This window comes from Carassius auratus, unplaced genomic scaffold (genome assembly GCF_003368295.1).
Source record: "Carassius auratus strain Wakin unplaced genomic scaffold, ASM336829v1 scaf_tig00214186, whole genome shotgun sequence".
In the NCBI taxonomy this organism is placed as follows: Eukaryota; Metazoa; Chordata; class Actinopteri; order Cypriniformes; family Cyprinidae; genus Carassius; species Carassius auratus.
This window is the reverse complement of record NW_020527548.1, coordinates 793,897-938,075: the sequence shown is the minus strand read 5'-3', so window position 1 is coordinate 938,075 and position 144,179 is coordinate 793,897. Positions and strand designations below refer to the sequence as shown.

Here is a 144,179-nt window from a genome sequence, read left to right as displayed (position 1 = left end):
ATTTAATGCAGTATGTGGTCTGGCATTGTCATGTTGGAAAATGCAAGATCTTCCCTGAAAGAGATGACATCTGGATGGGAGCATGAGTTCTAGAACTTGGATATACCTTTCAGCATTGATGGTGCCTTTCCAAATGTGTAAGCTGCCCATGCCACACGCACTCATGCAACCCCATACCATCAGAGATGCAGGATTCTGAACTGAGCACTGATAACAACTTGGGTTGTCCTTGTCCTTATATATAAAAAAAAAAACATTTGCGCTGCGCCTTGCGCCGGGTGTATTATAGGGCCCATTAGAGTTTTAGCCTGCAACCCCGAATTGCAGATTGGATTGTGTTCACCGACAATGTTTTCTGGAAGTATTGCTGAGCTCCACTATTTTTCGCCACAGCATTGGGGGAATTGGTGATCCTCTGCCCATCTTGACTTCTGAGAGACACTGCAACTTTGAGAGACTCTTTTTATAACCAATCATGTTGCCAATTGACCTAATAAGTTGCAAACGGGTCCTCCAGCTGTTCCTTATATGTACATTTAACTTTTCCGGCCTCTTATTGCTACCTGTCCCAACTTTTTGAGAATGTGTAGCTCTCATTAAATCCAAAATGAGCCAATATTTGGCATGACATTTTAAAATGTCTCACTTTCAACATTTGATATGTTTATGAGATTTGTGAATTATTCCATTTTCCTTTTTTACTCACAATTTGTACAGCGTCCCAACTTTTTTGGAATCGGGTTTGTATGTAAATATGTATCATTCTAAATGTTGCCGATTCTGCAAGGGGTATGTGAATTTCGGAGCAATACTGTATATATGTGGTGTATTTATAAGCACTTAATGTATATGTATGTTTTGTGTGCTGTGTGTGGAAGGGTGTTATTATTTACTGATCCTAGCTGGGATGTGATGGTACACACATGCATTATAATCTATTAAGACCCTCTCCGTGACCTTTCATCTCTTGTAAGTATGATTTGTGCATCTGTGTGCATTTGTTAAAATGCCTATGTCTTTTTCATTGAACTATTAATAGTCACACCCAGCAGGAAGCAGTAAATTGTGTCACTCTTGTGATATAATGAATATTCTAAACTCTTTTGGCTGCTCTGTTGCAGAGTTTTTGAGGGCATTTACGCAAGGTTACAGCTGTCCACAGGCACGCCACAAGCAGCTTAATGGACCAGAATAAAGCTCCTATTCAATATGACTTGCAACGGCATTAACCAAATTAAATCGCCTTTATTCACTAAACTTTGATTTATAATCGAGAAACCCAATTTTCTCCTGGACTGGTCAGTGCAAGATGTCTGCTTCATGTTAGCGAGTGATAGACGGAGGCCTTCATTTCCTCTGAGAGGAATGAAGATTATAGACTGAAAATATATAGCTGAGATATAATTGCTGTGATATAAATTCTGCAGCTTGCTGCTGCTGTTTCAATCTGCCTAGTAAAATCACAACGTAAAGCGTATAATAGACTGAAGTGTGTGCTTAGTTGGTGTTTCTGGTCTTGGTTGCTTACTTGGTCAGTGCTAGTAACCAGCATAATTTGTATTTTGGATGCTGGTCGTTTAACTAGTTTAACCAGCAGAGGAAAGAAGAAATGTCACCTGGGCAACTAGCTTAAATATAAAAAATAAGTTTGAAGTTGAAGTAACTGTGGTTAAAGGTACAATTTGTAAGATATTTGCAGTAAAATATCCAAAAACCACTAGGCTAGTGTTATATATTTTGTCAAGCTGATTACTAACAATATCAACTACTTGTAAATCATGAGAAAATTCCCATTCTAAACAGTGACACGGACAGTGCAGTCGCTTGTAAATGATGTTAGTTACCCTTTGTTACCGCCTTTACTGACGTATAACTATATGACAAATGCGGAAGTAGTGTCTAGCATCCAGCAAACCATTAGCTTGCTTCAAGTTCTTTAGTTACTTCTTCTTGCACATTTTATGGTGGATTGTTTTACTCATTTATGGAACATAATTACTGTTTGCCGTCTACCGCTGGTTCTGTCGACAAGGACAGCTCCCGTAAACGTAAGCATACGGGACAACCAAATGACCCAAAAAGAGTTTGGGACAAGAGGAGAGAAAGAGCGAGGATCAATATTGGTGTTGCATTTTCTAGATGGAGAGAACTTCACGACAAATTTCAACTAGAAAGACATGCCGATCTCGCTAGTGTGTTACTCGACAGGTGAGTTGTTTTGATTTGTTTCTTTACAGAAAACTTATGCTATTATAACGATCAACAAGATTAGTTAAGGGACATACACTCCAAACACTGTGCATCGCATCTCTAGACCCGCACGAGGACGCGTCTGATCAGTAGTCTGATTGCGTCTTTGCATTGACTTTGTAGGTAATCTACTCGTGCAATTTGATTAATTCGTGTTTGCTATGTATGTCCAATTACTTTGTTTGAATGTACACGAATTTGTTGAACAAGTGGTAATCTTTTTCATATCATCTGATTGATGGCCATCAGCGGTTGGGTAGAAGACAACAAATCCCATCATTCCACGCTCCTTCTTAGCATCATCAAACCACGCCATTGTTATTGTTTTGGTAGTCCGCCCTCTAGTGGCAGGTCCTACGACCTGTAAATTTACGTAAATGTTTTATTAGTTGTTTTATTTTAAACATGTCTATACAGTATGTATTTAGTTAACTGTAATAACCCTGGTGACAACTCAACTCACAACTCATCATGCTTTTATTTTTCTTCAAAGTGCTGTACACTCAAAAACAAACAAACAAGTTTAAAAAATAGGGGATAGTGTGCTGTATTAATATGAGGGATTTTTTTTTTTTTTTGCAAGTGTTTTGCCATGTCATAATCAGATCTCAACAAGGAAGTTCTGGTTAAATGTCTTGTTCTAGCTCAAAAAGGGGCTCATTAATGTTCCACTTCCTGATTTACACCTACTCAGCATTGTAGCTGTACTAGAGAACTTCGATCTTTAATTATCAAAGTTTACTAAGACAGGCATCACCATTAGCTCTGTTCATACTTAGAATGAATACACTACTAGGGCTCAGTATCACTGGACCCTTCAACTGTCATATTCTGTATCTTTCCATTTCAGTCTGTCTCAGACTGGCAGAGATGTGTGTGTTTGTATGTGTTACATGAGGCAGTCTGGCAGCTGGCAATGCTGGTCTGGCTGGTCAGGGATTGTGGGTATTTGGGTATTCCCACATGCAGCTGAGCCAACAGTAGTGGAGGACTTCCCTGAAGTGAGACCGAAAACACAGAGGAGTAGCTGTAGAGAGGGGCTACATGAACCACAGAGCTCAGTCTCAAACATATAGAGGTATAAAAACTTTAAAAGTACCAAACCCAACCAAAAAAAAAAAAAAAAAAAAAGTTAATTGTGCTTTTTAATCATTGAAATCAGGTTTAATTTAAAATCTGTTTAATTGTACATTTTCATTTGCATTCACACTATTGCTTTTGGACACACTAGAATATTATTTTAATTCTACGTTTATCATTATTATTATTATTATTATTATTATTTACTTTTATTACGATACTACTAATAATAATGAAAAACTGATTATTAGAATATTTTAACTCAATCTTAATCTTGTATGTATTGTTACTGACTATTGCTGCCGCTACTACTAATAAATTAGGTAGTAAGAAATATAAATCTCTTGTAATTTTCTTTTTTACCTTTTTTAATTTTACTATATTTAATTTTACCTATTTAATCCCGATTATAAGTCGCTTTGGATAACAGAATCTGGAAATGTATTTTGTTTTTGTTGTTATTTATTGGTTCATTTGTTTTGGAATTTATATATTTTATAATAATACCTTTTTAGTGTTTTTCATAGTAAATAGTTCAAAGCTATACTACTACTACTAGCAGTAGTAATAATAAATTAAGTATTATAAATATTATTCAGTAGTAATTTATATCTTTCAGTATGCCTGCAGTCTCTGTTGCAAGACGCTTTGGATAACAGTGTCTGCTAAATGCATGAATATAAATGTAATGTAATTGCAATCTCCATAACTTTAGAATAAGTGGGTCCTATTTGAGAGACATATCTGGCGTGTTGAGTATCATTATCTATATGGGAATCAGTAGCAATCAAACAGTATCCAGAATGACACTCATCCTGGACAATCCAGCCATTCAAGGCCGAGGCAGATGTGTGTTTGTTGGCATGCATGTGTATGTATGTATATGCATGTATGTTTATTATCTCACTGACCCTGATTCCTGTCTCATAGTTGATTGATTCTTCCCTCTTAACGCAGGAAGTGCTTCGAAGCTGCCTCCCCCTTTCCCAGACTCCCGTGCTACCGCATTCCTGACCCTGCTCCCTTGTTTTCCTTTCTCTCTACTCACATCTGCCATATTCCACTTCCCACTTCGAGAGAGCGAGTGTGTGTGTGTGTGTGTGTGAGAGAGAGAGAGAGAGAGAGAGAGATAAAGGTTGATAGAGGGTCAAGATGTTCTGGGTCTTTACCAAGGTCAAAGACACGCTTGAGTTTAATTCTGTCTTCACTTTAACTGCTCCAGTTCTACAGCTCATTATGTTTGCAAATCAGTATCTTTGTCATGCATTTACAGAAAACAAGAATATATTTACATGATGAGATGTAAACACTTTAGAAATGAAGAAAAATAATTTGAGGAATTTTACAAGCATGCGATTGTTAGTTGAACAGTAAGATAATGAATATTGTTTCAATATTAAAACATGGCTGATTCAGAATGTGTCCAATGTGTACAAATGTCATTACTCCAGTCTTCAGTGTCATGCAATTTCTCAGAAATCATTCTAATAAGTTGTTTCTCTGCTCAGTAAACCTTTTTTATTTCTGTCAGTGTCGAAAACTGTTGTGCTGCTTAATATTTTCTTAAATATTTCTGCTTAAAGGGTTGGTTCACCCAAATATTACAATTATGTAATTAATAACTCACCCTCGTGTCGTTCCAAACCCGTAAGACCTCTGTTCATCTTCAGAACACAGTTTAAGATATTGTAGATTTAGTCCGAGAGCTTCCTGTCCCTCCATTGAAAGAGTGTGTACGGTATACTGTCCATGTCCAGAAAGGTAAGAAAAACATCAAAGTAGTCCATGTGACATCAGAGGGTCAGTTAGAATTTTTTGAAGCATAGAAAATACATTTTGATCCAAAAATAGCAAAACTACAACTTTACTCAGCATTGTATTCTCTTCTGTTGTGAGAGCATTCACTTCAGTTTAGTGATATCCAGTTTGCGAAGGAATATTTGGGTGAACTAAGCCTTTAATATAGATTCTTTGAATAGCAAAGTTTTTTTAAATAGAAAACCTTTGTAATATTATAAAAATAAAATAAAAAAAATCTGCAGTGCTTTAAAATACTGAAATCATCATGGGTCTGTAGACTTTGAATCCACTGTAAGTCACTTTGGATAGAACTATCTACTAAACCCAAATAAATTAAATAGTCACAGGATTAAAGTAAACTAGTGCTGTCAATCGATTAAAAAAAATTAACTAATTAATCGCACAATTTTTTAAAATCAATCGCGATTAATCGCAATTAAAAGACTGAAACTTTTTGGATATGTAAAAGTAAAATGTAAATAATTCATGTAAACTCAAGACAAAGAAACTATTTAAATTCAAAATATGATTGTTTATTGGAATTTTTGTTTAACTTGTAACACAGATTTTCTCATGTAAACAACATACCTGCAATAAACCATCAATATCCTCCAAATTAACTGTTGGCTTGAAAGCCATATTTATTACAGAAATAAAAACACAGGCATGTAAGTACCATTTGAATTTCAAAACAATCAATGCCAATAAAAAACAAAAATGATTTCCATGTTGAATTCTAAGTGGACTGCAAAAAAATTCCAAAGTATAGTCATTGCCAGTGCTTTAAGTGGGCCGGTACTCACTCGTACTCAGTACTGCCACTTCCAAATATAGCTCTTGAGCGTACCGCCACCTCTCCGTGCGCCCAGAACGTGCTTTTAGCGTACTGGTACGCTCATTTGGACATCTGTTTTAATAGAGGTTTTAATCTTTTACCTGCACTGCCGATTTTCAGAGCGCCCTTCACAATGCAAGCTTCCTAATTCATCCCACCCAGAGCAGAAACTACATTACCCATTCACCCTTAAGTTATACAAGTGAATAGCGCATGTGTCGCTTTTCCCACTGTTAAGTGTCAACAACTCAACGTGGCCGGAGAAGGTGTGTGAAACTCGTTGTGAGTTATACTAAAGCAAAATCTTGAGTATTTATTGTCTGATAAACATTAAAAACTGTCTGCGGAGGTTGAGTCGTCCTGCAGCCCCCGCTGGCTGTTCATTGGCTGCAGCATCTTTTTTCTAAGTTCCAAAAAAATACTGTAGACGGCAAGGCACAAATTTAGATATTCATTTATCTAATTAATCTATAGCCTATGCACAAAGACAATATGATCTTTTTGTCCCCTTTTTGTTTTAAAGCTTGATGAAGAGAGAGAGCGCAAGTTGCTGCAGCTGCTAGGAGGACAGTGATGCACGCGCACAGGAGTGATTGACAGTTCGCGGCACTGTGTACAAAAAATACTCCGCTACACAATTATTTCGTTATTTTCGTTTAAGCTTATTAACGTTAGCGTTACAGAAAGGTCTGATTTACGCACTGTTACAGTCATTGTTTTTTTTTTTTTTTTAAACAATGACATTTGAGTTCTTGATTTTAATGTTGCTGTTTCTTGTGGCAGACTGAAGAGTAATCCGGCAGAGTTTTATACTGAAACTTTCCGTCTAAAAGTCCTTCCTTGGTCTTATCCATATTTCTTTGGACGTTGAACACACATAGGCCACAACTGGAAATAAAAAAAACTGCAACCGCGTTAATTGCGTTATTTTTTTTTAACGCGTTAAATATTTCAAATTAATCGAATGCGTTAACGCGCTAATTTTGACAGCACTAAAGTAAACACAAAAATTGAAGTCTAAAAAATAAAATGAATAAATATGCTTTCTTCAGGAAGTATGTGCTTAAAACATTTTCTGCTTATGCTAATGCAAATACATTCAAAAGCAGTGTACCATGTGGCGATAATAGTGGACTATAAAACAGCTCATTTCTCAAAAGAAAAATTGACATGTTCGGGGAACAGAAGACCTGTATGTCAAAGTCTCCATCAGAAATGAAAATCTCTTTTGTTTCTTCCATTGATTTGCTATCTCACTCGCTGTCTCCGAAGAAGATTTATGAGCGAAGCTTTATTCATTACATCTGTGTCAGTTTTATGAATGAAAGAGTGAGATGCTAAAGAGCTATTTTGGGGGAAAGCCACCTTCCTGTTCGGAAAAGCATCACTTCCTGTTAGATTTGCAACTGGGCCCTGTGGACACGGTTATTATGGACTGTGAGTAGTTTTGATGGAAATATTAAGTGGAGGCATCCCTTTATTTGCTCAAGGTGTCAAGTCAATGTGATTGTAGAAATCTTGATTTTTATTTTTTTCAGTTTCATGTTAAAATATGTCAGACCTTTTCCAATTCAAAAGCAGGGGCCACTGAAGGACTGACTGATTGATTGAATAAGTGAACAAAAGAACAGTGGATAGTGCAGTCTGAGGAATGGATTGACATTTATTTCATATACTTTCAGTTCTTTTCATTAATGGAATTCATCTGAGCTGTATCAACAGTGTAGTACAAGGTTTCAAAGTGAGCACAGCAGCCCCAAAGAAACGTCTCTAGGTTACGTATGTAACCCTAGTTCCTCGAGGGAACGAGACGCTGCGTCAATGCGCTTTGGGGAATGCGCCCAGCGTGCGCGACTCTGAATATCATGTGAAATCAGACCAATGGAAGAGCGTGATGTCACCGGCGGAGTGACGTAAGCGACCAGGAAGCTATAAAAGCACATGCCACTCAGCTGGCGTCAGCTTCGAGTACCAGCAAGCGCCGGCAGGGGTGCCGCTGGTATGGCTCCGAGACGCAGCGTCTCGTTCCCTCGAGGAACTAGGGTTACATACGTAACCTAGAGATGTTCCTCTTCAGGAACTCGAGCTGCGTCAATGCGCTTTGGGGAACGAGTACCAACGCCGCCAGACCACCAAACCCCTGCCTAGTGTGTATCCGAAGAGCACAGCTTAGGTCAGGAGGACTGAAGCGCCTGGAGTGACTGGCATGTCTAGGCCATAGAATTTGACAAACGTGGAGGGCGTGGACCATCCCGCAGCATTGCAGATGTCCAGCATGGATACACCTGCTAAGAAAGCCTTGGAGGCCGCCATACCCCGAGTAGAGTGAGCCTTGGCTCCCGGCAGCGGGGGACGACCAGAGGACTCATAGGAAGCGTTGATAGCCTCTACTATCCAACGACTAATAGTCTGCTTAGAAGCAGGAAAACCCCTCTTGGGGGGACCGTAGCATACAAGCAATTGATCGGTCTTCCTCCACAGGGCAGCTCTGTGGACGTACGCGTCCAGCGCTCGAACTGGACACATACAATTTAGCTTCGCCTGGTCGGGCTCCCGAAAGGGAGGAGGACAGAAAGCCTGCAGCACTACCGGTTGTGGAGTAACAGAGGGAACCTTAGGAACATGCAGGGTATATGAACGCTTTAGTCATGCCTGGTGCAAACTCAAGATAAGTAGGGGCCACAGAGAGGGCCTGAAGGTCTCCTACTCTCCGCAGAGAGGTGATAGCCAACAGAAAGGAGGTTTTAAGTGTGAGATGTCTGTCTGAGATATCTTGAATAGGTTCAAATGGGGGTTTGCACATCGCCTCTAACTCCACAACCAAGTCCCACGGGGGAATACGGGACCGTACTGGAGGTTTCAGCCTCAGCGCACCGCGGAGGAAACGTGTAACTAGGGGGTGTCTTCCCAAAGACTGGCCATTGAGAAGGGCGTGGTAGGCCGCAATAGCCGCCATGTAGACCTTCAACGTGGAGTGGGTCAACCCTGCAGAGAGCCTAGCCTGTAGAAACTCCAGAACTGTACCAATCGGGCAGTTTGCTGGGTCTAACCGGCGGTCTCTGCATCATGAGGTGAAGAGTTTTCACCTCAGGGCGTACAGTTTCCTCGTTGAGGGAGCTCTGGATTGGAGAAGGGTCTCAACAACCTCGGTTGAGAGACCGGCTGCTAACAGTTGTGCCCCCTCAGGGGCCACACCCACAGCTTCCACAACTCCGGATGAGGGTGAATTATCGTACCCTGCGCCTGCGAGAGTAGGTCTGTTCTGATCGGTATCTCCCACGGAGAGCCGTCGAGGAGCGAGACTAGATCTGAGAACCATACTCGGCCCTGCCAGAACGGGGCTACTAACAACAGTCGGACCCCGACTGGCCTTCTTTGACTCTCTCGACTGAGATGCGGATTGACTCGATACGAGCATGGGACAATCGTGCCTGCATCGCGGTCGAATCCCATACTACGCCTAGATAGGTGGTTCTCTGAACCGGAGAAAGCACACTCTTCTTGGCGTTCAGTCTCAAACCCGGCTCCCCCATATGTGCGAGGATGACATCTCGATGTCGAACCGCAGCCTGCTCTGACTGAGCTAAGATCAACCAATCGTCGATATAGTTGAGAATGCGGATGCCCTGCATGCGCAGGGGGACCAAAGCCGCGTCTACACATTTTGTGAACGTGCGGGGTGAGAGTGCAAGGCCGAAGGGAAGTATTCGATATGGGTAAGCTTCGCCCCCGAAAGCGAACCTCAGAAACTTCCTGTGTGGTGGAAGGATCGATATGTGAAAATATGCGTCTTTGAGATCTATTGTGACAAACCAGTCCTCGGACCTGATCTGCGCTACAACATACTTGATTGTGAGCATTCTGAATTTTAGTCTCATAACTGAACGATTTAAGACCCTCAAGTCTATAATTGGACGCAGCCCCCCATCCTTCTTTGGAACTATGAAATACCGGCTGTAAAATCTGGACTCCCTGTCTTGAGGAGGAACCATCTCGATGGCCTCCTTCTCTAATAGGGTTTTCACTTCCTGTTCCATAACCAGACCCTGCCTGAGGCCGACTATTGTCTGAACGACCCCGTTGAATACTGGCGCCACGGAGCCAAACTGAATGCGGTAGCCTTTTTCTACTGTGTGCAGGACCCATCGAGATACATTTGGCAGTAGTTTCCACGCTACTAAATAATATACTAAGGGAATCAGTCTCTCGAGACTGATCTCTGGTGTAAGAGGCCCCCGCAGGGGCGGCGAGCGCCTCAGCCCCGCTACGCACACGGGCGGAAGATACTGAGAGGGAGTCTCGCTGGGACCTGCTGTGCCCTGGAACACTGGCAGGGGAACACTGGCAGGGTTGGCAGACCGGCCCCCAGAGGGCGCTGAGGTGAGACGGGCACCGTGTACTGCGGTGTGCACCGTTCTACCTAGAGGCTGCCCTCTGAAACCCTGGGCTCTTGGCGTCAGGCTCTTGGCGTCAGGCCGAGAATGGACATTTCCATGACCTGGCGATCTCTTCATGCAGGTCAGGAAAGAATGGCAGGCCCCGGCTGGGAGGTGGCTGACTCGCGCGCAGGAAGTGTTCATCGAGTTTGCTTCTCTGCGGTTCAGCTGTTTTCTCAGCGTGCCAATCGATATTTAACTTGGCCACCGCGCGAGTAACCACCTCCAAGAGCTCCTCATACTGCGGCGAGTGGGGTGGCGAATCCCTGTCGAGCGACTCCACGTCAACGTCCTCGGAGGAAGAGAGGCGGAGCGTCGACACCTCTCCCTGAGTGGAAGGAACCGCTGTGCGTGCTTCCGACTCTAGGGATTGGGTGCCGGATCTGGCAGAAGTGGAAGGAGATAGGGACTGGCCCGTCTCCATTCCCTCCACCAGATCCACTTTCGAACCCCACGAGTGCAGCCGCCGTTCTGCCTCAGCAGAAGCGGGACCAGCACCGCGGGGAACGCTGGCGAAGGCCCCCTCCTCGAAGAGGGCCCTCCGGGAACGAAGCAGCCGCACCGACATATGCTCACAGTGCGGGCAGTCGGCCCCCTCGAGAGCCGACTCAGCGTGCTTCGAACCCAGGCAAACCACGCAAAGGCTTTGTGTATCCCCACCCATTATATATCTCGGGCAGGGAGGAACACACAGCCTATAACGCGATTTTGAATCACCAGTGTCAGTGTGTTTGACTTTCGCCTTGCTCTTTGGCTTGTCTAGGAGCTCTTAAACTGGACAGACAACAGTAAATAAGACTCACAGACAAACAGTTTGACATTCACACACAGAGCGCTTGCTGAAAGACGCGAAGCTGACGTCAGCTGCATGGCACGTGCTTTTATAGCTTCCTGGTCGCTTACGTCACTCCGCCGGTGACGTCACGCACTTCCATTGGTCTGATTTCACATGATATTTAGAGTCGCGCACGCTGGGCGCGTTCCCCAAAGCGCATTGACGCAGCTCGAGTTCCTGAAGAGGAACAAGGAAAACACCCAGAAACCTCTTCTAAGCTCTAGAAACCTGTGTGACTCTGAATAAAATTGTATTTATGTGTTCGAATGGTTATTCTTTGCCATATGTGCGACATAATCATGAATATCTGTATGATGTGTCAACCTGTCACACTTAGCCTAAGGCAAGGAACGAGGAGACGTACACTCAAACAACAGTCTTTTAATCCAAAAATCCAGAATATTACACTGGAATTACATGGGTTGATGTTCAATCTCAGACAAAGAAAGACTCAAACTTAAATGCAAGGGATAACTGGAGAAACATAGGTATACAGAATGACTAAATAACTAAACTAGGACAGGAACATGACCATATAAGGACCAACAGGAACTAAGACCAGGGTAAAACATGACACAGAACAGTTCAGGGGCCGGATTCACAAAACATTCTTAAGAATGCTTTAGAGATGATGCCGCGCCAGGGGACAGATAGCTCACGAGCGTCTGTTCCACCCGGGGCATCGCTCTATAACTGTGCTCTCCCATCCCCACTACGTTCCCATAGTAGTCTGACGAGGGGATGTAGAGACGGGCCGAGAATGGACATTTCCACGACCTGGCGATCTCTTCATGCAGGTCAGGAAAGAATGGCAGGCCCCGGCTGGGAGGTGGCTGACTCGCGCGCAGGAAGTGTTCATCGAGTTTGCTTCTCTGCGGTTCAGCTGTTTTCTCAGCGTGCCAATCGATATTTAACTTGGCCACCGCGCGAGTAACCACCTCCAAGAGCTCCTCATACTGCGGCGAGTGGGGTGGCGAATCCCTGTCGAGCGACTCCACGTCAACGTCCTCGGAGGAAGAGAGGCGGAGCGTCGACACCTCTCCCTGAGTGGAAGGAACCGCTGTGCGTGCTTCCGACTCTAGGGATTGGGTGCCGGATCTGGCAGAAGTGGAAGGAGATAAGGACTGGCCCGTCTCCATTCCCTCCACCAGATCCACTTTCGAACCCCACGAGTGCAGCCGCCGTTCTGCCTCAGCAGAAGCGGGACCAGCACCGCGGGGAACGCTGGCGAAGGCCCCCTCCTCGAAGAGGGCCCTCCGGGAACGAAGCAGCCGCACCGACATATGCTCACAGTGCGGGCAGTCGGCCCCCTCGAGAGCCGACTCAGCGTGCTTCGAACCCAGGCAAACCACGCAAAGGCTTTGTGTATCCCCACCCATTATATATCTCGGGCAGGGAGGAACACACAGCCTATAACGCGATTTTGAATCACCAGTGTCAGTGTGTTTGACTTTCGCCTTGCTCTTTGGCTTGTCTAGGAGCTCTTAAACTGGACAGACAACAGTAAATAAGACTCACAGACAAACAGTTTGACATTCACACACAGAGCGCTTGCTGAAAGACGCGAAGCTGATGCCAGCTGCATGGCACGTGCTTTTATAGCTTCCTGGTCGCTTACGTCACTCCGCCGGTGACGTCACGCACTTCCATTGGTCTGATTTCACATGATATTTAGAGTCGCGCACGCTGGGCGCGTTCCCCAAAGCGCATTGACGCAGCTCGAGTTCCTGAAGAGGAACAAGGAAAACACCCAGAAACCTCTTCTAAGCTCTAGAAACCTGTGTGACTCTGAATAAAATTGTATTTATGTGTTCGAATGGTTATTCTTTGCCATATGTGCGACATAATCATGAATATCTGTATGATGTGTCAACCTGTCACACTTAGCCTAAGGCAAGGAACGAGGAGACGTACACTCAAACAACAGTCTTTTAATCCAAAAATCCAGAATATTACACTGGAACTACATGGGTTGATGTTCAATCTCAGACAAAGAAAGACTCAAACTTAAATGCAAGGGATAACTGGAGAAACATAGATATACAGAATGACTAAATAACTAAACTAGGACAGGAACATGACCATATAAGGACCAACAGGAACTAAGACCAGGGTAAAACATGACACAGAACAGTTCAGGGGCCGGATTCACAAAACATTCTTAAGAATAAAATTCTTCTTAACAGCCAATTTCTTCTTATTTTCTAACTTAAGAAAAAAGATATGAATATTTTAAATTCCCAAAAATTCATCTTAAGAATATTATATTTTTTTCTTAAGATTGTTCTTAAGGCAAAACCTAAGAAGAGTTCAAATTCTTGAAAAGAATCTTCTTAAAATAATTGTAAATAACTTCTTAAATTTAGGACAGCCACAAACAATAATAATTATTTAATGAATTTATTGGGTTATTTCAAATTAATTGTTATATTTAAGCATTGCAACAACAGTTACATGTAATACATAGGAGGACTAGGAATGTGCAGGAGTTTTCTGAAGGGGCAGCGATGACTGTTAATGTAAACATGATCGCTCACGAGTAGCCTGTGTGTGACGCTGATTTTTGCTGACTTCAAAACTCATTATCAACTCTGAAACGAGTCAGATAGGGAGCTTTAATTTAACACCGTTAATTTGAGCTTATAAATGCATAATCTTTGGCAGTATTCAGCGCATATGAATGTGCAGGATGCATTTGCTGTAGAAGTGCGGACTCACATACTGCACTGCAGCTTGAGACAGGCTACTTTAAAAGTAACTGTTCAAAAACAGGCCACGTTAAAAACATGAAGCTGAGTGCCAGTCAAAGTCACAACTAAAATATACAGTCTATGGTGCCTGCTTATTATGATTATTAGGGTAATCTTCCGGAAACGCAAGAAGACAATAGTGTGAGTTTAGCAGTGGATCATGTATTAATTCAGATAATGGCTGTTATTTTCTTCTTAAGAAAAACATTTAAGATGTTCTTAAGAATGTAGTTGAGAACTTATTAAGAATTTTTCAAGAATTGCACTTAAGAACATTCTTACGAACTTCTTGGAATTTATCTTAAGAAATTTCTTAATTTATGTCTTAAGAAGATTTTCTTGAATCCGGCCCCAGAATCCTAACACAACCATTGATCATGTGATGCATGCGAGAAACATGTAAATTTTAAAATGTATGCATTTAGCAGACACGTTTATCCAAAGCAACTTACAATGCATTCAGGCTATCAATTTTCTCCTAACATGTGTTCCCTGGGATTCAAACCCCCAACCTTGCGCTTGCTAAACACAATGCATTACCACTTGAGCTACAGGAACACAAGTGAAAAATAAACGTGATTACGAGTGTTCACATGCATAGTAAAGGTCAAACGGCCATGGATGTGATGTTGCACAAGTTAATTATGGTTGTGTGCATGCATATGTTTGCATTTTGCAAGACAGAGCTTGTTTGTGTAAGACTAATGACATGTGACACAGATGCATGCCATTCATTCAGTCAGGCAGCAGATGCACTTTTTACAGATGGCATTTTGGCTGCCACCCTCCAATTCACCGAATCACAATGCACCAGTACAGACAAACAAACCAATGCAGGAACAGTAGCTCAAACAATTGTGCTTGTGGTTCAAATCCAGTCCAGAGAGCCACACTGAATCTGCAATTTTGACTGTGTATTAAAAAAATCTTGTGTAACCCTGCTGAAAACATCAGCTTAGTCAGGATTGTTAAAAAAATATATGTATGGGGTGGACTTGTGTACACTAGGCTGAATATTTGGTGTGCAAATTTGATGTGATAAACATTTTAACTTGAATTAACAGCTGTTAATGCACCTGTTCAGCCCAACATTAACAATTTCATGCCATCAGTGTGACATTTTTCATATGACCAGAGCTGATAAAACTACCACTTGTGGCACACTCCTGAAAACTCCCCCCAAACTACTACCAATAGTGCAGGCGTGCAGGGAGAGGTAGAGGGAGTGGGGGAGTTTTCAGGAGTGATGATATTACTGTGCCAAGGTCAAAGTGCTGTGAAGTTTTCTTCCGCCATACATTATAGTCATCATTTTTATCCGCTTATAAAATCGCCACGTTTTATTTTGTGTCACCATACTTACTCGTGTAACTACTCATGTAACCGTCTTTAAATAGGGATAACATGGAAGTGTTTGGTGGCTTCTCAATTCATCCCTGTTTGGATCCTAAGGAATGAGTGGTGCTAAGCTAAACACTAGCATAGTGGTGCCGCGCACTACAGCGATTGAGTGCACGCACTGAGACTGAAGAGGTACGAATCAACTCGCCTAAGTTGAGGGAAGAACATAGTGGAATATGGCAAGATGACTTTTTCATTTGAGAAAGATATTTTATGGATATATGACTCTTATTTTAGCCGAAAGCAATGATTTAAAGTTCAAAGGTCCCATTCTTCGTGATCCCACTTTTTAAACTTTAGTTAGTGTGTAATGTTGTTGTTAGAGTATAAATAATATCTGTAAAATTGTAAAGATCAAAGTTCAATGCCAAGCGCAATATTTTATTTAACAGAATTCGCCTACAAAAAATGACCCGTTTGGACTACACCCCTCTAGTTCCTGCAGTAATGACGTCACTAAAACAGTTTTTTGACTAACCTCCACCCACAGGAATACACAAACAGGGGTGCGTGATCTTGTTGCACTCCGACAGAGATGAGGAAGAGTTGCATTCGTGTTCGTCGCCATGTCGTCAAAACACTGTTATTTTCATCTCTGAGTCCAATCATCTTTGTTTAGCATTCCCAGGGACGCTGTGCTTGGAGATTAATGGTTACAATTTATGTTTAACTCGGTTCCCGAAAATTGTAATCCACATGTAAAACTATGTGCAGCAAATTTTGCTGAGGACAGTTTACTCAATCTCAATCAGTTTAATGCCGGATTCACACAAAGATTATTCTTGAAAGATGGAGCAGTTCCCTCTTTGTCTGGAGAAGGCGTTGTTTATGGACCACAACCGGTAAGTGTATTTTATTATTTAAGTTGGTGCTTTAACAGTTTCGATTCTCATGCGCATCTCGTCAGTACATAAGTACATCTCCAGCACATGCTTCTGCCCACTTGCTTCTCAAAACTAGCCCAATCGCGTTTCTAGGAGGGCAGCTAGCTCAGCTGCTGTCGAATCACAACACAGGAACCGCTGGCCCAATCATAACTCGTTACGTATTTCTGAAGGAGGGACTTTACAGAAAAAGGAAGCCATCAGTTCGTTTTAATGACAGTGAAAACAGCGATATACAGATAGGTGTATTGTGTGAAAAATACTGTGTTTTTTTACATGCGAAACATGAACACATGTTAAATTGCACACTGTAAACACAAACGAAGCTTCAAAAAAGCATGAAAAAAAAACGGGACCTTTAAATTATCTCAATGGTGGATTCGTTTTTATTTTAATTTCTCAAGACGTTAATTGATGGGCTGGAGTTGTGTGGATTATTTGTGGATTACTCTGATGTTTTTATCAGCTGTTTGGACTCTCATTCTGACGGCACCCATTCACTGCAGAGGATCCAATAGTGAGCAAGTGTTGTAATGCTAACTTTCTCCAAACATTTCTCCAACATCTACATCTCGGATGGCCTGAGAGAGAGGACATTTTCACTGAAAGTCATAGTATATCATGCAATTCCACTTATTTGATTTTTTTTTTTTTTTTTTTTTACATAAAAACAAGTTTATTGTGCTCTTTTTGTAAAGTCTGTCAAGTAGCACAGTCTTTTAATGATGATGACCTTCTGGTTGAGCTAATTGAATAGCCTAATGGGAACAACAGCACACCGACATACAGTTCTGAGGATCATTAGCGTATTAATAGCATAGCTATTATTTTTACTATAGCTCATAGGTCTTCAACCCTGCTCCTGGGAACCCACTTTCCTGAGTTCAGCTCCAAGTCTAATCAAACACACCTTAAACAGCTAATCAAGGTCTTCAGGATCACTTGAATAGACAGAGGCCAGGTGTGCTGAAGCAGTTTGGAAATAAACTTGCAGGATAGTGGGTCCCCAGGAGCAGGGTTGAAGACCTACGCAATGGCTATTATGAGTAATGATTAATATGTTGGTTAGGGGTTTGTTTCTACTTTGGAGTAAAAGTAATAGTGACGTTTTCCTTCAAAAGCACCACTTACAAATCAGCAAATATTGACTTTCTGTGACCCTGACCTTAACAAGCTGTTGACCAAGTGCTATTATTCCAGTTTCTAGCATTTATGACACAGCAGTTTCCCTTCTAAAGTGTGTCATCTCTGATTTTGCTGTCGACCGGTAAATTTTTAAGGCTTTCTTTCTCATTACTTTCCTTTTTCCCATATTCATCCATCCATTGGAAGTGTGTGACTGGCAGGGATATATAAAGTAATGTTGAGGTTAAATCTGAGTCATGTTGACAAGATTGTGAGTGAGTCCTATGTGTTTAGGTGTGTGTATGTGTGTTTTATGAGCAATCTGCTGAGTGCAATCTAAGGATCTGATTACTCTGAGAAAAAATAAAAAAAACCTGCAGCCCCAGAATGATGGGTACAAAGGTACCTGCATTATCATTATCTACATCTGCTTCCTCTGACAGCCACACTCTTTCACCCTTACTTTCCTTCGCCAGGCCCCTGTATTGAATAACATAAACTCTATATCATCCACTAACGTAAATTCAACAGCTGAGCTATTTAAAGGCGCTTTGTCTTGTGATTTGTCTTTGACTGACACCAATTAGCATGGATGCAGAATCACGCAGACGTTTTCAGTTACCATTGCAGAAACCCTATTGACATACATGTACACTGTAAAAATGTTATATATATGTGTGAGTGTGTGTGTGTGTGTGTGTGTGTGTGTGTGTGTGTGTTTGTGATGGACATTATCCACTGTGGCAATATAAGTTGTTCTTTCATTCTTTGTAATTATTGGTGAAATTTCAGAGGGAGAATTTTCTCAAAGTAAATCTTACAACATTTGTGTGTGTGTGTGTGTGTGTGTGTGCATTTGTCATCCCTGTACTATTATGCATTCTTAAAGGGATGGCTCGCCAACAAATAGTTTTTCACTTTTTTCAAACATACTAATTTCTTCAGGTAGAAACTTTAAATGTGAATTTCAGTATCAGCTTCCCATTGTGTGTTGTGAGGGATGATGAGATTGCAATCATGAGGGCAGTGTACTGTCATCGCGACATGGACAGGTCCCACCTCAGCTGGAGACAGAGACAGACAGCAGGATGCATTATATGTAAGTGCCATATGGGAGACAATGGACAGCTGTCACAGGTCTGAGAGAAGATACCCGGAGGCAGAGAGGGTAAAGTTACATCAAATCACTGCCATGCACCACCTTTTTGGACCATTTTGAGGTCATTTTGAATCTAACTGGTAACAACCACCAAGTTTTGACCATATTTAATAACCTTTTAGGCTTTTAGACCGTTTGCAGTCAATTTTGTATAAATATTCCAATAGATTCGATGAAAAACAAATTCACTTCTTAAGAAATCTGAAGTTCAGTGTTATACACTAATATACACTTAATATTATTGTGGAAACATGAAACATATTTTGTTCGGGATTGTTTGATGAATAGAAAGTTCTAAAGAACAGCATTTATTTGAAACTGAAATCTTTTGGAACATAAATGTCTTCACTGTCACTCTTGACCCATTTAGTGCATTTTTGCTTCGCATTTTTTGAACAGTAATGTAACTTAGTCATATCCTCAACTTTTTTACAATTTGGAAGGATAACATGGCTGTATAAAGCCTCATAAGTCATAAGATTTTAAATGATCTGTGCATGACAAAAGTTGAGATTGCGTGTGTGACAATGTATTGTGTGTGTATGTGCATAAGTGTGCGTGTCTGAAACATTCTTTCCAGAGAGAGGGAGAGAAGAGGAGAGTACTTTGACATTCGTGCTCAGTGAGGCTCACCAAGACAGCTGGCATCCACACCAAGTGACACTGTCATTCCCAAAGGAAGTGGATTGGTGTGAATACAGTCCTTTTTTCCTCCTACACTTTGGAATCACAAAACCCATTTTGTCAAAATACCCAACAAATTTCCTTTCTTCTGGGCTAATCATGCCTTGTGCGGATCAGTGCACTTCATGTTGGGATTTTTTCTAATAATGGTTATATAATTCCCATTAGTCCAGGATATTTTCGATGTATATTTAGCTGCCAGAGGCCTGACGTCTGTGGACTTAGGGACAAACACGAGCCAGAACACCAGGGGATTTTGATCAACCAAAGGCTGGTCATTTATGAATCCAGAAAGGACCCTTATTTTGCAGGGAACATTTGGGTAATCCCAGACAGACCTACTTGTTGGGACTATGGGTGGTATTATTTAAAGCACCCATCTTGGCTGGACCAACCTCTAGGTGGATTACAGTGGGCAATGCTGTACCAACTTGGCTAAGAGAGACATCTCAAGCTTTGGGGTTGTTGCCCTCAGTAAAGAGTCTTAAGATGATGTTTTGCCATTTAAGAGCCTCAGAGATTGCAATGATCAGCCATCATGATGCAAAAACACTGACACACATCTGCTGAGGGTCTCCAGAGTGTGTGCTTCACCATACTTTGCTTTATAACACTTCACTTTATTATTATTATTATTATTATTATTCCACACAAGCTTTGGTGCGTTAACTTGCACAGTTTGTCACAGACCCACGAATGAGGCAGCTTATTGAGGAGAGATTTGCTATGACTTTTATCAGCGATGATGCACAATGTTTGCACAGTGGGACAGAAATCTCAACATTGCTCCGAGCAAGGATTTCATAGAAACATGTGGTTCACCACATTTGAAGAGGGTGGTAAACTGTGTTAGAATATACCTCATAGTGGGGTATAAGTTGTAGCTATGTGGTGCAAGAGCCACCCAAAATTGGCCCATAGACATACTATGGTGAAGGAACATTTTACACGGGCAAACAATCAGTCTCTCGGGACCACTGTGAAGCTATCAAGCTTCATAGCAATCATTTACAGCACCCTAGCAACCCAAACTAACAAAGGCATATCTTCAAATCCAAAGGTCATAGAGGCATGGGGGTTGGTTTATATCATTCGTACTGACAAGCAGCCTTTGGAGCATCATTATTGGCAGCTGCCAAGCCACTCCCTTACAGCCAAAGAGAGCACCCTACTCACTATAAGCTGTTATTCTTTATTGACATCTATAGGCAAGGCAAGTACGTTGGAGCTAAAATTTGCAGTATGTTGGCCCTCCAAGAGCAGGATTGGACAACCCAGCTCAATGGCATCACTGTAAAAAACCCTCTCTGAATGTAATGCATTCATTTATGAGTCCAAAATAAATATTTAGTTATATAATTATATATACATAATATAATATATATATATATAACAGTGACATTTCCAACAACAATTCAACAAATCAGGCCATTACCGCTTACTAATGAAGACCATTCACAGCAATTAGCAAACTGCTCTCCAAATGACTTGTCTGACAGTTCTAGGAGAATATATTCCAAGATGAATTTCATATTTAAAGAACATTATTCCTTTCCTGAAAGATCCGTGCACATCTCTGTCTCCTCAGCACCATCAAAAGCCCCTACTGGCAACTCCTTACCACTTGAGAGACCTCTCGAGCTGTCTTAAATAACTGGGAGAGTAAGAGTGATTCTTAGCTTTAAGACATTTGATAACTTGGTTTTATACTTAAGTTTTAAAGTAGGAGTAGATTTAATGAATTCTCAGCACTTAAAATGGCACTTTGAGAAGCTTGATAAATATGGGCCCTGGTGTTACCAGAAATAGAATCACATCAACTAACAGGAGAAAGTGCACAGGACTTTTATTATAAAGAAAAAAAACTGCCAAGATTCTCTTTGGGAATGCTGGAGATGACTGATCTTCACTGATTCATTCTCACCCTCCACACCATCAACTGATCCGTCTCTTTAGCCTGCTTGTTTTGTCCATGTGATCTGACTGTTTACAATATGTATTCTTCCGTAAGGATTTTCCTTCACACTTTCAGTGTTTTATCAGCTCTTGTCTCTGCACTGATTGTTTAAACAGTGGTTTACTTCACTCATCCGTTCCACTAGTCTGGAAAAATGGCTTTTCCAGTCAGTGGAACCTTTTGGGGGCCCATTCATACACATACACACAGTAGATTTCTGTGGGGCAGTGATATTACTTTAGGACCCTTATTTTATATATAGGCCTAGTCACACAAATATCTGTATTAACAAAGCATAAAAACGCTGAATATTACTGTATTGTCATACTCAGTATATTACAACAGGCTCACATTACAGGTAATTATTAAAGTCAGTGTAAAGGCAGTTTAGAGAATTCAGAGTTACTTTGATGTTATTCACAGATCGGTTGGACACACCTAAATACTAGAGCACATTTGCATCAGTGATTCACCCTCTCAATCGCAAGTAGTTAGCAATGCCTTGGTCGCCTAAATGCATAATACCTGTATATATATATATGCAATTATTTATTACAAATAATAATAATAAATAAATAAATAAATAAATAAAATCAAACAACAAATATTTATTGAAAATTTTTAACAGTCATTTATTTTATTTATTATTACATTCAAAACCATAGTACTTAAATGTGGAAGATAATTTCCGCATGTCTATAAAAGGCAGTTTCGACTTTTTCCCTGACAATTCTGAAATAATTTTATATCTTACATCTCTGAGTTTACAGGTCATAATTACGTTTTTTTTTTTTTTTTTTTTTTCATTTATTCATTTATTTTCTGAATTGAGGATGTTTTTGTTCATAACTTAGAATTCTGATTTATCTCTTTTAAATTTCTGAGTAGCTAATGTTGCATATATAATTTTTTCTTTTCTTTTCTGAATTCTTAATTTATATCTTACAATTTTGAGTTTTCACTTTTACATTTCTGAGTTTACATGTTGCATTTTTGAATTCAGTTTTTTCTTTCATAAAGTTCTAGGTTTACATCTCTCAATTTTAAGTTAAGCTCTAGCATTTTTGACTTTTTTCAATAGATAGAATTCAGAATTGGGAATTGCAACATGTAAACCCAGAAATGAAAGTAAAAACTCTGAATCATGAGATAAACTCAAAATGTCACTAAATAATTCATAATTGGGTTAAAAACTCACAATTCTCACACACAAAAAAAAAGTCTGAATTGTGAGATCTAATTTAAAATGAAAATATATAAACTTAATATTGTGAAAAATAAATTTGGAAGTGTGTTTTATTTTTTATTTTATTTTATTTTTTGCCATTTCTTAAGCCAAAACAGGCTTCTGTGCAATGTAAATCAAAACCTTCTCTTCAGTACATTCAAACACACACACACACACACACACACACACAATAATAATAATAATAAAAGGTAAAACTATATTTTAAGGTGGCCTTGTCATACATTACATGTACTTACAATTAATTATTAATATTACAAGCATGTAGCCCTAATCCAAACCCTTGTCCTAACCCTAACCATAAAGTAAATGTAGTTAACTAATATTACCCAGTACTTCAATGTATATTTACAGTATAACAATAACACCTTAAAATAAAGTGTAACCAAAATTTACAAGACACAACTCTTATACAAAAAATTAAGTAAAAAATGCAACATAACTGCATAGTTTTTGTAAGCATCACACTAAATGGATGCAGCATTTCATCGTGAACCAGTTAATTGAGTGCATGTAATATTGGTTGTTGTGCCTGGCTATGACGTCGGTCTTCAAAGGCTGAAAATAGCTGGCATTTCGCTGTGACCCACTGGGCCAAATATCGCAGAACCTCTCCAAACACTGTTGCCGTCCTTCCAGTGGATGAAGCGGAGAAAATGAACCCCAGCTCCCAATACCTCATTCTTCCCTCAGCCCCCAAAGTTCAATCCATTACAGCCATTCGATATGTGAGCCCCATATGGAATCTGCACTGGTTGCCATGGCATCCGCATAGCAACCAGTGCAGTTGCTGTTGCCTCCAGTTACCTTTTGTAAGAGCTTTGGGGTGTGAAGGAGGGGTGACCGTGACTCGGAAGGGTTCAAAGCACTAGATTATTGGATAGAGAATGAAAAATGGGTCACAGTAACAATAGGAGTATACAAGTAACTGACAGCTGTTCTAAAGCTTGTCTGCGTGTCATGCAAATAACATTGGGGGGGTGCAAGGGGTGCCGAATGAGCCTCCCCTGGTCTCATCTCCTCTATATTGTGCGGGCAGGAAGCTGACTATGATTTTGAGACTGAATGGGTGCAGTCAGATGAAGAGAATGAGGCCAGTGTGAATGGCATCCATTCTGGGAAGGCACACACAAGTTGACTCCACAATCTCTGGACCCCCATCATGCCTTTCTGCGAATTAATCAAAGTGAGACCCCAACCCGAGAGCCAACTGTAAATAACCAACCCCTTGGCCAAACCACTGGGGCCAATCAGAGACAGAGCAGCAGAGGCCTGCTGGCTCCATGTTTAATTCATAAGGAGACTTCTTATTTTAGTATGTACGTAAAGCGACAGCACTTTTTCGCCTGAGCAGGCAAAATTCCTCTGAATACACAAACATACACGGGTCACATATTACTACAAAAAAATTAATCAAATGCCAATTCCAGTTATATTTTATATAATCGTGTTGTTATTTTAATGGTAATTAAGCACTTTTTTTTATTAGCGATGGATTATAAGTATACTTCATTGTTATGAAAATACCTGAGAAGTTATGAAGAACACAGATAAACCAAATATTCCTGCAGAATAAGAGAACTGGGGAGACAGTGTTTAATTGTAATGAAACAATGTCACAATGAATGAATGAATGAATGAATGAATGAATGAATGGACTTTTTTTTCACAAGATTCACCAATTCTTATTAACGTATTTGTGATCATATTTGTTTTTCTGATATATACATCTGTATCCTTAGCAAATATTATTCCGTTACACACTTGCCGGTCCACGTGCACATTCGGTCACACTGAGATGTAGGCACATATACATGAATATTTCAGACTGTTTCAGATCGCTTTGCATGCCCCCATCCCTCCCCTCCCTCAGTCTGCTCCCACAGAGCATGAGAAGAGTGGGTCGTGTAGTACTGTATGAGTCTACATTTTCCATTTTCCATATTTGTGTGTGTGTAACAGACTGTTAAACAGTCTCACATAAAAGCAACCTCAAGAAAAGCGACGAAAACAAAAGATCACAAACACCATTTAGGTTAGCGCATTAGCTTAACTAAAAGTCTGATGATGTGGGATGATAAAAGAAGACTGCGATAAAAGAATCTGTGCATGTGTAGGAATGAGGTTCAGTAAGTGTGTGATGCAAGCTGATGAAAAATAACAGCGATGGAGCACCCTTAGCCAATCAGACGCCTCGTTCACTGTGATGTCACCACAGATCTGTCATAGTTGAGGATGGTACTTGAGTGCTCTTCATGTAACTGCATTCTACAATATTTTATTCATCTCCTCAAGAATCAGTGCAGGGCTTGAGCTGGAATATTCCATGACATTGCTTTGTTAACTTCCTGAAGACTCTGGAATCGTATCCACGTTTGCATTATGGCTGAAGAGAGTGTAATGGCAATTTGGGTAAACACAGATGATGCTGATATTATGTGATGATCAGTGGCTGATGTTCAGCTGTTCTCTCTCATTGGGATGTTGTTTTAGTGAGTATACTTTGTGTCCTGGGCTTCAGTTCCACCAACATTGGATACTGCTTATTATGGGAGCATACACTGTCTCTCGGCGTCTCTGTCTTTCCGCGTGCACACATCCACCCAATCCCTTTTTCAGACCGCTATGGGTCACTTCCTCTTCCTGTGCCAGAAATGTCAAAGGTCATTCTGAATCCACCCCTGTCACTTACAAAGCAAACACAACTGGGGTTTCTCTCTCACCATGTGTGTGTGTACATGTACAGCGACTCCAAAAAGTGGGGACACTTAGAATGCATCCAAAAAAATAAGTATGAATGCCCCTTTTTCCTAGTCATGAAAACTCTTCTATTTTTTTTTTCTTCCAGACAAAGTATTGCTAACATGGTGCTTAGTTTTGTGTGGTACCATATCAAATTTGCATGTTAATGAGGATGTCACAACGTGCCACGATTGATCACCCAGTCAGTGCTGTAGATTGTGAACAAAGTCCTAGCTAATATGCATACTGCAGTCTACAGTTGATGCTGTTGTTGAGATCTCACTGTGTGTATATTGTATGAAAAGCAAACAGTCAAAAAGCTTGGAACCCCATATAAAAAAAAAAAAAAAAATGGGACTGTCGACACAGATTGAGAATTTATTAATTTGTTTGCTGAATTTAGTTAAATCATGGCCAGAGAATGAATTAGTGCAATGTTGCTATGTTTTAACTAAAATAAGGGAACAAATTAGTGAAGCATGTATATGATTTAACTAAAAAATGAAAGAAATCGAATGTGATCACAGTGATGCAATGTGATCAGAATTGAACTAATTAGTTTAAACACCATTTGAAAAAAAAAATCAAACAAATAAGTGCAATTTGCAAATAAATAAAACTTGGCTTTGATTTAACTAAAACAAGGGAATAGTGCAACATTGCCGCAGTTTAACTAAAACAAGAGAACAAAGTAGTGCAACATGATTTAACTAAAAACGAGAGAATAATTAGTGCAACATGACCACACTTTAAATAATGAATTGAAATGCCATTTTAACTACTTTGAACCAATTAGTGCAACTTGGCCACAGTTTAACTAAAACGACATAACAAAGTAGTGTAACTTGGCCATATGATTTACTAAGACTAAGTCATGGTAAAAAAAGGTTTTATTTTTGTTAGTTTTATTTTTTATTTATTTTTTGTGGCTATCTAATTTGTCTTCCACTTTATGTGTGGGACTCTAAAATAAAGAACAGAAAGAAAAAAAATCACTGTCAAAAGATGTGCTAAAATCTCTGTCAATTGTAGTTTCTGAGGGAAAGTGCATTTGGGAGTTGTAGTCCAAAAATCAGCTGTAACACTGTTCCTCCTTCACCCTTTGTTTAAATGTCAGACCCCTGTACAAACATCCTAATCACCCCTTCTTGCAATCCACCACACGATTTAGACTAGAGGCTTCCTGACCTCCTTTTTACCCTGTCCAGCCTCTGTCCCAAACATCTCTGTGCACAGCTAGCAGGACAGCGTGTCTCTGCTAATGCTACCCAGGCTTAAGTGACCTCTGCAAGTCACCAAATCCAGCTGAAAACTGTCTAGACTGTTCATTACATTCTAATCACGGTCGCTGCATGCACTGGTCCACCCGGTGGAGCGCTGCCTGCAGGAGGAGATGATGGGTGTGCATGTAAATTTGTGCATGTAAACACACCTGTGGGCTTAACACTTGAAGTGTTTTGAATAAATGATGCTAATAGCCACATGGGAGGAGTTAGCACAGACTTAGCTGGCTGGGCTAACAAAATGGCTCCTCAAACTTGTCTGCAAATGCAAATTACTTAGATGTAGTGTTTTCATGGCAGCTAAATGTTTGTAGAAAATGTTCTAAATTCACTCAGTCTCTTATAGTTTTCTGTAAAATAAATTTGATCGTCTGATTTATTAAGGTAAATTATTGAGCATCTGGATGAAAAATAGTTTATTGTGTTGAAAATTGCAGCTATAATTCCACATTATGTAATCTAGACATAAAGTATTGAGTCAATTTTAAATTAAAGGTAGTGTATTTTGTGTGCTGTCACACACACACACACACACACACACACACACACACACACACACACACACAAACATCTAGACAACACACAGGTTTTTTCTATAAAACTGAGCATAAGAAGATATTGACATAAGCACATGTCAGCCTACACCAGCTCCTGCTGTGTGGGTGTGTGTGTGTGTGTGTGTGTGTGTGTGTGTGTGTGTGTGTGTAAAATATTTATGCAGGCAGGCAGGCAGATGGAGGAATGATGCTGAAGCTTTTTTAACCCCCCATCCAGCTTCCTCTCTTTCTTCCCCAGTGTATCTTAGTTTTTTTATCTCTCTCTCTCTCTCTCTCTCTCTCTCTCTCTCTCTCTCTCTCTCTCTCTTCTCTTCGCCTGCACCGCCCTAATCTCTCGTTTTCCTGCCGCTGTCACTGTCAGCTGTCACATCAGATCATATTACTGGGAAGTGTGTGTAGGTGAGGCGCCGTTTAGATATGAGCCATGCACAAGAGAAAATACATAGTGCCATATCTCTCTCTTACACACACAAACACACACACACACACACACACAAACACTGCATGTGTTTCTGTGAAGTTAATGAGGTCCTACTAAACCTCAGCTATCTACTTTTTCTCTGGGTCATTGGCATGGAGAAAATGCTTACTTTATTACAGTAACAATAATAATAATAATAATAATAATAACAATTATTATTAATATAAACAAAGAAACATGCATATAAATTAATAAGTAATATTTATGATTATTTGTAGGTCACTAATAATTAAATAAGTGAATGTGTTCACATGGACATCAGTAATCTAATTATTCACCTTATTCTGAATAAGACAATATTGCGACTAAAGTGTTTAATGTTACATGAGTTGCTTTTAGAATATTATTTTCATGTTCCTGTTTTACATGTTATAGTACATAGATCGATTAATGGCGTCATTATGTCACCACGCAACGCCATCCGACGTCCCCTCCAGAATTTCACATGTAAACATATAGTTAAAAGTTTACGACCTTTAATAGTTTGGGGTTGTAAATTTACTTTATTATTATCATTATTATTATTATTTTAAAGAAGTCTGGTCTATTTGTCTATTTGGTTAAAGATACAGTAATATTGTGAAATATTATTACAATTTAAAACAACAGTTTTCTGTTTTAAAGGGGTCATATGACATTGTTAAAAAGAACATTATTTTGTGTATTTGGTGTATTGCAATGTGTTTATGTGGTTCAAAGGTTCAAAAAAGGTTCAAAGGTTCAAGAACACATTTTCCACATAATGTACATTATTGTTGCTCCTGCCGTCTGAAACGTGTTGATTTTCACAAAGCTCATCTATCTGAAAAGCATAAACATAATGCCATGTCTGCATTTGTAATCGGAGAAATGACGAACAACAAGCGCTACTCTACACTGCTTAAAACTCACGTTTGAATCACCAGTGGCAAATCCTTTACATATGAAAACATACTTACGTGAGTCAGAAGTGCCAGACTGTCCTTGCAAAATTGTAATTGTATATTTTTCTATGTCACATTTTTACATTAACAACAATGTAATCAATATTCTATTTATTAAAGCCATGTAATAATCTCATCATCATTTATAAGCTGAATCTTCAGCATCATTACTCCAGCCTTCAGTGTCACATGCTCCTTCATAAATCATTCTTTTATACTGATTTGCTAAAGAAACATTTATTATTATTATTAAAGTTGAAAAAAGTTGAGCTGCTTAATATTAAACAGAAAATGTAACATAACAGAATTTATTTTACGTCACTTTTGATCTATTTAATAAACATTAACATTAACATTAACATCTGTCAAGAAAAAATCTTTGACGGATCTTTTCAAAATCCTAAAATTGCAAATATAACACATCTTGTGGCTCTCCACTTAATGCTAACCCACATTTTTACACTGGTTTGAGTGTGCAGTTTGTATATCCCCCACGCCTCGTGCAGAAATACCTTCAGGGAGAGTCAGGCAGTGGTTTATCATATCCATATCGCTCTCTAGTTGAACGGCCTGTTATCAGCCCTCCATGGCTTTGATTTAGAAGCAATACTTACTTTTGCTAATGTGGCCGTATGGTGGCCATCTCCCTGTATCCACCCCTTTTATTTACCCCGCACAGTTTGCCCGTCACTCATCACGGTTCTTTGACCCCATACTGATGAGATGTGACCACCCACCACTGAAAGGCCTCTCAGGAATCTAAACCCCCATCTTTGGTCAGCGCTGTTTGTTTCTGATCAGAAGGCCTTATTGCCAATTTGTCTGTGTTTGTTTGGAGTTTGAGACTTCTCAGCATGCTCACTCAGCTGTCTTACTTTGACATCAAATGCTGGTTCGAAATGAGCAACCACACTGAATCTAAACTGTTTTTCATTGCACTCTTACATTCAAAACAAAAGCACTTTTCTGTGTCACTTTGCATAACCGCGCCGGCTAAGTGCCTTCAATGTAAATGTTTTTTTTTTTTTTTTCAGCTGTGTGTTTGTGTGTGTATGGGATGTTTCCAGAGAGGAGATTCCTGTCTATATTTGATTGCTCCCAGGGGCAGTAATCATGGATGTCAGGGGGTTTCTGATAGGGTAAGTACAAGTCTATTGGTCCAATGTGATTTGCATCATAAAGCACATTAAGGAGCTTAATTGGTGCTTGATAACAAACACATGGCTGAGAAAAGCTCTTCATCACACAGGCCTATTTGTTTGTTTCTTTTCCTTTATTTGTGGTAAGACTATTCCCTCAATCCAAAGTGCTTCAGAGTCACTCAGGAATGCAAAGAGGCCATTTGCAGTAAAAACACAACTGGCTTTTAGTAGCTTTTGTAATTAGTGGTGTTTGCTTAGGCAAGCATCTCTATTATTACAGCCCATACGTAGAGTTGGGGATTTGAATATATATATATATATATATATATATATATATATATATATATATATATATATTGCCCAACATATATTTCACTCTAAGAAAAAAAAAGTTAAATGAAAAAAAAAATCAAAGTTGTTCATTTTGCCGGATCAGTATAGATTTTTTTACTGGAGATATGTGCGAGAAAAGCATACAAGGCAAGATGAGGGGCGGGGGGGTTAGTTAAAGGTACCTTTTTTTCATTTTGATAGATTTTGGTATATTTATCTACATTTGGGTAATTGATAAAGTTATATCTGAAGGAACATTTTACTGTGATGTTGCCCTGATGATGAGGTAAGTCAGCTCTTAGGTGATGCAGACGTGGTCAAAAGTTGACATACACCTTGCAGAATTAACTGCTTCATCAGAGCAGAAATTGCAATTTTTTAAGTATCCTACTCCTCAACCCTCTTACTGCTTAAATTATAAACATTTTGCAGAGACTGAAGGGTGTATATACTTTGGACTGCAACTGTGTCTATTGCTTTCACTCAACTGAACCATTTATAATGATTGGATATGTTTTTTAACAATTGCTATTCCTTCTTTCCTCATGGAATGACTTTTTAGAACGTGGAGAGATGTGGAGCTTCATGATATTTGAAGTTTTCTGCTGGAGGAGAGCTTCTGAGACAAACTCAAACAGCTCTTCATTTGGAGTTCTTTTTTTATTAATATTAATTAATTAATTAATTCAGATTTTAGAAGAAACCTTTCGGTCCTTTTTAATTTTAGTGCTAGAAAAGGTTTGAGAATTTATGGTCTGGTTTCACAGACAGGTGTTAGACTAAGCCAAGATTAGGCTATGGTTCAATTAGGACATTTAAGTCATTTTCATTAAAATACCTTAGAAAAAAAAAACATTACTGGTGTGCATCTTGAGACAAAACAAAGGCCCTGACATTTTAAGGTTCAGTCAGTGCCAGTTTCAGTTGAAACAGCTCAGAATTACATTCAGTTCAGTTCAAATGAGCTTTATTGTCATTACTTGCACAGTATTGCCATAGCATAATTATAAAAATTACATTTTAGTCTGGGGCTGGTATTAAACCGGGTTACCATTAACACAGTTTGGTAATGTTTTACAATAAGGTCTCATTTGGTGTACTTTTTTAATTTTTTATTTATATGTATATATATATTAAATATAAAAAATATTAATTTACATGTCACATTTGAAGAAATGTATTTTTATTTATTGTCTATAATGTATGTGAACTTACTTTACATTCTTGAAAGAAAGAAGAAAAACTATTACAATATATTATCATTGTAAATGTAGTTTATATCTCTAGTAGGCAATTCCATCCACATTTGCATTTAGCCTAAATATAGCTACTGTAATATTGGAAATGTATATATACTTTATTGAGCTATATCGTTGGCAATGTTTATTTAAAATATGTACATATACATATATACATAATATATATTGGGGTGGGGTGGGGTTAGCGCAGTGGATAAGACACATGTCTTTGGTGTAAGACACCAATGTGTCCCTGAGCAAGACACTTAACCCCTAGTTGATCCAGAAGCGTGTGACCTCTGACGTATATAGCAATTGTAAGTTGCTTTGGATAAAAGCGTCAGCTGAATCAATAAATGTAAATATACTTTTTTTTCTCTATGTTATATTTTTACATTAACAACAATGCAATCAATATTATGTTTATTAAAGCCATGTATTAATCTCATCAAGTTAGTGTTTTTAAAGGGGTGGGGGGGTGAAATGCTATTTCATGCATACTGAGTTTTTTACACTGTTAAAGAGTTGGATTCCCATGCTAAACATGGACAAAGTTTCAAAAATTAAGTTGTACATTTGAAGGAGTATTTTTGTTCCAAAAAAACCTCTTCCGGTTTGTCACAAGTTTCGGAAAGTTTTTTTCGAGTATGGCTCTGTGTGACGTTAGATGGAGCGGAATTTCCTTATATGGGTCCTAAGTGCGCGCTCTTCTGCTGGAAGAGCGCGCCCTCCCATATAGCAGAGCAGAGAGAGGCTGAGCACAGCCTGATCAGAGCGAGAGCGTCGCGAAAAGTCACAAAAGAAGTGTGTTTTTGGTTGCCAGGGCAAGACAACCCTGCACAGATTACCAAAAGAGAAACAGCATTAAGGGACCAGTGGATGGAGTTTATTTTTACAGAGCATCAACGGAGTTGTGCAAGTGTTTTTGTTTGTTCCCTGCATTTCGGATTGCACGTCGTTTATTTCTTAAGGATAATGCAGTCCCAACGGAAAAGGGTCACGATCGTGTGTTGGAACCACTTGCGGTGAGTAAAACTGCTTCAAATATCTCTGTGTTGTTAACTTAGCTATCAGCGCGTAAGCACATCAAGTAAACAACATGCGATGTTGTCATCAAACTGCACTTTCTACATGTAACGTTACAGCTAAAAAAAAAAAAAAAAAAAAGACGACATAAAGTGGAACTTAGTCATTTTCCAAAACCGCTAAGCAAATATATACAGTTTCAGTACATACCACATAGCATACCGCCTTTGCTGATGCTGCTCTTGTTAAATTTCAGCCTCTGGATCTGTGTCACAGCTTCCACATGCTCTCAACTCAAAAGCCTACTCGCGCTCGTGATTCTTTAGCTCCGTCCACACGTCACGCCTCTAGGTGCTCATGTTTTTCCGGGAAAAATCGGTACAGACTATCTTTCTCTTATAAATATAATAAAAATAAAGACTTTTTGGAGTTATGAAGGATGCAGTACTACTCTATATGTACTCAAGATTAACAGGATATTGAGTGAAAACGAGCATTTCACCCCCCCTTTAAGCATTTTATATTTATTAAAATAGTCACAGCAGTATAATATAAAATAATATATTTTAATTGTGAGCATATATTCAGCTAGTCTTTTTAATAGTTAACGTTTAACTATTTTTTTTATTTTTCAAGTCATCAGTCATCAAATTTCACCAAGCTGATTGTTCACTAAAAACTCCAACAAATCATGTTTTCATGCCATGTTTATTCTTTTAATAAATTGGCTATATCTAAGTATGTGTGTTGTTTACTTTTTTTTTTTTTAATGAGTCTTCCCATTAACGCCACAATTATGTTCATTCAGACTGATTCGCGAATGCGAAACTTGCATGAACACAAGAGGTGGGATTTGTCGTATGAACAAATCACAGTTGAACATAACAAGTCAGATCCAATCATATTGTGATGGAGGCATTGCCTTCTCTCACGTGATTTTCCCCCATCAACTCTTAATTAGCCCCCCAGGAAAGTCATGGCATGCTATGAGGTCTTCGTTAATAGTACATGGGCTCAGGAGAGGCAAGTCTCTGCTCTAACTTACTTACTTTAGAAAAACAAGTGACTCATACACTTTGTATGTAAATATGTTATGTATGTAAATATGTTATGTAGAACACAACATTCATATAGAACCATGCTAAAATAAATAAATAAAATATCTAAAGAATCCACATAGCAATGCCTTGGCAAGCCTCAGCAACACCCTAGCACAATGAAAAAGAGTTTTACAAGCGCTACCACCACTACATTTTCTCCATAAAATTAAAAAAACTCATAGAAGCAGGAACTACAGGTGGCCATGATGCCAGCAATGTGTCAGTCTGTCTGCTGTTAATCTAGTGTGTACAACTTAATTTGATAACCAAAACAATCCCTGTTTGTCCTTTCAGAAATTGTTGTTGCCGTCTCTGTTCTCACCCCACCGTGGGATCAGTGACAGACTGTGACAGAGGGGTAAGTCATGTCTCCTTTTCCTGTGCTTGACCCTGTGCTGAGTAGCACTTTGATGGGAACCAATTACCCCCAGACAGAACCTGTCAACACAAGAAAAGAGTGGACACAGATGAGGCAGATATTCACCTTTATAACCCACACCACAACACGAGCTCATCTCCTGCTGCCTCATGCTTTATTTTCAGGGGTCACAGTGTACACATTTGTCTTTCTGTCCATCTATCTGTCGGTCTGTCAAGTCTAGTCTAGTCTAGTCTAGTCTAGTCTACCTGTATAGTCAAGTCAAATCAAGTTAACTTTTATTTATAAAGCGCTTAAACAAAACTGACTGTGTCAAAGATAGTGAACAACATTCATTAGGAAAACAGTGTGTCAATAATGCAAAATGACAGTTAAAGGCAGTTCATCATTGAATTCAGTGATGTCATCTTGCAGCTCAGTTCAGTGAAAAAAGTATCTGTGCAATCATTTGCAATCAAGTCAACGATGTCACTGTAAATGAAGTGTCCCCAAGCAAGCCAGAGGCGACAGCAGCAAGGAACCAAAATTCCATCAGTGGCAGAATGGAGAAAAAAACCTTGGGAAAAAACAGGCTCAGTCGGGGTTGGGGGGGGGGTGCAGTTTTCCTCTGGTCAGATGAAACCAGCAGTTCAATTCCAGGCTGCAGCAAAGTCAGATTGTGCAGAAGAATCATCTGTTTCCTGTGGTATTGTCCCGGTGGTCGTCTGAGACAAGGTCTTTACAGGGGATCTGTATCTGGGGCTCTAGTTGTCTTGGTCTCTGCTGTCTTTCAGGGGTGTAGAGGTCCTTTCTAGGTGCTGATCCACCATCTGGTGTGAATACATACTGGATCCGGGTGACTGCAGTGACAATTTGATCTGGATACAGACTGGATCTGGTGGCTACGGTGACATCGGAATAAGAGAGAAACAGACTAATATTAGTGTAGATGCCATTCTTCTAACGATGTAGCAAGTACATCGGGTGGTATGAGAAGTGTCCCCAGTTCTGGTTTACTTAATTAATGCAGCCTAAAAATCCTTTAACGGATTTGGATATTAGAAGCATATTAGTGTGTTATGTGTAAAAAAGGGGATGAAGCGATGTGTCTTTAATCTAGATTTAAACTGCAAGAGTGTGTCTGCCTCCCGAAAAATGTTGTTCCAGAGTTTAGGCAATAAATAGGAAAGGGATCTGCCACCCGCAGTTGATTTTGATATTCTAGGCATTATCAAGTTGCCAGAATTTTGAGAATGCAGCAGATGTGGAAGACTATAAAGTAACAAGAGCTCGTTCAAACACTGAGGTGCTAAACCATTCAGGGCTATAAAGTAATAAGCAAGATAGAAAAAAAAAATCTTTGCCATTTTTAATAGGGAGCCAGTTACCGGGCTAATTTGGTCATACTTCCTGGTTCTAGTAAGAACTCTAGCTGCTGCATTTTGAACTATCTGGAGTTTGTTTGTTAAACGTGCAGAACAACCACCCAATAAAGCATTACAATAATCTAACCTTAAGGTCATAAATGCATGGATTAACATTTCTGCATTTGACATTGAGAGCATAGGTCGTAATTTAGATATAATTTTGAGATGGAAAAATGCAGTTTTACAAATGCTAAGGAAAGATTGATATCAAATATCACACCTAGATTCCCAACTGATGACAAAGAATTGACAGAGCAGCCATCAAGTCTTAGACAGCATTCTAGGTTTTTACATGAAGGCTCTTTAGGGCCTATAATTAACAACTCAGTTTTTTCTGAATTTAGCAGTAAGAAATTACTAATCATCCAGTTTTTATGTAGACTATGCATTCCCATAGTTTTTCAATTTGGTATGTTTTGCCAGGCAGCAAAGAAATATAGAGCTGAGTATCATCAGCATAACAGTGAAAGCTAACACCGTGTTTCCTGATGATATCTCCCAAGGGTAACATGTAAAGCGTGAAGAGTAACGGCCCTAGTACTGAGCCTTGAGGTACTCCATACTGCACTTGTGATCAATATGATACCTTGTCATTCACTGCCACAAATTGATGGCAACCAAGTTTTCTAATCAGTGCAAAAGAGTGTTGTGTTAAGGATCTATCTGTCTATCTATCTATCTGGCTGTCCATCTGTCTGTCTGTTTTTCTGTATGCCTGCCTGGCTGGCTGGCTATCTAATTCTTCTATCTCTACAGAATGAGAGTAGTCCATTGGTTTGCATGTGAAAATGGGATTATGGGAAGTAAATAACTCTTTGTGTTATGTTTACAAATGCTGTCTGTCTATCTATCTATCTATCTATCTATCTATCTATCTATCTATCTATCTATCTATCTATCTATCTATCTATCTATCTATCTATCTATCTATCTATCTGTACATCTATCTATCTGTACATCCGTCCGTCTATCTGGCTTTCCATCAGTCTTTCTATCTGTTTTTCTGTCTGCCTGACTGGCTGGCTGTCTATGTATCTACTCATCTGTCTGTCTGTCTGTCTGTTTTTCTGTCTACCTGCCTGGCTGTCTGTCTATTTCATTGTGTCTATATGCTCATCTATCTATTTGCCTATTTACATCTCTAATTGTCTGCTCATCTGTCTATCTTATTCTTTCTATCTCTGAATGAGAGCAGTCCATTGGTTTGGATGTGGAAATGGGATCGTGGGAAGTGAATGGCTCTTTGCGGTATGTTTACAAATGTTTTGTGCTCAAAGACTCCTCATATTGAGAGTTGAAGCCTTGACCTTCAATTTCACTAGCCGCTGTGTAATCTTCTTCATTATTCAAACTTTCCTTTGTAACCCCTAGAGACAACTCAAATATGAGGCTTTTATGACCTCATTTTAGATATTGTTGTATAATTATCATTGTCAGTCTGTTCTGGCCAAAGTGCCTAGCGGTTGCATTGTTTGTATCTTTTTTACTTTTTTTACTTTTATCTTTTTTGTATTCTCTTTGAGTGTGAACAGGTTTATAAAAATACACATCTAGTTGTTTTCACATTTTTACAGTGGCCTATTTTATTGCATATAATGTGTGTCTTCATGTGTGTGGTGTATGAAGAGTCTTCAAATGCATAGCATGCAGAAATTTAATGGCAGAAGAGAAGCTTAAAGCCTTCAAGAAACACTGTTAGGAGAAAACCCAAAGGAAGACTAGGCAGAAGCTCCATGCCTTCTGAAGTCTACTTTCAAGCATTAAATTTACAAAAGAGAGAGAGAGATAAAGAGGGAGAGAGAGAGCGGCCTACCACAGCAGAGCAGAGCCACCATTTGCACAGAATTAGGTCAACACTTTTTCCTCCACTCCTTCCCCTCCCTTTCTCCCTCTCTCTCTCCCACTATCTCTCCACTCGTCTCTTCTCCTCAGCCAGCCGATTATAAATTCTCTTTCACATCATAAAAGCAGCTGGCAGTGGAATGGGAGAGAGAACAGTAGAATACAACTCCTCAAGTCTGTCTCCCTCACGTGTGAGATGCTAGTGTCATTAATGCATGGAGGAGAGAGTTGCTCTCAAACCCTGCCACTCTTCATGAGAACAGCAGGCACAGAAGCAGGTGCATGCTAGGCAAAAGGAAAGAGGGTTTTACAAATGAGAAAAGACAACAGAAAAAAAGAAAAGAAAAAAAAAACAAACATAAATAATACCATTTTGACATTTTCTGAAGAAAATGTGAGCAGTGTTGGCCCATGCAAAACTTATGCAAGCATTCCTATGCGGTGGTTACATACTATCTGCTTGCTGTTTTGTAAACTTCTTGGCAAATCACTGAGTAACTCAGTCAAGGTCAAATCTTGCTGGGACAGCATTGGTTACATCGGCCAACCCTCATTTCAAATGTGTTAGTTCCTATACATAGAATACATCAATTTCACAATGGCTTTCTTGAGAAAACGTGGCTTGTTGAAATATCTGCCGTAAACCCAACACATAAAAATACCAAAATATACTGTATTCCAGCATGCATTGGTGCTTTGAGAGCAGTGAAACCTTTAAAGAAAGGAATCATGGGAGAAGAAGTTGAGTGAATAAAGAGAGGCATGTATGATTTATGAGAGCTGGCACAGCTGAGTGCAGTGTTGGGTGATATGTCATCTCAGACCGTCTTTTTTCTTCCCTTCACTCTCTTCCTCTCTCTTTCTCACGGTTTTCCTGCCATATAGGAGAGATGGACTGAAACTACAGGTTGAAATAGCGTTTAGAAAAGGTATGGCACTGGGGCAAACACAATGAGGCCGCTTTTACACACAGAATTGCATTGAGATGTACATACATTTTCTATCGACCATGGCATCAGTAATTCATCAAATGATGATCAAATGATGGAGAAGAGCATAATAACTGGCCATATTTCCAGAGACACTGCAGTCAAGCACACTTTCTGCATTTTAAACAGCTGATTTAGGTGCGTGGATCACAGTCCCAAATGTAGTACGCCAGATTGCGCTGGTCTGCTGTGTCCTCTATAATCTAGTGCATTTTTTTTTTTGTGAGCATGTTTGTGCCATTGCAACATTAGCATAATTCTGTTATTGAATTGGGAGCTAAAATAAGACACTATGAAGCACAATTTTCTCAAACTCCCCTTCTGTCTATTATGCTGATGCTTTTCTGGTGCGAAATGCATCAAAAGGTCATTATAATCAGTTATAGATGTGGTATTCAGTCTTTTATTCATCTGTCTTTATTTATCACACATCTCATCAGGCTTTTGTATCTCACATCACAGCGTGGGTTCTTCTTGACTATTAAGAAAGAGAAAGGCATAAAGAAAGACAGAGACAGGGTGGTGTCAGAGAGAAAGATGGAAACCATAGCTTCTGAATCTTTATCTGTGCAATAATGCTAGTTGAATTATTTTACATAACATGTGTGACTGCACATGATTTCAAACTAGATTTTTGTTTAAATCAGAATGCTGCTTTGCTGTGCAGAATGAAAATGTTGTGCACGGTTCTGTGTGGTTTTTAAGGTATTTGGTGTGCTATGTGCTTACTGAATGAAATATATATATATAAGATACCTTCACTCCCCTTCCATGCAAACTCTGAACATTCAGAAAATAGCATACCTTTCCTCAATAAACTTAAAATGTTGAGGTATCATTCATGCCTGTAGTACAAATAGTGGGGGAGAGTATGAGTAATACCAAGAGTGATGTTTGCCTTAGCCAGCAGCACTAGTAACTAATACTGGCTCTGCTCTTATTCTCTTTGGCACTTGAGGAAAATCTCACCTGGCCTTTTCATCTTAAACATCTTGTTCACTGGGGATTCCTGTGTGGATATGTTTGGTGAGGTGGAAATGTGGGACATGGGAAGCATTCCAGTTAAAAATGAACGCCTACTCAGCCCACGCTGTTTTCAGATGTTAGCGCTGATGCTAATGTAGGTCAGAGCTGTCCATTCTTGCTCCTTAGAGGCTAATGTCTAGATTTAGCAGCTCACTGTATATTAGCATAGGTCTACCACCAATGAGGTTTATTTATAGAAGACATTCTCTGTTGTATAATATTAAAATATTTTTTGTACACTCAGTGGTAAAATGATCATTAGATCTATGAAAAAAAGAAAGTTAAAAAAAGCTCTTTTGACAGCATCAGCAGCAGTTTGAGACATCAGATAATGTCTGTACGGCTTGCAATGGACCAGGAATATTCCTCAAAAACAAAATGTATGTGTTTTTGTTCAGGCACTTTTATTTTTCAGAAAATGATGAAGATGAATATTATTATTTAAATGATGCCTTCATTTATATTTGGTGTTTTTCACATGCCTTTTATGTTTCCTTATGTATTTTTATTTTTGAATTTTTTACATCTTGGGCCAATTCTTTCTATGAACATCCATCATACAATTTTTTTTTTTCGTTTAAATGCATTTTATTATTATATTTTGAAAATGTACTAAACATAAAACATTTAAATATTTGTTTTGGGTGCATGGTAATTTCTTAAATTTGTTTACCAAGGTAAATATCAGAGGGGAAAAAAATAAAGAAATAAAAAAAATAAAGAAAATGCTAAAATATTACTTGTATACCAATTTTTTTTTTTTTTTTTTTTTTTACATTTCTAATCAAGATGTGATTTTGTCAAATTACCTGCATGTAATTGTAACGCTTTAAACCTTCATATTCATGGGACGAAGGAGGCGGGAACCGGCGGACAATCAAATAAGACTTTAATAACAAAATAAAGAAAAAACAGCACAGCAGCCCCTGACGACCGACTGCCGCGCACAAACAATACCAAAACACAAACTAAAATCCAGGCCTGATCCTCTCTCGTCCTTCACTGTCGTCGCTCCTGTTTTATATCCTTCCATCTCCTCCGTGGGACTCGAGACCGGTGGGTTGAGCGGGTGTTCATTTCCAATCACTCCACTGGCCTCGCTCTGTTCCCACGGCTCTCGGCCCCGCCCCACTCGTCACAGTAATAATTTCTTAGACTGTTTAATTAATTAAATCCAAAGTAAATAATTAATTAAAAAATTAGCTGTATAGCAAGACTGTGGGATTGACCATTTTATTCCAAAAATGTTGATAAAGACAATACATCATCTGAGATTACCTTTTTCATTACTTTCATAAACAATTAAATAAAAAAAATGCCATCTCTCCTGCAATACATTTACATAAACATAAGAAACACCTCTGTAGTCGTTATTTCTTCAAGCCAAAGATCCATTTTTTGAAGGTGGAACCGATGCATTGAAGGTGAGATGTGCTTCAGTAAGGGGTGTGAAGCAGTCTTGCCCCCAGCAGCTCTGCAGTGTTTAGTTGCTCAGCATTAACTAGGTGGACCATCTCTGATTGGCCGACACATCAACAGGCAAAAAGCATTTACTGACTTGACAGTTCCTGATAGGATGAGCTCAGCCGTGTCTGGGCTTTCCCATTGTAACACAGACAGTGGGGTACGTCAGTGTGGCAGCCACTTTGGGCTGGTGGCATTTAGCAGCCAAAATCCCTCGTTCATCAGTGAGGGGAATATAATTTAATAGAGGAACAAGGAATTGATTCATTTTCCACCATGTAATTTCTGTGGTATTAAACATTTCTCTATAAAAGTGTTCCTCTTTATCTCCACAAACAGACACACAAAATGTGTGTGTGCTAGTACGTCTGCAACACCCAAACCTCGATCCCAGCTGTCGGCTTGTTACCCAATCCCTACCCCCACTCGCCATCCCTCACATACACACACACACACACACACACACACTTACCCCTCCTATTGTTCCTATTGAACACAGGGACCAGTGTTATTGACTCAGCACACACACTGACCACTGCCTGGACTCGCTTCAATACTACCATCAACAACACACCCCACTAACACTCTCCGCCATTCCCCTCTTCCTTCTCCACACACACACACTCCACCACCAACTGGCACATGGAGGGGGAGGGACGGATGCCCAAGGGTGAGAGTACAGAGTGAAAAGGAAAGAGGAGATATGAAGGACAAAATAGAGAGAGCATGCAGTATTATCAGACATCCAAATAATCGCGGATTGTCAGTCAGACGAGTAAACAGCCTATATTAATGTCTGCCAAATGAGATGATGACTGCGAGATAGGAAGGTGGTGGAGCAGTGATGAGATTTGGAAGAGACTCGGGGAGAGAAAGTGAGCAGGAGAGGAATAGTGTGTGAGCGGTGACTGGACTGAGTGATTAGTCTGTGCTGGGTGAAGGGGCTCTAATGCTCTGTGAGTGGGGGATCGTGACTATGAGAAGTCAGACAAAGCCCCCCGCATGTCTCCCATGGACACCACCCCACTGCAGAGACACTGCTGAGAGAGAGGGAATGTGGGAGGGGGCTGCTCTTCAGGAGATTTTACATTCAATTTATTTTGGATGGCTTTATTAAATGTTGTTTTTTTTAACTCGAAAGCCTACTGTGTTAGATTTGATATGCAAATAGGCCTCTAAATAACTGAAAATTTCAGTTATTCAGTTCACAACTTTGCTGTTGTAAACAATCCACTACATGTCTTCTGTCATCTGATGAATGAATTTTAGGAGAAACAGCTAAGATAACGTTTATACAATGAAACATGAGCGTTCCGTTATGTCTTGTGAGCTATGAAATCTTCATCTGGGTAGATTTCATTCACTCCTCCCTCAAAATCCCTGGCATTCCAAGAGAATTCCGGAAATTCCCTAGAGTCCCTCAAAGCGTTTCATTCTATGTTCTGAACACACATATGCCCATGGATTTTAATGACGTTACAGTTACAGTGTTGCTTAATACCAAAGAATCGCAAACAAACTCTGGCAAGAAATCTTTTTTTTTTTTTTTTTTTTTTTTTTTTTTTTGCAGAGAGATATTGATCAAGCAATCCAAAAAGATTCTCTCCCATGGACAGGCAAATACAAACACAGGATTTAAACTGTAAGAGAGAAATAGCACAATGAGGCTCTGTCAGTGCGTAAAATAATTAATAGAGCTATTTAGTCACTGAAGTCTTTTTGTTGAGCTGTTGAATGGTTTATAGTCATTGCCGTTTATTTATGACTAGGAGTGAAGGAATTCATTTATGTTCTTATCAGCCCATCCAAAGTAAACATGGCCTACTTTAAATTGTATAGAGTGCTAATGAGGCAAGACAAATGTCTATCAGTCCTGTTTTCCTTAAAGAGAGACGAATATAGTGGCTTACCGTGTCAACACATACTGTAGCGGCATTCTCTGATTCCCTGCTGTGCTGTTTGCCTGTTTCCATTTGGACTGTATTGCACATTTTATAGCTACAAATTAGTGTTCACTAGATTATCAGTGTTTTTGTTAAAGGAATATCTTACCAAATTCATGCAACTTGATATATACTTCTATACATTAATGTCTTTCATACATGTGTAAAATTTTACATTTAAAATTGTTAAAATTTAAATTAGAAATATATAATTTATTTGAAATATTATAAAGGTCTTTACTGTCATTTTACAAGGTCATTTACTGTTTGATCAATTTATTGTGTCCTTTTCTTTCAATAAAAATCTTACTGGCCCCAAACTTTTAAACAGTTGTACATATCTCTATTTTGATAACAGCAAACATTGAGATTTTCTCTGTATACATAATTCGATTTTATTTGCATTACTAATAGTCTTTTCTTCCCTGGGAAACGTGTCAACCCAGTTACCATCATTTTTACCCCTATTTAAAGTACTTCAAAGAGAAAAAATAATAATTTTCATAATGACATTATGATCCTTTCAAGGAGTGAGCTCTTAAAGCATAAGTAAATGTGATCCTAAAATGTCAGCCCTGTTACCATAATTCTGTATAGTAAGCAAATAATAACTTAAAAATGGATTTCAGTGGAAAGTCAGTATAAAATATTATTTCTAATAAGTCTTTTGCAGTTTCATAGCCTTAAGCACAAGTTTTGTCATTTAAAATTACACTGTAAAACTGTCAGCCCTGTTACTTATGTGAAGACATTATTACATCCATTTATTTATTTATGTATTACTTGAAATTGCACAGCATAATTTAATATCACTTTGTGACGTTATTTGAATGAATGTTTAAACATGTAAAAACACATTCCATGCACCAGTTTTATAGCATGACCCAACTATTGCAATTTCTATGCTTTCATTTTATATTACTCTGTTTTTCTGCATGTTAAAAGGGCTTCTCATCCTGCACTCTGAACATGTCTGCTCCCAGCCCCTTTTTATGATTTGATGAGCCTGAACACAATCCACAGATGTTATTATTAACCCCAGAAGGACAGTGAGATTCTGACAGGGCATTGTGACAATATCTGACATCAAGCAATCTTATCTGAGGAGCAAAGGGTAGTGGGAGGGACAAAACAGGGACGAGCCTATGGCAGTCTTCCTGCCCGGGACTGTCAGTGCATCTCGCTTACTTCAAAGACTGCAACTTCACAAAGCCTGACTTGTTTAAGGCTTGCTCCGAACCCGGAGAGCTCAACCGCTGTTGTATCTCCCCCCACTAACTGTCCCATAAAGAGTTTTAATGACTGTCTCACAAAGCATACTGTTGTACCAGCTCTGCACAATCATTGCCATTGAAAAGGGCATGAACATTTAATTAAATCTATAAGCTTTGGTAAACAGTCATTTGGATTGAGCTGTTGTCTAATTAGGGCCACTGTATCGACAATGAGGCAATGACCATGGCTTTTAGAGAGGTCAAACCCATGTGCTGGCAGAGAAGGAAAAGTGCAAATCGCCCAGAACTGCCACATAATGCCACATAAGCATTCATCCAATTCTCAAATTCGCCCGGGTCACCACTGATCAACCGAATCCTGCTCTGGCTGGTGGTGTTCAGTCTCGTACCCCTGTGAAGAGCCAGTTTTTAGAGGCAGTCAGCAAGCGGTCACTTTGAAGCAGCATTTGCATCTGCAGATACTGTAGGCCTACAACCATTATGAAAATAGCAAGCTGTTGTGACAGTCCCCAACTTCCTCAGATCCTCCATGTAGCCACTTCCTCTTCTACGCTGACTATTTTGGTGATGGCACCATGCCATACCAAGCCATAACAGCTGTTTTGTTATTGCAGCATACACGATAAGTGAGAGGAACTCATCCCAAAGGCTTCAGTGTCATTTCAGGGTTAATATGCAGCAATGGTTTGTGATGTCCTCCAACGCAGCGGGACGGGGCGGCTTTCCAGACATCTCCTGGCTCATCTCTCGAGTTCCTTTGCCATGAGGGTTGTTCTCCCTCAAATTTTGGTTGCATGGTGACCTATTTTGGCTGCCATTCACACTGAGTTAGAGAGAGAACCTTTGACATAGTTTTCATCTGCACAAAAGAGCAAATAATGGCCTGCTTCCACTGCTTCATTTGTTCTGCATTTCTTTGAGGAAAGCAAAAAGAAGCAAAGGGAGCGCTGGTGCCGCTCATCCTAAAAACTGAATGCTGCTCATGTGGAACTTTACTATACACTTTGTAGAAAAGGACTATTAGTGAAGTTTGAAAATTAAATTAACTATGTGTGCTCAGGAAAAAGCAGGAGTAAGCAACCAAAATTGTACTGGAGCACCTGACAGAACCTCTCTCAGATAATGGCCTGTGTTTTCACTGACTTGAGAGTTGAACAATGATATAGCGTACAAAATAACCTACTCACACAGCAAAATAATTATCTACAAGTTATTTACTAATTTATCTAGTTGGTTTTGAGAACAGCTGCAGTGCATCCAATGTGTAAACCCTAGACCTTCAAACCTGCTCCTGGAGACCCACTGTCCTCCAAAGTTGTTTTCCAACCTGCTTCAACACACCAGCATGTGATTTATCAAGTGATCCTGAAGAATGTAAGGCTGGAATACACTACACAACTTTTACCCTGATTTTCCCCCGATTTACAGTTTAAGTCGATGCTAGATGCCAAATTCAGAGCCAGTATGCAGATTTGAAATGACAGATTTCACAGTAAATCATGTAGTGTATGATGGTCACGGACTCCAAATTGTTAGCTTTAGACTTTGATCCCATCCTGTTGGAGGATATCAAACATGTTTAATATTTTTAGGCCAATTTTAGAACACACATTGTTTTACGCACTAAATCTAGCAAAAGCTCTTGAAGACATTCACTACCTGTTATTTGTAGCTGACTGGCATTTAGCATTTCTCAACTTTTCTACACTCTCTGCACTTTCTATAGTCTGTTGATCATATATTATAAATGAAAGATATCTAGTTTTTTTTGTTGCATCAGTTTCAGCCATCTGAGATGGTGCTTGTATGGGGCCAGCTTTTCCAGCCTCTTCATAGGAAATGCATTGAATCGGGCACTGGATTAGCCCTCAGCCTCCTGTTACTGGAAAGTGGCATGATAGATTGGAAGAAAATCTCTTTGGAAATTCCAGTTGCCTGCAGGCCTAACCTTTTGAAGCTCACTAAATTTGCCAAAGGCTTCACTGTTCTTTTTCCATCTGTAACTATATGATGGGCAACTACAGATACTAGAGATATTGTCAACAACTAGCAGGCTGACAATCTTAGGAATCTGCTGGATAGTGTTTTTTTTTTTTTTTTTCATGCTCCCATATGTAGTCATTTAGAGACTTTACTGAACATTGGCAGATGTCAATGACAGTGTCCATAAAGAGATGTAGGCCTATGCCAACCAAGACATCTCTGAGGAAATATTCAGGCATTAATGGGTTAATAGTTGATTGCTTCTTTTTTAAAGAAGGATATAAAAGCAAGAAACAATAAGCAGCACAACTGTTTTAAACCTTTATAAAACAAATTAAAAAAAAAATCTTGAGAAGCAAATCAGCATATTGCAATGATTTCTGAAGGATCGTGTGACATTAAAGACTGGTGTGGTGACTCTGAAAATTCAGCTTTGCAGAAATAAATTACATTTTAAAATACATTAAAATAAGAAAACTGTTTTAAACTGGAATCATATTTCATTTTCACTGTATCTTTGATGCTGCTTTTGTGTAATATAAGAGTCTTATTTCAAGAGTATAAGAATGACACGATAACTCATACTGAATGATGAGAAGACAAGAACAGAGATGAAAGTATCTCTCATTACTTCCTCATTACTGCTCTTGGCAGGAGAGATGATGCTCTTCACCTCAGAATCATGTGACACCGTCCTCCCGCTCTCTTACACACACACCACGCCATATACAAGGGAGGGTTACCGCTCTGTTCATTTGACATTAATTAGATTTAGCCTCTGTCAACCAAAATCGAGCTTATCTCTCTGTCCAGAAAGCCCATAGTGCGGTTGCCAAAGCACACAATTCTCTATCTGAGCGTTCAAACTCAAAAGCCACAGCTCCATCATTTAAATGCCTGCCTTTTCTGCATGTCGCTCCTCCATTTTGTTTCTTTGTGCTGCGGGTGGAAAAGGAGGCTGTGTGTCCCGCGTCTACACTGTCTGCGCTGTGTTAAAGCAGTGTGTCAGCACTGTTTTCCGCTCATAAACAGCTCTGTCTTGTCTGTACTTTATCTTCATCATTGTGCATGTACTAGGGGGTTATTATGAGCAGACAAAATAAGCGACAGCTGGGTGTGAATGTGTGTGCATGGGTTTAGTATGGGGGAGAATCAGTGCGGTTCAGTAGGGCAGAGCAGGCCCACTGGCAGTGCAGCTGCAGCAATACTGGGTCAGTGTGCCATCGTGTTATTCACCATCACTGTTCTCTCTCTCTAACTCTCCCTTCCTCCCTCCCACATGCTTTAATGTTGGACATCACCCTTAAAAATGCCAAACTGTGCTGGCCAGTGAAGCACCATGCAATGCAGTCAGCAGGAGTGCTTTCTTCTTTTCTGCCGATGAAAGTGTCTGCAACCTCCAGGGTTAGAGAGAACCGGCTGCTTTGGTTCTTGTATGTGACTGATATTGAAGGAAAAAAAAATTGGTAAAACACTTTTCGATCGGAAATTGCTAGTACGTTTCATTAATATTTACAAGGAACCTGGAAGTAACAATGAATTGCATGTGAAATTCTAAATAGAATGACTGAAATGTTGTTATCTTTTAAAATGAACTTAACCATTGTTATATGTATCACCTTGAAATAGTTTTACAGTGTCATTCATCTGGTCATTTTGTCTCATCCTGTGATAGCAAAATGAGAATGTAGCCTGTATGTCTGCTAGCATAAGTGTTAGTGCTCTACACATGCCCACACACGATCACATATTCACAAATTGGGTTACACAATTCTGTGTCCACAGCGCTGTTGAACAACGAAGAGTACAATTCCTTTCTGACACGAGAACGCACCACTGACCTTATTAATACGACAAACCTGTGAACAGGCTTGTTTGTGTGAGCCGTGGAACTGCACCAACCCAAAACACACAGCGTAATCGAAAACTGAACAACAGGTCGATGTGTTTAAATTGAATCAGTTGTGCGCTTCAACCCGTATAGTCTTGAAAACAAAAAGTTGTGCATCATTTTATAAGTGATCAACAGTGGGTAAGCATGACTCCCGTTTGACAGTGTAGAAGTGTCCAGAATGACTGACTCCGGGTGGCTGCTCGCGACATTACACTTTGTAGGTGTTCTGGACTGTTGATGTGGTGTTGTTGGGGTGTTATTGGTAGTTACTAAGGCATTACTAATGTGTTTCTAAGGTGTGTTTAGTGGTTGCATTACTAGATTGCTGTGAGTGGTTGTTATGTCATTAGTAGTGCCCTGTGTGGATGCTAGGACAATATTAGGACGTTTCTAGGATATTTTGGGTGGTTGATAAGGCATTACTTGGTGGTTCTGGTTCTGATTTTGCCAAGACATTACAAGGGGTCATTCTATGTTGTTCTGTATAGTTGCTAAAGCATTACTAGATTGTAATAGGTGGTTGATATAATACATATTTATATAAACAATATTCATTTAATTTAACTGTTAAATTTGCTTATAATTGGAAAACTCAAAAATAATAATTTGTTATGCCAACTGTCTTTGATCAGATGTGTCTACTGAATGCGGATGTGTTTCCTATAATGGCTCATTCACTTCCTCATGTGCTTGTGTGTGTGGGTGAATATGTATGTGGGGGGAGCTCTGCCCCACGCTTGAATATAAAAATATCCTTTAGATACATGTGAGTAGATTTAGCCCACGTCCTCACGTTTCTCTCCCAGTTCTAGTGCAAGATGAGAAGCGGAGATTAGAAAACCAAATGAAAATCGGGGACAGGAGCAAAGCCATTAAAAGAAGGAGAACTGTGATAGACCAAAGATGGACAGAGATTTTTTATATATATTATTATTATTATTAAATTCAAGGGTTTTGGAAGATGGTTGGACCGTGCACCTAAATCTATTCTGCTCACTGTCCATCAAAATGACAGTGGCTGGAACAATCTGGCTGGCTTGCATGTTATCTCTCGACTCACCTGTGTCTGCATTGTGCTCCTTGCATCAATCGCTAGCCTTAGGCTATTCGTGGCAGCTTCTATACAGAGAGAGAATCACAGTTCTCTGAATTACACTCTGAATACAGTGGTTTCATGTGGTAGGTGAAATCAGAGGTGTGTGAGGTTTCTGAGACAAGGAGAAGTCCATTTTATGCCTGACATAAGCATGCATTTTGTATCTCAATAGTACAGTACTCCAGTGTGTTGTATTTACATATTGCATTTCAAGATACAATCTCACTTACCTAACAATGTGTAAAACAATATTTAGGTGCTTGTGTTTTATCATTAGTAATTCATCATCTACATAATATTAACATTGACATAAAATTCCAAATTATAATTTACAGGATATAAAAAAAATTAAAAACAATAAAATAAATATTATATTTTAAAACACTGATGGGTGACAAAATTATTTACTAAATATAAAAACCATTGACAAGTAATTTAAATATTTTACATAATATTTTAATATCATTTCAGGATGCAAAGCGAAAATTATTTAACCCCTTGTGTATTTTGTTGAATCACCTTTTGCTTTAATTACAGCCTTTAGTCTCTACTAAGTCTCTACTAACTTTGCACATCTAGACTTTGCAATATGTTCCCACTCTTCTTTACAAAACTGCTCAAGTTCGGTTAAATTCATGGGCGTAGGTTTAGGGGTGGCTGCAAGGTAGTCCCTATCAATATTTTGAGATGACAAATTTGTCCCCACCAATATTTAGCAAGCTCCTTTGAACTGCTATTTGGATCTTTGCACTGCTATTTGGATCGATTCTAACGGCCAGGACGACGATAGTACAAGAAACGCCGTAATTTGATTGGCGGCGGGGTATCTGACAGGCTGGGGCCGGGACTACTTTTGTGCTTGCACTAGCAGCGAGAGGGTGGTTTGTGTGCGCGCGCATGTTGAAAAAAGGTTTTTTTTTTTGTACTTTGTAGATGCCACCCAAGAATAAGAAAGGGGACATAAGAAGCTTTTTCATAAAGCAGAGTCAGAGTGTAAGTAGGCAAAATAACTAGCTAGCCACAAAAAAAATAGCAGTAGTGACTGACCAGGCTTTCAAATGCATATTCTGTGGAAAATAGTATTAACTGGCGATAGTATTACCCAGATAGAATGTTACGTTAGCAAGTAACTGAATGTCAATTAGCCTGTACCTTAACTTAGAATCTTGCAGTCAACATAAACGTGAGTGTACTGGAGGGTAAATAGTGTTTATAATAGAAAAAGGTTGTCATATTTATTTATTTAGATTTGTTTCCGTGTGGCAGAATTTTTTTGTTAGTGTAAATACTAATGTACATAATGGGGGGGGGGGTATGGGGGTGTCCCCACCAAAGCTGAGACCAAACCTACGCCCATGGTTAAATTTGATGGTGAGTGTTTGAGGACAGCAGTCTTCAAGTCATTCCACAGATTTTCAATTGAGTTTACAGTAACTAGGCCTTCAAGGACATTCACCTTTTTCTCCTTCAACCATTGTGTGCTCATTTTTGCTCTGTGCTTTGAGTCATTGTCATGTTAGAAGGTAAACCTTCACATTGACAACTTTCTGGCTGAAGGCAGCAGATTTTTCTCAAGAATTTGTCCTTCTATCCTGACGAGTGCTCCAGTCCCTGCTGCAGAGAAACCTGCTTTACTGGAGGAATGCTGTTATTTGGATGGGGAACTTTTCTGGATTTCCACCAGACATATAGTTTGGTGTATTAATAATTTCAATTAAATTACATTTTAGTCTCATCTGCTTCAGAATCTTCAAGCTGCATTTTGGCAAAGCTCAGCCGTGACTGCATGTGGCAGTCCTCCTTGCTCCTTGCTTTTTTCTTGCAACCCTCCTATACAAGCCACATGTGTGGAGGATTTGTGATAATGTCGTCAAATGCACACAATGATCAGTCTTTGTCATAAATCCCAGAGTTGCTGTAGGCCTCTTGGTTGCATCTCTGACCAGTTTCCTACTTCCTCTTTCATCTAGTTTGGAGCGACATCCTGATCAGGGAAGGTCTGTGTCAACAAAAATACTTTCCGCTTCTTAATTATAGACTTCACTGTGCTTCTATGCATTAATAAAGCATTATATATATTTTTTATATTGTATCAATCTTCTGAATTGTGCCTGCCCACAACTTTATCCCAGGGATCTTCTGACAATGCATTGTCACCCATAGTTGGTTGTTTGCTTCAGTTGCACTACAAGAACTGAAATGCTCTAAAGCTCTTTTCATGCTTAGCTAATCAAAATGAGCATAGCTGATCACAGTTGAATGTCAAATAGCTTTGTGTGCCATTGCAAATGTGATTAGCTACACCTGAGATTAGAAGTCATTTTTAGGAGGGGATGATCCTTTTCAAACTCTGTGTTTCTGTTATTTTTTATAAAAAATAATTCTGATTTGTTGGTGTTCAATCACTTGAATGTTATACGTTGCACAGAGTAAATACAGCTGGACAAAACAACTGTGTCTGTCTTTATTTCAGGCTGCAAAGCAACAAAACGAGCTTATTTTAAAGGTAGGTGATTATTTTCTAGACCCGCTGTACATGCAGATACTGAAAATGCATTTGCTTTTACTCATAATTGTATAAGTGAATGTGGTTTCAGTGATTCGATCACAATATGCTGTGACCTGGCTTTTAATGCAGCTAAATCCGATTATGAACAAGTGGCCAAAATCCAGGTGTGAAGGGGGCCTGAGAGCGGCAGCATTCGAAAGACATGCATCTGTTCACAATACGCAGACAGCTTGAGCAGGGTCGTAATTCAATTCACAGTATCTCTCCTCCATGCAGTAAACAAACCATTTTTCTTATTTGGAGATTGCAGTAAGACAGACGTTTCAGTGTCTCCGTGCTAAAGGGCATGAGGGCCATTGTCTGGCTCATTAGTGGTCAGGAGAATGTGTGATAGGTGGTAGATAATAACATTTAAATAACAAATCCACCTTGTTGTGATTTAAACAGCTGGGTTATCAAGAAGGGCTCGGCTCTTGCAGAATGAGCACGAAGCAAACACTATTAGATAGTCAACAGTCGCCTCTAATGTAATATAGGACCTTCCACTCAATGAATAGCTGGGTACTTACCGAAGCAGAAATGCCCGTGTAAATTTGATCTCACTCTGTTTAATGGCTAATTGGCCTATTTGCTGGAATTTGCACTCTGGAATTTCTCAGATACTGCTGATGAAGCCTGTTGTAGGGAGGTTACACAAAAAGGGAAAGTAAAAGCAGAAACTGACATGGCTGTGTTGTGACACAAGCGAGTTTGAAAGCCACGCTCTGAGAGTAAATGTTGAAATAATGATCTCATCTGAGGGATTCCCAGTGACTGTCACAGTGCAGAAAGCACCTTAGGCTCTTACCACATGCTAGTTAGTTTGCAAACACAGGTGGGGTGTGTATCTGTCAAGGCATCACCAATGCTTCTTATTGTACGTGTGGGTAAAGCAGGTGTTTTCCAGGATCAGTGGCAATACAGAAGTAACATTTGCAAGCTGAGGGGAATGTTTGATGGATTAAAGTCCCTTGTTTAGGGACTTTACTGTTGGTGATGGTGAAAAGTCCTGGCTTAAAGGGAGAGTTCAACAAAAGACTTTAGATTCGAGAACACATATTCATTTTTAATACAGAGTTTTCCCTCAATAAACTCCTAATTTGCTGCTTATTACTATTTATATTTATACTATTTTTTATATATATAAACAGCCATATTCAAGTAATAAGCATGCTAATAAGCAACTAGTTATTCGTGAATAGTGTTATAATCCATAGTGTTATAATCTAGTGCTATAATCATAACAAAATGTAAAGAAAAATATGAATTGCGTGAGTGTTTGTGTGTGTGTGAGAGAGAGAAGAGAGAATAATAATTTACTTGCCCTAATTGCTTTCCTATCTTATCCTATATGACTTTGTTCTGGGGAGAACAAAACTATTTAGAAATATGTTTTTTGTTTCTGTATTTGAAACAAACTGGTAAAAAAGGGGGATGCACTGTTAGTCGCTTTGGATAAAAGTGTCAGATAAATGCATAAATGTAAGTGAAACATTAAATCCCATTGACTTTGTGTTGTATTGTGACTCTTTGTGTGCTAATTTGGTAAAAAAAAAAAAAATGTAACTGCATCAAAAACTGGAGTGTGATGAGCCACACGTATGTTTGTTTCCAGACCAGATAGTTTATTATTTTGACCTGCTAGTCAGTCCTTATACGAAACATCTATAAAAATGTCCCAGAGCTGAGTGACATTTTAGCCTTTTGACCCTCCAGCATACTAAAGCTCAAAGCTAAAGTCACGATTATTTTCTTGCCTTCATCTTTGCCTGAGTTGAACATCTGTCTCATAAAAACCGATGCCATATGCTGCCATTGTCTCCGGAGATTCTTATCTTGTCTTACTGATCAAGGACGGCGTCCAGATTAAAGCAGCAGACGTTTTAGATAATTGCAGAGTGCGTTTAATGAGCTGAAAGTCACCTCTGATGTGGAAACACCCGAAAACCAGAAAATTCTGATAATGAAAAAAAAATCTAGTTGGCACCATTCTTTTGTAAAAACAGAAATTTTTACTGTTGGCAAAACGGTTTAGTCAGATTTCTCGGTTAATAGGAAGAAGAAAAAGGGATGTTTGTGTAAAGTTGACTATGTCTGAAACTGTATTGAGTGAGTAATTTGTAATAAATCGATTTATTAAGCAATACAATGTTACATCTCTCTTCTGGTTCTCTCTCTCTCTCCCTTCCCTCCCCTCATCCCAGCTTGTGATGCTCATCAGTTGCCTTCTGAATGGAGAACAATAGGGCCTTTGAGGATATAAATCTCACTCTGTGTTCAGGCATGAAATCTGGGCAACCACACAAAAAGGCCCATTGAGTGTTTTGAAGAGAAAAAAAATAAAAATAAGAAAAAGATAAGATGCCCCACGTTAAGTATAGCAGAAACCAGTCAACTGCCCATAGGCCATATCTTAGAGAGAAAGAGATATGCTATTAAGCATAAGAAATAGACAGAGTTTGGAGTGGGTCATGCACCTCCCCTTGATCGGGGGCGAAGTTTGCTCAGGGGACACTGGAGCAAAAACATGTGCTGACTTCTCTTCCAGACAGCTGAGTTTAAAGTTTAAAAGTGCACTGTCTCAAAGCTCTCGCCTCTCTCACCCAAAGGAGACCCTGAGTGCTGCTGAGTCATGGAGTCTTGCCCTTGGTCTTATACAAAATAACATAATCTATACAATTATCATGACTCGAATCGATCACATGCTAGAGCTCACATGCTCCTGAGAGCGTGCCGTTGTTTAGTCCATGTTTCTTGCATGACACACACAGACATGCTTTCTGTTATCTGCCTATCTATAGTTGTTTCCCTCACTGTGGATGGAATGATTCTCTCCACAATCTCTCCAAGATCAAAATGAAGAAATTGCTAATTCTGGATGCACAGAAAAACAATGCCTATTACTTTAAAGTTAAAGGTATTCTAAAAGCCCATTCATTAGATTATAGTTTCACAGTTCTTCCTTGTCTCGTGACTCCCAAGTGTGAGAATGAGTTTAGATGTTTCAGTAGCACCTCAGAATGAAACTATAGATGTTAAAACTGTTCAAGTTTGATTCATTTCTATGACACATTTGATCTTTGATCTCAGACAACTTTTGTCATCTCTCAAGAATATCACATTTCAGTGATTCAACGATTTTTCCAATAAATGAATAAAATGCACAATTTACGTTTTTTATGCATTGCATATATCAAAAGTGAGAGTAAAGACATATTTAAAGTTAAAAAATATATATATATATAGATAGATAGATAGATAGATAGATAGATAGATAGATAGATAGATAGATATGTATATATATTAAAATAAATGCAGTTAAAACTTTATTGTATGAAAACTGTAGACAAGAGTAATGATGCTGAAAATTCAAATAGAAAACAGTTATTTTTAATTGCAATCATAATTCACATTACTGTGCTTTTGATCAAATAAATGTAGCCTTGGAGGAGCATAAAATACTTCCTTCCTTCAAAAACATCAAAAAATCTTTCTGATCCCACATTTTTGAATGTAGATTCATTGCTGTTTAATATTATGTATTGCTCTATTTGTGCATATAAATTAAAAGAAGTAATACCAGTATGGGATAACATCCCATGATTATTTAGTTATAACATGGCACGTGTAACAAAAGGCTGATGAATGCTGAGATATTTCCACTGAGATGGGCAGCACATCAGCTCAGAAGCCTGTTAAAGGCACCAAGGGGGATCTGGGAAACTCAGAGGAATGTGAACTCTGCTCACTTGACCTAAAGGTCACAGTGGTGACCATTGAGCCTAAAAAAAAACCCTGCTATGGTTGGGAACAATTCTATGAGACTTGAATGTGTCATTTATCCTTTCCTTGGCAAATTTCCCCCAGTGTCCCCTGAACTGGATTCTGTAAAGTCAGCATCTAGAGTCAGTTGAGTCCATGATGCTGTAGGGCAATCAACCCCCACATTTAGGCTACACCATCACCATCCTCCTCTCTCGCTCCCTGCTGTGGTCAAAACAGTCACAGGGCTCAATGGTGACTGAAAACCAGTTCTCACCTGCCCTGCCCTGCCCTGCACAGCCTGATGGGCCTATTATTGGCATAACAACACACCCATTGACATTCATATGCAATATGTTGCTCCTGCAGGAGCTGGCCATGCATTTACATTTATGCATTTAGACGCTTTTATCCAAAGCGACTTACAGTGCATTCAGTCTATACATATTTTTACCAGTAGCTATGTGTGTTGTGTGGAAGGTGTGAACTGCAGGTGTCACTGTCGATTTACCATTTACTCTTCCCTCCAACTTTCAAATGATCTGGTGACAATATTGGCCTTTCAGCCATTAGGAAAGGGGAAAGCAAGAGTCTGACGCATGGATGATGAGGTGATGTGTCCTGACCCGTCATCAAGAAAATTAACCACACCACAAAAGCCCCCCCCACACACACACACACTCACACACTCCATCACACCCAACCCCCTGACTCTCTCCCTGGGGAAGAAGAAGAGAATGTTTCAATACATGAGCTTATTCAGTAGATTCTTTCATCTGACACACACAAAAACTGTATTCTGCCCCGTTCCCCCTCCCTGAGGTTCTGGACATTCTGAGAAAGTGGCGAGATGCAGATGCGGTGAAACATTCTTCATGAGCGTTTACATGCCTCACATTCCACCACAAACAGTTTAGACTTTATGCCATTTACAAGGCCAAAGAGAAATTATGAAAGAAAAAAAAAAACAACAACAAGGAAATGTGAATGGAGGAGAAAGAGAATGTAAAAAAAAATGGATAAAGATTTTTATGTTGTATAATACAGTATATTTCAGGGAATCCTTGGTGGCACGTTGAGAAGATCTGATCATCAATACAAACAGTGAGACCCAATAAAACAGCTTTTCTCAGCTGATGGATTCCAGCCTCAAAATGGGTCACAGGTCTGTTTCCATGCTAAATGCAAATCATAAAATGCACTAACTATAAAATTGTTTATAGATGAGGTCATAAAATAAATCGGCTTATCAACTGTTAAAAGGGAGGAGATGTCTCTATCTTTTCTTATTGCCAAAGGTCATGAGTCCAATCAAAGTTTTTGGTAGTCTGGTGCAAATTCATCTGTTACTTATTAATGTGACATGAAAACATTATTTGGTTCAGTATTTATTACATGTGTTGTAAATCACACTTTTGCTGTTGTTTATTCACATTTATGCTTTGTCATGTAATGCAGTTCATTGTAAAAAAACAAAACAAAACAAAAACAAAAAACAATACATTTAAACATTTCAAGCAAAAAATATTTTTCATACACATTGATTTCTAATTCAACACTGGAATGAGCTGCTGTATTGCAACCACAGGTATAAATGATGTGTTCATATTAATATTATACAGAATAGAAATTATTAATGAAAAAAAAAACAGAATGTAAAAGATAGCTTACAGTGTAAATCTAAACAGTTAATTCTGTTCTGAAGTAAACACTGCATTCACTATTGACCATGAACAGTTTAATGACGCATTCAGGTTGTTTATCAGAGAAGTGGGTGAAAGTATGCACTGCTATTGATCATTAAATGGTAGGCTAGTGTCGTCTTCGAAGACAGTCACTCGAGTATAATGAACTACAGGCATATTCACCAGTCCTCAATGCTTTAGTTTTAGAGTGTAGTTCAATGGGTTCAGTTAAACTGAAACCCCATTGCTTTCAGTAACCAGACAATTCAACAAGTCACCCCGTCGGGTCCATCTTCTTTCCAGTCTGGTGCCATTTTTTAATTCTTTGGACATAATGCGAAGTCAAAAGAGGTGGGACTTAGGCTGTAAAATAAGTGGGCGGGGCCGAGTTTCAGATTGGTTGTCGTTACTGAGGCACGCCCATGGGCGGGGCTTTGGTTATCTTGAAGCGCTGTACACCAGGACTGGTAATAGTAGGTCGCCCTCGACGATCACGGCTGGAAGGCAGGAGTGGATCATCTCGAGGTTTCCTTATTGAAGGGAAAAAAAATAAATCACGCTTTCCTTGCGCCTTTGGATGCACGCTACGCCCGTTGTTCTGGATTAATTTTTCCCCCCCACCTTCCTGAATTTCAGTTCTTTTTAATTTACTTTAAAACCACATTAAGCATAATGGGATCCCAGGCATCAAAGGGAGGAGTGGCTGTGGAGGGGAAAGCCGCCGATGCTGACCCGGCTGCCGTCAAGACTAACGGACAGGTAATTCATCTCCATCTGCGACACACCCACATCTGACCAACAAGTGCTTCAGCGAGAGTTGCGATTTAACCATCGCTCCGAGTGCGGTGAAAAGAGTGAAAGCGGTGATTTGTAGTGAAAAAGAAGGAAATATTAGTTTGCCATTCATGCATGCTCTTATTTATTATTTCATGTCTCGTGGCACGCTGGAAAACCTAATGATTTCATTACGCAATTTACATTGGGGCTGACCAGACACGGTTTTCTGTCTCGGGCTGAAAAATGGATGCTTTTTTCATGCTTGTTCACGATTTATTTTGGTTTAAGTCTGTTTCTAGCGCTCGGAGACGGTCGGTGTTGTTGCCATGAGATCTCCATTTAATGCCCGTGTAGGAGGATGCTGCACGTATTCACTATGCATGGGTTAACAGCAGGGGGTTGCGATCAATTTGGGAAATTCTGTTGTAATTGGTATTTGAGAATAAAGTGTCGTGTTTTAAAATCATTTCCCTTTTTTCTTTATATTTATTATAGTATTTTATATTAAAATGGATACATATATCATTTTATGTTTTGTTTGTTATTTATTTATTATGATTTTTGTTCCTGTTTTCTTTACATTCTAAATTATATTATATCGGATTGTGCTTTTTTTTCTGTGAATCTTGTGGAGTCTTAATTTGCAGACGCTCGGGCTTTAAAGTCTAGACACTCAGACGAGAGTCCACATTTTTTTCAAGCTTTTGGGGTTATATGTGACAAAACCCCATTCTTATCAATGAGTGTACTTATATTTCAAGTCACTTTTTTAATTCGACGTTTGTAGTCATTCCATCGTCGATGAGTAAATAGTGAATGAAGCTCAATGAAATTTTTTCGATCTCAGTCTTTTGTTCCAAAGCTGCCGTCTGTCTCGGTCGGCATTGTGTGAGTTGTGTGTGTTTCTACCGCCCTCGCTCGGCGGTGCGCGCTACTGCAAGGCGTCACCTCGAAGACATGCATTATTTACGTGACGAGTCACTGATGTGTCCGTCGACGATTCAAGGAATGCCCTGCTACGTATATAGTAGACCTATAGTAAATATTGATCTATATTGGTTTGTGCTGCATTATTAAACTGACAATTTCATTTTCTTTTCTCAGGAGAATGGCCACGTTAAGACCAATGGTGACGTCTCTGCCAAGGCAGAGGGAGACGCCGCCACCACCAACGGTTCTGCGGAGGCAGCCAAGGAATCTGAGGCTGGAGCCGGTGATGCCATCGAGCCAGCACCTGCTGCTGAGGGAGATGCTGCCAAACCTGAGGGCGAGGCCACCAAGGAGACCCCCAAAAAGAAGAAGAAGAAGTTCTCCCTGAAGAACTCCTTCAAATTCAAGGGCATCTCGCTGAAGAAGAACAAGAAGAGCGCCGAGGTGAAGGAAGAGGCCGCCGCTGATGCCGCTCCGGTCGCCGAAGAGAAGCCCGAGGAGAATGGGGCGGCCGCTGAGGAGAAGAAAGAGGAGGAGGCCAAGGCTGAGGAGACACCCGCCCCTGCAGAGACCCCCAAGGCCGAGGAACCCGCTGCCAAGGCTGAGGAACCGGCTGCCCCCAAGGAAGAGGCTGCTGCACCTGCTGCAGAGCCCACAAAACCAACAGAGGAGACCGGCTCAACACCCGCACCATCCGAACAGAAGGAGTGATTGTACTTCACAAAGGACTTTGTGAACTGTTTTTCCAAGAAAAAATATATATTTATATATATGTGTATATGTATACATATGTATATATACATGGATATATGTATATGTATATATACACATGTATGTGAAAAAAAAAGACTCCTCGTGCCACTTTCTTCAAGATTAACAACAAATGACAGACTAGATTCACTAGTTCACTTCCCTGATAATGGCTCAAAGATGTGGAATTCCGAGCGAAGGCCGAAACCTCTTGGAAGCGGGATGTCAACGCAATAGTGAGTTGAGGATGGGATCAAGGAGGAGCATCTTTCAAGCCCACCACAGAATAGATGCAACCTTACCAATGAATTGTGCAAGATCAACATCACCACATATAATGACTGTTAAAAAAAAGGAAATCGAAAAAGACTTGCCAACTTTCTACATTCCTATATTTTAACCCAAATTTAAGTATTTTGTGGTGTATAGAGAACCATTTTCAATATCCAGAAGGCTTTGTCTCATTTGTTTGAAATCGCATTTTAATTTTCATCTTGGCTTAAAAAAAAAAAAAATACAAAACAAAACAAAATAAAAACACATTTGAGCTTGCTATGTTCACATTTGAAGTTTTAAAAGAAGCAGAATTGTTATGTGTTAAATGTGAGCCTTGATCTGCTTTTTGGTCTCTGTAAATACATTTGACCAATTTTGTTCTTTATTTTGCTAATGTTTAAAGATGTTACTGGTTTTATTGTAAAGTTGATAATGGTAAATAAATGTTGGTTACCTACAGATACGCACTTTGTGTTTGTCCTTCTTCACAGTGGCTGCTTTCCAAGGTAAAGTCCCCCAGAATTCAATTAAATTCAAGTTTATTTGTATAACGCTTTTCACGATTCAAATCACTGCAAAGCAGCTTTACAGAAAATTATGTTTTTAGAATATATTTAGTTGTAGCTTGTTAGTGGTGATTATCTCAGTTAATGTACATTTTGCACAAAATGTACGGAAAAATCAAACAGATGTAATCTGTTGTAATCAAAAAGATGTAATCAAACAGATGATGAACACTATTAACAACAATTATTATATGTTGCAATCAAACTTATAGCAAAATTTGGTAGTTCTGTATGTGGTTTCAGGGTTGGCATCATCTGAGGTCCTCTGAGGGGTTTGCATCATCTCTTCTCAGGTGTTCTGGATCCAGACTGAAGCTTGCGTAAATCCTAGATATAATGGGATGTAAAACCCACGGCAGAAACAGAGAAACAAATAGAGACATGATTAGAGTAGCTGCTGTTCCAACAAGGCAAAATATTTTTTTAAAAACCCAAGCTAAAGAATAATAATGTGCATCTGAATAGATATAACTGCAGTTCAGGTTATGAGATGCATTATTTGAATGCCTGGCTAATATAAATTCAATCAGAGAGAGTGTGTCTGAACCCTGAACGCTATCAGAAGGCTATTCCAAAGTTTGGGAGCCAAATGCAAAAAAGCTCTACCTCCTTTAGAGAACTTTGCTATCCTAGATACCAGAAGTCCAGAGTATTTTGTAAATGATAAGGAACTTAATAGTTAGCCAGTGCAGAGACTGTAAAATTGAGGTAATATGTTTAGATTTTCTTGACTTGGTAAGGACTCTAGCCACTGCATTTTGGACTAACTGTGGCTTGTTTTTTGAAGATGCAGGACAACAACCTAGCAGTGCATTACAGCAGTCCAGTCTAGAGGTCATGAATGCATGAACAGGCCTTTCTGCATCAGAAACACGTAACATGTTTTGTAGCATGGCAATGTTTCAAAGATGGAATAATGCTGTTTTTGTTACATGGGAAATACGATTTTTTTGGACAAGTAATATCTGTTTAATCCAAATTTAATTGAAAATAATTTTTTCATCCAATCTTTTACATTTTTTATACACTGTTAGCTTAGATAATTTAGAAGTTTCATCTGGTCTTGTTAAGATATATAGTTGAGTATCATCAGTATAACAGTGGAAACTAATCCCATATCTTCTAATAATATTACTAAGGGGCAACTGTATATTGAAAATAGAAGAGGACCTAGGACAGATCCATGTGGCGCTCTATACTTTACTGGTGATAAATTAGATGACTCCACGTTTAAGTAAACAAAATGGTAGCGATCGGACCATCTTAGAGCCTGCCCTTGAATATCTGTAGTTTTGTGATCGATCTATGAGTATTTCATGATCTATGGTGTCGAACGCAGCACTAAGATCAAGTAAAACTAGCAATGAGATCCAACCTGGTCTGACAAAAGAAGCAAGTCATTTATAATTTTAACAAGTGCAGTTGGTGTGGTGGGGCATGAAACCTAACTGAAATTCTTCATAGAGATAAACATGTTGGTTTCAATGCATTGATAAGTTTGTTTAGCTCTTCCTGTCCTATAGTTATCAAGCACTGTTATAAGTGTGATGAATAGATATAAATTACAAGAGGCTGCAGATTCTACATTTGTTTTTGTATTTTTGGGTATACAGAGCAGTTGAGATAAATCAGGCAGGTTATTTGTGAATCTATCTTTAGTGGTTGGAACAATAGTTCTTCCTGGATGATTACGCAGAGCCATATAGTTAATAACAGTAATATGCAGCATGTACCATACAAGGAAACAGTCAGTAACATCATCACTTTGAGGTATGAGATCTATATCATTAAGATTGATTCCATGTGATATAATTAAATCTAGAGTATGATTTTGACGATGAGTTGGCCCGGTGACGTTTTGGTCGACTCCAAAAGAGTTTATTAGGTAATCAAACACAAGTCCTAATACATCATTTGGATTATGTGAGTGATAAAATCTCAGACAATTAGCGCTTTGACAGTAACCAATAGGTCTGAGAGGAAATCTGCAAATTCTTTTAGGAAATCTGTGTAGGTCGATAGTCTATACACAGTAGCCAGAGCAAGAGATACAATAGATATCTTTTGCATATCTGACAGTGTAACATTAAGCAGAAGTATGTGGAATGAGTTAAACCTGTATCCTGTTTTCTTGGTAACATTGAGATAAGCTCATGCTAATAACAATAGCATGGTGGAGGCTAATTTAGACCAATAGGCCTATATTCATTTGGTTTTAGCCAGGTTTCAGTCAAGCAGAGTACATCAAAACTATTGTCTGTGATAATTTAATTTACAATAACTACTTTGGGCGTGAGTGATCTAATGTTTAGAAGCCCAAACTTCGAAAGTTGTTTTTGTTCATTTATTTGAGAATTGGCATACTAGTCATATGGACTGTAACATCTTAGAGATGTCGTCTGACAGGAGTTCTGCTCCGATGCTGCTGGGGTGCAGGCCATCAGCACGAAAAAGCCTAGGACGCTCCCAGAAAAGATTCCAATTATTAATAAAGAGCAGTTTCTGTTTTTTTACACAATGACAATAACCATTCATTTAAAGCAAAAAGTCTACTGCACCTTTCATGTCCGCATCAATACGTGGGGAGTGATCCTGATACAATGATCGTCGCTGCGGGCGTCTCGATTAGGCTCCTGAAGTCCCTCTTCAGCGTCTCCGTCTGCCGCAGCTTAGTGTCGTTAACCCCGGCATGAAGTACGACCGCTCTGGGGCTCTCGTCGGCCTTCAGGATCGTCAGTATCTGCACAGAAACATTGAGAACATGAGCACCAGGGAAACAGTGAGTGTGCACTTTACCTTCAGCAAACCTAGCATGGACGTGTCGGACGATGGAGTCTCCGATGAGCACAGCATTGTATTCTGTCTCACGGAGGGGAGCAAAGTGGTTTCGGATGGAGATCTCGAAGACTGTAGGCGGCAGAGGGGGAGAGGTCTGCGCCCGGGGCCTGGCTTGCGTCTTCCGCTGCTGGTGCACCCAGGGTCAGTGGTGTCCCGGCGCCAGAAAGAAGGACATCTGGGAAGATTGTATCCTGGAGTAGAGGTGGTGGGAGAGTCAGCAGCGTGCTGTATACTTACCCCGCTCTTATGAGCATCAGCCCGGGAGGTTTCCAGCGTGGCTCTCCACTCTCTCAGCTGGGCCTGTCTCACCTCCAGATCACCTCCACTGATCTGCTTCTCCACGGCCTCCAGCGGCCTCTCAAACGTGTCCTCATCTGCACTCAAAGGTAGACACACACCAGCCATTAATGCATGTAGTGAGTAAAACAATGGTAATGCGTGTGAATAGAGTATTATTAATTTGAGTGAGATTAGCGACAACCACGCTGATGATGCTAATGGGCTAATAGTGGCTTGAGAAATCAAAATAAATCCAGTGATAACCAGGCACTTTTGTTGTAGAATATGAGGGGATATATTCACACGTTATAGAAATGAAAATGATGGTGTATAAAATTGATTTTAAGATAAAAAATAAATAAATGATGAATTAGCTTGACAGAGCTCAAACTCAAAACACAGGACAGCAACAAACAGGAAGTGACATCAATTTTGTATTTATTAATATGTTTAGAACATATTAATGTTTTTGCACGTCACTCATAAGCCACTTCACCTACATTGATATATGTAAAAAGAATCCATTTGGGAAAAAATAAAACATCCTATTCGTACTATATGGCAGAGACATGCAACAAACCACGCTGAAATCTAATCAGTAATGTAATGTGTTTACATACAGTATAGTGTATATAATATACATTCTAATATTATATCCACTGAAATTTACTTGCCTTCAAATAAAAATAACGTAATATAAGACTGGGGTACCAAAGGAAATGCTCATTTCCGCTCAGAAATATCTAATAATCAATAGTCTCTTTCTATTTTATTACATGCTTATGCTTCACATTTCATCGATTTTGCTTGTTTATTAATGATGTCCAAATTAGTTGTATGAATTACATTGCATTTTTCTTTCAAAAAAAAAAAAATCCTTTAGATTTTTTAGGAAGGTATGGAAGCATCTGGTGATGGACTGATTAATATACGAAAATAGGCATGTAAATTAATGAGTTAATTGCTTTACTGTACTTTTAATTGTTTTTTTCTGTCTGTGTCTGGATGGTAAGGGCTCAAATATAAACATATGGCTCCATCATGTGTTGAATTGAAGTCCTACAGTCACACTTGCAACATTTTCCAGTTTCACATGAGCAGCACAAGTGCAAATGTTTAGGAATATTTAATGCACATTGTCTTGGGTTTCTGTTTGTTTTATTGCATCTCTATTCTGACAAACACTTTTGTCATGTGTATTGAGCCAACATTACTGGGTTAAAACAATTAACCCTCTCTCCTTACTTTTTGGCACTTTTTTCTTAATGAGGTTTATGCATTCATCATCTGGCAGAATTCACTCTAAAATAATTTAATTATATAAATGGAAATATATCTGATAGTGCTGATATGTCTGTTCAAATTCAAATTAAAATATATATATATAACACCTTTTAGAGTTGCTTTTAATATGATTTATGTTGGATGATATTGGTTTTATTATATTACTTTTGTTATTTTTATGTGCTTGTTATATGTGTTTATTCATATCTTTGTGTCTGAGTACCTTGAGAAGTGCAATATAAATTAACTGTATTTTCATTATTTAAAATTCAGTTGATTTCAGATTATACCAAAACAATAACTTTGATAGATAACCTAAGATGTATAAATATACCTGATTTATTGTTTTTAGGCTAACTTTTATTCCCTCTAAAGCAGTTATAATCTACTAATTTACTTAAAATCAAAAGCAAAGTATATTCCTACTACAGAAAAAAAGAAAAAAAAAAGTCATATCTAATCAACCTTTAGCAGTCAATTAATTATTTAACCCTGTATTTCTATGTTTGGAAGGCTTTTGTCTTTTAAACACATTACAATTTACAGAATCAGTTAAATCGGCTATTTTTAGTTTTGTGATTTGGTATTGTATTCTGTTAAAAAAAAATAATCACAAATGCACTTTTGTGATAACTTTTAGACCGTTTATACTAGGTCTGACACACATGGATGGTATTTGTAATGTAATTTGTAAAAATATAAACCATATAAATGCAATCCATGCTTCTGATTTTTGGGACAAAAGGACCATTCATTCAATTAGAATGTATTATATTAAATTACTAAAATGGTATTTAGCTAGAAATGCTATGCCATCAAAATATCCAGTTACTTTAATCAATTAATAAGTCTTGAAAAACAAAATGTAAAAACCTATTTTTCAAACTTAGTTAATAGTGATATTGACATCCAGCTAAACAAATGAAATATAAAATATTTTTAGTGTTCAAGTGGTTTATATTGGTTGTTTTAATTAAATTTAATTTAACATGTTTCATAGCTTGGCAATATTTCTAAGATGGAAGGATAAATAAAAAAAAAATAATAATAAAGTTTAATTTATTCAATCAAATGTTCAATTGTTATTAATTAATTGTGATATTTTCATCAAAACATAAAACCACTGCTGTTCTTTTATTATTTATGGGAAACCCTGGAGAAAACACACACACACACACATATATATATATATGTATATATATATATATATATATATATATATATATATATATATATATATATATATATATATATATATATATATACATACATACATACATACATACACACACACACACACACATTATTTCTCTCTTTTATAACAATAATCCTATTCCAATATATAAACAAGTAAGGTCAAAAATAATATAGCCTGAAGTAATCCAAAAGTAGAGTCTAGATTACATCAGTGACTATAGTTTTCATCACGTAGTAATCAGTAACAGTACAGAGCAGAGCACTGCTGACAGTGGGAGATCTTTTCTATCAGTTATTATCATTGTTGAGGAAAAACACTTTGAGGAGGCAACTTACATTCGTAATTTCTGTTCATGAGTTAATGACAAGGTAATAAAAATCAGAAGTAACCTATCAGAAGTGATTTTTTTATTCTCGGTCTATATGTTTATATGTCTATAGGTCTATATGACGTTTAAACAGCTGTGAAGTAAATAGAACTAAACCTAAATACTTGATTACAATGATTGGCGGAGACGCGCAGTAGCAACGCCCTCTTTGATGGAATCTGAACTGTGATTGGCTGAAAGCTCACCGAGACAAGTTGCTATTGAACTTCCTCAGTGCGCCGAAAGCCTGACAGGCGCAGGCTGTAATTGGAGGGTAAAATGGCGCTGAGTTCTCAAGGAACAAAGAAGAAAGTTTGCTATTATTATGACGGTAAGAATGGTATTTTTACCGGCGTTATATCGAGCTGTTATTGCCAGAGAAATGAAACGCAGGGTCTGTTTTGGATAAATTCTGCACCACGCTTAAGTTCCTGAGTGCAGCCTAATTGTTAGCCGCACGGCGCTAATGCTAGTGTTAGCTTAGCGTGCTAGCAGCTCTTCATCCTGTTGTTCTTCTTATTCACTGTTAGCATCAAGAACACAGCATGGAATTCACACACTTTTTTTAATATATATTTTTTTGCAAGTGCAGTATATCTGCGTACACTTAACCGCGAGTGTTCTTTATTTCCCACATGTAACATATATAAAATTAGCTTCACATTTTGGACCGTAAGAGTTGGGATAAATTGAGCTCGCGCTGTTGTTCATGTGTTCAGTGTTCGCAGAAGTAACTCATCACTCCGAGCGTGTCTGAATGATGCTCTGCTTCATAGCGCGGGCTGTTTTGTCTTTCCCCCTGCTTTTTGCACGTATCTGCCCTTATAATCACGTTTGAACAGCATGTTGTGGATATTAATGATCAGTTCGAACCGTGCATCTGGCTTCGTGTCTAACTCCAGGCCTGTTGGAAAAAAAATTATTGATCCGTAAACTAAGCAATAATTCAGTTTTTTTTAAAACAGCATAGTTTTATATGTCTTATAGTTCTTGTTTTATAATATTCTGTTAAACTTAATATCTTTTTAATCTATCAATAATGATTGTTTTCCTTCTTTCCCAGGGGATGTTGGCAATTACTACTATGGCCAGGGTCATCCCATGAAGCCCCACAGAATCCGCATGACCCACAACCTCCTGCTCAACTATGGGCTGTATAGGAAAATGGAAATTTACGTAAGGGAAATTAATCATTGTTTTGTATTATTTGTTTATTCATCTAATCCAATTTCTTCACTTGTTTGCATGTTTAGCGGCCTCATAAAGCCAATGCTGAAGAAATGACCAAGTATCACAGTGACGATTACATCAAGTTCCTCTTTTCCATCCGCCCAGACAACATGTCTGAGTACAGCAAGCAGATGCAGAGATGTAAGTTTTTTTTATCTATATGTTCAAATATGAGGTCTTAAAAAAAATTGAGTGCATTAAAATTGATTTGTGATGCAAGTTGCTTTACTCTGGACCGTCAGCATGTTTTATTGTCTATGCAGTTAACGTAGGGGAGGACTGTCCTGTCTTTGATGGCTTATTTGAGTTCTGTCAGCTTTCAACTGGTGGATCTGTTGGTAAGTGTATTTAATGAAGATTACATAATCTTTTTTATGGTTTGTACAGTTAAGTGTTTCTTTTTTTCTAATTGTATATCCTAATAATTTCCAGCTGGGGCTGTGAAACTCAACAAACAGCAGACAGACATTGCCATTAACTGGGCAGGAGGCCTTCATCATGCCAAGAAATCTGAGGCGTCTGGTTTCTGCTACGTCAATGACATCGTTCTGGCCATTCTGGAGCTGCTCAAGTATGCCCTTTAACTAAAAACTGAAACCCACACTACAGATAGCAATACCTTTATTCATTTGTTGTTATTTATACACGCACAACCAGTCAAAATTCTGGTTATTGTTTTTGAAATGAATCTCTTATGCTCACCAGTGCTACATCTTACTTATTTAATCAAAAATGCAGTAAAACCGGAACATTCTAATAAAATTTTATTTATTTTAAACTTTTTAACAGTTTTCGCTGCTTTTATTCATTCATTCCAAGTTTTCTGACTGTAGTGTGTCATGGTTTCCACAAAATATTAAGCAGCATAATCATTATTCAATATTAATAGGAAGTAATTCACTATAAAGACCATTACAACCTAGTAATTATTGAAGCTTTTTACCGGGAATGTCTATTAAAGAAACATCTGTGATTACTTTAGAACAAAAAAACATTTTAACCAAAGGCCTCAAATCTTTTTAGGTACCATCAAAGAGTGCTTTACATCGACATTGACATTCATCACGGCGATGGAGTGGAGGAAGCTTTCTACACAACAGACCGTGTCATGACCGTGTCCTTCCACAAGTACGGAGAGTATTTCCCTGGCACTGGAGACCTCCGAGTAAGTACTTGCAAGTTAAGTAAATACTTTTTTGGTGAAAAGAGAGCTTGACATTTGTTTGTTTTTTGCAGGATATTGGTGCAGGGAAGGGAAAGTACTATGCCGTCAACTACCCGCTCAGAGATGGTATTGATGATGAGTCATATGAAGCCATATTCAAACCTGTAAGTCTGTAAACTTAGCCATGTGTAAAATAATAATGATCTACACGGGTTTCTCAAATTGCAGTGATATTTGAGTCTTGAGAATCTCCTGTTTCTGAATGTCCTGCAGATCATGGCCAAAGTGATGGAGATGTACCAGCCCAGTGCTGTGGTGCTCCAGTGTGGTGCTGACTCTCTGTCTGGAGATCGGTTGGGCTGCTTTAACCTCACCATCAAAGGTAATGCACACAAACCACACAAGCATCTCCAAAGTGAGTGGGATTTGTGTCTAACCAAACCCTTGTGTGTTCCTCAGGTCATGCTAAGTGTGTGGAGTACATAAAGAGCTTTAACCTGCCCCTGCTCATGCTGGGAGGTGGAGGCTACACCATCAGGAACGTGGCCCGCTGCTGGACCTATGAGACGGCTGTAGCGCTGGACAGCACCATTCCCAATGGTGAGACACTCTGATTGTGTTCGATTATCACATGTTTTGTTCTCTCCGTGGTGAACCCCATTTAACTTGTTTCGTTCCATCAGAGCTCCCGTACAATGACTACTTTGAGTACTTTGGACCTGATTTCAAGCTTCACATCAGCCCCTCAAACATGACCAATCAGAATACAAATGACTATCTGGAAAAGATCAAGTAAGTGGTATGAAGGGCCAAACGTTTCATTCAGAATAACGAGAAACCATGTATGAATGTAAATTGGACTAAGTTTGTAAATATTGGATTTTATATTACAAAACAAAAGCGACCAATTTTTGCAAGGTATACATTGAAATGTTCTGTTTCTCTCCTCTAAGTATTTTGTATCTGTCTCCTCCCTCATTTTTGTTCTATTCAGGCAGCGTCTGTTTGAGAATCTGCGGATGTTGCCTCATGCCCCAGGGGTTCAGATGCAGGCGATCCCAGAGGATGCTGTTCAGGAAGACAGCGGAGATGAGGAGGAAGACCCTGACAAACGCATCTCCAGTGAGTGCCGCCTTTATTCACTTGTTGGCAGCTTTTTCTTTAATTGCATACTCCCAAACATTGAGACACCTTGACTAGTCATTGTGGACCAATAAGTTTAGTTTGAGATCTGAGTTCTGCAGAGCGTGACGGGTGTTTTTCTCATCTATAGTCCGTGCTCATGACAAGCGGATAGCCTGTGACGAGGAGTTCTCGGACTCTGAGGACGAAGGACAGGGCGGCCGGAGAAATGCAGCCAGTTACAAAAAGCCTAAGCGAGTGAAGACTGAAGAAGAGAAGGATGGAGAAGAGAAGAAAGGTGAGCCAACAGGTACAGATCGTTTCTTTCACTTCAGTAAGAACAACAGTTGAACTTCTGAAACTGCATTTTGCTGATTGTGTTCACAAATTGTATTAAAGCACTGTATTCTAGTTAAGAGACGTGAGATTGACACACTGTCAATTCCTCTCATTCAATAGCAGATGTTAAAGAAGAGGAGAAAGCTTCAGAGGAAAAAATGGACACAAAGGGGTGAGTTATGTCACATCATGGATTATGAAATATGTGCTCAGGTTTTCTGGCTGTATAAACCTCATTGTAAATTGCAGTTGTTTCTTTATTAATTTAATACTTTTTTTATTTTTTTTCATCAGAATTAAATTGATAGTTACTTTAAAAACTGTATAATGTTACATATCTTCAAATAAATGCTGTTCTTTTGAACTTATTCAAAGCATTTTATAAAAAAAAAAATCATGGTTTCCACAAATATTGAACTGTTTTTAATATTGATGATGACTCTTTCTTGAGCAGCAAATCAGCACTGAAGACTGTTGTAATGATGCTAAAAAAGTTTTGCCATCACAGGAATACATTATTTTAAAATATATAAAAATGTGTGTATATATAAAAATGTAAATATATGCATTTAGCAGGCACTTTTGTCCAAAAGCGACCAAAGCGTGCATTCAGGCTAACTTTTTTTTTTTTTTTAACCTAACGTGCTCCCTGGGAATCGAACCTACAACCTCCTTTTGTGCTACTTATGCAATTCTCTACCACTGAGAGAGAGATACAGACAAAATACTGTTTTTACTCTGTTCAAATAAATGTAGCTTGAGCAGACTTTCAAAACACCAAATCTCACCAACACCAAAGTTCTTAACCATACTGTATATCGCAGTATTTATAGTTTTTAATATTTGAATACAATTTATTCCATATTTTCTTGAATGTTCGTGACACTCCAACTATATGTATATATTTTTTTTATTTACAGGCCAAAAGAAGAATTAAAACCAGTCTGAGGAAAGGACATGTGGTCCTCACGGATGCATGAACTTGTCATACACTCTCATCTTGTCAAACGTCAAACCCACATTCACACGCTAGATGTTAGCTCTAGTCCTGAGCTAAGGACTGTAAATTATTTTGTAAAACTCGTTTTACTATTTGTAATCTAATGAAGCGGTATAAAAGTTTTTACATTTACAAGTGTGAAATGACAATTTATTTGACTTTTTTTTTTTTTTTTGAAACCATGTTTATTTGCCTCCCACCTTTAACCCTGAAGTTACTGTTTACCAACGTTAGCACCTGAAACAGGACCAGAGATAGCACATATCTTTTCTCTCCCATCACGGGAAGCGTTCCCCTTGGATTTGTTTTCAATCATGCATTGACACACTTATTGGCCGCTCCTATTTGGTTTTCTCTTCGGATGCTGTTTGTGTATGGTATCCTTTACCTCGTTTTTAAGCGTTAAATGTTTGTTTTTATTAAGATGTCTGTCTTGATGGCTCTGTATTGAACTTTCCCTTGGTTGGTGGGGCATGGCAAAGACTTGCTATATTGCTGTTAGATTCCAGATTCTTTTCTGTTGTGGTTACGCTAGCACGTCAGTCACACGGCTGACCAGATATAGCCGTTTGGAGTTCCAGAGTTCAGTGGTTGTGAAATGTCCTTATTATAACAATGACTTTGATAAATAAAGAAATAAAATGGTGACATTTTGTGGGTTTCATTAATCTTGCACAAACACAGTGTCTTCATGTTCACAGAATGTCTAGCAGTAAACTTATAGTATGTGTGATTATCACTGGTCGAATTAGGTTTATATTTGGAAGTGAAACACTGGTAACACTTTACAGTCTAGAGTTTGTTTACACAGGTATAACAGCATTTGAACTTCTGCACAACATATTTGGATTTGGTGTACTAGCAATGAACCATGAATCGCCTGTTGATCATGCCATGTGCCATATTCCTGCTGCAAGAAGGCAGTGTCTGTAATGTTAGATACCTAAGACAGTGCTACAGGCAGATGACGGTTAATGCTTGCAGTGGAAATCCCAAATGTAACCATGTGCCCCAAAAGACGTTTTCAAGAATCTTGGTGAAAGAGTGAAGGAACATCTCGCTGCGGCCCATAAGGTGGTGTGTATATATACCTCTAAAATAAATTCAGAGATAATGACCTCATTTTCATTGTTGGATGAAATATCCCTTAAATGTGTGTAATGAACAATATCATAACCTAGGTTAATTGTAGAAAAAAATACTTTGTAAAAAAAAAAACAACTTGTATTAGTTAAACCAAGCATATCCATTTAGTATTTCTATAGTGACGGCACGGCACCAAAGTGTAAAAAGACAAGTAGTTACACAACAGACCTCTTAATCTCAAACCCAGTTTATTCATAATGTTCCATTCATTAGAAATCAGTTTAAATGCAATATTTGAATGAAGATCACTGCATAACACAACCTCCATGTTCAGCCTTGTGAAGTGGATCAGGTGTTACTATTGTGTTCAGATGATGAACTGTCCTGGTTATTACGCCTCGAGCTCAAAATCAAAATACTGGGGATCAAAGTAATGAATTCGGGTGTAACCATCCTCTCCTCCACTGCTGTAACTGTGGGTGCAAAAGAGGGTGAGGGATGCTTGATTCAATTATGAAGGACAGATATTGAAAACAAGATTTACATGACTGTTAAATCAAAGTAAATGCTCTAAGAAAACAAATGCAGGAACTAACCTTTTCCCATCAGGGTGGAAGGCCACGCAGTTAATGGGGCCGAAGTGTCCCTTCACGCGGCCAAACTCCTCTTCATAAGCTGCATGGAAGAACCTAGAAGATTGTGACAATTCCAGATAAGGATTAATGTTCCTTCAAATCGATACATTTTCATGATTTATGATAAATTGCCATTACTTTACCAGGCCTGCGAATGACATTTCCCATGCATGTGTGAATCACAGTTAAACGCACTAACCTGGCCTCGAATTTACCGATCCTTGTAGAGGTGGTTGTGACTTCCATGGCCTCCTGACCACCTCCCATCACCACCTGAGCAACACAGTTTGCTTGAAGTTACACAAATGAACTGAAGTTCAGCATGGGAGACACTACAGTAGATTTCAAAGACGTACATGGTCCATGATGGGCGAGATGGCGGCGGAGTTAACTGGTCGCTCCGTCTTGAAGGTTTTGATGTGCTCGAGGCTTGTGGAGTCGAACATCTGCACAATGAATGAAGCGCTATGTGAGTCAGACTAACCCAGCATCACTCCTGACACAGTTTACCATTCGCTTTTCAACAAACCTTGGCTGTACAGTCCTTGGAGGCACTGATGAGCATGGTGAGGTCCACAGACGACTGGATGTCATTGATCTGTTTGGTGTGCTCCTTTGCCGTCTTCAAAATCTCCCCTGACTGAAGAATCACGCATTAGACAACCAAAATCTCTAAGATTTTGTAATGTTTTTGAAGAAATGGTAATGCGAGAGAAACAAAAGGCACAAACCTTAGCACTGAACTGGTTAATTTCTCCATTCTCATGTCCGGCAATCACAAACTCTCCCAGTGGACCCCACACAGCGCTGGTGATCTTTGACTCGTTGCAGGGCACAGACAGATACGGCTGGTTGTCCTCTGTGGGAAAGAAACTATATTAAATATCTCGGCCAGGAATGCATCACCAATGTTGCTTTAACCATCAGTGGTCAAATACTAACCGATCTGTTGGGGGTCTCGCAGGTCAAAATAGTTGAGAAAGCACTGGTAGCCCATCTGCTTGTCTGTGGAGAACATGATGATGTTCCCACTGAAGTCAAAGCCACACGTCCTCACCGCCGAGTTCGTCTCCAGCAGAGCCAGCTGCTTTCCTGAACAAGTCAACACACAAACCTCATTCATCCAAGAAGACTAAAAGGTGTGTGTGACAAATGTAGTTTTCTTTAAAATTGTAATAAACATATCCATCTGTCATGTGTCAAGAAAGGAACAGAGAGGTGCGTGTGTATTTGATATTGTACTAAACTGCCAACCTGTCTCGCAGTCCCAGAGCCTGCAGCTGTTATCAGCAGATCCCGTCAATACGTTCTTGGTGTCCCCTTCGAAATGTGTCAAGAACAACTTTTCCAGAAACAAATGAGTGCATGTGGAAAATCCACCTTTATCCAAATTAATTTAGTTAACACACACATGAATGAGATTTAGCATTGCTCCAAGAGTCCAGAAGATCTTTTAGGAAGGATACAGTCGACATCCACACACCAGACGGCCCCCGTGTGTCCATTGTAAGTGCCAAGCCTTTCTCCATTGACCGAGTACCACACATTCGCAATCTGAGATGACAATATACATGAGAAACATAGCAACACAACCAGACAAGGATTACATATTTCTTAGTAGTTACTTACTGGATCCTTGGCTACTGAGAACAAGAGATCTCCTTCCCTGTTGTATTTGATCTGGGTGATGGACCTCTCGTGGCCCTGGAGCAGAATCGGTCTCTGTGCGAAACATGAAGCAGGTTCATTTACTATACAGTCTCAGTCATTGTAGTTACACACGATTGTATGCACTTCTGTAAGTGTTCGTTTCCCTCGTATTGTCACTGATGAAATTTTACAATCATATAAAGGATCTAACGTAACATTTCGCCAAATTTGAAACGTAGCATCTGTTAGCTACTAAAAACCGGCGGTCAACAGACTTCCGGTGTGTATGCAATTCATTTAATAGCTCAGAAACTACATATATCTAGACTTACCATTATCTCCGGTTTTGTATCGACAGAATATAACAGAAATTATATTTAAATCTGCCGTAGGAAAACAACAGCGCGCCGTACGCGTGCTCAACTGCTCCCGGTTATAAACGGAAAAGACGGAGTTCACTTCCGGTACAGAGAAAAAACAGGTCCCCGCAGAAAAATAGACTATTCGAACGGTCCGGTCTTAAACAACAACCAAAGAACACGGTGCATTTACTGTCTTTAATTACACAACTAAAATCAACATGTCAGTTTTATTAGAAAAATAAAATGAAAGGTTTATTGTTTTGTTCTTATTATTATGTCTCTCGAATATCGAATGCTGTTAAATCGAGTTCAAACACTGAGCTTTACTATTAATAAATAAATGTATTTATTAACACACACACACACACACACATACTATTACTTAAATGTACACAATATAAACGTTTATTTTAATAATAATATGTTCTATTTTAAAATATTAAAAAATATATATATATATGCAGTACATCAAATCAATAAATTCAATGAGAAACATTCAAATGTAAAGAATAAATAGAAAAAGATGAACAACATTATAATATGAAACATATCCAGAGTACAGTAACAAAATAAAAATAAATAAATAAAACTTTTTGGGAGAGTCACTTTATACAATATCATACCAGTTTACATTATGAGTTTGAATAGCTTTTTTGATTGTGCAATTACATGAGAAAAGTTTGGTTTAGAGCCTGACCATTTCATTTTATGAATATGAAACTTCACCATTAAAATTCACTATTGTATGAAATATGCTTTCTCTTTGTCAAATCCATGATCACTGAAGTATATTAGGCTATTACATAAAATTCACTCAGCTGCAAAGAAATGTCCAATATTAATTGGATTAAGATTAATATTATCTTAAAAAAAAAAAAAAAAAAAAAAAAAAACTCCACATCAATCTAAAATATTTTTGAATGTATACAATGAAAAAAAGAAATGAAAAATAGTTTCCTTTTCACCTTTACAGAAACCACAACTGTAATCAATTTCTAATTTAAAGCGTTCCAGCACGTTTAACTTGATATAATCTATGTTTTACTTTAAAAAAAAAAAAAAACCTTTTATTTTATTATTAATATAGAATTTGTCTACTGTTCGCCAAGCTTTACGCCAATTCACATCTCCAAATACAGAAGACCAGGAAAAGCGAGCTGGAGGATAAACAATGTTAAGTACATTCCTGATATAGCTATTTGAAACTCTATTTTTTATAATATTTATATCGCCATAAATATTTTACTTTCGATCTCTTACAAATTCTAATCTTTCTCCTGTGATGCATTTCTGAGAAGGAACAAAACTTTTTGAGGGATTGCATCCATTACAACTCCAAATTGCTAACTGGTATTTTTAAAGTTATTCAAAAATTCTTTATACGTTAAAAGAACTCCATCATTGTTTAGGAGCTGGCTAACCACTATTATATATTTTTTTAAGTAAATTAAAATATAAAGATTTATTTTTGTATAAGCTGTCTTTCTTGTTCCAAATATAGTACCTCCTTGGTGAGAAATTATGTTTGTAGGCCAGAGTCCATGCCATAAGAGCTTATGAAATTTTGCTAACTTCACCTTTTTTTTTTTAATTCAATAATTGCATTTCAACAAAAGGTTGAGGTCAGCCAATTGCTTGAACAGATAGTTGGGAAAGGAGTTCCAAATACGGTCTTTATTTTTTTAAATACTGAATAAGCCAATTTATTGTAAGTACATTGTTAAACTCAACACCTCTAGACCACCATGATCTTTGGGGTTGCATAAAACTTCTTTTCTCAGTTAATGAGGCTTGTTAGGGATTTTATCCTATTTTAAAATAATCATCAATAAGTTTGGCTTATCTTTAGTTTTGTTTCTCAACCACACAGGCAAAGTTATTAGTTTACGTTATCATGTTTGATGTATCAATTTATCAACAATAAAAAAAACAGTAATCACATTTAAATGTTCTAAGTATTTTAATTAGCAAATAAATGTATACAGGATGTGGGGGGAAATCAAGAAACATCTTTGGTACCTTCTTATGTAATGGGAATGTCAAATTTGAATAACCAGCAAATAAAATAAAATACCATTTGACAAACATTTTGAAACGTAAAAATCTAAACCTGTGCAAAAACCTTGACTAACAGGAATGAAATATGGAAGGATTTACGAGGTCAGCTGATGACTTGATGCACTACATGAAAAAAAAAAAAAAAACACTACCAATATTAAAGGGGCACAACAATGTGTCAAAGTGATATAATGGAGGGAAAAAAAAAAAAATTCTAGAGTGCTTAAATTTACTGACATCACAAAACTAAGTCACTTTGTGTGGAACGTACATTCATTTCACAGCATGTCAGTGCTTTGCTCACATGCTCAACACTGAGATGACATGAACAGAGCTAGAATTGCATAGTGTACTTGAATCTTCCCATTTAATCTGATGTTTAATGTAACCGTTTATTTATTTTTACATTTTGAATAACACATTTAGTAAGACAAACAATCATGTGATCAGTATCGGAGAGTGAAGAAGAAAAAAACAAACAAAAAAAAACCTGTCCGACTGAACTCACACACAGAATGAGAATTGCTCACGACATCATTTAAGTGCACAATCCTAATTAGAAGTTGATGGAACTGGGTTAAAGGAATGCATCTATAATGGTGGCTATATAAACTTCAAGAAGCTAGTGGTGCTCTAAGATGGTGAAAACTAAAAGATACATGTGACAAATTCAAATGCTGTGCAAAAGCATAAAAGTAAATCTAAGTTCTGATCACATGAACCTTAAATGCAAAAACAATTTTAGTCTTAACTGTATGCCTACAATTCTAAACTCTGAGTAGTGAAGATGAATAACAAATCATACATTCTTTGTTTGGTGCAAACTATGATTTGTGGGGTTTAAAACGAAGTGAGAGGGTGGCTGGAGAGTGTACAAGCAGAGTTTACCTGATGCAACAACTTAAGGCGAGAAATTAAATAAAAACCCCCACAGAAATCGCATCACCTAACTGCTGTTTCACGGCAAAGAATGTTTCACAGATTTCAGCAGTCCACCTGTTAGGATTCTTCAGCCAAACTGAAAAGAGACAAGCATTTAGTGATCAAACACTGAGGATTCCAACACAGCAGCAACATCAATGCCCCTCTAAATGCAAATATGGGATTTTTTTTAGGGGAATAGGGTTGGATAAAGCAAGCCAAATGAAAACAAAAGAATATAAACGCAGCTTAGGAATCATGTTGAAGGCACAATCTTCCCTGACACAATGAAACCCCCCAGGAGCAGCCAAGTCAGTGGTCCCGTTGTGGACACAGATGCAGAAAACAACAGAGGCTGACAGCCGACGGAGGCTCGGGTAGAGGTGGGAAGGATTGTGTGTGTCCTGGCCGCCCAGAAACAACAAGACTCAATCCTGGGCCGAGCAAACCTCTCTGTGAGTCTCGGCCTCTAGTTCTGCAGTGCAGTGGCAGGCCGGGCTACAAGCGCTCTGTGGAGTCTCTGGGCTGTTCTGATGGACAGGGCTGCCCTCCTCCGAGTCTGTGGCTTCTGGTGGGGACCCCGTCTCCGGTTCTGGCTTACTCTCAATGCCTGTGGAGACATCCTGAACCTTCTTACTCAGCTCGTTGCGTTCTATCTGTAACGCACGACAGAGCTTCTCCAGTCTCTGCACCTTCACTTGCACGCTTTCGTACTCCTTGTCTCGTACGGTTTTCTACAGTGGACACAGAGAGAAATGATATAAAGCTAAGATTTTCAGCAAAGCTTTAACTGACAAATACGTCTGAGTTCAGAGATCGGAGTACAACAATCACCTCCTCTGCCATTTCCAGCAGGGTTTTGTTACTACTTTCCCATCGTGATCTGTACATGGTCGTTTCCTTCTCCAGCTTCTTAATCTTCTTTGTCATCTGCGGCACAATACAAATAAAGATTAAATCCCCTTCACATACAGACTTTAGAGATTTAGGTTTCATGTTGTTAAATATGTAACAATGCCCAAGACGACCAATCTAACGGTTTCTTTGTGGGGGCATGAAGTACACAGCCTCTAATAATTATTAACAAGTCATTTACCTTTTCCATCTCTTGTTTGAATGTTGTGAACACCTCGTTGCTTTTGGAAAGCGTGCTTTGAAACTCTTCAAACTTCTCTGTGTACAGTGAGAGCTGTATAAAAATAAATAAATAAAATAAAAATAAAAAGACATTTTACTTGAGACAAACACATTTTTCCAATTACCGCTTGACTGTGTAAAGAATCACGCTAGGGAGTTCTGGGCAGTTGCTAGATCCCGCATTCAATGTACATATACACCACACCAGAGCTTTCTGACCCTCAATAGACAGCAACGTAACTGTTCAAGGCCCAGAATGGTAGAAAGGACATCGTTAAAACAGTACATGTGACATCAGCGGTTCAACCTTATTTTTATGAATCTACAAAAATACTTTGAGCACAAAGAAAACCACCATTCTGACACAGAACATGTATGCGCTGCGCCAACGTGCAGCAGAAACTGACATGGAAGAGAAGAATTTGTTGAATAAAGTCGTTATTTTTGTTTTCTTTGTGCACAAAAAGTATTATCGTAGATTCATAAAATTAAGGTTGAACCGTGATGTCACATGGACTGTTTTAACAATGTCCTCTCTAACTGTCTTGGCCTTGAATTTGGTAGATCCCTTGCGGTCTACAAGGGTCAGAAAGCTCTCGGATTTCACCAAATATATCTTAACTTGTGTTCTGAAGATGAACGAAAATCTTACGGGTCTGGAACGATACATACATTTTCATTTTTGGGTGAAATTAACCTTTAATTTTTTTGAAAAGAAGTCTATTTTGCTCACCAAGGTTGCATTAATTTGATGAAAAAGACAGTAATATTGTTACAAAATAAAAAAGGAATTTCTCCCATTGTAATATATTTTAAAATTGAGCTTATGCCTGTGATGCAAAGCAGAATTTTCTGCATCATTTCTCTAGTCTTCATCGTCACTTGAAGTCTAATATGTTGTGATCTATCCTATGTTCTTCACCTGCTGTTTCAGATGGACTTCCTGCTGTTTCATGAGCTCATACATCCTCTGGGACTCAGCTGCCTCTTTCAGGAGCTGAAAAAGAAAGAAATGACACATACATCTTAATTAGTGACTGGCAGCTCTTACCAAGAGGACGTAACCACACTGGCAGATATATAGTGCAAGTCTCACAGTACAGTTATGGTACATTCATCTCCTCAATTAGCATATATGTTTGTTTTGTTAACTTCAGCTGACTGCATGTGTGCTGTAAAGTGTGTAAGGATGTAGAAACTCACAAAGTCTTTCTCCTTCTGATGCCGTTCCTCCGAGGCCTTGAGCAGTGCTTGTGCCTGATGAAGCTTTGCATCTACCAGCTGTTGCTGCAGATCTTTCTGCTTGAACACCTTGTCAATATGCTAAGAGAGAAAACAACTCTCTAAGGTACAGTGGCTTCAAAACAACACTTTTCATACTTAAAAATATATGGATATCATTGCATTCTACAGTATCCAATATAAAACTAAGTGTCACCTGAAAACTAATTTTGCTTGTTTTAGCTGATGTACTGTACACAGTAATGTTGACTAGTCATATTTACATATATTTGAAAATAATCCACATAACTTGTCTTTATTTTGAACAGCACTGTAAATTCTCTATTTAAAAAAAAAATATATATATATATAATTTAAAGCCTAACAAATAGTAACATAGATGGTACTGATTTACAGACAACTTCCATTATAACTTATTAAAATGTTCTTTTCCCTTCCAGAAGTTTTCTTTTCATCCTTTATTGCCACATATCTCACCTCCTCTCTGAGCTCATACTGCTCAATAAGCTTCTTCAGTTTGTCAGCCAGCTCCATGTTCTCCTGCCTTAGGTTTGCATTCCGCTTGTTGTGCTGCTCCATCTGAGCTTGGATGTCATTCAGTGTCACCTGGAAATGTGAGGTCACTTCCTTCCTTTTCTCCTCCTCCAATCGGGCACGCTGCACACCATCCTCCTGCCAAGCACAGCAACCATCGATCCATTCATCTCATTAGGCAACATATAATGCAACATGCCTCTGGTTATGTGAAATGTGAGCACTGTGTGCTCAGGCGCTGCCTTTTTCAGCGCAGTCAAAATAAAAGTCCCACCTCGAACACATCGGCCTAGCAGAAATATTATTGGCCGATGCCGATATTTCAAAAATGCCGAATATCGGCCACTAATATCAAATTAGTGTACCTTAAGTGTGCGGTTGTGTCTCTGCAGTTCTCGACAGAGACTCTCCAGCTTGCTGCGTGCCAGGATGGCTTTGCTGTGCTCGTTTCTTAAGTTGTCCTTCTCCTGGATCAGCTGCGTCTGCTTCTTCTGCAGGGACCGCATCTGTTTCTGAGCATTACGGTTCTCCTCTAGCTGAACCAAACAAAGCAGGACAGGAGCATTGTTATAATTTGTCTAAATCAAGGCTGTCAATGGCAACACACTGTCTGCCAAAGGCTGTGGGGAGCAATGACGTCATCACTTTATCTAATCTCTGTCAGGACACACAGAAAACTTTTCTAGCACTACATGAAACCGGTCCTTTGTGCAACTCAAAATTAGCCTTTTTTATGTTTGTACAGGATTTTTTTTTCTTTTCATCATGACCATTTTCGACCTTCGATAAGAGTGATATTTTCTCTTTTATACAACAAATGATCTGAGAAGTTGACATCTTTTGATCATCATCGTCATCATCGTGTCTCACCAGCTCAGCATACTTCTTACAGAGACCACCCAACTTCTCCTCTGGAGTGCTCAGTGTGTTGAAGGTCTGCATTAGAAGGGTTATCTCCTTGCCTAAAACACACAAGTGGAAAACATACTATAAATTAAACATAAGGCTGGTTATTGACACAGATTTGATTTGATTCCGGGAATCTCAAGCCCTTGATTCATTTCGATTCAGATGATGATCAGAAATATTTTCAGGTCAAAAAATAAATAAATCTATATTATGCAAACTACATAGTATAAAATCAACATCAAGAAGATCAGAGCCTTTCTTTGGGAACATGCTGCACAACTCCTTGTTCAAACTCTTGTTCTGTCCAGGCTGGACTATTGCAATGCTCTCTTGGCAGGTCTTCCAGCCAGTTCTATCAATCCTTTACAATTAATCCAGAACACGGCAGCAAGATTAATTTTTAATAAGCTAAAAAGAATACACGTCACACCTCTGTTTATCAATTTGCTCTGGCTTCCAATAGCTGCTCGCATAAAATTCAAGGCATTGATGTTTGCATAAAATACAAAATTTTGTAAGTGATGTCATATTTCTGCAGGAATATGACAGACACTACAGCAACACATGTAAGCAAAGACAAATAACAAACAAATAACACCCGTCTCACCATATTGAACAATCTCACAATTATCAAATCCAGCACATACTGCACTGAAAACAAACCAACTGTCTGTGACTTAACATTACAGCACTTTTGATAGAACTTTATTGTATCTTATTTACACTACCATTCAAGTGTATGGAGTCAGTAAGAAATAAGTGGCTTATGCTCACTTAAAACTGATGATGCACCGGTTGACCGGCCATAAATCAGAACCGGATGGTTTTTGCTTAAAATACGCCATCGGCAATCGGACAGTTTTTGGTCTTTGGTCGTATATCGTATTTCATATCGTATTATTCATATCGTGTGCACAGACTACATTGTAATCATTCGCTATCATGTAATTTGTGTGGAAGATAATAGTTATTTATTTTTCATTGGCTCAAGTAAAAAAAATATAGATGTGAATCATTCATTACCCTTTTTTTTTTTTTTTTGGATGAATGAAACACTTTGCATCTTTTTTTTTTTTTATTCGCACCAACATTATTGGATTTTAACATTTTGGAATTATTTATATAGCATACTTTTATTCAGTCTCACTGGTAAAGACCTTTTAATTTTATTTTAAAACCAAATGTAAAAACTAAAATACTGAACGCTGATTAAGAAACCTCTTATTGAACGCGTGTTGAATGTGTTGTCTGGATTGTAGAACTATGCAGTTGTTGCCTTTAATTTCACATGGTCACAAGGCCAGTTCTATGTAGTTTCAACCCAATTCAAAACAAAAGCTGAATGCTGATGTCTGTACCATCTATGTTTGTATTGAATGTAGGCTACTTACTGTGCAGTTACTGCCGTTAATTTCAGATGATTATGGTTATTATTTGCAATAGCCATAAGCCTGTTTGGCCTATTAAATACCAAATAAACATCTTGTTTATGCATACTTTCCTTCTTTCTTGTTTGTTGCTTAAAGAAAAACAATAAATAAATCGGAATCTGCAAAGTTTCCTTGTTAAAAAAAAAATAAATAAAATAAAAATAAAAATTCGGTATCGGAATCGGCCATGAAAAATCATGATCAGTACATCCCTACTTAAACTCGGTTATATTTGCAAATGTTTTATATATTTTATAACTTCATATTCCACATACGCTTTAACTTTATGTAAGATTCATTTAACTTCATGCAGGAAGCATTGTTTACTTAAACTTTCGCAGTCGAGACTCCATCTCCTTTTGGAGTTCATGCCCAGTTTTGGAGATCTAGGGGCTGCAGTTATATCTACTTGGAAATCTTGGTCAACTGTCTCTTTCCAACAGCGTAGAGATGTAAGAAGCACTGCTCACACAAGTCACTTTCAAAACAGGTTTTTGTTGCTCAACATAATGAATTCACATGACCAACTTGAAAATAGGTAAAACTTGCATGGGGAATACTTGATCTTATTGTAAAGAATGGATTTTTCCCACATGAAAAGAGCATTAAAAGGCATGTTCAGGCAAACACACTGACTCACCCAGCCCCTTCACTTTCTTCTTCTCCTGCTGCTTTTTCTGGTCCTTCTCCGTCAATCCACTGCCATTCAGCTTGGTCTCCTCCTGCTTGCCATCCTCCTTCTCAGACAGTCCGTTCACTTCCACACCATCAGGCTGACCGTTGGCCACCAGCATGTTCTTGCCGCCAACATCACCTTCCTCATGACAATAGGTGCTGAGGATGTCCTCCAGTTGTCTGCTCAGTTCCTCAGCCATGTCCCGGGAAACAGATTCAGAAAGCGCTCCAGCTTCTACCTCCTCCACTGAACACAAGAAACAGAAAGTGAGTGGTAAGAAATATGGCAATGAATAAGTAGACACACTAGGGTTTTGCGCACTTACAGCCTTCCTCTGTCTGAGATTTGTTGGTTAGTGTGCCATCCGGCTGTGCTATGGTTTCTTTGGGGCTGTTGGTCATCTCAGATGCAGCGGTGCTCTCCTCTGTATCATCTGCACTGCTATCAGCTACTGGATCCTCCATCTCCATCTTCTGCATTGCTGATCTATGAAAAAAATACTAAAAGGTACAACAGCAAACAGGTAAACGAATGCAAGAAGGCACACTACATCTAAAAGCTTGAACAGTTCCGGTTTCAGAACGAATCTGCCGTGTGAGAGACTGGCAAAACAAACTAAGATGATTGGCTTTATAATATCATAACACGCTTATCACTAAACAACGACTTCAGATGGCATCTAGGAAATGCAAACAAAATGACAATCATAAAACGCTTCCTGCAAACATTAGTCAACAGCTTACAGACGTCCAAAACAAAGAGCACGTGTTACTTTTAACTGACAGTTTGTAACTGTAGATAAACTAGAAGTGTAACTGAGAGCTGAACGTTAGCTGTACAACATCTCGCTCGACTAGTTTAGCAGTCATGGCTAACCACACGCTCAGTTAAACGTCTGCTTACTAGCTCGACGCGCTCTACCGTTTGACAGTTTCACAAAACAAACACCTTGAATGCATCTGTGCTGTCAGCTAATATCGTTTAAACTATTACCAGTGTTTAGTTTGGTCCAAGAAACCACTCCGGACGTTTATCACCAGGTTACCTTTCCCACTGCTGCTTCCAACTGACACAGGAAATGCCACGGTAACAACCGAAGATGATTGGTCGAACCTTTGCAAACTTCCGGTGTAATGTTATTTTATTAATGTTATAATATTGTACTATGGCAGTGTTTTTTCTTCTTCTTCTTCCTCTTCTTCTTATTATGTTTTCGTTTTTATGTTAGCTTCGAATTAATATTTCTTAAAATATTAGCCGAAGCTTTGAGTCAATTGAAGCATTAATTGAACCCATTGCTCCGCAAAATGATTCACAGTTTCGAAGCACTCGAAACCCTGAAAAATAATAGAATCTGCAGTCAAAACATAAAAAATGTAAAAAAAAATCAGTTTAAAAACGAAATTACAAGATTAAAGTGTTTCGTTTCGAAACTCGAAGCCTCATTTTCTGAAATGACAAGTTCCGAACTTGTCATGCCATCCCAGAAGCACACATATGTCTGCAAGATGTGTTAAAGATCTCTTGTCTGGAAAGCATCTGCTTTGTACAGTCATCTGTAAGACATCAGTTTTACATTCTAAATCATAAACATCTTAACCACATTTTTTAAATGTCTATTTGGCATCTGATAGGAAACATCCTATAGATGTATTACAGATGAGCGAATACTCTTAAAAATAATACATCTTGCCGATGTCAACCCTGTGATGAACATGTTCTATCAGGAGTTGATTTAATGTAAATTACATCAAACATATCAGCCAGTGTGGTATTAACTTCCTATTTTCACCCAATTACCACTGGAGGAAATTTCCTTCCAAACTGAATTTAAAGTGATGTTACAGCTTCTTGATCAAGTCTTGACTACTCTTTGATTTAATATCAAGGTGCCTCCTGGGTTGCTTGTATAAAAATTCATACTTATAATTGTTTTTTTAAATGGTCTACCACATGACATTTTCTACATTTTCTCTCAGGGGACACCTTTGAACTAGCCATAAGACTTTGTATGAACTTAGGTTTCTGAATATCAAATTATAATTACAGTAAAACATTCTAAATGTAGAAAATGTATTGGATTGCTTTCTTAAACATAAATGTTTGATCTGATATTTTCATATTTTTATTTACGTGACTGAAAACTTAACTTAAAATAAAAATATTTTCCTACCATTTATACTGAATACTGACACCAAGCAAGTTATTACTGTGTGGACCTTAGGAAGAAATTGCATAATGAACCTGTTGAAACTCAGAGTAGCCCTGGTTTATACTGTAATACAAATTGCCCAAGACTTTTCATCTATATTGGCATTTTGCTGTAAAGCAACATTTATGACTTTTTTGGGGTGAGTGAGTAACATTGTGAATCTAATGTTGGCTGGCTTTTCTCACACTTGAAGGTTTCCTAGAGAAAGGAACCAGTGGCAACCAGGACAACAAGAACCTCAAAAAAAGCTGAAACGTTCTCACCAGTTACAACTTACAAGAGACTAAACCTCTGCCTAATGTTGTGAGTATTTGCATGGATTATGCACCAAACAGCTGTGACTGTGAGTGATGTGAAATAAACATTATAGTATAAACATTTTCATGTATTATTGCAAAATTATCTAATAAGGAAATATTTAAAGACATGGGTCTTCAGGGTATCTGATGGTTTAGATTTGAGGGTTATAATTTTGTAATTTATGTATTTCAGGAAATGTGTAGGAAAACTGCAGTACTTTATATGCCATAATAAAAAAGTAATGGAAAACATGTTCATAACATACTATTTCCATATATGGAAACTATTCTATATGTAACACTGATCATCCTCAATAAGTGAATTGATTATATTGTTACAACAGCATGGTAGGCAGCACGAGAACCGGCATTCTCAAACTTTATGTGTTTGAAGCAGGGAAAACGGGCAAGTGAAAAGATCTGAGACTTTGACAAGGACCAAAAACTGGTGGCTTGATGACTAGCGTGGGTGTCAAATCCTGCTTTTGGAGGGCCAATGTCCTGCGGGCTTCAGCTTCAACCAATTCCAAAACAGTTGCCTGGATGTTTCTAGGCAGTCTGAAGACCTTATTTGGCTGGTTCAGGTGTTTAACTGGAGCTAAACTGCAGGACAACCTTGATCTATAGAGGATCTGTGCTTAGGTCTCAGTGCCAGACCATAGGCCCATTCAAGGGTCCTCTGACTGGTCTGCAGTGCCATACGCATCAAACTTTTTGAGGCACTGTGTGTTCTGACACCTTTCAAGGGTTGGCATTACGTTTTTCATCAATTTAAGCTAAAGTAGCTCTTCTGTGTAATCAGACCAGGCCTTCACTCACTATGTGCATTAGTGAGCCTTGGGCACCCATGACCGCGATACTGGTTTACCAATGTCCTTCCTTGCACCACTTTATGTAACTAACCACTGCATACCAGGAACGATATGAATTGGATTTAACTCAGGGCTTAAATTAAGAAGTTCACCACATCTATACTGCTATATCATAAGACCAATAATGCCAGTTAAAAGTATCTTAAGAACATAGTAATAACCCTTTTAAAAATTGCATTTAAACCATCCCCATGATTACATTTTGAACTAAGTAACATCTTGCGGCTTTAAAGTTCATTTGTAACAGGAAAAAAAAAGGTTGTAGGCTTGATCTGCAATGTCTAAACTAATTCAGCCAGAAGTACATCCGTTATTTGAGAGCAGTGCAAGGTTGTGTGTACCGTAATAATTCTGATTTCAAGACTTTAAACTGACAAAGGTTTTCATAGTTTCATACCTATCGTTATATCAATTACAAATATTGTATTTTAAGAAATTTGAAAGCAATATTGGTCTATATGAAGCCACATTTCCTTGCGCAAGTAATGTCAACTTGGGAAAAAAAAAAATATATATATATATATATAATTTATTTTGCAGTATAAATGTTATTAAACATGCTTCCTTCCTTCTTGCACAGCTGTATTCACCACTCTTATACTGACTTCAGAGAAATACATTTACAAACCAGGTGTTTTATCATTTTATTTGTATCTGGACAAAAAATGAGAAAAAACAACCCCTCTTAAACATTTGTTCAGAATTGTTCATGTATATTTTTGTGTGACGGTCACTCATTCATATCGTCGGTAAAGTCAAGTCAGTCACAGTATAGGCAATTGTAGGCAGAGGAGGAAAAGAAAAAAAAGATTTAATTATAAATACATTTAAAAGGAAATAAATGACCAAACCAGGATACAATATCCACCTGGGCAAGTCTTAATATTGTGTATGAAAAGTACTTCAACATGTAGCACTGTAAACACAGGTGAGTCCGCATTACTAGACACAGCCATGTGCATCGGCTCCAGGTTTGGAAGAGACAAAAAGTCTTCAAACGTCAACATCTACAAGATCTAGGACAGAAGACCCAATTTCATTTATTTGTGGCCTTTTGTAAATATTTTATTGTTTTCTGCACTTCTCAGAAGTTATTTTAAAGAGTTAAGAGCAGTACAGGGACTGCAACTTTAAACTGTGCCGATATAACAGTTACATTTCTGGTTTCAATGTAGGACACAGATCATATAACAACCAGATCTGTGTGTGTGTGTGTGTGTGTGTCTATTTAAACTTTTAGCTTCTTAAAGCGAATGTCCTTAAATGAGAACAAAACATTTGTTGAAGAGGCCTGAACTGATTTGGATTTGCTGTAATTGTGCTCCGGTTACTTACAGAGGGAAGTCAGACTTGAAACAACATCGTTGGGTCTACATGTTCAGCTCATAGTGTGCTTATGAACAGGACACAAACAAGAAAGAAAAGAACATACAGAGTTTCTTCTCCAATCGTTAGTATCCTTCTCACTTCCTCTCTGCCAAAAGAACTACATCCAAAAGTAACACAAGCTAAGCAAACAGAACACAATGAGACATTTTAACATTGCATTGGCCTTGGTTTAAAGTATTAGTTAAACCAGCACAATAAATTATGCATTTGTATCGTTATACCTTTGAGTTTACCAATTTGGTGTACAAATAGCAGACCATCACATCTCTAATGAAACTGTGGCAGGCAATATAACCTCCATTTTGTAAGATAATAAAACAGAGCAGCAATATTTGCACAATACGTGTGCACATTCAAGTAAATAAAATAGAAGAAAAAAAAAATCAATCAATCAAAGACAGATTGATACGCATCAGCCTCTTGTCTTTGTTGGTCTGATTGGCACTTTTGTGAATAGGAGTGCATTTCCATTAATAGATAATTTCTTTGCTTTTATTTGATCAACATATGAACCCACTCAGTGGTCTTGTAGACCATTAGATATATTTTAATAAGCATAGCGTACCCATCCCCCATGCTCTTATTTTTCTGATGTGTATGGAATTCTGGATGACCACGGAATCTTTGTTCTGAGATGGACTTCCTATAAATGTCCTCTAATATCATGCAGAACTAGGATTTGAAGCGATATGAAATAAAACCCTGTTGATCTGTTGTTAAAGTACATCAGATTGTGCAGAGTTGTTTTCAAAGAGTCCAATTCAAGTCTCAATTTCCAAAAGATTCTTGAACAAGAACTAGTATGGAAACCTCCTTTTGGTTATCAGTTCGGATCAGGAATTGCATCAGCTTGACATTTATAGAAGGAAAAGACTTCTAGATACTAGTCAACCAAACACAGGATGCTGCTCTGTTAAGAACAAACGCTGATCTGAGCTTTTACTTCACAGATCATTCGGAAGTCAACGACTCACTTTGTTTTCGCAGATGCATGCCCATCATAAATCGAATGACTCCTAGCATTCACCCAGAGATGCACCCTTCGGTCAGTGTATTATGGAGGTAGAGGAAAAATTCTTCCATAATGACATGAAAAGTTTACTCACAGTTGTAAGTAAACCACAGTAATTTTTATACAGGGTGAGAGGTTAATATTGAAACTTTTCATTCCTGCTGTCTGAAAACCACAGCAGTCCAACATCAACCCAGGTGTGTTTAACTTTTAGTGCATCAACACAAAAAGTGCCAAAAAGTGAAACAAATCAACATTAATGTACTTGTATACGTGAGGAAAAAAATAAATGATTTCTGGAGATTATGGAAGTCATTTCCCCTCAGTTTTATGCCAATATGTTTGTGTACGTTTATGAAGTGTATGCATGTGTGCAAGGTGTGTGCAAATAGAACATAATATCTATATATATATTTTTGCCCACATATTTCATTATTTAAATAAGTATTCCTTGCCATACCGACAGCACCTGCAAAACTAAAGAAACCGGAACTACTCCATCGAATGAGCGCAAGCTAATTATTGAATGAAGGTCTGGCAAGGGATACAAAATGATTGTTGATACCAACAGAACTCCATGCAAAACCCCAACATGCACATACTGAGGGCTGCCCCGAACAAACACCGTGGACCACCCAGATTTACAACGCTCCAATTAATGACGAGAACAACAGAGCAGAATTAAGACTCCATCATATGCATTACTCCGACCCTCAGATGTGCGCTACTTCCTCCATATCATATTTCAAAGTTAAAGCAAAGTTAAACACTGCACACCACGAACATCCTACAAATAGATATTTCACCTCTGACTAGGAAAAAGAAAAAGGAAACTGGGCATTATCTTTACTAAATGGGCTCTCTGGGCCCCACTTTTCCAGTCATTGTCTCTTAACACTAATGACTTTGTTAGTATACTCTTAATAAAATACCTGGATTATTTCAACACCACCCACCACCACGTCAAATAGACTACATAAACTCCACACCCAGCATGGTCTGATATAAATACTAATACTAAGAGAAATCGAACGGCTTAAGAGTGCTTAAATCCTCATGAAACGCATCTGGAGATATTATGCGCATTATGAGATTTGTTTATAAAGAATGGGCATATCAAACAACCAGGCTTGTTTAATAAGCAGGATATGAATAATGAAAAAAAAGAAAAAAAAAAAAAAAAAAAAGGAATTCTATAAACACAAAATAATGAAAAGCAAACCAGGATCAATAGAATAAGGATGAAGATCAAGATTTTCTGACTTGAAATGAGAAAATTCTCATCTTTTAGTGAAAGGGCATACCTCCCTTTAAGAGAGAGAGAGAGAGAGAGAGAGAGAGAGAGAAAGGGGCCACAGCGCCACGATCTGTACCTGAGGGAGATGATTATTTAGCCAAACCTTAAATCCTGCTCTCGTGTGTGATAGGGCAGTGGATATGTTCCCCTGTGTGAAACACACCTCAGTGAATAAATAAATCAGTCTGTGTCACAGGTCGAAATTTGGTTCACCCAGATATATTCCGACATGTGTTTTAGTACCGGAATGAGGTGCAGGGATGGGTGTAAATGGAAGGGGCGGCCGGGAAGAGTCTGAAGGCTGTTTATAGCTGGAAGCCCTCCATGGGAGCCTCCTGCTGCGGGAAAAGAAACTGCTGCTGGTTCTCATCCACCTGTGGTGCCAGACTGGCATCCTCGTCCTCAGCACCAAAGTAGTGCTCGATGAGGTCAAAGGCTTTCTGGTAGATCTCCTGATTTTCATGACTCTGTAGGAACTCGATTTTGTCCAAACCTGGCAAGAGGAGAAAGACAGCGGGAGTTACATAGATGTCTTTGATAGTTCTTTATTTTTTTATTCAGCAAGGATGCACTTAATTTATAAAAAGTCCCAGTCAAGACTTGTAAATTGATAAACCGAAAGCTCAAAAGGTTTGTTTTTACCATACACACAAAAATAACTATTTTTAACATTGATGGAAACACTTTAGATTAGGGAACACACTCACTTTACAAGTTTTCCATCAACTCCTAATTACTGCTTATTGATAGTGAGGAAGATGTTTAGGTGTAGTGTAGGGTTAACCCCTTTGCTGTTCAGCATGGAGAAACAAATGACATACCCAAAATAATAAGGATGCTACTTATGAGTCTTTGACTAGATAAATCATCAACGTAGGGTTCAAAAAGCTGACACTTCAAAGTTTACTGTTCAGGAATCAGAATTACTCAGACTGTTACATATATAAATTTAATTGTATAAAAAATATGTTGCTGTGGTAAATGATTTGAGAAAAATGGTGAAGCTAAAGACACAAGTCTACTAATGCTTAATTTTAAATTTCAGGACATAATCTCTAAAACTATCAATTTTCTGAAACATTTTCTAAGACCATGATGGGTGTTTTTAGAGCTGGCTAATGGAATTGATTTATGGCCCTTTGCAAACTCTTCTGTGTGTTATTATCTAATGTCTGGTCCAGCAAACTGCCCCATTCATGATGCTATTGTTCTCATTTGGTGAACCTTTCACACCTTCGCCAGGTATGAGACATTATCCTCAGAATTCCTTCATCATTATTCTTTTGTTTTTATTCAGCCATTATTAGCCTTTATTCTGGCATTACAAGATTTACCAAGACACATCGCTTCAATCCCAGTATACATTTACCCAAATATTATCAAAAGTATTTCTAAAAAAAAAAAATACAACAAATATTTTCTTATGATGTGAATTATGACAAAACACATTATGAAGAAGAATTGCACCTACTCTGCAGCTGCATTACAGCTGACGTTAGCTACATAAGAATTTATGAGATTATTAGTACACTTTTACTCAAAACTTAAAATATGCTATTTATAGCCTTTTATATCGCTGCACAAATTAGCATTTGAGATGTACACATTCTTTAAATGTTATGAAATCACCCCAAATCAAAAAAAAAAAAAAAAAAAAAAAAAAAAAAAAAAAAAAAATCACATAAACCATATTCTATCGCAATCTTATTATTTGGATATTTTGTGGGTAAAGACGTTCCTCTGTATTTGTTACGGTCAGAAATGAACGGCGAAGTGCGTGACAGAATGAGCCGGGGCTTGTTATTAGATGCAATATGATTGACAGGTGACAGACGAATGAGGTTCCTCTGAGTCGGAGCTCGAGCACGGATGAGTAAAGACACAGAGACAGCCCAGGGAGCTGCAGATGTGACTCTATGAACGTCTTCTGAATTGGTCACATATCGAAGCTAGAGTGTTTAATCTTTCGAATGATGCACAGTATGTAAGAGTTTGATATTTTAACGTGCTGTGAAAGTGAAACATCAATAATTTTGCGCCGTCGCCAATCTTTTACAGTTAAGGGATCCAAAATATGGTCATGCGGAATAAAACATTAATATGTTCTTTATAAGCACTAATAAACATTCAATATACTGTTAATATTCATGCCAATAAACAACTAATTAATAGTCAATAGCGTTCTCTAATTTTGGGCTGCTTATTCCAAAAATAGTGCCCGTTCCCCAAATCCTTTGACATGATGTCTCCAAAAAAACAAGCAGTTGTAGCAATTGTTTGGTGAAAATAAATGTTACCATAGGCTTCCTCAATAAGACTGCAGTAAGGGTTGAGGCCGCTGCCGTTCTGTTTGGCCTCCTGCTCGCCCAGTCTGAGAATGTTCTCCAGACCATTCAAAGCCACCTGTACGATCTTGGAGTCCATCACAGTCAAAAGATCACAAAGAGGTTTAATGCAGCCCAAATTCACCATATACCTACAGAAAAGAAACAGGCAAGGGAATAATAAGCAACAGCATGTATGCCACCATATTCTGTCTCAACTGAATAGGAAATGAAATTCAACAACATTGTGCTTGGAGTACTGCCCTCGATAATAAAGTCAAATAACAGATTTATTTTTTGGAACAGAATATTATGTATTCCCTCCTCTGCTGCTCTGTGAAATTCGTGGAATGAATCAATTCGTAAAACTAGCCATGCACCAGTATGACTGGGACAATATGTGTCCTTCAGTACTTAATTTCTCAGAAAATAAACATCATAATTAAATTTCCCTCAATACAAATAACTGAAGATGAGGGGATTTATATTTGGCAAGCCATACCCATCAAATCATTGTGAAACAGAATCTGCATTTCAGATTTAGACACACAATGATGCCATGAGCACGGGTCAAACATCCTAAGCTCAGCAAGAAAACATCAACACAATCAGGCAAGCAACTGGCTCAAGTTTCCTTTCTTATTCACTCATTCTAGAAAAAAAAATAAATAAATAAATAAATAAACAATTCAATAAAATGCTTTGGACTCAATCCAAATGTAAAGCTTATTAAGAAAACATCAATAATAATGTCAAGTCATAACGCCACATTTATGCAACACTCCAGTTAAAAACAGGTCTCGTACATTATAAACACAATTAGATGAGATATTAGATGGTAAGTTGTTGCTACGCTTATGCCAAAGGAAGCACTCAGTAAATACAAATTATAGGTTGATACATTTAATGAAGCTTTGGCTGTGGCTAAGTACCATAAGTGCATGTCTGATAAAAACTGCATCCATTTGCTATAAGTGTGCATAGTGATACTTCCAGACTGTGTGATCTCACTAGACGGCATGAAAACCACACTGCAATTCAATCTGGATAAACACATTACAAGTGCTCCCTGATGATCAAGACTTCTCTGATATTAGCGCTTATTTTCTCTAATATTACTCTAATATTAGCGCTTGTGCTGTGCTAATAGCCTTCTGAGAAGACCCAACCTGGCAAGACAGGCTTAAATGTGCTCCCATGCTAAACTTAAACTATCTTGAGAATTTATTTCTGAGGTCAGGTCCAACTCAATTAGATCTTTATTTTCCATCAACCAAGGAGGTCATGTGACTTGACTACTGTGATTCAAAAAGCCAAATATTACAAAGTCTGTTAACAGAGGCCAGAGATGGGACACACTGAAGATGGACACAAAGCACAGAAAAAAAAAAAAAAAAAACTGTACCAGGCAGAACAAGCTCTAAAGAAAATTATAATTATTAAACTGGGGTGGAGGTTTACATGAATGCATCTCTGAAGAGAAACCACTGTCTGGAATTTTTTTGCATCGCTTCTAATCCCCAAGTGCCAACCTACCGTCAGAGAATGAATTTACATTTTCATTTAGGCCATCAGATTTTTATTTTTTGTTTTGCAGTTGTTTTATGTAGCATAATTTAAACCTTAGCTAAACTCAGACTATTCAGACACACAAATTATATACATTTTTCTTTAAGGCCGTTTTGGCCTGTAATAGAGCAAGAATTATTGTTCATGTTCTCTTTAATTTCTTTGTTGTCACTTGCTTAAAGACAGAAAGAAAAAATCCATTGATTAGTTAAAAAAAAAAAAAAAAAAAAAAAATTATATATATATATATATATATATATATATATATATATATATATATATATATATATATATATATATATATATATATATATATATATATATATATATATGGACTGGCCATGAAATCCGATGTAAATAAAAATTGCAAAGCAAACTGTAGGCTTACAACTGGGCCTAGACAAATAAGAGGGTAGACGTACTTTACAAGACAATCTTGGATTCATATACATTCTCATTCTTAGATTTTTCATTCACTTTTGAAAAAGGTTTATACAATTTAGCAAATGTTTAAAATTAATTACTCTAAAATGTCATGTGGTGTAACAATCAAGGAAAAAGTAACAACTTATTTTCTGTACACTCTGAACCCAAGGGAGTTTACACATCTTTATTATTCTTACTTGAATATTTCAAAAGATATTTTTTGTAATTCTCTTGGCAGTAGCACCACATGACATTTCACAGCCTGAACTACCCTGGTCTTATCATAACAGGGTCAAATGATCTGATATTGTAGATGAATTATTAACCTTCCTAAGTGTCAGCAGGGGTCCTCTACATGATATCAAGTAATATCTTGTTATTTGTGACCCTGAACCACAAAAACAGTCTTAAGCCGCTGTGGTATATTTTTAGCAATTTCCAAAAAAAAACATTGTATGGGTGAAAATTATCAATTTTTCTTATGCCAAAATCATTAGGACATTAAGAAAAGATCATGTTTCATGAAGATATTTTGTAAATTTCCTACCGTATATATATATATATATATATATATATATATATATATATATATATATATATATATATATATATATATATAAACGGTTTAGATACAGCAAAAAGAATAAATTGGCAGATAAATTTCCTTGATTTTTTTTTTAAAATGTTTTATTTATTAAAACTAACAAAGTATGTGTTTTTTTTTTTTAAATTGAAAAATGATGGAGCTATTCTTTACCCATCTTCTATGGTGTTTTCTTAGCAGCATACTGTATAAAACAAAAATAGCTCCTTATTAAAAAAAAAAAAAAATGTAATATTGTTGTAGTAGTTATGAACAAATACAAAGATGTAACTTTTTATATGGAACTCTATAACTCTTTATATCGAGTGTGTTTTTACTCAATTGGTTCTCTATTTGGGCTTATGTTTTTTGGAACAAAGCAGGAATTACGGTCTGGATGAAATGGGCTCATGAAGGAATATTGTAACGGGGCTCAATTACATTAAGCATGTTCTTAAAACCTGCGTTTTCCACTACAGAGTAAGGTCTCATATCCGCGGCCATAACTTAAATGGATCATTCGCTGCGGTGATGTCCGTAGTACGGTGCCCGGGACGTCACCTGTAGGAGAAAAAAAATCAATCCGTGGCGACGGTTTTGCAATCCGTCCCCTCAGTTTATAAACCTTACTCACAAATCAATAAACTGTTCACTCATTTTAACAAATCGTGCCCACGAATTTCCAATCCGTGCACTCAGATTTTGTAAACCGTACCCTCTGTTTTTGAATATGTAGGCCTACCCTCAAATTCATAATCTGTGCGCACGCTTTCGCAATCCGTTCCCTTGGATTTGTAAACCGTACTCACGGATTCATGCAGCAAACTCCTGCGTGTTAACATATAGTTTTATTGAATATTATTATGTGGAATAGGTTTACAGCAAAGTGTCTTAAGTGATTCTCTATCAAGTGTAGTACGAGGTGGAATACAAAGATTTAATAAGAAAGATGCGCATTAAAATCTTGTTCAATTGGTGATAATCTTATAATAGCACTTTATTATTGTACAATAAACCTGGCATTGTGACTCACTCTGGAGTAATTGTTTCCTCCTTTGTAAGTTGTTTTGGATAAAAGATTCTTATGCATAACCTATTTAATAATATATAATAATGATACAAATAAAAATAAAGTTATTTTTTATAATTTTAATCTGTAGGCTAAATAAATGAGTACAAGACAGTAAACATGTTTGTCATAAAATAATTTGTGAATTGCTTTATTTTTAAATAACCGTTGACAGTTTTGGAAATGCTTGTGTACAATTCTTTCTTAACATGAAGACTTATTTTTGTGATTTTATTATACTAAGCTCCACCCACCTCACCCCACCTGCCGGAGTTAGATGCAGGTTTCACTGTTGTGTAAAATGCGTGTCAGTTTTCAAATCCGAGGGAACGGATTGCGAAAGCGTGCGCACGGATTATGAATTTGTGGGTACGGATTCAAAAACCGAGGGTACGGTTTACACAATCTGAGCGCACAGATTTTTTTTCTCTTCGGGGGTGTCAGGGGCGTTGCCTGTTAGGTCGTTTGGGTTATTGGGCTACCTTGTTGAACGCATAACGTTATATTTCACACACCTTTTTTATTTTCCAAATATAATTAATTAGTCCAACGAACCGCATAATGCGTACCGCGTACCTCGTACCGAACGGTTCAATACGAATACGCGTATCGTCACACATACATATATAAACCTAATTTTTAATTAGTATTATGCATTGCTAAGAACTTCATTTGGACAACTTTAAAGATGATATTCTAGTTGTTTTCTTACACCCTCTGATTCCAGATATTCAAATAGTTGTATGTCGGCCAACTATTATCCGATCGTAACAAACCATACATCAAAGAAAAGCTTCTTTATTCAGCTTTCAGATGATGTATAAATCTCAATTTCAAGAAAAATTACTTCAAGATTTTAAGACTGGTTTTTTGGTCCAGGGTCACATTTGATCTCTGATCACTTATTCAAAGCGATGACAAATGGTACACCAGGCTTAAAGCCCCTTTCACACAGTAATACCAGTAAATTGCCGTAAAATTACCAGAACGACTTTACCGAAAAAAAAAAAAAATGCTCTGTTCACACAGTCAATGACATTACGTCTTTTTTCCGGAAAAACAACATTTACACATCCATTACAAAATACCGATAAATTCAGTGAAGTCATTAACCTCTAAACAGCTGCGCTTGTATTTGTAAACATGAAGGATTATATGTGGTCAGTAATTGTGTTGATGTTACATTTTTGTTTAAAACTTTAGCATTCATTCAACTGCTTTTGTTACAGAGACATCGAAATAGACGACTTCAAACCAAAATACTGAACTATAGGAGAACATTTTTTGTCTGTTGTCGCTAGCTTCCGAAGGCAGCTACCTGCAGCTAAAAAAAAATGTTGGAGCATCAGTGTCGGCCGACTGACTCAACGTGCTTCATCACATGCGTCCTCCTCTTTTTTTTCCCCCATGGGCAACACTATGGTCCAAGTGCAAAACTCACGGGCTGCACGCATATTTCATATTATGTCACCGATACAAACCAACCAGCTTTATAATAGACCATTATAGTGTAAATATTAAGGTATCTGATCGATTACATTCATTGAAATAAATATATAAAATAATTATACTCACCATTAATAAAACACCTGATGCTGTCAGGAGCCGACCAATTTAGTTAAATTCGGCTTGAAAGGAATAATAGCACAACAAAGTTGCAATTGTAAATTGCAGTCTGTAAGACGCGCGACATCACAGAAATGGTGCGTTCACAAATGTAGCCTTTGCTGATCCAAATTAATATCAAATAGTCTATGTGCCATCAGCGCAGCTGAACAGTTCTACGTTCAAAATGAGTTCAAAAGATAGCGCAAAGCACCGGCAAAAGTAATTAACATAAATGTGTCGGGGGAAATAATAAGGAGATATTTGAATTATTTACCAATAAACTAGTGTTTTCTGAGTCTGTCTCTCAAGGATGAAGTTGCCTGACTCGTCATCTCCTCATTAGACGCACCTTCTATTCGGATTATGAATGTAATGAAAGAGTTTTTTTTTTTTTTTGTTTATTTCGTTTAGTAATTTATAGCTTTCTATACATATATTTATCATGTCTGTGAGACATGTATTCGCTGAGTTTCGGTTAATTTTTGTAAGCTTTTTGTAAGATATTTAAGACGCAATGTTTTCAGTTTATTGATGATCTGACTCCTGTGAATGCATATCTCGGAGAGAGAGTTAACAGTTAGTTATTTTATCATACGTTACTGCATCACTAACAGTTCCTCTCTCAGATGAGGACACATTTCTTCATCCGCCCGGATAAGGAGAAGTGCTTTAATTTCTTAAACTCCAATGGATGACATTTCATTTTCGTAAATAGTGCTTGACTGCATCACATTGTTACAACTGGCCCGGAGTAGACGATCCGCCACTGCGTTCTGAACTCGTACGTGCTCATACCGGTAATTTTCCTTCTGCGGTCACACACAGCAGAATTCCGGCAATTTACTGGTAATGTTACAACTTTTCATACCGGTAAATTGCCGGAACAAATTTACTGGTATCCTATCCTGTTCACACATGATCTCTTTACGGCAATTTACCGGTAATTTTCCGGAAAAGTCTGTATGTGTGAAAGGGCTTTTTGTGACACGTTTTTCAGAAGTCTGAATGCTTAAGAAGCTTAAAGCGAGCTGTCTGCACATGCTCAGAGCTCACCGGATCTGCTCAGGTGTGCCACCTGAAGTGGCATTAGTGATCGCCCATGCCGCCTCCTTCCTGGTGCGGAATTCTGCTTTCTGTAGGATATCTATCAAGACTGGGAAGATGTTTGCATCTATTACGGCCTGCAGAAGATGATGACGATGGGTGAGAAAAAGAACAGAGGATTAAAATTATCCTTAAATCCAAAAATAAATCCCAAATACTATAGTACTATAAACAGGACCACTCCTTTGAAGGTTTGAGAGCACAGCCGTGCAACCCTGCCACACATGATAAACAAGCTGAGCCCTGTGAGTGTGCATCTTGGTAGCGGAAGTGGAGTGTGGGTCAGGGTGTACCTGAATCTGCGCTCTGTTTCCCGCTGTGATGTTGGAGATAGTCCAGCAGGCCTCCTTCCTGATGGATTCCTTGGCACTACTGAGCAGGTGCAGGAGGCAGGGGAGAGCGGAGCAATTTAAAACCACCTTGGGCAGAGAGAATAGAAGCTTAAGGAGTTCATCCATCTACTGTTCGAAACCAGAGATAATCAAACATGAAGATGAAGAAACATATCTGCTCATATACTAACACACCTGTGTCTGAATGTCATCTCCTGTAACAATGTTTCCAACAGCCCTCAAAGCAGGAGAGGCCACCTTGTAATCGGTATGCCTGCAAGAGGAAATAGATCATCAAGAGCAGCAGTTCTCAAACTTTATGACTCAAAGGTCCCTGGTTGTCCAACACAATATTTGAAGGCCTCTGATAAAGTCAGGGTAATGCCATATTTAATTTTTGACAAGAATGAAAACAAGGCTGTAAAGTATAGCAGTACAGTGTGTTCTTTTATTAAACAATATACTGATTATTCAGCTGATGAAACATCTTTCTGATAAAAACAAAACAAAAAACAAAACCTCTCAGTAGACAAAAACTACATAAAACTGTTATGAAAGGTGCGAGTTGTGAAAATGACATGTTTTATAATCCTTTATACAGAGGATGCCATTATAAAGACAGCAAGTATATCCATCACAGACATGTTTTCATTCATGTTAAAGGGGTCATGAACTAAGAAATCAAAATTCCCTTGATCTTTTGACAGAGATCACTGTGCAAAAAAAACAACAAAAAAAAAAACATATTGTACATTTCAGAACTCAAAACTTCCTAGTTAATATAAAAAAAAAAAAAAAAAAAACAGCTTATATTGATGCCAATCTCTCAAAACGACAGGTTGACATCATGCCACTTCATGATGTAATAGTGTGGCTACACCCCGCCTCCACAGAAGATGATCAACGCCTGCTTCTACAGCACTGCCTCCTCAGCCCCTCCTACCAATTCACGTATGTCGTATAAATAAAGAGAGAGTTAAACGCAAGTCTGCACAGAAACCAAATGATAAAGATGCACTGAAGTTAACAAAACAGTCTTTGCATCACCTTCATTCTGATCCCAATATTAGGGCCTTTTGCACGGCTTTAGTTCCAGAACTAAATTGACAGTACTGAAGTAGTGGGATCATTTTGTGTGAACCATTTTCCAGTACCATTTAAAGGGTTGCATTCGAACCGACAGTGTGTACTAGGAAGTGACGTAAGGCGGTCGACAGTGACGTCATTTGTACACGGCGTTCAACAATGTTAACAACAGGAGGACACTGTGATCGACGCAGTGTTTTTATTGCGTCTCGTGGGTTTCACAATAATTTACATGGAATTTTGAGGTATACGTAAAGTGATTGAAAGAATGGAAAGGAGGACTAAGAATCTCCAATGACAACTGACAATGCTACATTTGCTACAAGTGGCATACATTTTGCGGACCTGTTGGATGTTTTCTGAGAACCATTGGCTTAGGTAAAGTTCAAAGTAAAAAAAAAAATCTTCACATTCTGCTACTCTAATACTAAGCTAGAAAAATATCAAATCAAATATTTATAAAGTTTGTTTTCACACTCATTTTAAATACAGCTCATGAGTCAATTAAGACACCTTGGCCTAATGTCCTGCTGAAAATTAAGATTCACATTGAAATATGTCATTACGGAACTTAAAAGAGTAGTAGTTTCAATATGATTTAGAAATGATAATTTAGTCATAATAGTGGACTCACATGAGCAGCTCCACCAGTCTCCTGCAGACCCCTGAATCAATAACTGCTTGGATCTTCTCATTGGGCCCATCAGAGAGATAGGACAAAGCCCAACATGCATCAGCCAGCAGGTCTGAATCACTGCTGAACAAAAGACGGGACAGCACAGGCAGGCATGGAGACACCTGCAAGAGCAAAAGACAGCTTTCAATATGAAGTCTGTGGATTAAGTGGCACTTAGCGTCTAGACTGATTTATAAAAATAAATACGTAAAAAAAAAAAAAAAAGTTTAGTTAACAACTTTAGTTAAACTTCCTCAATGGACATATAAAACAACACACTTTTAACCATGTAAAACATGATCACAGTGACTCATTTCAGTGCATTTCTCTTTAAATGATAATGAGCTACTGTTCACCCCACCCCTGTCTTCCAAGACACCTGAATTGCTGCCTTGGACTCGGTTAATGGCTCGGAGGCAGTCTTATTCAAATAACTAGCAATCTACATAGAAACCGACTACAAACTGAAACTGAAAGCTTGCTGGATGACTGGCTGCCTGCACTGTTGGGAACGTTACTTTAAAAAAGTAATTAGTTAAAGTTACTCACTACTTGTTCCAAAAAGTAACTGAGTTAGTAACTGAATTAATCTATAATAAAAGTAACTCATTACCAGGGAAAGTAACTAGTTCCGTTACTGTAAAAAAAAAAGAAAAAAAGTTGCTATGTGTCAAATGTTTTTTTTTTTTTTAGCAGTTTTCACAAGTCAGTTGAAATTATTAGAACAGACAGGCGTTCATACATAACTTTCAGTAATGGTAACGGCGTTGTAACGACGTGAAAAGTAATTAGTTAGATTACCCCCGTTACTGAAAAAATAACGTCGTTACCTAATGCCGTTCTTTTAACCGCCGTTATTCCAAACACTGGCTGCCTGTTATCTTTTCAGCTTTTCTGAGCTGGCAGACATGCCAGAAACCTAACTGAATGCAAAATCAGCTGAAAAAAAAAAAAGTAAATATTTTATCTGATGTCCCCTTTAATACGCAATTTATTAATGTGATGTTAAAACTAAATTTTCAGCAGCCATTACTCCATTCTTCACTTTCATATGAGACACTATGACACATGAGACCTTTCGAAAGCACAAAGTGCCTTCCTAAACATAAGAAAATAAAGAGTGTTGTCAAAGGGACAGACGAGCAGTACAGACCTTCTCAAAGTCTGGGGGAGGACTTTTGCCTCGGCAGAGGTTGGACAAGGCCCACACAGCATTCCTGGTCATTGTGAGACGAGTTGATTTGGTCAGCAGCCTGGGGGAAAAAGTATCATTAATGGAAAAAAGTTTTTTCTTCTGCAGATGATGTTAAAGTCCTTGCTTTGTCAGATAAATGACAATACTGTGGTCTTGTGTAAGGTCAACAGAAAAACTGAGTACTCACATTAGTAGAGGAGAAAGGATATTACAGTTTAGCACATAATCTCTGCACACAGCACTGTCTCCCGCAATGTTCCCCAAAGCCCAAACAGCCTGTGACACAAAGATTCAGTAACATAACCACATGGGATATATACTCATTTAGCACAAACAAAACAAGGTAACTTATCCCTTGCAGCTTTATAACTTGTACCTGCTCCTGCACGTCTTCAAACTCGGAGTTGAGAAGCTCAATAAAGACAGGTACAGCACCGGCCTCGATCACAAACTTTGTCTGTTGAGATGTTCCAGATGCGATGTTGGTCAGTGCCCAAGCGGCCTCAAACTGAAAAATAAAAAAATAATTCAAGGTTCAGCTTTTAAAACTTTAAAATGGAGAAACTAATTTAGATTTAGTTCATCACATCTCACCTGTAACGTGCAATTGGTACTTTTCTGAAGGAACTCTACAAATCTATTCACAACTCCCGGAGTGCTTATCACCTCGTCGATAGGAGGGTTTGGTTCTGAACACCACAAAGATTGATTTATTAAAACTCAGACACGCTTCTAGGCAACTCCAAACATGTGTTTGTGCCAGTTACCTTTGGAAAGCAGTTTTCTGAATCTCTGCGTTATGACCAGTTGTAGTTCAGGATCTTCTGAGAAGAGCATTTCAACCATGTCTCTTGTAATTACTCCATCCTAAAAAACAAAAACAAACACAGGACAAATTTGGTCTAGAGCAATGACCACAATTTGTTTTCGACCCAGGTTTGCACCTCGGAGAACTTCAAATCAATTGTGCTTATTGAATTAAGGGGTCATAATGCACTACTAACAACAGACCCTGAGTGACATAATGGGAGAAAGCAAACTATGCTTTGGGTTTGAACTCACTGGTGCTGTGGTGGAGGAGATGGAGGAATCTGTAAGTGGACTGTCAAACATTCCCCCTTCTTCACCCAGCAGCTCCACATTTCTCCTCTTAAACAGCTGCCAAGAGAAAAAGAGAGAATCAATAATTTGATCAGTTAAAGTTAACATGAAACAGCATTCAGACCATTTACAGGGGTTAGAGCAAAAAAACAAATCCTTAGCCTGAACTGTTTTCCAGGGGCGGGGCTGCACATGCAAAGCATGCAATGACTTTGACTACTTTAACATTTGAAAGGATACTATGGCAAAGTTATTGCTTTATTCAAACTGATCTTCTTTTTCATGAATATATGATTGACCTGCAGAATGAAAACTGTATCATACACTTGGAAAATTATGAGTTATATAATCGCTTATCGACACTAGGGGTGTGAAAATACACTTAGCTAATGAGATGAGAACAATAAGTTTTCAATAATGTTTGTCTTTTTATTACAAAAAGAAAAACAATGCATTTGCAAATAGTGTGGGGAAGTCGTGTCCTAATGGTTAGAGAGTCGGACTCCCAATCGAAAGGTTGTGAGTTCGAGTACCGGGCTGGCAGGAATTGTAGGTGGGGGGAGTACATGTACAGTTCTCTCTCCACCTTCAATACCACGACTTAGGTGCCCTTGAGCAAGGCATCGAACCCCAACTGCTCCCCGGGCGCCACAGCATAAATAGCTGCCCACTGCTCCGGGTGTGTGTTCACAGTGTGTGTGTGTGTGTTCACTGCTCTATGTGTGTGCACTTTGGCTGGGTTAAATGCAGAGCACAAATTCTGAGTATGGGTCACCATACTTGGCTGAATGTCAAGTCACTTTCACTGTCACTTTCACAAATATTTTAACTAATCTAGGGCTGTAACTAATTATAATCTATTATAATCTGTAACTAATTGTAATCAATTTATCTACTGATTATTTTGACAACTGAGTAATCCTATTTTTTTCATTTAGTAACAAACAGATCTAAGTGAAAATCAGGCTTTAGTATGACTATTTATATATAAACTAACAATGAGGCAATAATAATTGGCTCAAATAAAACATCTAAACCAAGATATTACAAGATTGTATTGAACAACACTGTAAAAATACATAATGTAATATGCCTACAACATGAACATAACTTTAAGTACATTATGTATTAAAACAAATAACTGCAGAGGGCGCCAACAGCCTGGTGAGGTTTAACTTTACAACTTGATTAAATGATCTTTAAATCCATTAAATTTAAATATTTGGCCAAGTGCAGAAACATTTATTTTGAAATCGCGATGTACGGTACAGTGGCATATTGAGACATAGGTTGATGTATCTGCTGTGTTGGCAAAGATTTAGAAATGATTTACGTTACAAATCTAGTGAGATAAATGCACACAGTTTTTCCAGATTACATTAAGCAATTAAAATTCACAGCCTATACAGAAGAAGAGTTTAGCCCCTTTCACACATACAGTCTTTACTGGTAAATTACTGGTAAAGTTGCCATTAATCGTTCATCTGTGCACAGTGCAGAGAGAGTGAAAAGGCAAATGTGGTAATTAATATTGCTATTTAAATATGACAGACTCATAGCTCGTAAGATATGGGAAACACAATTGCAAACGGACTTTGCATTTCCATTTTAAATTTGGCAGACACTGTGCGTCCGCTTAAACGAAAATGCAAACGGTAATGTGCGATTTGCATTTGCGTTTGGATTATGTCACATTTTATGTGTCCACAAATTGAAAACACAATTGCAAATACAGTTTGCAATTCGTTTTGAATAATGTCCGCAATATCATTCCATACACTAGGACTTCAACTCTGCAATTGAATACTATTATGCGCGTCTTGTGTTTATAAAAGCAAAACATTCTGACTGGCTACTTATGTTAGTTTGGTTGAGAGTGAAAGTTGCACCTCTCATACCATTGGTAGGCGAACGCATGGACTCAAAATGATATCAATCAACAATATTTTTATTATTATTATTATTATTATTATTATTATTATTATTATTTAATGTAGGATTAAACGCTGCTTGCCGGAAATCCAGCACGGTGCCGGAGAACTTTTTAAGCCCTGCATTTAACATCTGTATCAGCAAAGTCAATGTGAAAAGGATGAATGGGATAATGTTACAAAATAATTTTTCACAAAATGACAAACCCCAAAGTTTTGAATAGTGGTATAAGTCATATTAACGGTGGATAATTATGTTTTTTGTTTTGTTTTTCTCTTTGGAATAACATGCACTGCCTAACGGTGCACAATAAAACCAAAACCATATATGTTAAATTAAATGGGGTTCATTATATTTTCAGGTTACCTTTAAAGGAAAGGTCATATAGGAAACATGAAACCAAATAAACAAAGCAAGTGGACAGTCACCTGTTGCTCTCGTTTCTGTTTCCTCAGCTGAACGCCTTCCTCCTCCCTTCTCCGACGCATCTCCTCCAGGTTGAGTGCTTTGTTCTTGTAGCGGTTCATCCTGAAATTATCCTTTGAAGGACTTCCTGAAGGCTCTGCAGAACATAATGAATTAGGAACACTTTACAGACATCTCCAAAAACACAACAAACTATTAAATGGTCTTAGGCCTGTCGCGATAGTCGATAAATCAATTAATCGTACGATTTAAAAAAATGAGCTTGATATTTTTTTTGCCCGCGAAAATGTATTTTTTAAAATAACATAATTTTGCAGTAACATATTTTGCAAGTAACTTTCTTGCCCTTTCTCTCGAAATGGGCTTACTTTTCGCTCACTTCATTTGGCTTGCTCAGCTAAATATGTCAGTTGGCGTGTAGTTGCACACACACACACATTTTCTCCTTCTTTCCAAAGTGTTCGGGCAGTTGTGCCCCTGAGGCGTCTATCATTGCTAAGCATCCATCAGCTGCGATATCTGTTACAACAAGGAAATTTCAGAAATGGATTTCGACCACCGAAAAACCATTGCTGTGACTCTGCTACAAGATTTATTTTCGATGAAAAGTAAAAAAAAAAAAAAAACACTGCAGTCTTTGGGTCCACCCCATTTTTCAAAAACAATGGGGAGCTTCACCCTGAAGGAAGCTAATTGAGTTGGTTCTTTTAATCAGAATCAGAATACAGAAGATATACAGAAGAATATATTGCTAAATGCCAGTGATGGGAATAACGGCGTTATAAATAACGGCGTTACTAACGGCATTACTTTTTCCAGTAACGAGTAATCTAATTGATTACTCTTCTCATCTTAATAACGCCGTTACCGTTACTGCCAAAAAATGCGGCGCGTTACTATAACTGATGATGAAGCTGTTTTTTTTACTGTTCTTCCTTGGTTAGTGGGCAGAGCACGAGACAAGCGCATAAATGCTAACGATTGGCTGAGGTAGAGTAAAATTTCATTGTAAGCCAATCAGAGGTAGAGTTGGGCGGGTTTTCGAAAGCACGCATAGTAGTGATGGGAATTCGGCTCTTTTGACTCAGCTCACTGAAAAGAGCCGGCTCTTTGGCTCACAAACGGCTCTTTAAATGACTTTGACTATAATATTTCAATTTTTATTACATAATTATTTAATTTCTATAGGCTAAATTTGAAAAAAATAGAGTTGGCTCTTCAGATATGCGAGCCAGCTCCCGAAGTTCAACTAAAAAAGCCGGCTCTTAGAGTCGGCTCATTCGCGAATCGCGAACGACTCATCAAAAGCTCATTCGCGAACGAGTCGATCCATCATCACTAACGCTCATTCACGAACGACCCATCATCGGACAGGACAGGACACACAACGAACAACACAAGCCAGTCAGTCAACGAGAGACAGGTATGGCGACGAGCCCAAATAATCCAAAAGTAGCCTTCTCTAAATAGAAGTATATACATTACTTTTTCCTTCAAGAAATTAAAGAAACAATAAAAGGAAATATCAAAAGTTCCCAAAAATCTATCGTGTTGTTTGCATTGATCCACTATATAAACATAATATCTACATACATGCCATTTGATTGGAGGCTAGTCTCACTTTGTCCCACAGCAACTTTTTTTTTAGATGTGTGTACAATGTTTCATGTTTCTGTTAATAATGTATTGTATTAAGTGTCCATTTCATTATAATATTCAGATTTATCATAAATAATTGAACATGCACATGTATTTTAAGTTCCTTTAAAGAGGGGTAGAGGTGCGGTCACGTTTGAGCATTAAAATTTAATTTTACTTGAAAGTAACGCAATAGTTACTTTCTTAAGTAACTAGTTACTTTAAAAATTTGTAACTGAGTTACTAATTTAGTTACTTTTTGGAAGAAGTAACTAGTAACTGTAACTAATTACTTTTTAAAAGTAACTTGCCCAACACTGCTAAATGCTAACTGTTCAAAAGTTTAAACCCTCATCCTCAGTTTGCTTGTTTTGATGTCCACATTTTCGAGAAATGACAGTGGCTCTAGCATTTATATCATAACGCAGTGGCAAACTATTACAGTTAACATTTGAATTAAATGTTGTTTAGTCAATATTAAACAAGGACTAGATCCTGCTGTAAAGTGTAAAAACAAATATCAGGCTTTTGGCGCCCTCTGCAGGCATTTGATATAGTACAATGTACAGAAGTTTATTCTATTATGTGTATTTCAACCGTTTTGTTCAATAAAACCATATGATAGCTTCCAGTTATTGCCTCATTGCTATTATACAAGTCATTGCTACAAAAGTCTATTGTTAGCTTAGGTTTATTTGTATTACCACATAAAATGTTGTAGATTACTTGATTTATCGTTAGAATAATCTACCAATTATTTGATTACCAAAATAGTTTTTTTTTTCTTCATTAAAGTGTCCTGAATAAAAAGCATCAAGGTCTCCACAAAAATATGAAAGTGCAACTGTTTTCCAAATGTATAATATTAAGTTTAAAAAGTTTCTTGCGTGGCAAATCAGGATTTCAGAAGGATCATGTGACACTGAAGACTGGAGTAATGATGCTGAAAAATCAGCTGTGTCATCACAGAGGTAAAATATTTTTTTAATTATAACAGATGTTTTACATTGTAATCATATTTTACCATATAAATGTACTGTATTTTACTGTATTTTATATTAAATTAAAAAAACATTTTAGGACTTTTGAATGTTATTGTAATGATACTGTCTTATAAGAGTAATGATCTTGATTTGAAGTCTGTGAATAGGGATGCAAAATTTGTTTTCAGGTGGTCAATAAAAATATCCAAGTACATATCTCTGTTAACGAGTTGACAAGCAGTCCATGGTGGACATATACCCATGTATCTGGGCATCTTGACAGGAAAAACAAAACAGCTGTAACAATTTTAATTGGTGTGCCATCTGCACGAGTGCATATGTCATCAGTAACAAGACTAAAATGAATGTGGAAATGCATAGCTTATTAAACCCTTCCCTTCAAAACATAATGAATGTTGGAGAAATTGTTTAGCACTCTCAGCAGCGATCTCCACCTTCATTACTCACTTTGGTCTGTTTGTGCTGAGTACAACACACTTGAACAGAGCCACCCGGAGTCAGTGAGCAAAACCACTTTTAGTGAGAGTATCTAAACGCTGTTTACATGAGCAAGCCGCTAAAGCAGCCTGTCTCAGCATTTGTGCATCACTGAGAGCAGAGGAAGCTGAATGATGACTGGCTAATGCTACCGAATGCACATCAGGGCACTAACAGACAAAGCGTCTGAGGTTACAGCTTCAGATCTTGGATCAGCTCCCATCCTTTCTGTATGATCTTATTGCACTGCATCTCAAAGGAAGAAAAGAACCCAAAATCAGCAGTGGCACCATGTGAAGGCCTCCATAACCTTCAGTCAGTAAAGATCTGCAGGTCTGGGGCAAAGAACTACCACACGTTTCAGCCTGACTGTTAGAAATCAGACTTCCTGATGGGTGAGGCCTTCTTCCCAACATACGGAAGGCTACATTCAAATTTATCTGCTCTTGAACAATGTAGGCCATGGCTTAAAGGAATAGTTCAACTTTACCCAAAAAATGACATTTGTTATTTACTGTTGTTCCAAACCCATATGGGAAGAATGGTTGCCTTTTGCATGAAAACCAAATCCTCAGTCCGCCATCGTTCCCTCAGTATTCACATCATCTTTGCAGCGCACACTTTTGCACTGGTGCTGAGTATGAAGTAAGATGTAAAAATCTTGAAGCACTCGTACTAAAAGCGCTTTTAAGTTTTTTATTGTATAAAAATAGAATTATAATTTAGATAGGATTTAACACTGTTTGCTTAACGTTGTCTTGGTTTGAAGAAAAATAAACCCCAAAGCTGAAGCTTTTTTGTGATGTACCATCAGTTTCATATCATATTGAGTTGTACTGGCAAACTAATTCCCGATGGTTTTAGAGGAAAATTCTCATCGCCCCTAGAGCCCTGGTTTTCCCGAATATCAGCACAATCACAATGTGATGCTGATTTTATACAATATTGAACAACAATAGTAAACTAAAGCCACAACATAACTGTTGTGTGCCTCCGGTCAACACAGCGGTGTTTCGTTAATAAATTTATTACGTTTTTAAACAAAACGAGTGAGTCCATTCATAAAGACAGTGACCATGTCCCAAATGTCACACTTCATGTGAACTTTCGATCTTGTGGACGTACAATAGCCACTTCGTACGCGTGTCTGTTAAGTCCATGAGACCATAAGGTGTCCCATTCTGGAAACTTTCCAAAAAAGTTCCTGGAATATTCCCCAAAATCCTGAAAAGTTTCCCAAATTTCTGGAATGTTTCCTAAATTTACTGGAAATTTTTCACCTTTTTGCAACCCTACCCATTCCTCATTTTAGCTTTCATAAGGGTCCTTGCAACTACCCTCTTTGTGTCCGATCGCAATGCAACCTCGATGCAAACTTCTGCCAAGTCCTCGCTGAGTTGAGATATTCCAATTTCTATTTGAATATATTTTAAAATGTAATTTATTCCTGTGATGCAAAACTGAATTTCCAAAATCATTACTTCGGTGTCACATGATTCTTCAGAAATCATTTTACTGTGCTGATTAAAGAAACATGTATAATCAATGTTGAAAACCATTGTAGTGTTTGTTTCACATTTCAAAAGAATAGCATTTATCTGAAATAGATTGTTACATTATAAATGTTTTTACTGTCACTTTTGATAACTTAAGTGCAATGTGGAAACTGGAGCTTTCAAGAGGACACAAAATCGTGATCATATTTTTGAGACATAAGCTAAACTTGACAACACAATCAGATTCAGACCAAATCACGGGGGGGGGGGGGGGGGGTTAATTCATAAATCAAACTGCTAAGTAGAGCAATGATAGAGGTCAAGTTTTGTTTTTTTTATTCTGGAATTTGACAGCCCCAGTTCACTTTTATTACATTTAGGATAAGTTCTCCGTGGAAGCAAGATGGTCATAAGGATCTGGAACAACATTAAGGATGTTCATTTTTGGGGTGAACTATTCCTTTAAGAAGAGAAAGAACATCATAATGACTCTATTCTACAAATTTAGATGGGATGACAAGCAAGCTGTGGCTCAACCTGACTCAAGTACTCCATTACATCGTTGCCCATCACATGGGCTTCACAAATAGCAGTGTGGGCTGGGCCCCCGTCACAGAACTATTTTAAATAAGTGTGTATGCTACGGCTTAAAGACGGAGCACTAGGGTGCTGTCTAGACTATCCAAAGTTCAACCTGCAAAACCACACACTACTCTTTGACTAAAACTTGTGTAGCATTAATAAGGATCCATCTATATAATTTACACAGTGCTATGCAGTGTTTTATATTTAATTTGATTTCTGTAATATTTTTCACCTAATATTACTGTTATATGTACCATGCATCTGCGATTTTGTTTGTAATTTATTTGTTGGCTGTTTACTTGTCTTATAATGTTTTAAGTTATTAATTATATTTAGCTAGTAGTCGTTATTGCTGTGCTGTGGTATTGAAATTTAGATTCAAGAAATTCACTTGTATGCAACATTTTGGTGTTACAACCAAATTTCTTAAAATTCTGAGTTACACAGGTCAAAAACAACAAATATAAGATTTTTTTATTATTATTTTGGAAAAACCAATACAAATCTGAAACACTGGCCTGTTTCGGACCAACAACAAACAAACAAAAAAAATCCCAAGAAAAAAATCCTCAGCGTAGAGCAGAGTGTAAAAGTAATGAATCTTTTCAGGAATCAATTTTGCACCATGGAAAGCGATGAGAAGCAAAACTTGAAGCCTAAACTGATCCTGGTTTCAAAAATGCAAACTGAAATGCCAGTGTGTCTGAAATCCACTGAATTGTCACGGATATCCTGTCAGATATCTCATTCATTTCCACTGTGATGATTCATTGAAATAAAAACCGAGTCAGCAGCAGTCAGATTCTGACATCCTATCTTTATCGTTCCTGTCCCAACCTTCAAACAACCCATTCCCGAAAACCGAGGGCCCAAGTGATATTTTAATGTGACGTTTGATTGTTTCTGACAACATAACCACCTTCTGACAAGAAACAGCCTTTGAGTAGACATCTGATAAATGGATATAAAACAGAAACTATCGGCTATCAGGGTTGGTCACGTTACAGCTGACTAAGTTAACTCACTGAAATCGGAGGCGAGTATTTGTTTTGTCTGTGTAAACCTAGTCAGCAATCTACCTAAACAGCATTAATGGCCATTGTTTATGTGCACAATGAAGTTCACTTGGTTCTTCCACTTATAATGTCGGAGTATTTCCTCTTCGTCCACTGTGTAGAGTCAAACATGAGACCACTTCATAATCTGTGGCTGAACATGACCAAGCGTTGCAAAGACTCAAACCTACTTCCACCTCAGTCACCTCACAATAAATCGCACAAGCGCCTGTCATAAAGGCGTTCTAGCTTCAAGTATCTGTTCTCAGGTTCACTGGTAAACACATATGTCGAGTACAGCGGTATGCTAGGCTAACTGGCCCTTCATACTCATGCTTTAACTGACATGATGTAGCTTTTCTAGGGTTTTGTCCCTAAAGCGCTCAAAAAGCAGAGCTGACGCGTCAAATACAGCATAGGTTTGATACTTACCCATCGTGGTTTCTGATGTACGCTTTGTTTACTGGTTATATTAACGTTGTAATCTTAACACTTTCCTTGTCTTCCAGAATTTATTTCTCACAAACAATATGTCGGTGATCTACGGGAAGCCGAAGGAGACAAACTTAATGACAGCGTTTCCTATTTCTGTTCAACGAAACGCTGAGCAAACGAGCAAAATGCAAGCGCATCGTCGTCAGGATGTGTCAGAAGTTATATGGACACAATATTATATTTATATCACTGTTGTATCGTAATTTTTTTAATCTCTAACGTCTTAGTGATTTAAAACATTACAAATTATAAAAATAACCTATAGGATAAATAATAATTTCTCCCTTTAACAGGCTTTTTGCATGGTCAATTTAGCTAATTACGCTTGCCCGTATACACAAAGTACAAATACTGTCAACAAAAATTGGCTGAAGCAAATATTGTTTTTATATTTTTGTGCATATTAACAAAAAAAAAAAAAAAAAAAAAAAAAAAAAAAACCAAGAGAAATATTCAATTTTAAAATAATAAGAAAATGTAAACATAAAGAAGAAGCCTATAATAATAGCCTATATATATATATATATATATATATATATATATATATATATATAAAAATATATATTATTTATCAGTATCCAGCTGATCCAGCTGGGACTCAACACTTCGCTGTGCAACTGGCTGTTGGACTTTCTGACTGAATGACCTCAGGCAGTATTGGCAGCAACACATCCAGCACCATCACACTGAGGCCCCCCAAGGATGTGTGCTGAGCCCCCTCCTCTTCACTCTGCTGACCCACGACTGCACACTGTCACACAGCTCCAACCTCTTTATTAAGTTTGCGGATGACACGACTGTGGTGGGTCTCATTAGCAACAAAGATGAGTCAAACTACAGGAGCGAGGTGAGCCACCTGGCCGGATGGTGCAGTGACAACAATCTCTCTCTGAATGTGGAGAAGACAAAGGAGATTGTTGTTGACTTCAGGAGAGCACACACTCAGCACGTTCCTCTGACCATTAATGGTGCGACTGTGGAGTAAGTGAGCAGCACCAAGTTCCTGGGTGTGCAAATCACAGAGGACCTCTCCTGGACCGACAACACTGCAGCACTGGCCAAGAAAGCATTGCAGCATCTCTACTTCCTCCGCAAACTTAGAAGAGCTAGAGCCCCGACCCCATCGTATACACCTTCTACAGAGGCACCATCGAGAGCATCCTGACGAGGTGCATCACTGTGTGGTATGGCGCCTGCAACACGTCCTGCCGAAAGACTTTGCAACGCATAGTGAGAGCAGTTCAGAAGATCATTGGTGTTTCTCTCCCCTCCCTAGAGGACATTTACGGAACCCGTAAAGCCCTCTGCATCACAGATGATCCCACCCACCCATCACACAACTTCTTCAGTCTGCTGCCATCAGGGCACCACTGAACTATCATTCTACTACCTCATCAGTTAAATAAAATAACTGCTCTTTAGCCCTTTGTCACTTTAATCAGACAGAATAAAGTTTATTTATTGCACTAAAAATCTTTTTATCGGTGCTGTTTGTTCACGTCACTGATTTGCACTCTATCTGCCATGTACCTTGTGCTGCTGTATTAAACTTTATTTTTTAATTTTATCCTATTTATTTATTTATTTATTTTTACATGCCCCTATTGAATAGCTGTATCTTATATTTTATATTTGATCTAGATTTTTAGGCTCTACTGTTAGAGTCATCTGTATGCACCGGGGGTCTGAGAGTAATGCATTCTCTGTATGTATGTACTGTACATGTGGAAGAATTGACAATAAAGCAGACCTGACTTGACTTGATATCTGCTTAAAGTCTTATCAAACTTTTCAATTTATGCAGGCTATGTGGAATTACCCCAGTAATATAAAAATAGGCTACTTTTTTCATTATTATTACTTTATATAGGCTAATTATAATTATATAATCTTTAATAAATCTATGTAATCTATAATGAAAATAGCCTGCTGAAACACATATTTTAACTTGAACTTGAAACTTATTTATTAAAGCTGCGGTAGGGAACTTTTGACGCTCTAGCGGTTAATAAACAGAACTGCTTGCGTCTTGCGGAAGAACATCGTAGCCGGAACTACTTCTCTCTGTTTATGTCTATGAAGAATCACAAAGGTTCTGGGTTACTCCGCCGCGGTATCCCAGAAGCAATCTAAAATAGTCCGAATATAAACACTTATTATAGGTGCACCCTAGTGATTCAGGACAAGCCAAAAACACGGTTTGGAAAATGGATTGATGGTGTACTCGCTTATTATATACATTTTTTTACATTTTGAACAGAACAAAGTTACGGACTGCAGCTCTGATTGGTTGTTTTTTTTTACCGGGAGCGATGGAGTTTCTGCAAATGGCAATAGGACCACTGGGAGGAGCCAGAGGAGCTTGATTTTTTTCACAGATTATCTGTCTCATATTCTACTGTCAGGACATAATGACAGGTTTAGTACATATGTAAAAAATATTTTTTTACAAAAGTTCCCTACAGCACCTTTAATGAAGAAAAATTCATCATCAGCTGATCTCCAAGATACTGAAAAGATATTGTACAAGATGAGCCTGATTCAACAGGCCGTGTTTTACAATAGGCTTAATCACTTTATAATTAGGTCCAATCACAAAATTAGTGGATAATGCAATATTTTTGATAAGGCTTTATAAGAACTTATGTTAATCTGTCTTTCTTTTTTTTCCTTTCTTTTCTGCATCAGACCGTACACATTTACTTGCCCTGAATGTGGCAATATGGAGCTCACAGTGGATTGTCTTCGCAGCCTTGTGACTCCATTAATACGCTCGGCTCGGCACAAATTGAATGTGACGCAATAACAGAGTGTGAGGCACTTGCACTCAATTCCCTGCAAGCATGTAGCGATAAATTATGGTACAGCTCCAGTGTTTGGGTCCCTGATGCCATTGCTTTCAATGAACACTTGGGGGCAACGTTGGATTAACTCAGTGAGGGCCCCAAAGGGGATGCACCACACAGAGAGATTTTCATCATGTTGCTGAGACACTGTGGGTTTACATTAGCATGCATAGTAAAACAGCGACTAAGCTTTGGTTTAGTGTGATGTGAAATAATTAAATGTATAGGGTCTTCACATCTGCAACCCTGGAAAAACACTACTGATGTCAGTTTTCCTGCAGTGTTTTACAGTTTTCCACCAATTCCTAATTTAAGGACCATCAAACCTGATCTTGTGTAGTTAGGCAGTTTAAAAGAATGGGAAAATAATACAGAGTCATTTATCAGTGTCATGTTTCAAAAGGTAAGCTGTGACCCCAAGAAATTATATCCGGCAATATGTTTTAGTAAAGCTGTGTAACAATGCACACACATAGCTCTTATTGTTTATATAAAAATGAGTTTTTCTGCATTTGTCAGACCCTGTTTCCACTCCACGAATAGAAAGTAATTTACATTTTGAAAGATTTAAATCTGGTATTCTGATCAAATTTGCATTTGTGCCCTAACAGTAAATTCATAGAGCCATAAAGTCAGACCAAGGAAGGAAGTAAGACTCCTGCATATTTATTTAAGCCTGCCAGCTGTCTTGTACGTCTAATCAATAACCAGTCCACACACATTTACACTTGACAGTACTTCTGTGGCGTCTAGCATTACAGAGCCAACTAGTAATTAAGATTAAATACAGATTAAGTTCCCTTTAGACTTCATTTAATTATACCATGCCGGCTGTTCTCATTTTTTATTGTATATGCATGCTTGTTGATGAAAGCAACCTCATAGACCATGTAGTTTGCTTGTTAATTTTGGCTTATCAAGCCTTCAATGTATCATTTGCAAAATAACAAGATAACCATCGAAAGCACTTTGCAAGGCACGACAGTGAATGCGCTTTCTAATTTGCTGATACAATTTTACAGCATATGCTAATGACCAGCCTCTAACGTACTCCAAAATGGGAGTTGACTGCTTGTCACCCAGACGTCTATCTTTGGATCCCCTGCAAGCAGAGCTTTGTCTCTTCCTAATAAAGAAAGATCCAGATAGCAGAAGAGGGAGGTGCAGCTACTCAACAGAGGTGTGTGTGTGGGCACGGAGAAAGTGATACGTCTTTATTAATAAACCATAAAATTAAATTCGTTCCTCGCTCCCCACCTCCCTCTTTATCTGTCTCTCTTCATGTGGAGCCAGCAAGGTGGCACAAGAGATAGCACACTGTAAGAGTATAGTTGAGAAATATAACAGAGAGAGAGAGAGAGAGAGAGAGAGATGGTCCAGCTGTGCAAGAGTTCACAAAAGCAAGGTGCAAGTTTTGCTCAACCACCAGGCACCCAGATATGACAACGTGAGCCATCATTTTGAGTGACAGGCTTTGATGCTATAATTGGGTGTTTTTAGATGAACTCCAGTGCTTGGATTTAAAGGGATAGTTCACCCCCAAAATTGCAAGGTTTGTCATGCTGTTCTAAACCAGTGTGCTGTTGTCTTGTTTCTGTGGAACACAAAAGGTGAGCTGCTGAAGAATCTTAAAACGCTCTTTTACATTCGAGAACAGTTCATATAGACATTCTCTTGTGAAAAAGAAGTGCACTTTAAAAAGAGTACTACAGAGTGATTTTCCACTAATGAAGGGCTTCTTTATGTAATTTCATATTGTCTTTGAAATATGGTCAAAGGGTACCGTCTGAAGTACTACAAACCTTTTTTCTTTTTTATTTGCTTAACTAAAATATACTTCCTTTTTTCTCCCCCATTTCTACACTAACAATTTTCACTCAGAAATTGCTAGTAAATTTCACAAATAATTACAAAGAAAAAGCAAGCAACTCACTGAAAGAACTTTGTAATTTTGAAAAACTGAAATAGAATTTTCTTGTAAAACCTGTTTATTTTTATTTAATCTTTTTACAGTGTATTGAAACTTGTATGTCATGTATCTAAATTTATTTGTAATTACACATTTTAATCAAATAGTTTACATGTGCTTTTAAACAATTATTTAAAATGTACTTTAAGAAACAGTCATGAAAGTGTGCTTTTATTTAATTAAACAGTTTAAAAAACATTCATTTGAAAGATTTTAAGATTTAAAGTACAAATTTAAGTACAAACTACAAATGCACTTTCAATAGGCCTACAGTTATAAGTGTGCTTCTTTTTCACAAAGGCTATATATGTAAAAGCTGTAATATGTAATGCATATTTTCTTTTACCAAAGAAGGAAGCATTTATTTTCACTTTCACATATGTTATTGCCATGATTAAACTTCACAGTGAAAGAAAACCTTCTCCTCATGCTACATTGTCTAAACTCAAATCTGTAAACAACAGGATGCGACAAAGGGAGGCATTTACATCAGAAAACACTTAGCTATGTTAACTGTCTCAGATCAATGCATCCCAATTATTGGATACAAATGAAAATTTATAGAGATCCTTAAGAAAGTGTCACTGCTTTGCAGGCCTCTAATACATTATTATACAAGGACCAGGCACATTTAATAAATCACAATTTATCAAATTACAGTTTATATTTCCTCTCATGAAAAATAAGCATACAAATTAAAATTGAAAGAAATGGACAATATGACATTCATTATTGCTAAAATGAGAAATAAACACAGAGATGTGTGAACTTAAAGGGGCACTAACTAAAAGAATAAAGTGAATGCATATCAGAGGATCGGCTGTAGACAACAAACATGCTAATTTGTCATTGTCAAGAGTTCATAAAAGAGAATCTATTTGGAGGACCGCTCAAGCCAAACACATAGAAAGAGAGAAGTGTGTAAAGAGAAGAGTCTTAGCTGCTGCCCCTGAAGGTGATCTCATTATTACACTGAGCTGCACTAGTCAGGCGGCTGTGCACATAAATCCTCATAGTTATCCTGGATCAGTGGACATGAGAAACCAGGAGGCCTGGGGCCAACATCTCTTTTTTTCCTTCACTAAATCAGTCTCGCCCGGACCAAACCCTGGTCCTGCCTGATCACTAGACCCTAAGAGACAGGCCAGTCCTCATAAATCCATACTGAGAATGCTTTGTCACCAGCTGCAGGGCTTTTTCAACATTATGAATCTTCAAATATGAGACTCTGTGAGCCTGAGGATCAATGGGACTATAAATACTAATACTGTCAAAGTAAAAGGTCTTCTGATACCATAAACAAATCCCCTGGGAGCCCAAGTGCAGATGTCATTTATAGTTAAAGGGAGCATTCAGACAAAAATGAAAATGGGGTCATTATTTCTATTTTTTCTACTTGTTTTTCTTTGTGTACATGTATACACAAACCCGATTCCAAAAAAGTTGGGACACTGTACAAATTGTGAATAAAAACAGATTGCAATGTGAGGTTGCAAATTTCAATATTTTATTCCGAATACAACATAAATGACATATCAAATGTTTAAACAGAAAATGTATCATTTTAAGGGAAAAATACGTTTCATAATTTCATGGCATCAACATTTCATGGCATCTTAAAATAGTTGGGACAAGGCCATGTATACCACTGTGAGGCATCCCCTCTTTTTATAACGGTCTGCAAACGTCTGGGGACTGAGGAGAGAAGCTGCTCAAGTTTAGGAATAATGTTGTCCCATTCTTGTCTAATACAGGCTAGTTGCTCAACTGTCTTAGGTCTTTGTGGCATCTTCCTCTTTATGATACACCAAATGTTTTCTATGGGTGAAAGATCTGGACTGCAGGCTGGCCAATTCAGTACCTGGATCCTTCTTCTACGCAGCCATGATGTTGTAATTGATGCAGTATATGGTCTGGTATGGTCATGATGGAAAATGCGAGGTCTTCCCTGAAAGAAATGACATCTGGATGGGAGAATATGTTATTCTAGAACTTGGATATACCTTTCAGCATTGATGGTGCCTTTCCAGATGTGTAAGCTGCCCATGCCACACGCACTCATGCAACCCCGTACCATCAGAGATGCAGGCTTCTGAACGGAGCACTGATAACTATTTGGGTTGTCCTTGTCCTCTTTAGTCCGGATGACATGGCGTCCCAGTTTTCCAAAATGAACTTCAAATTGTGATTTGTCTGACCACAGAACAGTTTTCCACTTTGCCACAGTCCATTTTAAATGAGCCTTGGTCCAGAGAAAACGCCTGCGCTTCTGGGGCATGTTTAGATATGTCTTCTTTTTTGACCTATAGAGTTTTAGCCGGCGACGGAGAATGCCACGGTGGATTGTGTTCACCGACAATGTTTTCTGTTCACCATCTTGACTTCTGAGAGACACTGTCACTCTGAGAGGCTCTTTTTATACCCAATCATGTTGCCAATTGACCTAATAAGTTGCAAACTGGTCCTCCAGCTGTTCCTTATATGTACATTTAACTTTTCCAGCCTCTTATTGCTACCTGTCCCAACTTTTTTGGAATGTGTAGCTCTCATGAAATCCAAAATGAGCCAATATTTGGCATGACATTTCAAAATGTCTCACTTTCAACATTTGATATGTTATCTATATTCTATTTTGAATAAAATTTACGTTTATGAGATTTGTAAATTATTCAATTCCTTTTTACTATATATATACAAACACTGTACAATTTATGAGTAAAAAGGAATGGAATAATTTACGAATCTCATAAATGTAAATTTTATTCACAATAGAATATAGATAACATATCAAATGTTGAAAGTGAGACATTTTGAAATGTCATGCCAAATATTGGCTCATTTTGGATTTCATGAGAGCTACACATTCCAAAAAAGTTGGGACAGGTAACAACATATATATGTTCTGTGTGGACATCCCATGAAAACAAACTTCAAATACTGTAACTCATGTGGAAAACATAATGTCGAGAATATGCTCTGCCCTGTGAAAATGAATTTGATTTATTTTCACTTTTAAAGGATGAGGCTATAAAGAATCAGTGGTTAAAATTAAGCTTTACTACATATAAAGCTGTGGTATCATAAAAACGCTTATTATGCTTTTATGTCCTTAAAGCTTCAGTCCCTGTTCATTGTGTTTGGATGGAAAAGAGCAATGAGTATTATTATTATTATTATTATTATTATTATTATTTTTCACAGAATAAAGAAAGTCTGGTTTGGAACAAAATGAAGGTCAGTCAGTTATTACAAACTGTTTGTTTTTGTGTGAACTGTCTCTTTAAATGTAATTTTTGCTCTTGTAGTTTGTAGTATAGTCAACACAGAGGTCCCTTTGTCATATTACAATGTCAGATGGCTTTTCTTAATTTCCCTCCAGCTTCCTTCAAACGACTTTTGTTGTGCTTCACTCAACCAATTTATTATGTTTAACTGACAAACTAGATCAAATTGCTTTGAAAAAAAAAACCTATTGTAAATTCCTCTTATAATGAATCTCACTAAACAAATATTTCAATACCTGTGAGGTTTTCCAGACTGTTCTGTTCAGTATTTATCTTCATCTGACTTTTAATTGTTTTTCATCTTCTCGGCTCCCCGCAGAATCTCTCACCATGTGCAATCTGTGCTGAGGTTTTTAATCATTAAAAGGTCTCTGTCTCTCTCTCTCTCTCTCTCTCTCTCTCTCTCTCTCTCTCTCTCTCTCGTTTTTCATATGTTCTTATCATAATGCTTTTGAAACAGTCATAATGTTCTAAAGAGACACTGTTTTGTTGTGACAAAGACAAAAGGTTTGTTTTGACAACAAAAACAGACTGTTGATATTTACATGAGTTCAAATAACTCATTTGCATTAATTATTGTTGAATTCAAAATAGATTTGTTTTTGATTAGCATTCTAAATGTCCCAGTGTATCAAAATATTATATTCAAAAGACCAGTGGACATTGTCACAGCTGGAAAATATTTCTCAAAAATATTTCATATTCAGTTTGAAAACTGAAAAGATTATCACTTCTTGGAAATATTATAAAAAGTTCAAATAAGAAATAACCCCCTGATTACTTGAAAAGCCCACCGTCAGGTATATTCACTGTAATTACTGCGGAGTTTGAATATCTTTTCAGCTTACTGCTTTCTATTGCTGCTGACTCTGTATTGTGAGTGGGAGTGTGTTTACGTGTGCGTTTCTTCGGGTGTGTATGTGTGTGTGAATACCCAGGTATTAGAGGACTAAAACACAGTCCTCTCATCCTTTTAAACACAGCGCAGTGATGGATTATGGGATGAGTGAATGATGAGTCGCTTGTGCGGGGCTGTTTGTCTCTCTCCGCTGTGGGGTGAGTGAATGCAGCTTCTCTACCAGCACCTGGCCCTGCATGAGTCCCAGACACTGTCTCGGCCCAATGTCTGCCAGACACCTCCAAAAACAATCACACCTCAGGTTAGGCTCAGCAGGACACACGGGGAAAGCAAGAATATCACACTGAGCTGAAAAATAACACCCTTCAATATTTCCTATCTGTGACTGTATACTTCACACCGAAACAAGAGGCAAAAGGATACATATGAATGTACATTTAGATTACACGCATATGTGCTGTGAATCGACACAGAAAGCATGCCATTTTATTAATCCGTCTGAAATACAATAATAAATAAATAAAGCACATTCTTCCCTCTATAGGCCTTTATTGTGAAAAAAGTGAACTATATATGTAAGATTATGAAGAAGATGGCAAACTGTTGAACATTAAACTGTTGGTTACTTTAAAACTAACTTTCATTTGGCAGATCACAGGGATATGTGAATATTTGATGTGTTAACTGATTGCATATGTTAGATTTATTGCATGACTAAAGGAGAAAAGCTGTTGCTATCAAACATTGTTTACTTAATCAGTTTAAAGGTGAGTTTAAAGGTGAAGGGACAAATCAAATAGTCCAATTGATGGAAGGTTTGTGAATAAATTCCATGCACCGTTGTAAAAGTATTTTTAAAATACAAAAATAAATTAGTTTATTTTGATACTTGATGTGGCTCCTGTATTTTGCGGCTTATTTTAATACACTTAAAAATAAAGGTAAACATTTTGATGTTAGGGGTGGGAGAATTAATTGATGCATTGAGATGTGTTAATCAATTCTGAGATTTTCTGAATACATCATGATCTTCTATGCTATACAAGTTAGTTGAAGCAATCATGGAAATGTATTTTCAACCAAGTCTTTTTAAGTCGTATATAAATAATCAAATGTAATTCAAGTGGCTATCTTTTAGAAAGATGAGGGAGAATTTTTTGGAACAGGATTAAGGATCACCACTACTAAATAAATCACACACTCATACACACTCTCTAAAGGCAATGCCAAATTAAATATTATGCTCTTCAGAGGCCACATGAGTGAGTTCCAGAATGGAGAAAAAACACCTTCCGCAGCAAGATCCACCTGATTGAAAGAGTATTTCACTCTTTGATGGCTAAAGATTTTGAACTGTTAATGTGCGTGTGAGGGCAGATTATCTGCAGCATCTGTCATTAGTTTTTCCTTCTGCTTTCTTTACTTAAGCAGGCTTCGGTCTGAAGCACCACAGAAAATGTCTAGTGATTAGCAATAAAAGTGCATTCAGTTTCCTCCAAAACAGATAAACTTGAATCTGGCAGTGTTTTGTCATGTTGGTGGTTGTACATATCATGGCAGTTCAGAAATGTTCAGAGTGCCTGGTAAGTAACACTAAAAGGATAATTCTCTGTCGTGTTTGAAAATAATGTATCACCTACATATACCCTACCCTAAACCAAAGCAAAAGCAAACATGAGATAACAACACATTTGATGAAACCCATTACATTTTAACTTTTTAATTTTTTTTTACAAGTCTCATTTACCTGAGTGCATCTCAAGTTAGTGCTGTACCAGGTGAGCTACCGAGCAAGTTATGGAGCTGGTTATGTTATACAAATGTAAAAATGTATTTGTTTGCAAATCATGAACTATGGTAAAAGGGTTTTGAGGTCAAATCATACTATTGTACAAGAAACAGTCAGAAAACTTTTTCAAGAATCTGCCGCATTTATTTCTTTGCAATATTTTCAATAATGTTATTTTGATATTAAGCAAGGATTGGAGAAAATATTTAACAGCAAAATAAAAATGTGTCATTAAGTAATGACCTTCAGGTAAAAAATATTAAGGCTCATCTCTTCACCTTTTTGAGTATGCAAAGATAAATCGTTGACTTTCACAATGTAGTCCATTCAGTTGGACCATTCATTCATTTAGACCGTCGCTCTGAGAGAAAACAGAAGAATACAAAAAAGGAGGTCAAAAAGGAGAAGCAAGGACAAAAGTGAAAGACTGAGTGGCACTGAGAGATGGATGGAGAAAGTGAACATCATACTGCGGGGCATTTCTATTATTCTATTATTACTGTGCTTTTTCTCGAACAAGCTTCTGGCAAAAAGAAATAGTCAGGACATGCACACCCAGACCTTGTGACAATGTGTCTGTTCTCCTTGAGTCTCAATCTTCAGATGAAGGATGGAAAAACGGCAGGTTAAAGTACTTTGTGCACACTCTTCTCCTCTTGTGCGGGTGTCTCTGGCAGTCGGAGCCCCGGTCTGGATGGGTGGGAGCAGATGCAGGGCTGTGTGGAGGGCAGGTGCACTCCGCTCTGCACCAGCGGCCACTAGAGAAACCCAGCGGCTGATGATGCTGCTGCTGCTGCAGTAAAAAAAAGGCAGCCCCAGGAGGAGAGCTTTTTATAGCAGATATCCAGCCTGATATCAGAGAAAACACAGAGGAAAGTGATGCAGCGATATAGTGAGGAATATAATGATTCTGTCTCTGATTACATCAGTCAATGCAACATTTCCTGGTCTTTTACAGTTCCAATAATTAATCATTTTAGATTTCAACAGTTATATATAACAAATTAGAATTCACAACCATTTTTGATTGAACACTTTTGGGTTTCAGGCCTTATTTAAACCTAGTTACAGCATAAATCTTCTGTGAGCCATGTGCTTGAAGATGTTTATGACTTCACTGTGATCTACTGGATATCCCTCTACACATACAATACAAATATGTTTGAAGACATTTTTCTTTTTTTATTTCTGTCAAATTCTGCTAATTTGTATTATTTGGTTAACATGTTTATGTGTGCCATTGAGAAGAGGGGAAGGTAAAGCAATGAGTCAAGTGTTTTTGCATATATATATATATATATATATATATATATATATATATATATATATATATATATATATATATATATATATATATATATAATTTTAATAATTATGGCACACAATTCCAGTCAAAACAGGAGATTATAAGAAACTATAACTATGCCGTTACTATAGCATATCCAACATGTATCAGCATACAGTACCTGACAAAGCTTGATACTGTGGAGGACCAGGGATGTTGGTCTCTTGAAGGTCTCTTATTCACTACACTTTCCCTAAAATAAACCAGCAGTAAAATAATAATCAAATATTGTGAAAAGTACAGTTGCAGTGAAAAGTTTGAATTGTGCCATTGCTCTCCCCTACTGATCATATATAAATATATAAACTGTAGACTGATGAAGAGTTAATAATTACAGTCAAGCTTTGGGGTGTTAATCGACTCCATCTACATTTTGATTATCATTCTGAATCCAATTCATAGTTTTTGTTCAAAATGTTGTGTCTTTATTTTATTGTATTTTTTTATAAAACTTACCCACATTAAAGCGTTTCAAAAAAGAATGCATGAAGCTAGAATAAACTGTTTTGTTTACAAGCAGATACCCTGTTCTTTCTTTGGATGTTTTGTATCTTGTTCAGATATTCATACATCAAAATATATAAAAATGTAAACCTAAATAGGGACATAATAGTATACTTAAAGTGTGATGTAAAGTTCAAATCTTACGAGTATACCTGCAGTATAAAACTACTAAACTAGTAGTTTACTGAGACTATACTTCAAAGTGTTCAAAGTATTTAGTTAGCAAACTATCAGTATACCTATAAGTTCACTTTTAGTATAATTGCAGTACAAACTACAAACATAGAGGTAAACCAGTTGTGTACTCAAAGTTTGCTACTGTTATACTTAAAGTATACTATTATATAGAAAGTGGGCCCAAGAGAGTCCCAAGGAGTATTGAAACAGTAAACTTACAAGTATACTACTAGAACACTGATATTTGTATACTTGCTACATAAAGTATACTTAAAATAAACTTGAAGTATACTGCTTTTTGGTAAGGGAAGACAGATATCATTCATTCTACACTTTAAGTTCATTCTCAACAGTGTCAGACGTCTACATCGATATCTGGTTCTATACAAATCACAGAATGAAAAACAAGGTAAATATTGATTCAGCAGTGGTTCATTGTTGAATAATGTATCGGTGGTACTATGTCTGAACTGCAAATGCTCATATTGTATATTCAGAGTGTACCAAGACAAGCATAGCCACACATATACGTTCCCTTCACTTCCTGTGCCCTGAGTGGGACGACTTTGCAGCTAATTAAGAGTGGCACTCCATCTCTTGAATCAGTGGGCATCAAGGTCATTACAATTGAGCTTTTAATTCAGTACTGAATAGGCTAGCGAAACCTTGCCAGGCCACTCAGTGGATATTAAATGCTTCCGTTATTGCCAATGATTTGGTAGTCACTAGAGTTCATTGGTCATTGGAAGTGTCATTGTGGCAAGTGGGGCGGGGACTCGATGCCAGCGGTGGGGCGCAGGTGTAGCTCATCTCCAATCACTACACCTGGCCTCACTCCTCGTTCCCATGCCTCTCGGCCCCGCCCCACTCGCCACAGTCATCTACTGAAAGAGCATAGTTTGTCATCCAGATTCTCTGAAATAGTGTGTTTGTGATAATAGCATCTCAATTAAAGGCTTGGCTTTTCAAGACTGCCAGCAACATTTGCTTGAAGTGGCCTTGAGATTTTGCATCTTAAGTGCTTATGGGAAAATTAATTTGCATATTTATAATTCTATGCATAGTTGCGTGCTTATGAATAAACATGACTATGGCACTTGTCTATCTATTTGGCAAAAGTACTCAGTGTTGATATGAGATGTCTATCCTAATCAAAGGGTTGCAGATGCAATGGTGGGATGACAGTCTACGGGTGACCCTTCACAAAAAGAGAAGACTGACATTTTAGAATCCTCTTGGCTAAAGAGTTAGTGACCAGAGATTGTTTTATAGACACACACCCACACGTGTAATTTGTAGTTGGAAATGAACTTAAAGCAATTAATCTAAAATCTGTCACAATCTATCTAAAATAATTTGACCTATTTATACCCAAAAGTCCAGTGGCCCAAATGCATTTTTGAGTTCTTGTTTGACAGAAATTGTCTAGAACCTGATTCTGGAAGAACCGTTAGGCTTCTAAAGTTTAAATCACAGAAGATATTGAATCAAATGTGGAGTTAGTACATATAGCACACTATTAGATGCTTTGACTTTGACTAATGGGTGGAAACACTGGGAAAGAAAGGTAAAGGGCAAAAAAAAAAAAACAAAAAAAAAACCTTCTTGGAAGAATAATAATAAGGCCTTTAGGGGACAATGTAAGACATAGTGGATGCATTTTGCTTAAACAATATCTTATTGATATTTGCCAACTATACAGTGTCTGACAGAAATCTGAGGCAAATGCTAGGGCAGTCATAAGGAAATTTTAAACTGCACCACAGTAATGTTACTCTTGTTACATTCTCACCTCATGTCGGAGTATTCAGAATATTTATCATATTTATTATAATCTAAAAGTATGCAGGTTTGCACAAACATCAGGAAAATCAAACCCTTCCTAACAGATCATGCAACACAGCTTCTCGACCAGGCCCTTGTCATTTCTAGGTTGGAGTATTGGAATGCTTTTCTGGCTGGACTTTAAACCTGTGCAATCAGACTTATTCAGAATGCAGCAGCATGTATTGTTTTCAATGAGTCAAAGAGCGCCTATGTCACACTGCTTCTCATCTCAATGCACAGAACTGCCATAGAATCTGCCCCCTCCTAGCTCTGATCTCTGATGCGTCTTGGTAAATGAGCATCCCACCGCAGAGAGCACAAAATCACTCTGAAGGACATTTTCTTTCACTGTTCTCTGTTTGGTGGAATAGCCAACCTTCCGAATAGCCAAATCTCTCACAATCTTCAAGAAGCAACTGAAAATTAATTTCTCCCATGAGCATCTAATTGCCTGCAATAATAATTAAAAATAATTAAAAACATCTATGCCTTCGCTGTTTTCTGATTATCCTCCTGCCCTAGCTTTTTACTATTTTGAACGACTACCAAAACCTTATAAAACGGGCACTTATATTGTTTATTGTCATCTTATGAAACATCGCTAATCAAAAGTTAATGTTTTCCATAATAAACAAACTAATTAAGAACAAATTTAATAAATAGGGAAAGAGTAATTATATTCACATATTAGCGGATAAAGGATGGTTAATGCTATTAGCTTAAACCTTAGTAGGTCAAAAAATGATTGAAAACAGAGTAGTGTAAATCTAAATTGTTTGGGACAAGGCATTACTGCTTTTCTTTGTCAAGTTGACTGTTTTCTTTTTTCTTTCTAATTTTGCCATTTTGTTTCCCCAATACATTTGATCTGTTTCTAACACATCCAGTGCTGTTGTGTTTCCTTTCCTCCTTGTTTTCGAGCATGTCTCTTGAGCAAATTTAGTCTTCTGTTAACTGGTCCAATTCTGAAAATAGTGCTCCCTCTTCACACTCAGAATACCATCAATCACTGTGTGAGAGTGAGGATTGCACTTGTGTCGCAACGCACATTACATAATCATCCAAAATATGAATACTGATAATTGAATGCACACATATATATATATATAAAGATTGATTTTCTATATAAGAAAATTATATAATATACTTTGTCTTGTTTCCTGGGGGTATCTAAATTAAGTGCATTTTACTTAAGTAAAATTATATGCCAGTGTGGTAATAAAAAATAACCTTAATGCAAATGGAAAACAAGATTATTCTGAGTGTCCTTTACTAAGTGCAAATCTACTGTAGCTCCATCCACCATCGACAGATAAGGTTAAATATGACACGTGAATAACGACTTCAATGGTGGAGGCAGTAATGTTTTGGGCATGGAAAACTAGCTTGTAACGCGTTTGATTGGGCTAGAGTCCGGCTTTTGCTGAGCTCATTCGTCTCACTTTTCCCATCACATCACATTAGAATTTATTTTCAATAAAAATGAACAAAATGTTCTAAAAGTGGAAGTAAAGTGCCTAACGAGTGTTTAATAATGATGCAAATATTTATAATTGTATTAAATATAATCATTTACAATCTGTTATTATTGTATCCTGTTAATGTATAACAATACTGAGGTGCACATGGGCCTAGTAGCCTATGTATCTGCCAGTATAAAGTGTAACTAGCATCTAATTATTATTTACACTTAGCCTGTTGCAAAGAATTGCTACTTTTACATGGTAATTAGAATCTATCACGATTTTCACTGTAAATTTTTTTCTGTAAATACCATCTATAGCTACTTGCACTTAGCCTACTGTAAATAGGATCTATCACTAAGAAAGTATGTTAATTCCACTTAGTGTAAATAGCCACTGCCGTATTTTTCTTACTCTTTTGGCAAATCATTTGTAAAATAAGAAAAATGCACTTATTATTATTATTATTAAAAATATTATTATTAATATTATTATTTTATATATATTTTTTGCTCATGAGATACCGTAAAATGATTAGCTATTAGTTCATTAATCTAACTTATGTGCCCTCCAGAAGTTTGCGCTCTGCAAGTGAACGACACCATGTGGTACCATCGCAAAGAAGTTCAAACTGGTGGAATGACCTCCCAATCTCAATTCGTACAGCTTTGGAGGGAGCTGTTGCCATGGTGAATCGTAATAGCAGCGCTCCATTGATAATGGCTTTTTATAGTTGTGGTGCACACGCTTAACTCAGAGTCAGGCAATTTAGAGTTGATTAAACCAACTCATTTCAGCTGTTCTGTAACCGAAAACTCAGAGTTTGCCATCTCAGGGTAAGTCAACTCAGAATTCAAGTTTAAACTCAGAGTTAGTTGAACCTCCTTAGTGAAAAGGAAGTGCAGAATGTTTTAATGGTTTTAGTTGACAGAGTAAAAGGCCTGTATTTTTTGCCTCCGTGCTCTCAATATTCATATAGGCCTCCAAAGGTAATAATCGTTAGTACAATTTTTTTTTTTTTTTTTTACTGCCAATATACACTCATATAAATTAAGGTTCATAGATGTGAAAAACAGATTTTTCACCTTATATTATAGAACCCTTTACAAAAAGCTTCTTATTATTTAGTTTGAAAAGCATCTTGTCAGGAACTCACAGTCACAGTCACCCCAATCATCAGCAGCACCTGATCCTAATCACTCCGATCCCAATCGCCAGAGTACTGATCACCTGCACCTGCAGCCAGCAATCACTGACCTGGATAAAGCCAGCATCACCCCAGTACTCTGGTGTCTGGTCTACCATTCACTACTCTGAACTGATGCCTGACCCATCTTCTCTAAACCTGTTATTTCTCTGCCCTCATTTCCCCATTGCTCACTCTCCAGAGCTCTGGGCTTCATCCATCCTGTGAGTTACCACAACCTTAACATACTGCATCCTGTAAATAAACTGTCTCATGAAACTAACCCTCTGTGTTCCTACGTGATGCCCGAAGACTGATTCCCCTGTAGGCCCTATTCTTCACCAGAGTTAACTTCGATATCACCTACCACCCTAGAAACCGGAACTGCAAGGCTGATGCACTCTCTCGTCGACACTCCATCTGACCCTGAGCCTATACTCCCTCCAGCCATGATCACCAACCCCATCATTTTGAGTTTGGATGAGGACATCAGAGTGGCTACATGGAACGAACCTGCTATGGTAAACCCTTCTGGGCTCAGTCCACTGTATACCAGGCTCTGGACATCCAGGCAGCCAACAGACCCTCTCACCTGCAAGCTGGTGGCCCAGTATGTCCTGGGATGTCATCAGGTACGTTAGACGTTGCTCAGTCTGTGCTATGTCCTCCACTCCTCATCAGCTCCCGGCAGGCGAAATCATGCCCCTACCCGTTTCTTTGAGGCCCTGGACCCATCTGGGGATTGATTTTGTGACTTACCTGCCCAAATCCAAAGGTAACACTGGTGGTTGTGGATCGCTTTTCTAAAGTCTGTAAATGAATTCCCCTGCCAGGATTACAAACTGCCCTGGAAACGGCTGAGCACCTATTCTCCAACCTCTTCCGGAACTTTGGGCTACCTCAGGATATCGTGTCAGACCGGGGTCTAGGGACGTAGCTGGAGTTTTCGAGGCCCCGGTGAAGGCTGTACCAGTCGGCCCTGATTGAAATGGTGTAATTGGCATGTTCGGTCTATTTAAGTTTTTTTTTTTTTTTTCTCTCTCCAAGTTTAAGTATCCAGGTACAGAAACCAAATAATTAATGTAAAATAGCACTGCATAGTCTTCAATGTTCACATTATCACAGTTTGTTTGCTATAGTTTGGAAAACTATAAAGAAATAGGACATGAACTCTGAGTTCAACTGTGTTAGAACAAATTCATTTTGATAATGTCTGATAACGTTGATCGAAAGATATGTAGTGAATTACAATCAACAAAATCTTCAGACAACTGTTAGTATGACAATTTTTACTCAAACACATAAGCAAAACAATGGTGCTGAATAATGTTTGGTCCGAATCTTCTTATTAATCTATTTCACTAATCCAATTTAATCTTTGGGTATAATATGTCACAGTTCACTTTATTTTGCTATACTCAATTGCATAAATGTATAGTATTCTGAACCTACTAAAAATATATAAAATTATATATGTCTGAATAATTGTTGCTTTGACTGTGCATTAATTCTTGTTAAAACTACGAAGTAATTCAGTCAAGAGCAATTAGTAATTTTCTTTCATTTTCTTGGATAAACATTATAGCAGCTAGTAGCTAAATTAGGTGAGGTCACTTGAGGAGATGAACGCATCCAATATAATACACATCCCTTTTTTTTTTTTTTTTTTCTTGAAACCGTTTACTTTCACTTAAGACATAACTGACAGTTTTTTTTTCTAACATTTTTCCAACACTTTCCAAGACTGGTGTTTTGACATTGTGTATGTATTTGTCGGCACAAGCGCAAAAAGAGGGAAATTCGGTTTTCAAGCATTTTGAGACGCCTCCCTCAGCGTGAATCCTGAACCCCAGAACATTGGTGTTGAATTGGGCTCTTTCATATCGTTTTCTGTTTGTTTAAACTGGGATTTGTATTTGTTCGTTCAGGTGCAGGAGGAAGTTTGAGGAGAACTTCGCAAAGGAGAGCTCAGTTCAGTGTTGCTGTCTGTGAGATGTGGCTCTCTACATGTGCACCGAACACAGTGCGCGAGTAACCAGCTGCTCAGTTGAGATTTTCTGCGTCTTGTGTTTAAATGCTTTAAACTCTTTTGAATGTTTAAAATGACAAGTAGCTTGGCTTAAAAACACGTGACAATTGTAAGCTTTTTGTGACCACAAGCTGCAGTGGCCAGTCAACTGTATGAGCTATGAGCGTATTTAATTTATTTTTTTTTAGGCTGGCCTCAGCCAGATGGTTGAGATTGCAAGGGCCCCTATAAATGTAACCACCTCTCACCCCACTAGCGACGGCCCTGCAGGGGTCCCCAGTTTATTTCCTGGGTGTGGAAGGCCTTCTTTCACCAACTGGGTGACACGGTGAACTTGTCTTCTGAGTACCATTCCCAAACAAATGGACCGACTGAGCGGCAGATTCAAGAACCTGGATGATACCTCTGGCCCTGGGAATACTGCCTAGAAAATCCACACAGCTGGAACCACTTCCTTCCCTGGCTTCGCGGATGCTCTATGTGCAGCCACTCCAGTTTACCATCCAGGGGATAAGGTATGGCTTTCAACCTGGGATCTGCTTCTCCATCAGTAATGCAGGAAGCTGAGTCCCCGCTACATTGGTCTGTTCACGGACGAGAGGCACATCAACGAAGTCACCTACAGGCTACACCTACCCCCCCAGGTACCGCATTCTCCCCTCTTTCCATGTGTCTCTACTAAAACCTTTCTTTCTTGCAACTCCAGATGCCCCGGAAACACAGGAACCCCCTCCTCCGGATATCCTCGATCAACCATCCATGTACCAAGTGAAGGACACCCTGGACTCGTGGCGATGGGGGGGCCTGGCTTGAGTACCTGGTGGACTAGGAGGGGTATGTTCCAGAGAAACGTTCCTGGGTGGCCCGGGACAGTATCCTAGATCCCATTCTTCTGGAAGAATTCCATCAACTACATCCTAATCGTTCTGCACCCAGAGGCAGAGGTCGCCCTCGTCATTGCATCAGGGCATCAGGAGCCGCCCCTGGAGGAGGGGGTAATGTCAGGAACTTACAGCCACCCAAACAATCACCTGATCCTACCATCGCCAGATAATGAACAAAAGATTGACTCATTCTCGAGTCAATAACCATTTCTGTCAGACGCGTCCGATTCGTGAACCGAGGAGCTGATGATACTGCGCATGTGTGATTCAGCATGAAGCAGACTGACACACAGAGCGTCTGAACCGAACTGATTCTTTTGGTGATTGATTCTGAACTTATTCTGTGATAGTGTTATGAGCCCAGGTAAACTTAAGGCTTGAATCCAGGGCAATCATCGCAAATGAAGTCACTAGGTCGAGCGCAAAAGAACCGGTGAACAGTTTTCTTCAATCGGTTTATTGAATCGAACTGTCCGAAAGAACTACTGGTGATCCGAAAACCGATGCAACCGGTTCTTGACTCGAAAACGAGTCAATCTTTTGTTCGTTATCTGGCTCGGTGTTCATCTTCAGCTCTCTCTTCACAGCAGTTCAGTCAGTGTACTGTTTGATTGCATGCATTACTCCGGGATATTGGTTTGTTTTAACTCAGAGGAAGTATCAGCCAAATTAAAAAAAGTTAATGGAGATGTGAACCGTTTTAAACGATTCAGTTCGTTTTGGTGAACTGGTTCAAGAAGATCCGGTTACAGCGACTGATTCCAGCGCGAACCGGATATTACTACACTGCAGAGTTTTGAACTCTCTCACAACAGACACGGAAGAGAAGACATTGATGAATAAAGTAATATTTTTTGCTATTTTTGGACCAAAATGTATTTTTGATGCTTCAAAAAATTCTAACTGACCCTCTGATGTCACATGGACCACTTTGATTATGTTTTTCTTACCTCTCTGGACATGTACAGTATACCATGCACACAGTTTCAATGGAGGGACTGAGAGCTCTCGGACTAAATCTAAAATATCTTAAACTGTGTTCCGAAGATAAACGGAGGTCTCACGAGTTTGGAACGACATGAGGGTGAGTTATTTTTTGATTAATTTGATTATTGGGTGAACTAACCCTTTAAGTTAAAGGCCTCACATGTACTGAGATTGATTTAAATGGTTCTCGACTCCACAAACAAAATGTGGTGTATTAGATTTTATGAGTTGCAAATAAAGTATGAAATAAAGAAGATAAAGACAAAACAAATAAAAGAGTGTATGAAGTAAACTTATTCTAACAATGAAATTGGGGTCTATGGGCCACGTCACAAGCAACCTAATCACAGAATACAAACACATGCATGTGCAAACCCACAAAAACACATTTGTTCACATAACAGGCACATACATTTATCATGGTCCCACTCCTGCATGTACACACACATAAGGAGGTGTGTTCTGGGTGGCAGTTGGCTGCAGTGAAAGGTGCGCACACAGATAATGTGAGCACACAAAGCCATAAATAATGCAACAGGGACAGCATTCAGTGAAAACTCTGCCCTCTCAGCACACCTCCCATACCTCCACAGGGACAGTAAAAAAAAGCTGTTTTAATCTCCTTCCCTCTGCACCTTCATCCCTCACTCACAACACAAAAAAAGAGGGGAGAGGTAAGAGGAAAAATCATCTACAGGGAAGCTCCCACAAAGGACACATCTGACTGCATTAGTGTTAGAGTTTTCCTCTCAGTGCATTTGTGCATGCTGGGGTGATTCTGTAGTTGTGTGAAGGTGTGCCTATAATTCATTTCTGAAACAAAGGCAGAATAAAAAAATAATTTATGGATGAGAAACTCTTTTTTTTTTAAGAAAAGTTAAAGGATTAGTTCACTACCAGGAATAAAAACATCCTAATAATTTCCTCACCCCCATGCATTTCATGCTTATCTTTTGCATTTGCATTTTCTAGAATTTGCTTAATGTAGCCCTCTCCTATTTTGTTATTTATTTAAATTTTTTTTTTTTTTTTTTTTATTTGTTGATTATCTGCAAGCAGAACTTAGAAAGGGAGACTGTTAGGATGGTAAGAACATGCCTCAAAATCGCATCCCTGTAAAACCATGCAAAAAGAGCAAAGCAGAGCAGTGCTAAACCATCACATATTTTTTCAGGATAACATAAAATACAATTCACTGTGCAAACACCAGGAAACCACAGAAAAGAGAAAGAGAGCGAGAAAATATTTTTTAAATAGCTTCCCTGCAGCACCAAATAACATTAGACTAAAAAAAAAAAAAAGGAAAGAAGTATGCATGTAAACTTCTAACATTTGCATCATAATGAATTCCTGAGATTAATAGGTCCTTTTGCATTATGCTTACCAAGCAATAACATGACTAGAAATTTCTTTCAGCATAAGGTACTTATAAGGTACTCTTTTTTTCACTTTCAGGCATACCTGTCATTGTAGAGACAGAAATATACTGGCCTCAGTCGCCTGTTTCTCTTGATAAGTCACTCACTCAAACACCTTTTACACAGCCAAGCAATTCAGAGAGCAGGGGAAGAAACCTGCTGCCAGATTAATCTGCAGAGATATATTTAGACATGCAAACCTTTGACAGCCAAGCTTCACTTTCACATATGTTCAATAGATTTCTGTAGAATGACTGCACATTCAGCATTGTGGAAAGAGGCCAAGAAGAGTTTTCAGAGGCCTGGGCTCAGTGCTGCCTCGTTTATCTCTCTCATCTAACTTTGATCAAACAATGCCATACATTTCCATCACATCTGCATGTTTTTTGCCACTTTATGCACCAACAATCTATAAAATGCTGGGTTGTTTCAACTCATCTTTAGGTCAAATATGGACTAACCCAACTTTTGGGTTAAAAATGTAATAAAAAAACGTGGTATCACTCTATAATGACATTCATTAATAAATTACAAGCTGTCTTTATTAAGCATTTACTTATCCCATTTACTTAACCAGCCACCCTTTACACAAACCTTGTTACTTTAGCTAAAAGTCCAATGGCCGTAAAGACACTAAATGATTAGTAATCATTTATAAACATTTACAAATGATGAATCGTTTCAACTTTAGATGAGCTACTGCAAAAACATGAACAAATAATTAATAGATTATTTGTTAAGATGTGTGAATAGAGGTCTACACAACAAACACCAACAATTGAGGATCTTATGAACTGAAAGTTTACTAAAATCTGTAAGCATTTCAATTTACATTAAATAAATGTTAATCGTTAGGTAATGTTTAGTAAGTTTATTAGTAAACTTTAAAAATAACTCATATTTCTAGCTATGCAATATATATTAACTAACGATCTGTTAATCATTATATAATGTTTGTTAATGATTTATAAATGAAAGTTATAATAAAGTGTTACCAAAAATCGTAACCCAACAGTTGCATTACTCCACATTTGACCCAAAGTTGGGTTGATACAATCCAGCATTTTTAGAGTGAATTCATCCTCCAATAAAGTGAACTGGAAACCATTCATAACTATTTTGATGAAAAATGTAATGTAAACTTTCTTTAATGGTGGAACTTTCTAATTAAATTGATAATTTACAACAATGCCAGAAGCCTGGAAAGCTGATTGTTACAGAAGGGTTGGAGGTGTGGGGCACTTCCATTAGCATTTTCCTTATATTTATTTAGATTTATGCATTTAGCAGATGCAAAGCAACTTACAGTGCATTCAGGCTAAGTTTTTACCTCACATGTGTTCCCTGGGAATCGAACCCACAACCTTGCACTGCTAACTCAATGCTCTACCACTTGAGCCACAGGAACACTGCCTTATGAATAAAAACAAAAAAAAATGATTGCCTGCATTGTTCGCTCTCTTGTATGAGAATCACAGGGGAATGCGGTTTCCCAAAACAGCAAAAAATAGTATTTTTTTAACATTCAGTCACATGGAGTTCTAATAAAGAGTGACAACTAAAATATTGTTATATGTTAAACCATGTATTCTAAACGAAAAACAGCAACTCACAGTTTTCTGTCAGTCAAATGTTTTATTTGACAATGACCTTTAGTATTTGTTAGTTTGTGACTTGCAGTCACAATAGAGGGGGAGGTGATGTGTTTTTGGAGATGTTTTGATGGAGTATGGACATCAGTAATGTTTCCCTGTGTAATTAAATGTCGCTGCCACTTTTACTGTCTCTCATCATTCATAAGAGCTGAAACGAGCAGACGGGTTCACAGAACAATTCATCATGGTTAATCATTCAGGCCAGGCTGTGAATAAATCACTGCTGCATAGAGCTTATTCAACAGATTAATTAAAAACCATGCAATGTCTGGTCAAGTGGGGACTACTTCAGTTGTTTAGAAATATTATTTGATTTCGGCGTAGTCATTAACTAATTACAATCAATATAAAATATGCAAATTCTGTCTGCTCAAATTATACAGACTTCATAAATTATTTTCCACAGCACTTGAAAAAAAAAAGAAAAAGAGAAAAAAAAGGTGATGATGGTTATTGTGTCCATTGTGATATGTTAGTGTTGGAACACTGAGCAACAATAACCCAACAAGCAAGCCTCAAGAGGACTTTGGCAAAGTTTCAAAATAAAATAATAAGCAGACAAATGGTCTATCAGAGGTCAGACATGTTTACATCTGCGAACACGTCCATTCAGCAGACTATCAATCAGACACACTCTCACCATCGCAGAAAATAAAGCAATAAGCTCGAGGCCATTTGTTACAGAGTTTTTAACAGGGGTAAGTGCTGCTACAAAATACACTTCTGCTTGAAGATCACCCCTTCTTTTAGTGAGTGAAAGAACAGATTACACACTGACATGAGTTGTGTGATATATAATATTGTGTGAATGCTTTGTGAGGAGATTTTACATTTTTTTTTCTGTAAAATGTGTTTGTACATATTATTATTTGAACATTGTTTGTTCGTTATGTCAACTTAAATTAATAATTTAGCTTATTGAGCATATGGCTTCTCCCCAGGCATATGCATAAACACATTGTTTTTCTGATTTACTTTAATTGAGAAGCAAATGTTCAAAACACCCTCTATTTAAGTGAATGTGCTGGGTAACAAAATGAATAACCCTACTAATAATTAATTCACGGAGCAAAATATAATAACAAAATACACTACTTTATTATATAATTATTTATTATTAGTGTAGTGGAAATAAAAATGATAGATTTAAATCACTTCCTTAAGCCATGAAATGGTTTGAATACAAGACTACACAAATTATTGGGCTACTTTTACACTGTTGCCAGGTTGTTTTTAAATCTGCGGGTGAAAGCAATGTGTAAATGCAAGATATTGGATATTAAAAGAAGATGCAAGCTGGTTATCAGAAAAAAAACTGAGATTTTAAGCAAATCAGTATGTGTGCAAAAGACATCAGTGTGCAGTATATTTTTATTAATGATAATACCGGAAACAAGCATTTTTTTTCTGCACAATAATAGTGTAGCAGCTATATAGGATGACTCTGCTTGATCTATAGAACCTGTTTGAAGATAAGTCATTATTTTTGCAATTCTTTTTGATGACTGAAGCGGGTGCAGAGATGACCCACTTCAGCTTTTAAACTTTTTATTGTTTGTTTGTTTTTTGTCGATTCCTTCATAAAGCAGACACCAGTAAATAAACCTTTATACAAAAAAAAAAAAAAAAAAAAAAAAGCCCTCAGGGACACCCTACACACAAAATAAATATAGAACCCCTTGAGCACAGCATACTTATATTACCACCTTGCTATTATATTTATTAATGTGAGGAGAGCAGGCCTGATGCTTGGCACCATAAAGATTAGAGGGTTTCCACCCTCTATGCATCCCAGAGTAACCAGGCTACATTAATAATGAAATACAAAACAGACCAATGTTATTAGCTTTTTTAAACACTGAAGAGATTCAAAAGAACATCCAGAAACAAAGGACAAAAGAAATTTCCCCAGTGCCAAACAAAAGCTCAATAGTCAAGTACTGCAATCGCATTGTGCACTTTTAGATATTGATTTGCTTTATTAAGACAGCCTGCAAAAATAAATTAAATTCATGTAATTATCATGAAAAATGCAGCCCAGAAATACACCATTTAATCTCATTTCAAATTCCACCCTGCAGTGGTTAATTTCCAACACGAGATTGTCATGCAGTTGATAAGCACTCCCTTGCCGTCCTCCAAAAAAAATAAAAGAAATAAATAAAAGCATCAAGCAAATATATTTTGAAATACAATTTTTTTATACAACAGTCGTAATTGCATCTGAAATGTATTTTCCCCTGATGGCCTGCAGATTGCAATTAGAGCTGGTCCACTTTTCTGTGTTTTGTGCAGAAAGGTGGATTACTTCTACAGGCGTTCGGCTCATCGGTCTGCCTGATAAAGTGGTGACAGTGCACAGATTGCTTTCTGAGTTCATCTGTTTCAAACATTCCCTCCACCACCCGACATGCACCATCCGTTTGGAAAGGTGGGAGAGATCAGTCTGAAAGCCTGTGAGATGTGCAGGACAGCATCCTTCTTAAATCTGCTTGTGCATAAAGTCCTTTTCATGATCATGTAAAAGAGGACTGGGGTTCAAATCAATGATGAATTACTTTCAAATGTGTTATCAGTTTGAAGTTGTTCCTTCCTTCAACTGGCTCACTAAGCAAATCCAAAAAGAAATAGTTTACAAAAAATGTAAAGATATTTTAAAAAATGTTGCGGTCTAAATGACACTGGACCCTGCTGACTTTCATTTTATTGACAAAGAGTACGGTGATATTTCAAAATATTTGATTTTGTTTAGGAAGAAGGAAAGAAAGCTGTACAGTTTTGGAACATGAATGTATGTAAATAATAACGGAATTTAAATTTTTAGGCGAACTATCCCTTTAAGCTTAAAAAAGGACACAAAAGGACACTTGTCTCTTGAACTTACACAGTAAATTGTGTTTGTTCCTCACACCAAGTGATTTTAGCTGATAAAGATACTTTTGTATCCTTTTAGACTCTTAACCCTCATGTTTAGTTCTGGCTATTTTGACCTGAAGAGGAACTAAACTTATGCACCTCAGATTTTGTCAAAATATCCACAAATAATGCTTTTTTCCATCTTTCTATTACCACAGACACACAGACACACACAGATACACACACACAAGGGTTTTCCATTAAGATCCTCAGTCAGCCTTTTTAACTGCATGGAAAAGAGTGATCAGCACATTTATTAAAAATTATCCTGTTCTCAAAAGAAAAAAAGAAAGCAGAGTCAAGCTTGAAGCTACATAAATGATTCTCATTTTCATTTCAGGTTTTGTGTAACCTGCCTTTGAAAGTAGCAAATTTTTCCTCTTTTTCAAAAGCAATGTGCAGGACCATTTTACCATATGCTCATTTATTATTCTGTTCAAATGTGCTTGATAAGCTGGATTGAGGCAGGTGACAGAAAGCCCATTAATTAAGGATTTATAAAAAATATTCGCCATGATCTGCACTGTAGCAGATTACTTAGATGAAAGTACATGTGGTGAGAAAACACGAGAGCTTCACACTTAGGCTCACAGGGAACATTAAACATGATGACAGCAGCAGAGCGTCTCTGAAGAGGCGGTCTGCTTTTATTAATAGCATTTCACATCCAGAATAAAGCAATCTGAGAAGATACATCGACAAATGTCAAACACGGATAAATGGATTAATAATATCCTCAAATATCCCATCTTAATGCCTCTTTTCTTCTTTTTTCAGCTCCACCACTCCCTCTCTTTCTTACATTCTCTTCTCGTAACATAAGAGCAGAGCTGGGTGATAAGAAGCAATCTGCCAGACAAAAAACTCTCCATAGAATTTAATCTCTTTCTGCTTTTTCTGTCTTCTCAGACAGCCTGCTGCCGCCACAGCGGCTGAGTGCTTCAATACTGCAGTCTCAGAACACAATCAGTACAAAATTATGAACTACATTGGTTTTCTATATCCTCAGACAGTGAGATGACTTAAGTGCTAACAATTATCTATCTTTCTTTCTTTGTTGTTCAAAGGTTTTGGCATTATCTCTGCAAAAAAAAAAAAAAAAAAAATACATTTTCATTAAATGCTCCAGTTTTTGATTTGGATTATTTTGGATTATTGGATTATTCATCCCATAAAGGGTTAGGATTTTTTTTTTTTTTTTTAGAAATAAAACAAACATTACAGTCACTGCTCATCACTCCAGTACTGAAATAAATTTGAATAAAAGACATGCAGTAAAAAGTTGTCTAAGGTTTCGGTGTAATTAATACCAGATGCACTGTCACCTTGTTTTATGTTTGTTTCTTATGTCTAGTGTCAGCACATGGCCCATTGTTATTTTCTTGGCCATGTGCTCCTTTAGCCCCTCCTCCTTGTTTCCTGTCTACCACACCGGCAGCCATATATGGATATATCACCCTGGAGCCCAAGACCGGTTGCCCACTGAAGCTAAGAAGGGCTAAGCCTGATCAGTACCTGGATGGGAGACCTCCTGAGAAAACTAGGTTGCTGCTGGAAGAGGTGCTAGTGAGGCCAGCAGGGGGTGCTCACCCTGTGGTCTGTGTGGGTCCTAGTGCCCCAGTGTAGTGATGGGGACACTATACTGTCAACAAGCACCGTCTTTCGGATGAGACGTTAAACCGAGGTCCTGACTCTCTGTAGTCATTAAAAATCATCCTGGCTAAATTTGCCCATTGGCCTCCGACCATCATGGCCTCCTAACAATCCCCATATCTGCTGACTGGCTTCATCCCTCTGTCTCCTCTCTACCAGTAAGCTGGTGTGTGGTGGGCGTTCTGGCACACTATGGCTGCCGTCGCATCATCCAGGTGGATGCTGCACATTGGTGGTGGATGAGGAGATACCCCTGACTATGTAAGCGCTTTGAGTGTCTAGAAAAGCGCTATATAAATGTAAGGAATTATTATTATTATTACCCTCTTGTTACTCTAATTGGTCTTATTGTGCTCACCTGTCCCTCATGTATTTTCCTCCTTATTTATAGTGCATCTTACCCTTTTGTGTTTGCTGGTCCGTTGTCATTCTCACCCCCTGTGTCTGTGTCTCCCTGTCTGGTTGGTCTTGTGCCCTTGTTTTGTCTAGTCCTTGTGATTTTATGTTCTTGTCTTGCTCCTTGTTTTGGTAATTTGTTTTGTTCTTGCCCTTTGACTTCATTTGTAATATTTATTTAGTTTTCTAGTCTTGATTCTTGGTTTTGTTTGATCATTTTCTTAAGTTGGTTAGATTGGTAATTTCTTGTTACTTTTTGTTCATTGGTTTATATTCATTTTCTTGGATTTAACGTGTTTTTTTGGTGCTTTGTCCTGTCTTGTGTTAGTTACTGACCTGTCCCCATGTGTCCTGCTCTGGTTCTACCAACATGACATCTGGTCTCCAGAGTCAGTGGTCAACAAGTTCCTGAGCTCCGCTCTACGGTGCCTTGTGTGGTCTTCTCTATCAGCCTGGTCTCGCTGCTCCCTCTGTTGCCCAAGTATTCTGCCAGTTGTTTCCTGAAGCCTTCCCAGTGGCCTTTCCTAGCCGTTTCTGTTTATGGTGTTCCTGTTGTGGTATCTGTGCACTTCACTACCTCTTGTATCAGTCTGTCTTGTCAATAAAACCTTGTTATTTCTCACTGTGATTGGGTACTCCTTCCCAGATCCCTGATACAAACTATCATAATTACAGAGTTAAATAAGATAAAAGCCACATCTAATACAGGTGCATCCCAATAAATTAGAATGTCGAGGAAAAGTTAATTTATTTCAGTAATTCAACTCATATTGTGAAACTCTTGTATTACACTCAATGCACACAGACTGAAGTGGTTTAAGTCTTTGTTTTTTTTTGTTTTTTAATTGTGATGCTTTTGGCTCACATTTAACAAAAACCCACCAATTCAATCTCAACAAATTAGAATACTTCATAAGACCGATTAAAAATAAAAACATTTTTAATGAATTGTTGGCTTTCTGGAAAGAATGTTCATTTACTGTACATGTACTCAATACTTGGTAGGGGCTCCTTTTTATTTAATTACTGTCTCAATTTGGCGTGACATGGAGGTGATCAGTTTGTGGCACTGCTGAGTTGGTATGGAGGCCCAGATTTCTTTGACAGTGGCCTTCAGCTCATCTGCATTTTTGGGTCTCTTGTTTCTCATTCTCCTCTTGACAATAGCCCATAGATTCTTTATGGGGTTCAGGTCTGGTGAGTTTGCTGGTCAGTCAAGCACACCAACACCATGGTCATTTAACCAACTTTTGGTGCTGTGGGCAGGTGCCAAATACTGCTGGAAAATTAAATCAGCATCTTCAAAAAGCTGGTCATCAGAAGGAAGCATGAAGTGCTTCAAAATTTCTTGGTGCAGTGACTTTGGTTTTCAAAAAACACAATGGACAAACACCAGCAGATGACATTGCACCCCAAATCATCACAGACTGTGGAAACTTAACACTGGACTTCAAGCGACTTTAGCTATGAGTTTCTCCACTCTTCCTCCAGACTCTAGGACCTTGGTTTCCAAATGAAATACAAAACTTGCTCGTTATCTGAAAAGAGGACTTTGGACCACTGGGCAACAGTCCAGTTCTTCTTCTCCTTAGCCCAGGCAAGGCACCTCTGGTTTTGTCTGTGGTTCAGGAGAGGCTTAACAAGAGGAATACGACAACTGTAGCCAAATTCCTTGTCACGTCTGTATGCCTTGACCCCAGCCTCAGTCCATGTGAAGTTCATTAAAATTCTTGAATCAATTTTGCTTGACAATCCTCATAAGGCTTGCGGTTCTCTCGGTTGGTTGTGCATCTTTTTCTTCCACACCTTTTCCTTTCACTCAACTTTCTGTAATCATGCTTGGATACAGCACTCTGTGAACAGCCAGCTTCTTTGGCAATGAATGTTTGTGGCTCCCAACTTGTGAAGGGTGTCAATGATTATCTTTCGGACAACTGTCAGATCAGTCTTCCCCATGATTGTATAGCATAGTGAACCAAACTGAAAGACCATTTTGAAGGCTCAGGAAACCTTTGCAGGTGTTTTGAGTTGATTAACTGGTTAGCATGCTACCATATTCTAATTTGTTGGGATTGTTGAGAATTGGTGGGTTTTTGTTAAATGTGAGCCAAAATCATCAAAATTAAAAGAAACGAAGACTTAAACTACTTCAGTATGTGTTAATTGAATTTATTTAATACACAAGTTTCACAATTTGAGTTGAATTACTGAAATAAATCAACTTTCCCAAGACATTCTAATTCATTGAGATGCACCTGTATAACCAAATCATTTTTATTTATTAATTAATTTTTTCAGAATAAACATTGCAACAGACTTTTGTCACTCAGTACACACACACACACATAAATAATATGGTAATTCAATATTAGTATGACAATTTATATTGTAACGGAAACAGGTCAATTTAGCTCAAAGGGAATCATTTAAGATTTTAAAGGCAATTTGAA

The 144,179-nt window shown here is 38.0% G+C and overlaps 5 protein-coding genes across 9 annotated transcripts; 2 read left to right on the top strand and 3 right to left on the bottom strand.

Annotated features, from left to right (window-relative positions):
• Positions 1-56,974: 56,974 nt before the first annotated feature.
• Positions 56,975-59,715, top strand: marcksl1b (MARCKS-like 1b). The gene is made up of 2 exons (XM_026257038.1): positions 56,975-57,278; positions 58,401-59,715. The coding sequence occupies exons 1-2, from the start codon at positions 57,192-57,194 to the stop codon at positions 58,935-58,937; spliced, it is 624 nt and encodes a 207-aa protein (XP_026112823.1). The 5' UTR covers positions 56,975-57,191; the 3' UTR covers positions 58,938-59,715.
• A 6,258-nt stretch (positions 59,716-65,973) lies between these two features.
• hdac1 (histone deacetylase 1) lies at positions 65,974-71,288 on the top strand. 4 transcript variants are annotated; one of them, XM_026256981.1, is made up of 14 exons: positions 65,974-66,115; positions 66,848-66,960; positions 67,038-67,155; positions 67,278-67,352; positions 67,447-67,585; positions 68,038-68,179; positions 68,251-68,343; positions 68,453-68,561; positions 68,639-68,779; positions 68,863-68,971; positions 69,174-69,301; positions 69,453-69,599; positions 69,764-69,812; positions 70,561-71,288. In XM_026256981.1, exons 1-14 carry the CDS (start codon positions 66,064-66,066, stop codon positions 70,586-70,588), a joined length of 1,443 nt encoding a protein of 480 aa, XP_026112766.1. In that variant the 5' UTR covers positions 65,974-66,063; the 3' UTR covers positions 70,589-71,288. The 4 variants fall into 4 exon arrangements, with proteins under 4 accessions (XP_026112766.1, XP_026112765.1, XP_026112764.1 ...); XM_026256980.1 differs by having other exon boundaries at positions 69,761-69,812; XM_026256979.1 differs by having other exon boundaries at positions 69,453-69,611.
• Positions 71,289-71,955: 667 nt separating this feature from the next.
• On the bottom strand, positions 71,956-74,497 carry eif3i (eukaryotic translation initiation factor 3, subunit I). Its single transcript, XM_026257006.1, has 11 exons — positions 74,344-74,497; positions 73,991-74,083; positions 73,828-73,915; positions 73,616-73,681; positions 73,304-73,453; positions 73,093-73,220; positions 72,891-73,001; positions 72,718-72,807; positions 72,561-72,634; positions 72,323-72,415; positions 71,956-72,199 (listed from the first exon to the last, which is right to left on the bottom strand). Exons 1-11 carry the CDS (start codon positions 74,344-74,346, stop codon positions 72,118-72,120), a joined length of 978 nt encoding a protein of 325 aa, XP_026112791.1. The 5' UTR covers positions 74,347-74,497; the 3' UTR covers positions 71,956-72,117.
• Positions 74,498-76,314: 1,817 nt separating this feature from the next.
• On the bottom strand, positions 76,315-84,401 carry LOC113091460 (alpha-taxilin-like). Of its 2 annotated transcripts, none has more exons than XM_026257008.1 (11): positions 84,274-84,401; positions 83,606-83,780; positions 83,245-83,526; positions 81,136-81,227; positions 80,631-80,801; positions 80,209-80,403; positions 79,693-79,812; positions 79,412-79,486; positions 78,449-78,541; positions 78,187-78,282; positions 76,315-78,086 (listed from the first exon to the last, which is right to left on the bottom strand). In XM_026257008.1, exons 2-11 carry the CDS (start codon positions 83,757-83,759, stop codon positions 77,781-77,783), a joined length of 1,584 nt encoding a protein of 527 aa, XP_026112793.1. In that variant the 5' UTR covers positions 83,760-83,780; positions 84,274-84,401; the 3' UTR covers positions 76,315-77,780. The 2 variants fall into 2 exon arrangements, with proteins under 2 accessions (XP_026112793.1, XP_026112794.1); XM_026257009.1 differs by having other exon boundaries at positions 83,606-83,766; positions 84,274-84,367.
• Positions 84,402-87,294: 2,893 nt separating this feature from the next.
• On the bottom strand, positions 87,295-112,638 carry kpna6 (karyopherin alpha 6 (importin alpha 7)). Its single transcript, XM_026257007.1, has 14 exons — positions 112,480-112,638; positions 105,795-105,928; positions 103,396-103,491; positions 103,101-103,200; positions 102,928-103,022; positions 102,710-102,841; positions 102,521-102,609; positions 102,292-102,391; positions 101,097-101,260; positions 99,572-99,650; positions 99,338-99,463; positions 98,994-99,121; positions 92,659-92,837; positions 87,295-90,854 (listed from the first exon to the last, which is right to left on the bottom strand). Exons 1-14 carry the CDS (start codon positions 112,481-112,483, stop codon positions 90,667-90,669), a joined length of 1,614 nt encoding a protein of 537 aa, XP_026112792.1. The 5' UTR covers positions 112,484-112,638; the 3' UTR covers positions 87,295-90,666.
• Between the last annotated feature and the right edge of the window lie 31,541 nt (positions 112,639-144,179).

Coding starts and splice junctions, on each gene's coding strand:
- marcksl1b (XM_026257038.1), top strand. CDS start 57,192: ATGGGATCCCAGGCATCAAAGGGAGGAGTGGCTGTGGAGGGGAAAGCC. Junction 57,279..58,400: donor CCGTCAAGACTAACGGACAG/GTAATTCATCTC, acceptor TTCTTTTCTCAG/GAGAATGGCCACGTTAAGAC.
- hdac1 (XM_026256978.1), top strand. CDS start 66,064: ATGGCGCTGAGTTCTCAAGGAACAAAGAAGAAAGTTTGCTATTATTAT. Junction 66,116..66,847: donor AGTTTGCTATTATTATGACG/GTAAGAATGGTA, acceptor CTTCTTTCCCAG/GGGATGTTGGCAATTACTAC. Junction 67,586..68,037: donor GCCATTCTGGAGCTGCTCAA/GTATGCCCTTTA, acceptor AAATCTTTTTAG/GTACCATCAAAGAGTGCTTT.
- eif3i (XM_026257006.1), bottom strand. Junction 73,221..73,303: donor GCGAGACCCCCAACAGATCG/GTTAGTATTTGA, acceptor TCTTTCCCACAG/AGGACAACCAGCCGTATCTG. Junction 72,635..72,717: donor TCTCGCCCATCATGGACCAT/GTACGTCTTTGA, acceptor TGTGTTGCTCAG/GTGGTGATGGGAGGTGGTCA.
- LOC113091460 (XM_026257008.1), bottom strand. CDS start 83,759: ATGCAGAAGATGGAGATGGAGGATCCAGTAGCTGATAGCAGTGCAGAT. Junction 83,527..83,605: donor ATCTCAGACAGAGGAAGGCT/GTAAGTGCGCAA, acceptor TCTTGTGTTCAG/TGGAGGAGGTAGAAGCTGGA. Junction 78,283..78,448: donor TCAAACAAGAGATGGAAAAG/GTAAATGACTTG, acceptor ATTGTGCCGCAG/ATGACAAAGAAGATTAAGAA.
- kpna6 (XM_026257007.1), bottom strand. Junction 103,201..103,395: donor TCTCCTCCACCACAGCACCA/GTGAGTTCAAAC, acceptor TTTGTTTTTTAG/GATGGAGTAATTACAAGAGA. Junction 103,023..103,100: donor CAGAAAACTGCTTTCCAAAG/GTAACTGGCACA, acceptor TGTGGTGTTCAG/AACCAAACCCTCCTATCGAC.